Source organism: Agelaius tricolor, unplaced genomic scaffold (assembly GCF_023055355.1).
Source record: "Agelaius tricolor isolate 1412-34295 unplaced genomic scaffold, bAgeTri1.0.p SCAF_17, whole genome shotgun sequence".
NCBI classification, from domain to species: domain Eukaryota; kingdom Metazoa; phylum Chordata; class Aves; order Passeriformes; family Icteridae; genus Agelaius; species Agelaius tricolor.
In genome coordinates, this window is record NW_027269277.1 from 1,367,582 (window position 1) to 1,511,760 (window position 144,179).

Here is a 144,179-nt window from a genome sequence, read left to right on the forward strand (position 1 = left end):
GCAATCCTACAAGGCTCAGAAAATTGGAAGAATAAATCATGACGGAGACTTTGCCTTCTATTACATTTACTTTTAGGAGAACAGTATAAATAAAAGGCTGCAAACGAGAACGAAACAGGAAGCAGGAAACACGAATCGTCCCTGCTTCTATTCCTTTCTTACTCCTGCTGAGGCTTTTTCTGTCTTTACTCTAGAAACACAACCCTCTGAAAATCTATTAATATTCCTGGTTTTCCCTAGCTGCCTGTCATTATCACGGGAAGTGAGAAATGCCTGTCAAGCTCCAAAGCAAACCCAAGCCCATTCCAAATCCCCTCCAGCCACGCTTGCTCCATATAAGGACTTGGCTGCTATTATGGCTGCAAGTAGAGTAAATAATTTAAAGAAATAATTAAAAATGTTAATAATTAACAATCCCAAAGCTCCCTGTTTCTCCCCAGGTTTGCTCTCTGAGCAGAGGCAGGGAGCTCTTAGCCCACCCAGGGCTTCTCAGAGCCCAGGACACAGGGGACAAGGAAATTGAGATCACACACATGGATTGTACTGGTGGGAGAACACAGTTAAACAAGACAAAAACCTGTGCCCAAATGGAAAAAGCATCAGAATAGGAGGTGGTGCTGTGAGAGCCAGCTCTGTGCCTCCATCCTCAGCACAATCTGCCCTGTTCAAGGACTTCACCCGACTTTCCTCCAGGAGAGGAGAAATATGAGTAACTTCTCATGAGAAGCAGGCTTAAATAAAGTCTGGAATTAGTTCATTAGTTCATATTCCAACTGCAGGGTCAGATTTTAATGACAAGGCCAACACCAGCCAGTAACTCCCAGCCATAATCACACACGCAGGAATAAAACAGGCTGCTGCACGACTCCCAGCTTTCTGGGAAATGCCCTTTTAGTCTGCCCAGCTGAGAGTCATTTCCAGTCATTTAGGGCTGTTGATGCTTGGTGGAGCTCAGATTTACCCAGATATTGGTCAGATACTGAAGTGCTCTGAACACCACCAAGGCTGGAGCTGCAGCAGTGCTATTGTTGTTATTGTTGTTATTGTTGTTATTGTTCTTGTTATTGTTGCTATTGTTGTTATTGTTGTTATTGTTGTTATTGTTGTTATTGTTGTTATTGTTGTTGTTATTGTTGTTATTGTTGTTGTTATTGTTGTTATTGTTGTTATTGTTGTTATTGTTGTTATTGTTGTTGTTTCACCTCCCAAAATGCAGAACATTCTGAGAGCCTGCTCCTTCTGTGCCCTGAGCCTCCCAGCCAAGGTGCCAGAGCTGCCCCTGAGCCCTGCCCCATCCCCTCTGCCCTCTCCCCTGTGCCTCTGCTGGAATTGCCTTTCCCCAGCACCACTTGTGGCCACACTCTTGAGGCATTCTACAAATTTTTGTAATGACAATTACAGAGCCTTCTTTCTGATCATTTAAAATTACATTAAAATACAGCCCTAAGGCGATGAACAACTGGCAAAAGAGTAGCAGTCCCAGTGAAATCTGGGATTTCCTTGTCATTTCTTTTTTTGCTGTTGTTTTTTCCCAAGCAACCTCAGAGAAGCAGCATTCTGGAGGAGAGGTAATGTACCTCATTAAACCAAATAAAGCAGCCAGGAGAAGCAGACAACATTTCAGCCACACAGCTCCTTCAGGTGAAACATCACAATGAAATAATTCTCGAATTATTGCAGAAGTGTACTTATCTCCAGTGATAACAAATGTGCATTTGAGCTTTACCACTGCTTATTAAAGCCTTAACAGTTTGGTTTGGGAATGTACACAAGCTCTGTATAGCCCTGGAACAGAAAACTTCTCCATTTGAGCTGTACCAGAAAGAGCACAGACTCTAAAGAACAACAAAACTGCAGAATTCCTTTATTCCTCCTTAAGCATATGAGTTGTATTTTTATACAAGTGAGTTTTACCTAACTTTATTGCCCTACATCTCAAAGTCATAAAATTCTTTTCATATAAGCCTCTAATCTTCCTCTTTATTGACTATGCCACCTAACCTTCTGTAAATGGCAAATTTCATTAGCACACTCTTGATTTTTCATGAAGTTCCCCAGTGAAAACATTAAATTTGATCAGGCCTAAATTTGAGCAAGTTGAATTTCAGATGCAGCTCGGCCCATTGTTGTGGATGTGAGGCCTGAGCCTAAAGCAAAGCTGATGCACCAACCCAGAGGGAATTCATTTAAATAAATAACCTGTGCAGTGCCCTGGCCACCTGGGGCACCAGGATTGAAGGCAGAAAATGGCAAAGAGATGGGTTTGCTCCCTGCGCTGCCTTGCAGTGGGGGTTCCTCCCCCTGAGGACAAGGCTCCAACAAGTTGAGAGGCCTTTCCTCATATTTAGAGCCTTCATCTGGAGCCTGACTGCAGGGATTTGTCTATCAATCCTTCACACACGGCGCTGCCCTGAACTGATCACCCCTTTAATTAACCATGTTAAACTAGCTCCCTGAAGCTTATGATGCTTCTGTCACTTGCCTGTGGGTTTCCTCTTCACTGCAAGCCTGAGTGCTTCCATTAAGTTTACAGTGAGAAGAAACCAATAGAGGGAATGATGAAGGATATCCCTGGGCTCCATTTGAAAGACTGTTAAAGAAAGGCTGCACAGCAAAAGAGAATTTAACAAAATCACACTTTGTTTTTTTGGTTGCTTTTTTTTTTTTTTTGGATGCCTAGGGAAAAGAAAACAGAAAGAATATATTTATTTTACTGTACTTAAAATGTCTTTTGTAATAGCAAAAAAAACCACCCAATTGCCAAGCAGTGGCAGCCAGCACAGAGGACACAGAGGACACAGAGGACACAGAGGACACAGGGCATGCTCCAGCTGTGATCCTGAGCTGGGCAATCAGAGTTTGCAGGGGGAATGGGAATGTTAACATCAGGTGTATGGCAAGCAAAGAAGGCTTTGCTGGGGCTGGGAAGAGATGGACAATACCCACAGAGATTCCTCTCCACAGCCTTGTCTGGACATTAGGAATGCAGCGGCCACCCTGGAGACCTGCAGGATTTTGCCAGGTCACCATCTGGAGCACCACCATTATCTCCTTTAATGAGCACTGTAAGTGATGAAGTGTCAAACAATTAACACATTTCTCCTAGTCTTGCGCTTAGGATAGCACATATTTCCCAAGAGTGGGAAAGAATTTATTTGGCTTTCTTTCAACTGGTGCAAGGAGGGTACAAATGCAGCCTCAAGAGCAGCGAGCCTGGTACATCATTACCACTTTCTGCAGGTACACATTTACAAACTCTGCCCGAGTTCACAAAACTGATAATGATGAAGCAAATATGACTGTTGGCAAATACACATTTTACAAAATGAGTTAACTATTTTAGCACCTTGAAAAAGTAATGGAGATATGAAAATAATTTTCCTCCTTGCCTTCCTCTGAGCAAAGACAAAACCCACAAACTTTCGAAGCTCTAAGTGAATTTATACATTTTTCAGTGGTTAATTCTTCATTCAGCCACCACCTTTTTAGCCAAACATTTGTATTTTTTTACTGGGTGTGATACAGGACAGACAGAATATTTAGGGCTGGAATAGATAGACATAAACAATGACCTCTGAATTTCCTTGGAACCAGTTTACACCACCCAGGTTTCCATTTCTGTGTGTGCAACTCCTCTGGATAAACAAGAAAGCAACTCAGCTCCCTCTAACAAAGTCTTTTGTGCCACAAACACAACTAGGACCAAACATCAACACTGCTGCTTCTCTCCTTGGGGAAAGCAGAGCTTGGCCAGGCTGGGATGAGAGGTGCCAGCTGTGAGCAGCTGCAGGAACCCCACTCCTCCTGGGGCCCCAGCACATGCCACATGCCACTCACCATAATTACTGAGAGCTGGAAGGAAAAGCCTCAGCACAGTCAGGAAATGTACAGCATCACACATAAATAAAAGATTACTGCTCCACAGTGCTCTTGTCTCTTCTAATTCCTGCTTCTCCTCCCCACAGACCAATAGCAGTGTTGAATTCTGATGAAGCAAAGTGTGGTTCAACCTCAGGCGTTTTTTGAGGCAGACAGCAATTAATTGGCATTAAAGCATACACAGCAACACTCACTGTGCTGTCAGGGGAATGGCCAGTTAAAGAGTTAACTTTGGCAGTACCAGCAAACTTTAACCACAAGTTTAAATGCTTGCTTTATTTATCCATCCCCAATGCTAAGTAAGTGCTGCCCATTGCATCCAAGCATTTAAGAATGATTTAAATTCCAACCTGCCCATACAGTCCATGGAAGCCAAATCAAGTGCCTCCTATTAAATGCTTAAATATCTGCTGAATAGAGCCTGGATGAATTAAGGATTGGGTGATAAGCCTTGGGAGGAGAAAATACAGGAAAATTTGCATCTGTGGCTCTCCAGACTCCAGAATAGAGAGGAACAATGTAAAATAGAAATGATCCATGACACCATGGCTGCTTGTCTTTTGTTTCCTGAAAACACAGACCCAAAACCAGAAGTGATAAAGGGGAGATGCAGACCCAAAACTTCACCCTTCCTCCCGTTCTTGAGCCACCTCTTCTGTCTTTGAGAAATCCCTGTTACCCTCTCACCCCGGAGCAATCACTGTTAGCTCTGTGCCCCCCTCTGCAGAGGGCCAGCGTGGGCACATCTAGCCAGGAGTGAAGAATGTTCAGCTTTTTTTTTCTGGTTTTACTTTCAAAAAGCTGCAGGGTTGACAGAACATACGAGACACAGCAAGATAGACAGTGTGCCTAGATCCTTCAAGTTTACAACTGTCAAAATTGTTAAACTCTGCTATTTTTAGTGAAATTACAATTTGGAACCGGCATGTTGATTCCACACAGTTGGAGCCTGCTTCAATGCCAGTGAGCATACTTTGATTTATTGCTCTTTTATTCAGGTCAGGAACCATAACCTCCAGAGCAGGGAATTCATTGGTTTTAGTGCTCTAGACTAAAGAGGTAAACGTGGCCTTCAAATTAAAGCTGTTTATGTTATGAAGGAGAGGACAATCTTCAATGTGATGGAACTGGTTTTCCCTAATTAGCTAGAACTAAATTTGATGGCAACCTACTGAAACAGACAACAGGGTAGGGAAATAGAATTGTTCAACATGTTTAAGAGAAGTGAAATCTGGTAATCAGAAATTAGCCTGAGTGTAAAAAAACAGCCTCCAAGGGAAACATTAAAGAAAAAAAAAATGAAAAGCTGAGAGATAATTAATTTCAGGCATAAATCGTTCCTTAGATAGATGGGGACTGGCAGCATTTTAAGATGGTGCCAGTGGAAGCATCCTGAATGTCTTGAAATTAAAATAGAAGCCAGTCAGCCTCTGACAGCAGTTAATTCCTCTCCTCCATAGAACCTCAGTTCAAGTGTTATTTGTGCATTCTCTGTGCTTTGATCAATAATGTACCAGTACCTAAAGTACAAGCAGCAGCATCTGTACTCAAAGAAAAGAAAAGGAAGAAACACAAACCACCCTGTGGAGTGAGGGAGGAGCTGAGCAAGAACTGCTTCTCTCGATGCTCCATCCCAAAACCAGTGAGGAATTTGGCAGTTCCAGGGATTGGGAACAGGAACATCCCAACAAGAGCCATGCAGGACTCCCTGAAAGCTGTGCAGCCACAGGAGGGTTTGCTGCAGGGATGGGGGAAAGGATTGTCTGGGTTAGTGCTGCTGGGAGAGAATGCAAGGACACCTGGTCTTTGTGCCAACCTGATAATTCACAAACATTTCCTCCCAGACTGGTGGTGGCCAAGTTTGAAAAGTCTCATGTTATGACAGGTGTCAAGGAGAAGTGTATAAAAAGCCCTGCAATCTTAAAACAAAATCCATGAAAAGATAATAAACCTTTAAGCCTGGCACCATTCCTCTAAAGTGAAAACAATTAAGCACCATTTTAAGCAAAGTAGCCAAGGGGAATGACAGAAATCAAACATTTTTATTTCCAGATTAAGTAACATTACGAGAAGAAAAACACGAAACACAAAGAATAAAAGGGATTGGTTCTGCATTGCTAAACCATAAGGGACAAAAACCAGTGTTGGCATAACATTTTTCATTAAGTACAGCAAAAGCAAAATGTACGTATCAGTGTTACACATCCTTTTCTTGCCTAAGGCTCTGATTAAGTTCCCCAAACTTCCTTTGCTGTATAGCTTTTAATGCACCACCACATATTTTTCTGCTATCATTGAACATGTCAGAGAAATATCTCTGCAGCATGCTAAATCTAGGTTAAGACTCATGGAGACAAAGGGTGTTCTGTTTTTCTGCTCAGGATATTGAAATGGCCATGGTGAGGGATTTTTTCTACCCAACTCCATCCATTTCATGAAATAACCACCTCACTTCTACAGCATCAGCCACAAGTGCTCAGGTGACTCAAAGAAATTATCATTTGACTGATCATGGGCACACTGCACATCCTGGTATGAATCTGATAAAAGCAGCATGGGTCTCCTGCCATGTCAATTCCTTTCCACCTCTGATGTATACAGGGAACAGAGCGGGAGGAAATGTGACCAGCTGGATTTTACAGGAGCACATCAGACAGAAGAGTTCCTCAATTTTTCATCTGGCCGCATCCCCAGGCTGTAAAACGTTTCCTTGACAGAACTCCCTCTCCTTTACAAAGGGCCACAACACTTGCAGTCCACAAGAGCTGATGTATTTGCACATCAGTTTTTGCACAGGCTGCTCCTGACAGGCCCAGAGAGCTGGGAGCTGAACGGGCAGGGCTGGCTGGGACAGCCAGGGCTGGGCTGGCAGCGCTGCTGACAGGGATCTCCCTCCTCCCACCCAGGACAGGCAGCCTGTGCCACAGCTCTCCCTGCAGCGTGCTCAGAAATGCGAATAGATGTGGATTCATTAGGTGCTCCAAATTCCAGAATTTGTTAACAAACTTTCCCGTGCGAGCGGTTTCCATTGTGCACGGCGCCATTCAAATCCTGCCTACTTCAGCTCTCTCCAGCCTCAGGAATTTTGGGAAACTGGGGTAATATTTCAATATCAATAAAACAAGACCAGCTGTTGAACTGATATAGAAAACTTCTTTGGCCTTCGCTAGCGAGCGCAATTTTCCCTGCAGCAGGAGGAATTTTGATCAGGCTCAGATGCGCTGGCGTGGCACACACGGAGCCTGTGGGGACACGTGCGGGAACAGGGGAGAGAGAGTGCACCATCCCTGGGAGCTGAGCTGAACTGAACTGCATCCCAGGGCTGGAACAGGGGGAACTGCACCCCAGGGAGCTGAGCTGCATCCCAGGGAGCTGAACTGCATCCCAGGGAGCTGAGCTGCATCCCAGGGAGCTGAACTGCATCCCAGGGAACTGATCTGCACCCCAGGGAACTGAACTGCATCCATCCCAGGGCTGGAACAGGGGGAACTGCATCCCAGGGAGCTGAGCTGCATCCCAGGGAGCTGAGCTGCATCCCAGGGAGATGAGCTGCACCCCAGGGAGCTGATCTGCACCCCAGGGAGCTGAGCTGCATCCCAGGGCTGGAACAGAGGGACCTGAACTGCATACCTGTTCTGGAACACAGGGAACTGAGCTGCATGCCAGGGCTGGAGCAGAGGGGAGAATGCACTGCATCCCAGGGAACTGAGCTGCATTCCAGGGACCTGAACTGCATCCCTGCTCTGGAACACAGGGAACTGGCCTGCAGCCCAGGGCTGGAACAGAGGGGAGAATGCACTGCAGCCCAGGGAACTGAAATGCATCCCAGGGCTGGAATAGAGGAAGGAACTGAGCTGCATCCCTGCTCTGGAACGCAGGGGGGACCTGAACTGCATCCCCAGCACTTCCAGCCTCTCCCTGGGATGCTGGCACAGCTGCATGGGCAGCTCCTCGTGGTGACTCCACACAGAAGCTGTGGGACAGGGACAGGGCACAGGGACAGCTCCTGGGGACAGGGGACAGCTCCTGGGGATAAGAACAGCTCCTGTGGGATAGGGACAGGGACAGCTCCTGGGGCACAGGGACAGACAGGGACAGCTCCTGGGGCACAGGGGACAGACAGGGACAGCTCCTGGGGCACAGGGACAGCTCCTGGGGCACAGGGGACAGACAGGGACAGCTCCTGGGGCACAGGGACAGCTCCTGGGGCACAGGGACAGCTCCTGCTCCCCCCACCCTCCCGATCTCCTCACGGGTGGAGGGTTCGTGCCTGAGGGTGAAGCTCGGGGGAAATGGGCACAATTTGCATTTCACACCGAACAAATGGTGAGAGGAGAAAAGGAGGCAAACATCAGCCCCTGACTGCTCAAATCTGCTACAGGCACTGCTGATTGTACCTTTCACTTGCAAACACCTCTGAGAGGCAGGTGAGAAAACCGTGCTATTTTAGGCCTTTGTAGTTCTGAAGGCACTGGGTTTGCACCGGTTTGGAGATCAATATGAGAGCACTGAGCTATCCACATAATTCTATATTTCAAACCTTGACTGACTCTTTCAGGCACCATTAAAATCTCATTTATGCTCTGAGCTTAGCATGAAGCAAATGTACAAGTTGTGTACATGTCAAGCTTAGTGCCACCAAGACAATTTCTTAAGAGAGAGGCGCAGAGTCGAGTGCTCTTGTCACAGCTACAGGAAAAAAAATGAAGATGTTTATTCTAGTAAGGCTCCTCCACTGCGCCCTTCCCAGCAGAATCAAAGGATTAAGTGTGATGGTGATTATGATGACCAAAACGAAATACAGATATTTCATCATTATTGAGGAGTGTCAAAGTGAATTTTATGCTATTAAATACATCACCCCTGAAAGAACAGCCTGAGGCTTAGGCAGCTCAATTAGTGATTGAGTGTGTGCCCAAGGAGTTTGAGTATGGTCCAAGCAAAATCATGGTCCAAGAAACTCCCAGTCCAATGTAACTCCTTCGACATCTAGGCCAGAACTCCAGGACCAAATATTTGCATTTTGGTTCCCATTTCAGGTCCCTACCAGAACTCCTGGAGGTGTAAAGTAGGATGGTGTTTTCTTTTTCCCTGATTTGGTTTTTTCCACTCAACTCTGCATTGCCAAAATCTGCCTGGAAACTGAATACAGGAAATGAATGTAGCAGGGAAAGTCAGCATTTCAGAAGAATTCAGAAATCAAAAATGGCAATAATAGGTCAAAATTAGTAGAGTTACAACAAATTTCTGAATACTAAGGAGGTTCAGGCTGGTTTAGAAGGGTAAGTCAAAGCAAAATCCCATAATTTTTGTTATGCCATATATCAACAATTACTGTTAACACACAGCAATTTGATTTAATCCCAGTTTCACATTTCCACTGACAGTCTCCATAAAATCAGTGAAAATTTAGTTACTGGATTTCTCATGCCATTCTCCCAAGCGTCAGAAAGTTTCAGACTATGTCTGTAACAGACCATTTAATACTGCCAGTAAAACATCTCATGCAGAAGCCAGTAAATAAAAGAGTTTCTCCTGTCTTAGTTCTAATGCAGTCTGTAATGTGTGAAATCTCTTCCTTGGCAGGGGCTCTGGAGCAAACAGGGCACTGCTTTCTGTCTTCCTGGCTCTGTCTCTTCCTTCCTCAACTTCTGCATTCTCTATGGACCCAGAAACACCAAAAATGACTCAACTCCTTCATCTGACCCCAAAAAAAAAAAACTCCAAAAAACCTCTCTGTCTCCTACAGCAACACATTGAAAGCAGTTATATTTTCTTTAAACATCACTTTAAGATCCTCTAGCTGGGACCACACACAGACATTTTCAGCCCTCTCCTGTCAGAGGAAATTCCTCGTTATTAGTGCTGCCCCAAGCCCTGTGGCACAGTGGGCAGCTGGACAGTGCAGGGTCACAAAAGGTTTGGTGACACCAGCCAGGGGCAGGGGCAAGCAGCAACCCCACCTGCCAGGTGTGCAGCTGGAGGCTGAATTCTGCTGGGAGCCAGTCCCCCTCCCACAGCCTGGACTGTTCAGCTTCCCAAAACCAGAGCTGCAAACTGCTCTGCCTGCTCTCCATCAGCACGGGCACAGAACTCATCCTCCAGCTGGAAAACAGCACTGGCAGAGGAGCTGGAGTGCAGCAAGTGGTCATGATGGAGCTGCAGCTGGAAAGGCCCATGAAGAATTACTGCCTCCAAAACTCCCTCCTCCCATTAACAGCTGGACAAAATGCTTGACTCGTCTGAGGAAGGAGCTCAATCAATTTACATCATCATTTGTACAGTCTGGGTTTTGTGACGTTAATGATGACGTGGCTTTGGGATGGCATCTTCTGTCTGGCACGGGACAAATGTTTGTGCAGCTCTGCCCTGATGCCAGAGCTGCCCTGACATGCTCTCACAAGGGTTTTTGTTTGCAGAGCTCATGCACTTTCCTGTTTAACCAAGTGAAGGTGCTACAGGGACACAGCTTTAGTGTCAAAGGGACAATATCTGGTGAATTCCTCCTCAGGAGGTAAATCCTGAACTGCTGGGAGAGAAAGATCCTCTTCAGACTCAAGCCTTCCAAAACTTTCCAAAGCTTTCCTCCCTCCATTTCCAGAAGTCTCCCCTCCATCTCCATCCCCTTTGAACTCTCTCTAGCATCACAGCCACACGCAGTCTGTGTGTCTGCACCACCCTGGCAGACACCATATTCTCAATATTTTATTACAGCTATTAAAAGCCATCACAGGATTGGTTTGTTTCTAAGCTGAACAAAGCCATATTAAATGAAAAGCACAGTGCAGGAGGAGAGGAAGGACTTCACAATCACAGTTGACAGCTTAGCTATTTATGCTGTAAATGCATCATAAATAATTTCTGAGGTCTCCATACATTCCTGTACGTGGTCTCATGAATAGATTGACAGCCTCTATGAACAAGGGGTCCCAAAGCTTGCAGGAGGGCAGTGCCAGAGCTGCTCCCCAGTGAGAGCTGGTGCTGCCCTCCCTGCAGCCACTGTGGGGGAACCAGCACCACAGATCCATTCACACCTGGGCACTTCCAATGGGGAGAAAAAATCAAATTCCAGAGATCCTCCCAATGAGCAAAGGCACAGCCAGGTCAGCTTTCCCAGGACCGTCTCCCCTTGCTCTGCACCTTCCCATTGCTCACCTTTTCCACCCAGCCCCTGCCCTGCTGTGTGTTCCCCCCTCGCTGCTCCCTCTCCTCCCTCTGTTGGCAGTTTCTGCTAATGGGGCCTCTCTGCTTTCCTCGAGCTGACCCCAGCCCTCAGAACCCCTTCAGCTTTTCTCCAGCTCCTCTCCTCTTTCTCTGAACCTTCTGTGCCTCTCCTCCAGCCTGCACCTGCATCCTCTCCTCTTTCTCTTGGTGCCAAAAGGCTCCTTTTCCACCAGCTCCTGCTGCTCCTGATCCTTTTCATTCAGCTCCTGATCCTTTTCCAGCACCTCCTGCTGCTCCTGATCCTTTTCATTCAGCTCCTGATCATTTTCCATCAGCTCCTGGTGCTCCTGATCCTTTTCCAGCACCTCCTCGTTCTCCAGATCCTTTTCCATCCAAATCTGGTGCTCCTGATCCTTTTCCATCAGCTCCTGCTGCTCTTGATCCTTTTCATTCAGCTCCTGATCCTGTCCCAGCACCTCCTGGTGCTCCTGATACTTTTCCATCGGAATCTGGTGCTTCTGACCCTTTTCCATCAGCTCCTGGTCCTCTTCCACCAAGTTCTGGTCCTCCTGATCCTTTCCCAGCACCTCCTGGTACTCCTGGTCCTTCTCCATCAGCTCCTGGTGCTCCTGGTCCTTCCCCACAGCTCCTGATCCTTCCCCACAGCTCCTGATCCTTCCCCACAGCTCCTGGTCCTTCCCCACAGCTCCTGGTCCTTCCCCACAGCTCCTGATCCTTCCCCACAGTTCCTGATCCTTCCCCACAGCTCCTGATCCTTCCCCAGAGCTCCTGATCCTTCCCCACAGCTCCTGATCCTTCCCCACAGCTCCTGGTCCTTCCCCACAGCTCCTGGTCCTTCCCCACAGCTCCTGATCCTTCCCCACAGTTCCTGATCCTTCCCCACAGCTCCTGATCCTTCCCCACAGCTCCTGGTCCTTCCCCACAGCTCCTGATCTCCCCGCTCCAGCCCAGCCACAGCAGCTCCTGCTCCAGCCCTGCTGTGCTTTCCTCCTGACCACTGATAACTTCTGATCCTCGTCAGCCTCTTGTGCTTGCAGGACCAAGGACAGGGAACCTGAGCACCTCAGGTGAGCAAAGGGACAGAATTAATTCCTCTGCAGAGATGCCATTCACTGAGATGTGCTTCCCCATATAAAAAATGAGCAATGCCTGCTTTTGCATTAAAAAATATTGTATTTTTTTTCTGAGAAAAAAATTCTAGAGTTTTTTTTTTTCCCAAGCAAGAAAAGAGGAGCTAAAAGGATGACAAAAATTCGCCAAGATTTTGCAAAACTGGAATTTATAAGCGGCAGTATTTATACAAAAATAAGGTTATTTACCAACATAAAACAACCTACAAGGCTTAAAAGTGACAGAAATTTATGTAAGAAAAAAATCCATCAAGGTTTATTAAATAAAAACATACTACCTGCCAACAGAAACATTAAAAAAGAAAAATAATTTAAAAAACCACAGATATGGAAAATGCAAATTATCTGCACACCAAATCCTTCTGCAGGTATCTGGTGTTTGCCTGCTGGGTGCTGAGCAATGCCCAACTCTGGCCCTGCAGGGCTGCTCCTGCCCAGCTCTGTCATTCCATCCACTCTGTCCTGCCTGGGGATGTCCCTCCCTGTCCCAGCAGCCTGGAAATGTCCCTGGAAATGTCCCTGGAAATGTCCCTGGAAATGTCCCTGTGCCCCCCTGGGCAGCACATGGCTCAGGATCCCTCACTCCAGCCTCGAGTTTTTAATCATTCTGGGCATTGAGCCTGCCCTGCCCAGAACCTGGACAGCTCCAGCACAGCCCAGCAGCAGCAAACACTGCACACCAAAGGCAGAACCCAGTTGTTATTTAAAGCCTTAAAACATTCAACACTTCCCAGGCCAATTTATTATTCAATTGCTCAGAAATGCCAATTTAAGTCTGCTGCTGAATCCTCACTGCCCCCCTCTGTACAGAGGCTGCCTAACTGTGCTGCTCACAGCTCTGGCACAGCCTCTCCAGGCACAGGAGGGAGGACACAAACCCCTCTCCTTGTGCACAGAGCCCTCAGCTGGGCCCCTCTGACCCCAGAAAGCTCAGGGTGCTCTTCCTGCAGGCCAGAGCTGCAGCAGGGGGGCTCCAGCAGGGCACTGCCCCTTAGCTGGGCATCCTCATCTGGGCACTGCCCAAGGAAAATAAATTCAATCTGCACTGGCAGGAGTATGACTGAGGGAATTCAAACTTCTTTTAAAGAGGTGTAAGCTGTGATATTTTCTGAAAAATCTTTTCTTTAGGATTTTTCCTCCTGAGAAGCTGAGAGGCCTCAGGAACAAAATGTAACCAATGGTTATCTGCTGCTGTGGGATGCAACAGGTGCATCTGGGATTGGGCTCATGGGGTTGTTTCTAATGAATGGCCAATCACAGCCCAGCTGGCTTGGACTCTCTATCAGAGCCACAAGTTTTTGTTATCATTCTTTCTTCTTCTATTCTTAGCCAGCCTTCTGATGAAATCCTTTCTTCTATTCTTTTTGCATAGTTTTAATATAATATATATCATAAAATAATAAATCAGCCTTCTGAACCATGGAGTCAGATCCTCCTCTCTTCCCTCATCCTCAGACCCCTGTGAACACGGTCACAAAGAGGAGGGTTTTGGTTTGTAGACCCTCACAAAATGAGAGCTGAGAAGGATGTTATCTGTTTTTCACTCTTCCTCACTAAACAACTGACCTGCAACAAGGAAAAGGAGCATTTTAACTAAAGGCTGATGATGGCACAAGAACAAATGTTATAAATGGGCCATAAATACAGCCTAGATTAGAAATGACAGTATAACTGTCATATAAGCAAGGGGGAAAATGGGGATAGGAACAACAGATGCAAGAAACCACAACTATTTAGGCTAATGACCATGGAATATTAGTTACACAGAGGTGGCTGCATGAGCCTGGATTTGATGGCCGGTTTCCCTGTTTCCCCAGTCCCTAAGCCAGGCTTTTCCCAGCTCAGGGCCAGGGTTAGTCCAGCCTAGAGGTGCCTGCTGTGCTCCAGGGAGCTGAGGAGCCGCACGCCTGCCCTGCCAGGGGCTGGCTTATCCACACTGTCAGGAGGATCCACGGTGAATTACTGACTCATGTGAGTTAGGGAGTGAAAAACCAGGCTTGCCAGATGTGCTTTTTTCACATATTTTGACAATTATAGTTCAGCTTAATCATTTATGATAATACTTCATAATGTTCTAGCAAATGCTCTGGAGTATACTTTGCAAAAAATAATGAAGTCTTAAGTAACATGGCAACTCACTCAGCTTTTAAATCTTTGCTGGGAAGCAGGAGGAAGCAGCCAGTGTTTTGTGCAGATTATGGAGAGTTATTGTAGTGAAATTAGGAACAGTTCCATTATTGCTTCCCCATCAGGTTCTGCAGCATTTACTACTGTAAAAGCACCGTGGTTCTCCAGCAACAAGGCACCCTGAAATGAGATCACATCAGAGCAGGGCTGCAGAGCCCAGGAGCAATGCTATTACAGAGAAACATGGGGTTACACAACAGAAACCATGGGAAGGACTAACAGTTCCTGTGTCTGCATTCAACTCTGTTCTCTCAATTCTCATTGCAAGTCAGCTGTCAGAGTCCTACATAACAACCTTCTAATCACAGCTTTGCTCAGCTAAAGCTGCAAGCTATCATAAAAGTGCTTCTTTTACTTAAAAAAAAAAAAAAAAGGCATCTTAAAAAATCATTCTAATCAAAATTTTCCATCTGACTCCTTTATCACAACTTCTGGCCAGGGCTGAAGAAGTACCAGAAAATGAATCATGTGATCTGGCAGAGCTCATTCAGGGCACACACAAAAGCTGAGCACCTCAACATCTCGTGTCAGTAACACTGACACTGCCTCAGCTGTGAGGGGTGGCAGCAGCTGAACAGTGCCTGTACCTGATTTCAAGGAAATTAAGGAAGCCAGTGGCATTCACAGAAAATTCCTATTTCCCAACTTCCTTGTTTTGCTGATTGGCAGCAGTTGCCATTGTAGCATAAGGTGGAAAATAGGAACAACTTGCACAGATCTCTCATATGCTTCACATTCTGTGAGTGTTTAGGTGGAAGGAGTTATTGTTCCAAGGCTCAGAAGAGGTAACAGAGCACTCACTGCAGATGCAAGTCTGAGGCACTCTCCATTTCATAACATCAGAATCCCTCCAAATGTTGTGCCAATGGAGACAGTAAACTGACAAGAAATGTAGATCAATGTTCTTTAAACATTTCAGCTTTTCTGATAAGCAAACATTTCAGTCTGTGTAATATTGTCAAACTACAGCTGCAGAGAATTTTGAAGAGGCTCCTATGTGCGCTTTAAATATTCCTATTTCTTCCTACCAGGAAATGTTCTCAAGAGAGCAGAACGCCAACACAATCCTGTTCTCAGTGCCTCCTTCCCTGTGCTGAGCGTGGCAGAGCCCCAGAGAGCTCCTGCACCTCCTGCCTCTGCCTGAAGCAGCACCCACAGGGACACCCCTGCCCTGGATTTGTGCACAAAAACCTGAATGACATTGCAGGGGGAGAGAGAGAGGGGGGATTTGGCAAAGCAGGCAGAAGGCTACGGGCATTACCCTGCCATTCAATTAGCATTTAATCTTTCCTTCACAAGATGCAGCCTTTTCCTGAGAAATGTGATCTTTGCGAGATACCAGACTCAGGGATCTGTCAAATAATCAAAAAGCTGATTTCCCACCACAGAAAAATCTCCTCATGAAATAAGACTTTTTGAATGACACACAGAGAAATTACAGGAAGGTAGTGAATGCTTCTTGTATGATGGGAAGAAACATTCTAAAGAGCTCAGACTGAAAAGTAAAATGTTAAAACTAAGAAGATTTTATATATATGTGAAGGAATTCATATAAAATTGAGACTCCATCATTAAAATTGAGTCCAAAAGGTGCAAGGAGATAAACATGCTCAAGTCCTGATGGCCTCAGGAAACCATCCCATGTAATGGCAGGGGAAAAGTGATTTGGGCAATTATGTCCATGTTCTGCACGTGCACAGCAAATTCAAAAGCCAGAAAACAACTCTGCCAGTGAGGGGTGTTTTTCTAGCCTTCTTTCACATCAACCAGTAAAGCTCTCAAACTGCTCACAGCTAGGAAAACAAGAGAATATTCTGTAAAAATAAAAGATTATTCCATATCCACTTCCATATTGTTCTTTTTAGCTTTCTCCTTTTGTTACCAAATCCGGGAACGAAGAACAAAAAGTTTGACTTAGGCAGGTTCTGGATGTGGCAGCAATGACTGTTGGCCTTCCAACATGCACCATTTTACAGCTCTGTTTGGAGAGAGGAATGAACGTCTGCTTGTGAGACACCAGGCAGGGGTGGTCTCCAGATGGCAGAAACTTCCCCTGCTTAGGAGATAAAACACAAGAAAACAAACAACAAGAACTTTATAAACTTCCAAAAGGCAAAAAATAGTAACACGGCCTGCTAATCACTGTGCAAGGACTATCAAGACTGTGGCTGTGGCTCTGCCAAATAAAAAGCTTCACCCGGCTGACTCATCCTCACTCTTCACAATAGCCAAGATTCGCTATCTAAAGTGAAGGCAGGAACGAGAGTAAGAACTAGAAAAGTGAATTTTCGTGTCACATTTCAAAGAGATTGAGCTCTGCAGGTTTTACAAACACTTCAAGGGAATTTGAGTTACAGTGTTTGAGCTCATTTACAAGAGCTCAAAATCGAAGAAGATCAGAAATGCCAAGAAAAAACAAAAGATATGTCTAGCATCTTCCAGAAAATCAACTCATCTCTATGATTTTACATCAACATATAAAATGGTAGTAACAAAAGACTCAAACACCTTGGCATCAAGTTGGTTCTAAAGAGTGACATTAAAACATGGTGTGTTCATGTGGGATTGTGAAAGGAGAGCCTCCACATCCCCACAGAGCTGAGCCAGGCACCTCCCCAGCTCATGGAGCAAACAGAACAGCACTGCTGGAAGAGAAGCTCTGTCTCTGCCTTTCAGGGCTTTGTGATGTCACTGTGCCAGTGCCATTTTTGTTGTGTCATTGTTCCAGTGCCATTTTTGTCATGTCACTGTGCCAGAGCCATTTTTCTGATGTCATAATTCCAGTACCATTTTTGTGATTTCTCATTCCAGTGCCATTTTTGTCATGCCACTGCGCCAGAGCCATTTTTTGTGTCATTATTCCACTGCCATTTTTGTTGTGTCATTGTTCCAGTGCCATTTTTGTTGTGTCCCTGTGCCAGTGCCATTTTTGTGATTTCTCATTCCAGTGCCATTTTTGTTGTGTGTCTGTGCCAGAGCCATTTTTGTTGTGTCATTGTTCCAGCGACATTTTTGTTGTGTCATTGTGCCAGTGCCATTTTTGTTGTGTCATTGTGCCAGTGCCATTTTTTAATGTCTCTATTCCAGTGCCATTTTTGTGATTTCTCATTCCAGTGCCATTTTTGTCGTGTCCCCTGTGCCACACCCCTGCTCTCAGTGTCCCTTGGGGTCACCGCCTGCTTGTTTGCACTCCCCCTGCATTCCCCTTTCCCTGAGTGCTGGCCCCCCTCACCCTTCAGCTGCTCCTGGCAGCTCCCAGCTCCCATTTGAAAGTGAGGAAATGGGAGCTGGGCACCTGTGGGGAGCTGTGAGGGAGGAGCAGCTCAGCACATCCCCAATGAAGCTGAACATCACTCATCTCTGAGCAGTGACGTTTCAGAGGCACAGTGAGCACGGCCATGAGACTGAGCCAATGCCCAATGCTAAAGAAAATGAGCATTTCCTGAGCTGCCTGCTGTGCTCTGTGCACCCCTGACACATGACAGAGCTCCTGGTGTGACTTTATGGCCTGGTACAGCCACAGGCTGCCATGGGAGGCAGGGGAGGAAGGCAGCTTTCATACCAAGGTACCAAGTGATACAGGCTTATCCAATAGCTCAACATGAGGAAAAAGCCTCTGAGGTCTCATCTTGTATTGATTCAGCTCTTCACACAACTGTTAAAGCAAAAATCTCTCTTCCTCTCTGGACAAAAAATAAAATAAATAAAAATCAAGCAATCTTACAGCATAGAGATGTTTTGTTCCAGACAGTATTTACTTCTCTACAGGATTAAGCAGGCATCTATTCTCAAGGAGCACAGGGGATAACCTGGATTAAGTTTGTTGCTTCTCCTAGTGAGAAATAACTTGTTTGCCAAATATTTTTGAAGTAACTGTGACATCCAGAAAGTCTACTTGAATTGGGGAAGCAGAGAAAAGTGGTAGTAAAGAAAAAATCTTGGGAAGCAAACACGCCATCAAGAAAAATAATGTACTGAATAGCTGTATGGCAAATCCTTATTGGTATATATCTGTCTGACTTCCTCTGCAAAAATACACCAGGGGCCCATAGCTGGGGAGAAGGGAAAACAGCATCCAGCAGAACAATAAGAGATCCTGGAGGAAGCATATATAATAAAAACCAGCCATAAACACTTAGCAAGATAGTAACAATTGTTTCCTCGAAACTTAGCGCCTCACTTGGTAACAAAAAAGATTTCCAGCAAAGGGAAATCCACATGATTTGCTGCTCTCATTCAGACCATGAATCCTATTGCAATCCCTACACCCACCCAAGGATGTTCTCCTGTAGTTTGGAGCGTTTGACACCCACAGAGCCCAGAGCAGCTCCTGGCTGGGAGCAGAGGGGTTTGAGCACAGATGTGAGGGAGGAACGAAGCCAGGGCCGTGCTCTGAGCTGGGGGTGACCTCACTGAGAACGGACAAACCTTTCCCCTGTCCTCAACAGGCAGGTCAGGCTAAAGCAGAACAGGTTTATGCAGCAAAGCCACGGACAGGACGGCATGGAAGGGGAAAATCCAAGGCTGCAGAGGTGAAAATCCACCCTGGGAGGTGCTGGGAGCAGGGAGGGACCCGGGGCTCTGCAGTGACCCCAGGGCTGGGGGACAGTCACAGCCAGTGCTGGTGCAGCTCCTGTCCTGCGTGCTCTGAACTCCTGCTGCTGAAGGCAAGCTGCAGGTGCTCAGAAAGCTGCTCTTTGCTCTAAGAGACAGATCCAAAAGCCTAGCTCAACCAGACTGCTCCTTTATGAGAATATTCCAGCAAGGCAGGCACAGGCAGGTCTTTGAGAGAGATCTCTGGGATCCACGCAGGATGGAATGGTCACAGATGTGCCACGTGGTTGAGTAGGGCAGGTCATGGTCACAAATGCCTGCAAATTTCTACCAACAAGTCCACTGCAGTGAATCACATGGGGAACAAACATTGAAATACTGAGAAACATTATCTTGCTATCCCTGTTTGATGCCAAGATGAAAATGGCAACTATTAAACCTACACATTTGTTCTTCTCTTGTTCTAAGGGTCTGAAAGGAGACAACTTTTGTGAAGCTGTGACAGCACTTAGGAAATGGAAAGAACAGGCTGATAACAGCAAGTGACCCCCTCCCCCAGTGACAGATGGACAAATCTGTGTGAGCAGAGGGGTTTTGTTCTCCCTGTGCAAAGCCAAAGCAGAGCCAGCCACAGACGTGGCAGCAACAGCGTGAGCAGCACTCCCACTTCACTGCTGAGCATCCTTGAGAAACTATTAATTAGTTACAAAGTTTAAATAGGCACCTTCCACTGGTCTCTTCAAGGAACCACGTTATTCATCTCAATTAAGTGGAACCCCACAGAATGGCTGTGGGGAGTTCAGAATAACACCAACTTTTTCAGAAGCCTCTTTTCTTATTTTACTGCTTTCACTTCTTTTGTTAATTGCCTAATTCCACCTTTTCCTGACTGCAGTCCCCTTGGGAGGTAAAGACCACTTAGCTATTTATTCACACAAGCAATGGGGCTTTGAAAGGAAAAAAAAAACCCTGTGCTCACATTTTCAGACACCTGACAAATGAGACTAATTCATTAGTAATTAAAAAGTGTAGCATTTAAAATGCTCATCTTATTGGCACACTGGGGCAGGGGAAGGGAGGGAAACAGAGCAGCTCTGGAGAATGGGGCTGGCAGATGTGGGTTTGTTTGCTCAGGTGAGGAAGGAGAAATTCTCACAGGTTCCTCCTTCCACCTCCATCTGCAGTGACTGGGCCTCCCAAAGCTCCCCTGGGACCTGGACTCCTTGGCTGCTGACAGGGAAAAGCATTTTCAGGCTGCATCTGTTGCCATCCCTGAAAAGCCAGAGTGGCTGGGAGTGAACATCACCCGAGCATCACCCCCGTGCCTCTGCAGAAGGACACAGGGAACATTGCTGGGACCAGGTTTTGAACAGGAAACTACAGCTCACCTGCTCTAATATGGTAATTGCATTCTAATTTTGATTGTGAAGAGCTCAAAACTACACCTAGACAAGAATAAACATCTGTTACAGGACACTCTGCCCTATTGACTTCCAGCAAAATCTTCTGTTATTGCCCAGGGAATAACAGCAGCACTTTGAAAGCCTCAGCCTCTGGAGTTGTTTTAGGATTTTTTGTTAAGTCATCACTTCTTTCACAGATGGAAAACAAAGTTAGGAAAGTTTTCACTCTACAAGTGACAGGCTTAAAAATCAGAAAAAATTTTCTGTAAAAAAGTTAGCACATTGATCTTATTATTACTTGCAGTTGGTAATTCTGCATTTTACTGGATTCACATTCAAAGCAGTTGGCTTCACCTTTCATCCTTCCTCTCATATTCAGTATTTTCCTCTCTCAAGATGTACTGCAATATTTAATTTGGATTTTCTGTGCCAGATGTGTATTTCTATTATTATGCTTTCAAATTTCTTTTCTAATGTATCATTTTTGCATATGCTGACTGAAACAATAATTAAAGCACACAGGTTCTTACAAGGAAGAAGGAGAATTTTCAGTGCTAACTGGAGGCAGAGGTGCTATAGTCAAGAGAATTCCTTTGGGGAGCACTGGTTAAAACCTGTCCAGAATTAGGGCTCTGCTCTGGAGCAATTTCAGAGCACAGCAGGAGCTGTCCTTGCTCATCACCACCACCCTTAGTTACCTGTCTGAAGGCTCCCAGTGACCAACTCCCACCTTGGGAATGCCTTGCCAAGACTCTGGCTTCTGGTTCGGCAGAATTCCCTTTTCCCCGAGCCTCTCCCTGCAGTTTCAATGCCATAAAATGCATCTGCAGATGCTGAGCTACACCAGTTATGCCCAGGGAATGCTGAGCTGTGCATTCCCCCCTCCAGAAGAGTCTGGGCACACACTCAGGTGACCGAGGCAGCCCAGGGCCCTCCCTGGCCACTCCCTGGCCTCCTCAGGGCCCTCCCTGGCCCTCCCCTCACCCCAGGGATCTGCTCTGCCCTCTCGAGCTCCTCTGGGCTCTGAGAGCACCAAGGCTTTGGGTTCTCTCTGCCCCCTCACCCCAGCATCACAGCTGGCAGGGGCAGAGCCCCAAACTGGGGCCAGGCTCGGACCCAGTCCAGGCTCCCCCAGAGGATTTCAGAAAACCAGAGGGTCCTTCCTGCCCCTGGAGCCTTTAACCAGCTTTGTCTGGAGCTCTCCCTCCACCCAGGACACAAATAGAACACCCTTCCATTATGGTGTTCAGCTCATTGTTAACCATGCAAATCCAAACTCAACAAAATCCCCGTTTTTTAAATTATTAATTAGCAAACGACAGCATAAGTGGTTTTGTATTGAGTATAAACCTCTGAAATCAATGAAGCTGTTTTACATGAAAGAAATGTATTATTTTAAACACCTTAATAGTGTCAGGAGACTTGCATCAACATTAATCTCAGGCAGGGAACATATTCAGAAAATACAGCTCTCATTGGGTACAAGACTCATTAATACTTTGCAATAAATACAATGTGCTGAGATAAGCATCCAAGCTCACCAATTTTTGGTCTTTTCTGAGTTCTTCTCAGCTATAATTAACCCAGCAGCAAATTTGGGCCCTTCTAGGGCAGAGGTCTGTGAACTCTGTGCCTCAACCTTGAGTGCAATTATTGTCTGGGCAAAGAGGATACTGTAACAGCAAGCTGGAAACCTCAGTTATTAGGGCTTGATCCTGAAATTGGCTTAATATTTTAAGGAGATGAGCAGAATGGGGTCAGCTGATGCTGCTAATTGTGTGTGACATCCCCACACATATTGGAGAATTGTCCTCATTGTGTGAAGACAGAGTGACAGCCCAGCAGTGATCAATTCTGCAATCAGCTGCTGGCCTTGGAGACTGGGACACTTGGGAGCTATGGAACATGGATCAGGAACCCCATTGCCCATAAAGATCAGTTCCAAGCCTCAAGCACAGAGATGTTGAAAGGGGCTCCTTTGGCCGGGGTGGATTTGCTCCTCTGGGTCAGGGCGAGCCCTGTGTGCAGCCATGCTGGGAGGAATTGTAAAGGCACTTCCTCCAGGAGGTCTGGGACATGGTAAAAGCAACTGAGCCCCTCAGCCCTTTCCTGAACACCTCACTCTGTGCCTGGAGCCACTCTGCTGCCACATTTCCCCTTCTCTGCTCCTGCCCCAAAACAAAAGCACATCAACAGCGTGGGGAATGTCGCACACAGGTGCAAAAGGGACATGGGGCTGTGAAATAACCCCCAGTCAGCTGGGAAAATAAAACACCTCCAAAACACCCTGCAAGGCAACTATGGAGCCTTGCAGCAGAATCAGGGGCTAAAATCAGACCCCAAGTGCAATTTCAGAGAACCAAAGTCTACCCCAAAATGACCTAAAATGCCTGAAACCAAAAACAAAAGCCAGTTGACAATAACACAGGTTTTTACTCTTCCTATTATGTACTCCATCAAAGGAAATTAAAAGCTTCCAAATGCTTTTTCCAGATTCTAATGGAATATTTAATTGTTTAGGAGGAAGCAGTTTTGCATTGCAATAATAGCTGGCATAAAAGAATTCAAGTCAGAAATGGCAACAGGATCTTCCTGGGGAAAAGTCTGTACCTTTGGAGGATACTTCCCTTCAGCACAACAAAAGCCCAGATGTGGGACCTTCAAACACAGGGCATCATTGTCTCAGGGCAAATGACACAGTTATTCAGAGTTGCTCTGGGTTTTTTGGTAACAGGACAAAAAAAAACCCCCTTTTTCGTTTTGACCTCAAATTTCTTGTGCTGCTTGCTGCATCTTCTTCTGGCTCTTGTTTTGAATATTTATATTATTCTGAGTAATTGCATGCTGGCAGTTTTCATAATCACTAATTGCACTAGATGACTCTTGTGATCACAAATAAAACATTCGGGAGGGAATAAATGAATGGAACCATCCTCAGAATCAATAACTGCTCAAGTCTTCCCACATACAGATAAATCTTGTTTTTTGTGCACAGAATAAGTTATCTAATGTTTTCATCTTCATTGTTGATGCAGAAGCAAACTTTTTTTGTTCATTCTTGAATTTAGCATTGTGTCAGATTTCTCAGTGTCTCTCACGTACAACACTTTGAACTGGCAGAGAAAATAATCCATTAGTGTTGGATCCAGCCTGTCTCTGGGTAATGAAAACTTATAAAATAAATTAAAGGGATTGAAATTAAAACAGTACACAGAAAAATAAAAAATAAAAGGACAACAGCACTGCATTTCTTTGTTGGTACTGGTTTTGAAATGATTCATAATTCAATTAGTGTGGATCACAAGTTTGTTGATTTGCTAAGGAGAACTCTCCAGGGCATAAAAATATTTATATAATGATGGGAACAGCAAATAAAATTCATAAACAAAAAAAATTGAAATTATAACTGAAAAATTATTATGCTTCAAAATATAAATCAGAAATCTATTTAAGTCAGGACAAAAATATATAAGGCAGGAGAAAAATCCCCTAAGGAAACATCTCCAGTCTAAACAAAACCTACAGGCCCAACCAGCCTGAGCTTTGCCTGGTCAAGATGCCTGAATTGCAATGGTTGTTCCCCAGTGTCTCTGCTGGGCACACAGAGCCCCTGCCCTGCTTTATTACAGCTCTGCCTCCTGCTGCCAAACCAGCTGGGACTGCTGCAGGGGTTGGGAATTGCACCACTAATCCAGGGGGTAATGGAAGTTAAAATTAGGCAAAAAAACTCCACAGAGTTAGTTTGAGACAGACTGCCCCAGCTGGACCTGCATGGCCACAGGCAGCAGCAGGAATTGGCTTTTCAGCTTCCCCCTGTGCCTGACAGGTCCAGCATCCCCAAAATGCCATTGCCTGGCCCTGCAGGGAATGCAGCAAACTCAGAGGTGCAGAATTCCCAAAATGCCATTGGCATGCAGGGAATGCATCAAACCCAGTGCAGGATCCCCAGATGCCATTGGCATGCAGGGAATGCAGCAAACTCAGTGCAGGATTCCACAAATGCCATTGCAATGCAGGGAATGCAGCAAACTCAGTGCAGGATCCCCAAAAGCCATTGGCATGCAGGGAATGCATCAAACCCAGTGCAGGATCCCCAGATGCCATTGGCATGCAGGGAATGCAGCAAACTCAGTGCAGGATCCCCAAATGCCATTGCAATGCAGGGAATGCATCAAACTCAGTGCAGGATCCCCAAATGCCATTGCCATGCAGGGAATGCAGCAAACTCAGTGCAGGATCCCCAAAATGCCATTGCCATGCAGGGACTGCATCAAACCCAGTGCAGGATCCCCAAATGCCATTGGCATGCAGTGAATGCATCAAACCCAATGCAGGATTCCCCAAAAGCCATTGGCATGCAGGGAATGCATCAAACCCAGTTCAGGATCCCCAAATGCCATTGCCATGCAGGAAATACAGCAAACCCAGTGCAGGCATGGCCAGGCTCTGCCTGTGCACCTCCACAATACCACTCCACAAAGGAAGGAACAGCTGGACACACGGACTGTGTGATCACACATTTCGTGTGCTCTGGTGTTGTGGTGTGTTTTATGCTTGTTCAGTTTTCCCTCCATTGTTCTCTCAGAAAGTCCTGTCCTGTTACCAGTTTGTGTCAATCCCCAAACCCCTCCCCAGTTGTCTTGGTTACCAAATGTATCTTTCTTGTTCCCCACCCCTGGCAGCCTGCCTGTCACTCGACACCCCTGCCTCTTTTTCTAGAGAGTTCGGGCCAGGGTGTCGAGTGATTGGGTTAGGGGCCAGGGTCCCTCCCGCAACTGTGTTTGATGGGTTCTCCGATCATGCCAATCCTTAATGTATCCCTCTCTGATTTGCTATCTTTCACCCCTCCCACCCTCTGTAAAACCGAGGCTTTTTCCCTGCCTCGGGGCTCTCAGCTTCTTCCACCGAACCTGCACGTTTCCCTACCAATAAAACCACCCCCCCGAAGAAACTGAGGGTCGCCTCTTCATTTCATCCTGCGACTTCGGAGCTCTTTACTGCGGCCACACGTCCGCAAGGCCTGACATCGCCTTAGGCACAAAGCCCTGACTCCGGGTTGGGGAAGTGCCTGACTGGCTGGAGGTTGGCTGGACACTTAGCTAGCCTGGGCGTTTCACTTTTCACCGGCCACTGCTCCACTCTGGTCCAAGGCACTGCCTCCTGAAGAACTCATTAATTTCTGAAGTGGCCCATGGTAACCAGTGACAGCAAAGGGAAGGTGCAGGTTCTCCTCACCCTCAAATAACCAGGGGCAGTTCCAGGATTGCTCCTGGTGCTCAGGATCACCTGCAGGCAATCAGATGCAACGCTCCTGATCAAACCCACACTCCTGAGCCAAATCAAAATGCAAATGGAAACTCACTCATCTGCCACCCAGAGTCATAAACATCCCCCAGCTCCCTGTCTGGAGCAGCAGTGATCTGCAATTAACAAATGAGAGCAGAATCATTGCCAGTGTCACACACCCTCCCCTCATCTCGCACCAAGATCTAAATGCTCCACCATGGTATATTTAGTGACACATGGACAAAATGCAAATGTGAAATTTAAAGTCGTATAAATTAAATGATAATCTCCTCCTCAGTAGTGGGGCCTGAGTCTGGGAGAAGCTGAAGCTCCCATCAAGCACAAAAATAAGAGATCTGTTTCAAGATGTGTTCAGCAGCTGCAGCTTCCATTTGGATAACAAAGCACCTACTACAAATAAATAAGTGTACAATTTCCACAGAGTTCCAAATGCACAGAGCTCTTCTGGAAGCCTGTCACTGCAGTTAATGTTCCTTGGGCATGTTTAGCCCAGCCACCCAAACTAACTGTGACTTCTGCAGAGGTCTGGGAATTGCACCACTTATCCAGTGCATAATGAAAATTAAAATTAAGCAAAAAAATTTCCACAGAGTTAGGCTGAGACAGCCTGGAATTTATAAGCAAATGATTAGAAATGATTAAACAATGGAGCTTAGTTTTAAATGGTGTGAAATTACTTCAGGACCAGCAGAACTTCATTACTTTCTCTGTTTGTGCATAATGGATTTTTTGGAGTATAATTTCTCTCTTGAAAAGCTCCACAAGATTAAAATATTTTTGATTAACTAGTCAAGAAGCAAAGCAAACAACAGACATTTTTATATACTGGTATCCAAATAACTCAGGAGGATAACTGGGAGCACAATGAAAACTGAACGGAGCCAGAAATGCCTTGTAAATATTACAGTAGATGCTTCTGCCAAAATATTGTCAACCAGTACAGATTGCACAGTGCCATAATTACAGTAGATGACATAAAATTATTACAAATTAACAGTTTATAGCACAAAGTCATGCATTATGTATTTTTATTAAGTAGCTACACAAGAGTGTGAAATGAAGAACTGTGAAATAGTGTAAAAAGTGATTGATCTAAACTTTCTCTACCACACAAATTACAAGCTCATTTTTTTTTTTTTCCCCAAGGTTTAAATTCAACACACGCTCTTAGGCAAGAATTGCTGGAAGTGGGGAGAAACGTGTTAAAGGCCAGAATTCCATTTCTGTAGGTGCAGACAGGCATTTCAGTGCCCATTGGAGCCAGCCCCGAGTTCCATTCCAGCCCTGGCAGAGAGGATTGGTTGCTGTAGGTGAGCACACACATCTGGCTCTGGGTGTGCACCCACATCTGTGCCCAGCTGATGTGAGCTCAGCCACGCAGCCAATCCCAAACTCGCTTCTCCTCCATTTGCTGTGGCTTCTGTGACCCAGGCAGGAGCAGAATGGAGCTTTGGAGAGGCATTAAGTGCTCTGAGTCTCCAGAATGCAATCCCAGGCCAGCAGAGGCACTGCAGGAATTAACTGGGCTGTATTTCTCCTCGTCCCAGCTGACAGATGCTTGCAAGGAAGGTTTTACATCACTGCTTTCCTTTAGAGCATCTCTGCATCCTGGCAATGCTTGAGAACATATTTTGGATCAAGGCAAGACACAAAAAAGCTAGTTGTTTATTTTACAGATTAACATGGCCTTAATCTATTTTCTACTTGCAAACATTCACCATTTCTGGTCAATCTCACTTCCAAAAATAACTTTGCTTTAATTCTGTCCCAGTGAATTCAGTCTCTGATTAATCTATTAGAGATATTATTAATATAACTTTGATTTATGAGATATAAATACATCTGTTATATATCAGTCCGTGAATTTCTCTAACAGAAGTGATCTTGCAGAGGAAATGTGCCTTTCCCCAAGGAGCACTCGTGCACAGTCACAGTAGTTGTTAAATTTAGGAAACAAATCTGTCTGTGACTTGCCATTTCCTTCCTGCATCAATCTGGTTTATTAGGGATGGAAGGTCCTGTGTGCCATGGCACACACACACACACACACAGGGCAAGAACCTCCACAGAGCCCCCAATATTCCAGATCTGCTAAAGGAGACACCTGGGGGAAGCTGCAGTGGGAGATCTCCCAGGGAACCATCAGAGTCTCATCAAACACAAAAAGCCCAACTCATAAATGCAAATTATTCAGAGATTCTGGAAGTGCTGCAATCGCCTGTTGCTGTTTTTGTCACCCAGGCCCAGGAAGGTTTTTCTCCACCTTGGCCAAACAGCAAATTGTTATTGTAAAGAACAGATAAATGCACAATAACAGCAGGTGATGAACAGCAAAACCAGAGTCAACAGAGCAGCTCCAGCCAGGCTCCTGTCACAGGACAGAATTCCAGTTCACAGAACATTCTGCCATGATCCTGTTCCATTTATCAGCAACAGGAGTCACTACATGGAAAAATACAGATGTCCTACCTACAGGAAATGAGGGTTGTTTGCTCATTTTCATGGAACATGACACTGCAGAGGGGAATTGGTGGCACAAAACACTTTGGAGAAGTGCAAATCCTACTACACAAAACACTGCTCCTATGGCACAAAAACATTCATGCAAATAAGTCCCTGAAGATCTGTGTCCACCTACAATCATAATTTATAGAACAAGAGTACACAAAAAAACTCAGGAAACCTTTTTCTACTTCAACTCCAACTCTATTTTTCAAGCTGCTTGCACGACTCCAGATCATCATAACCAAACAGGAGCTTAAAAATCATATACCTAAAAAAGAAAAAGCTAAAACTCTCTAATCTCAAACCTCTGTTTTACCAGATAGTTCCACAAAAGATCCTGGGCAGAGCACACACAGAAGTGCTCACCTGTTTGTGTTTTATTCCTTCCCAAAGTCCTCAGGCTGCAATGCCAGCAGCTCCTCCCAGCTGAGGCTGTTTGTGAACTCTGTTCTGGCCACTTGAACAGCCCTGAGATCCCTGATTTTGGGAATTCCTTAAACATGCCTTTCCTTGCCATGAAAGATTCCACAGTCAGGTTTTGGGCAGCAATCCAGCCCCCAGAGCTCCTGAAGTGCAGCCTTTCCCCCTCTCAGTGAGCCCCTGGGGCAGGCAGAGCATCCCCAGCTGGAAATGCCAGGAGAAGGGGAGGGCAGCCCTGAGCACAGCTGGGGCAGCTCAGTTTGGGCAGAGATGAGCCCAGGCAGCAATGCCTGCCCTGGCTGCCACAGACAGAACACAGTGTGTGAGCAGATGAAAGGCAAGGAGCACCGAGGAACTCTGCAGTGTGCACTGAGACCCCAGCACCATTTTCTTCTCATGATTCTTTCTGAGTGTTTGATTTCTTTTCTAATGACAGCGTAATGCACGCTGACACCTCTTCATTTCCACATCTCCAGAAGTTCTCTTCTAAAGGCTCACACTGAAATCTCACTGCAGTAATCACAGAGGAATCAAATTAACATCCTCATGAATTCTCCATGGACTTGTGCCCCTCTGCATTTTCCCCATTCTAATCTCCTGTCCTAAGGGCACCTTAACTGGGTCCCTACAGATTCCTGCCAAAGTTGTGATGAACCAGCTCACGTGGCAGTGACACTGCATTCATCTGAGCAGAGAGTGAGAAGCACTGGAAAAGAGCAGACTCTGAAAAGGAACTACCAGATACAGTTAGAATGTCTGGTTTGCTGCTCTGGATTTTTGGGATTTTTCCCCCATACGATTCCCAAAGAAGTTGGTGTGGAAAAAACAAACCTGGAAGCCCCCTCCAAAATTCTTATTATTTAAAATATTCATCTGGAAAGCTGTCGAGCCCTGCAGCACCAGAGTGTGCTCCAGAACTGCTGCAGAGAGAGGACACTGCATTTTCTGGCCACACAGGCTTCTCACAGTCAGTGGCATTGTTGGTGAAGAAATGCAAACCCCTCAACCTCACCAGCCAATTTCTGTGGTCACAGGGGCTGCTCAGGCACCACGGGATTGTAAAGAGCATTTCACTCCAAGTATTCCAAGTTTAAAAAACCTCTCCTGGTATGAGGCTGACAAAAGTCTTGTTTTAATGATAACACCTGAAAAAATCCTTCTTTATGGGATAAACCTGTGGAACTCTCCTGCCTGGACTGTCCTAAGCCACCACACACCAAATCCTACAGAACGTGAATGCAACAGCAAATCTCCAAAGGTACTGATGCTTTTTGGCCCTAAGTATTATTTGTAGAGACGTTCTTCACATAAATATTTCACTTTGTTGTCTTTACACGCAGCTTTTAGCATACTGATTGTCTTAATGTCAGCTCAGGCCTCTAGGTGCTTCTGCAATGCGAGCCACAGATGCAGTGAAAGCTGGAAAAATATTTATTATGAATAATTTGTGGCAAGTTTTACGACTTGTTTTGAAACCAACTGTTCCCAAAGAGTCACAATTCAGAACTGTTTGACAAACAGTGAAATAACAATCAGTGAATAAGTCCCTGGACATTATTCCAGTGTGGGCTGTGCCCAGCACCAGTTTGGAGAGTGGCTGGGGCAGAGGACAGGAGGAAGGGAGAACAATTCTTCCTGCTTTTGGTGCAGGAGATATTTCAAAGTGATTTTCCCTTTCTTTACTCTGTTTCCTTGGAGAAATAATAAAAAAAAAAATCCTTTCTTCTCTCTTCCCCCATTTCTGCTTAGTATAAAAGCAAGCCAAATTCAGGACAAGGGTTAAAAGGAGTTAAGGGTTCATTCACCTTTAACTTAATGAGTGAAGATGCTTAATTATTACAGGTAACATGGCTCTTAGCCTGAATTATTTCTGCTTTCTGCTGCCATATTTTAGTAGAAATCCTTAAAGGTAACATAAAAATACCTTGGTGCCTCTTGCTCCTCAAACACAAAATTTAATTTCTGTTTGGGACCACAGCAGCTCTTTGTGTGCAGCTGTAATTACACAGCTGGGATGGCACCAACACAATTTTATCAGTCCAGGTGAAGGGTAGACAAAGAAAATCACAGAACACAGATAGGAGGGCTCTGCTGCGATTTGAGTATTTTGCTTGTTTCCATTATATATTTGTTATTTCTTTTGGGCTGCAGGTTTAGAGGAAAAGTGAGGACATGGCTGTCCACAGGCTGGCTGGGTGTGAAACCTGCCCCTGCATCACAGGAACTCAGCGCTGCTGAAATGTCACCAACACGTTGTCAGATTAATAAAATGTCTGAATTGAATCAGATTTGCAACTGGAAAAGGCAGAACTCCTGTTCCCAGCCTTGGAACATTCACTGCTGCTAAGTCCCATTTATAAAACAAAATTTGTTTGTTTCTTTAATGAACATATGAGAATTTAATTATAACAAAGCTGATGCACACAAAAATTTTGAAAGAGCATTACATACACAGTAAGAAATATACTGAGTTTCAGTTCCCCAGTTCTGTGTACAGTGACATCAGATGGATTTCTATTCCATTTCTAAACTCAGACATATGCATCACAATTTTTTGTAATCAAGATATATAAAGGTTACAACCATCTGCTTCTCAGACTGTCTTGCTAAGTTGTAAGACAAACCCAAGTTTTGAATTTTCACTGCATTTAAAGGGCTGATTTATTGATATTTGGGAAAAAAAAAAAAGAACCCACTCCCAAAAACAACAAAGGTCAAATCAATAGCTAAGAAGAGCTATAATGGTGTTTGTGGTAAAGTGAAAACATGACTGATAAGGTTGTGAAGTTCAGAACTTGAATATTCTCCTACACCCGTGTTCCTGGGAAGGCTTTTTCCTACTGTGGAGTTGGCTCAGCACTGCTCTTAACCTCCCTAAGACCCAATTCAAGAAAACAAAGCAAAGCAAGTCTGCAGCAAAAGCACCAAAAAAATGAACTATTAAAAAAAAAGAGAACTATTAAAATGAAACCCCTTCTCTGAAGAACCAGTTAAAAGGAGAGCAAACTGATGTAAATCATTAACTGGGGTCACGCAGAATCAGCTCTCTCGTTAAAAAGTGGCAATTAAGAAAGCAGAAAATGCCACATGAAAGGCAACCTGCGTTCCTCCCTCTGCAAAGTGCTCCCATGATATACTTTTTAAAGAATAATTACATAATTGGCCCATATGCTGCACGGAATACAATTGGATCTTGATTTTGCTTCTGATTCCTGATTGCTGCCACGCTCAGCACTGGCAGCTCCGTGATTGAAATGTTCCTCAGACAGACAGAACACAAATGTGTACTTCTCTGAGTAACACATTTTGTTGCTAATTATTTGCCTTATGTCAGTTGATAATTTAGGATATACAGAGGACACATTTCCCAATTAATCTCCCAGAACCCTGAAGCGTGATTTTCTCTTGTCTGTAACAGCTGGCATTTTCAACTACAGAAACTAAAGCAGGAATGCAAAATCCATCCAAGATACCTTGAAAACAGTAATATTGAGCTTTGAAACTCCCTGCTACTAAAAACAAATCATTTCCAGCCCAAATAATGCAATTTTAGGTTAATGAAAGGGATGGACCAGCAAGGAATGAGCACTCCCTCCTCAAGGGCAGTGGGGTTTGTGCTTTGAGAGAATCACAGCTCTGAGGCTCAAGTGTTTCACAAACCTGAAAGGTTTCCAGCTCCAACAGGCACAATATCCACGAAGGCCAACGATGAGATTTCTTAAGCCCTAAGTAGTCACACCTCTGAAAAGGGGCTACTTTTGGTGTTTGCTGCTAAAACTGATGAGGAGGGATGAGAAAAACTATGGGGTGTGAAGAGGATTTATGCAGCTTTCTCTAAGCAAAACTCAGCCAATTTCCTTGGCTGTAAGTAGTCATTTTTGCTAGATCTAGCCAGGTTTTACCTCCAAGTGTCAATTTGATGAAACCAGTCTGAAAATGGTTTTTATCAACTTCATAATAGAATTTCTAGTCAGGGGCAGAAAGGTGCACACACATTTTCACTTACTACAGATGAGCCTGAAACACTGAATTTCAGATTTGGTGTCTCTTTACTCCAGGCCAACCCCATCATTCTGAGTTTCCTGTGTCTCCCCTGAGTGTCTCAGACTCCCAGCTGGTCTGGAGGTGTCTCGGCCTTTCCCAGGTGCCTCCCTGTGCCCCAGGGACAAAGCCAGGCTTGTGCTCCTCCTGGGAGATGGGAGAGAGCAGAGCCAGGCACAGAGGGAGCCCCAAACTCCTGCACCCATGCCTGAGGAGCTCTGACTCTTGCCATTGCAATGCTGACACTCTTTCCCTTTTTACAGGCAGAAAAATAGCTGTGGGAAGACATTTGCATGGCCACTGATTTAAAAAAAACCCCAACATTTCTCTGCCTCAATTTACACCTTAGAATCTAAATGTGATGCTCAAATACACTACATGTGCTGCCTCAAGGTCCTCAAATGCAGATCCAGCCTATCAGGGGTGTTACCAATGCTGAAATTTCAGGAGACAGACAGTTTAGTTTTATCTCAGATTATTTGTTTGTTTCCCATCTCCTGTTTTAAAGTCTGGCAACCTGACCTTTTTTTTTTTTAATTAATTTATTCTGTTGCTATGGTGACAGCTCATGGGGTCAATCAGCAGCAGAAGAGGAAGGAGCACCTTCCTGTAAGCAACCGCAGAAAGGAACATTCTGTAGGTGCAACAATCAAGAAATTGGACTCCTTTTGAGGAAATTAATGCATACCCTCACAGTGAGAAGTCCAAATGATGTTTAGCTCCCTACAACATTTATTTCTGTCATCAGAGTGCATGTGGCTGAGGAAATTCAATCACCTGAACCCAGCATTTGGATGCAGGTTCTGCCCCAGCCCTGGGGAGAGGAGACTGCAGTGGTGGAGGTGGAACAGAACAGATGAAATTTTAAATTGCTCCTGCTCCACTTCTATCCCATTTTAGTAGGTGTGCAGTGGTGGAATGCCTGGAACTTCCATAAAATAGGGATAGGTGCTAAACTGAACAAGCTGTGAACAGCAAGAATTCTTTCCACGGATTTAATGGCCCCAGTCATGAAGAGCTGCAGAGCAAGCCTGGATTGGAAACCCCATTTCCCCCAGAAACGGGCAGGGCAGCAAGGGCAGAGCTTTGGCTGGAGGATTGCATTGTCAGGGCAGGCTGAAGCCTCTCCCTCCTGCCCAACACTTCATTCCACTGCCATCCCCTTCTCTCTCCACTGTTTTAGAGCAGGAGAAGCCACAGCACCACTGAACTCAGCCAACAGCTCTCAACACTTCAGCAGATTTTCTCCACTGGATCACTTCCTTTTAGTACTCACCATTAAATGAAATCTAGCACAATATTGAATAAAAGTTGAATAACTCTTTTTTTGTGTTTTGAGACCCAAGTTTTGCACTTCTCTCATGACCTTAGGTTTCATGTATTTTTCCTTATATTTACATATTTTACCATGCTTATTCTTGCAGATATCCTGAAGAAATCATCTATTGTTTGCACTATTCTTTATGCTCACCCACTGATCATTTTCTTTTGCTTTGCTAATATAATTAAGTTACAATATCATTACTGCTAACAATTTCCGAAACATTTCAAATTTCTCTGTCAAATGATTCCCTATATATTACATGGATACTTAAAATCTTAGTGCATTTTAATATTCCCTCAATATCAGCTGCTTCACAATCAAACTTTTGTTCCTTTCTTTATTCTTAACGTGTCTGTTCAGATAATATTGTTATCACTAGTTCCTACATGCTCCTTTATTTATGAGACTTGTCTTTTTTACAGGATTAGCTCTCAAATAGCCATGGATTGTTCCACAAATTCTCTCACTAAGGAATGCAGTATTGTCATCCAAAAATATATCTGAAATAATATAGTTATCACAGTCCAAATCTCCAGAATAAAATTCCCCCACCATCAAAGTTCTGGCTCTCTTGCAGATTTTTTTGTTCTAAATCAGCAATGCATTTTGCTATCTGCTTTTCCTAACTGCCCTCCAGGGTTTTAATAACTGGATTGCTTTATTGTTCTTGTCTAGGAAAGCCTGGTGATGTACCAGCCAAAATACAGACTGATTTCACTGCAACTGCCCCACACCAGCACCAAAACATTCCTCTGCTTCTTCTTCTTCATCCCACAACAAATTTCATGGTTTTCAATGTTAAAGTTTTCGTTTTTAGTTTTTAGAAATCTTTTCCCACAAGTATTCAGGTAAATAAGGAGAGTAAACACAGAAATACCTGAGATCTTGATGCAATAACTAGATATTCTTCAAAATTTTCCAAGTGCATAGAGAAGCAGTAATTAAGGAGGGTTTTGTAGAAAGTTATTTCTGTTTGAAGTTCATTGATTCTCATTCTGGATACTTTCATTTCACCAGCAGTAGTTTTGGGGTGGTTTTACTATTGACCATCATCTGACACAGTGATTGTTCTTCCTGGAGAAGCTCTGATTTCAGGTTAGCAGACTGCATTTGGTATGGCCCTCTAGACTAAAAAAGGTGATTTTTTTCTCCTCACTTTTTCATTAATTCTAATAGGTTAAACATTAAGCTTGGGCTGTATCGTTATTTTTCCTTCACACCTAGCCTAGAGCTGAGTTCCACAATTTCCATCAGGCAGCTGTGACCCCCCAGCACCCTTGGGTGGCTCTGAGCAGCAGAGTCAGCAATGCCCCAGCCCCAGGAATGCCAAACCCTCAAACCCTGAGCCTGCAGGGTCACATCCATCCTGCACCCTCATCCTCACCAGGGAAGGACCCCAGGCAGGGGCTGGGATGGGATGGGGATGAGGATGAAGGCACTGCCAGGGACTCTGTGGAAACTGCAGCTGCTGGAGAGGAGGGAATGAAAGGGCCACAGCTGCTCCAAGATGCTGTTAGGAAAATTAATCTACAAACACCAGAGGTTTATGTCCAAAAGGAGACAGAGGGGTCCTTTCTGGCTTTATTCGAATAAAGGGAGAGGCCATGGGGCATTGCTCTGGGATCTCTCAAATTTCTGGAGGATGCAGAGCCAAATCCCACTGAAATATCATCCCAGGAACTTTGGTTTTCTCCTGCAACATCCTTCAGCTGAAGGGAGAGGAGAACTTGTGCACGCAAGTACATTAATTTTTAAAGGGATGTCTGAGGGGTGGCAGGATTTGGGCTTGGTTTCTTTGTGAAAAGCAGCTGTGCTGCAAAATCCGAGACCAAAATCTTGAAGATGAATATCCAGAGAGCACAAAATTGTGTGACAGTGGGAGAAGCCAAGCGAGGATAGATGAGAGAATTTTCTATTGACTCCCAGTATGAAGAATCAACTTTTTCACCTTATCTGCTGTGAAATTAATCAGATTTTCACATTATGGTAGTACAAAGAGCTACCACCTGTGTAATTTCCTGAGCTCACTGGATTTTCTTTTGTCTGGCACCTTCTGTGCTGCCCAGTGTCATTCCTGTTTTGTTCATAGGCTTTGACAGTGTGAGTACATTTTCTCTCCAGAGCAGACAGCCCCCAGCTGCAGCTTTCCACATTGTGAAGCTGACACCACACAAATCAAGATGTGCCTTAAACTTGTCCTTGAAGTGCTTCACTTCCCTCCTGACCCCTCAGCTATTCACTGCAATTCCATACCAGACAAAAAGAGGGGATTTCTAGCACCTTCCCAGTGTGTAGAACCCACAAATAAATCAAAATAGATGAATCTGCAGGAGACCCACTACAATAATATTTAATCACACCCTCTGAATTCTGTTGTCAAAATCTTTTCCCACAAATATTCGGGTATATAAGGAGAGTAAACACAGAAATACCTGAGATCCTGATGCAATAACTAGATATTCTTCAAAATTTTCCAAGTGCATAGAGAAGCAGTAATTAAAGAGGGTTTTGTAGAAAGTTATTTCTGTTTGAAGTTCATTGATTCTCATTCTGGATACTTTCATTTCACCAGCAGTAGTTTTGGGGTGGTTTTACTATTGACCATCATCTGACACAGAGGGCTGCTGAGGGAGAAGTTAAACTGACTCCAAATAATGAGCAGCAAAGCTCCCTAGCACAGGCCCAGCAGCAGGCAGTGCCTAAATGTTGTGGTTCAAAGTTTGCACAGATCCAATCAGACTCATTATCCAGCCATCAGATGGACAAAGAGAGAGAATTTCACCCAGCGTGGAAATGCATACCTGCTACATGAGTTAATTGTGGAGAGAAGAAAATAAATAATAAGAATTGTGCAAAGGATCCTCATTTTTTACTTGATGTACTTTCTTTCCACCCATAGTAAATGCAATACTTTCCTTCTTGAGACAAAATTAGCACTGTCCTGTATTAAGTTAACTATTTGAGAGCAATTGAAGGCACTGATGGCTGTTTCCATGTACTTTCAATCTATATAAAACTGTTTCTAATTTGAAGCTTATTTCCCCTTTTCTGGTACTTTTCCCCCCTAGTTCTCCAGCATTTCATCTGTTTGTCAAATGTGTTTTGGATCTTACCATTTCCTTCCTTTCCAACGAAAATGTAATTAATTCCTGCAGGACTCAATTAAGATTTTGAGTGCAAACCACGGTGCAGAGTGAGATGAGCAGGGCTGGAGCAGGGCCCAGCCCGTGGGATCAGCAGGGTCACTGCCCCACCTCTGAGCCCTCAGACAGAGAGGAGAGAGGTGTCCATCCTGCACAAGGCATCCAGGGCAATCCTTTGCCTGCCTGATCACGATTTAAACGCTCTTGTGGCGCCCCTGGGCTTTTGGGGAGCTCAGCGCTGCCTTGGGGCGCCCTGAGACCCCAGGAATCTGCCCTGGGATGAGCAGATGTGCCTGGGACGCTCTCAGCACCAGCACAGCCAGGCCTTGGCTTGGCTTTTCCCTCCTGTGCTGCCCAGGGAGCGTGGCAGGGCACAAATGGGGGGTCCTGTGGGTGCCTGGTGCCAGCCTGAGGCGTCTGCACCCTCGGGAGAGCAGCACAGCTCCCCTTGCCACAGCATCCTCTGGAGTGCCCCCTGCTCAGGAGCTTCCCAGCCTCCCTTTCCACAGCTGAGCTGATTGTAAAGGGCATTTTAAAGGGGATTTTAAAGGGGATTTTAAAGGGGATTTTAAAGGGGATTTTAAAGGGGATTTTAAAGATGTTTATCCAGCAACACTGGGAGGCTCCTGACACCAGGCCAGGGAGCACCACGTTTGTTAATTTGCTTTTTCCTGTGGCGTAGTAACGAAATTTACAGAATTCTGTCAAAATACAGAGCTAAGTAAATATGGCTTTAAATAGTAAAACATTAATATTACACAGATGAACATTGTGACAATTTATAGCATCACAATACTGGCAGAGACAAGGACCATCTTCTGAGAACCAGCCAATAGCAAAAAAGGGCATGATTAGAAGTGGTCCTAAGAAACATTTTTTCCTGTAGATTTTAAGCAAAACAATGTTGTCAAAGAGAGCTTGGGCTTCTCAAGAGCTTGAGAAGAGTCAAATAAGTGGAATAGAAGATGGAAAGACAAAAAATGGAACTTTCTGAAAGCTGGGGAAAAGCCTGAATAGACAAGTCTAATCAAAGGAGATAAAATCTTACAGACCAGAGTAGAAATATTTGAGAACTAGATCCAAGATGAAATCCTCAGGCTACACGGGCTCCCATATGATCTGGGTAAGAAAGAGCTGGTTAATTTTCTTGAAAATTGGATTGCAAAAGCTTAACAGCTTGCAGTTGAAGATGACCCACTTTGCGTTGAAAAGGCAGACAAAAACCTTTAAAATTATAAAAGAAGGGGGAAAAAAAAGAGAAAGAAACCCTGAGTAGGAGGCAGGAGGATGCTTGGCCTCTCAGATCAGAGATAGAGGGAAGGATCCTCCTCAAGGCAGCCCAGAAGGACAGTTACCTCATCTAATACTCTTCCTATTTCCCTTTATTTCTTGTTCTTTCTGTCTCACGACAGCAAAGATTCCAAGCAGCCCTGCCAAAGAGGAGAGGGGACATTTCCACTCGTGTCTCACACAAAGGAGGTTTCCCATCTGCTTCCCAGACAAGACAGGGGAGTGCAGGACATGCAGCCCTGTGCAGGACATGCACACCTGCCTCAGCCTTGCCTGGGATGCCACAGACACCCAGAGCTCTACGTGGTGCTCATGAGGCTTCACATCTGACTTTTAAATCTCCTCTAGAAAAACACCTCCTTGACTAAAAGCTTCCCAGGCAGCTCCAGGTTTGGCTCTTCACCGTGAATATCAAATGGTATCAAATAAGAGGCACGAAACATTACATTTAGGAACTGGTGGTGACCACAAATGCCCTGATTTTTACAAACTTGCACCTGTTCAGCAGCTCTGAAGACAAAGCTGAGATATTTAGCGACCCAAAACTGAAACAAGCAAACCACTCTGACCTTGCTTTCATCACACAGCAACCAGCAGCCAACTTGCTTCTTTTTTCCCTCCTAAATTCCACGTTAGTCTCCCCAAATCCAGACCCACAACCTTTCAGCAGCTTTTTCAAAGAAGTTCTGCATTCAACACCTGCTGGAATGAGGCAGAGAAGCCTTTGGGACTGTGCCATGCTGGACTGGAGAGCCACACAGATCTGTTATTATTGCCTGGATTTCTGCTGCTATTAGAGAGACAGAAAGATAGAACTGTAACTTTTTATAGATAACTCTGGGAATTTCACACTCCAAGGCTTTTCCTCATATCAATTTTCTAATTCGTTTCCACTTAGATAAATGAACACGGGATTATGCAGCACCTCATAGCTGAACAGCTGCCTCTAAATTTTAATTAAAAACATTCCAAACATTATGAGTTTTCAAACTTTCCAAAGCCAATATTTTTTTGTGTTTCTGCCTGTAGTTTGTTGATCTGCTCTGGGTGCCATTCTCAATTGTTATTTGTAGATAATTTTCCCCCCATGTACCACATTATTCCATTTCTTCAGAGATGGATTGACACTGTCAATTTAAATCACTATTTATCCCAGGTATTCTGTTTTAAGATATATAATTGACCTACAGTTGGAATAGTCAATGCCCAGATTTCTTTGATAGTCCTATAAAAATATACAGATTTACCACACGGAGATTTTTATTTAAATGAAACATGTTGTTCCTCACTGTGAATGTAATGAAGGGAAAAAGAGAAGATAATTCAGCTTGAATACATAATTAGAGAGCAACTTCAATGAATTTTGCAAAGATTCTCAGACTTCTTTTGGGCTTTTTTTTGTTTCTTTTAAAAATACTTTCAAAGATTTCTGAAATGGCTAGTTGGAGAACATTGGCCTGCATTGAAAAATAAAAAGAGAAGAGCATAATCTAAGGAGCACAGCATTTGTGATAACTATTTGAATTTTTGTTTTTAGACTGTCAAATCAAGTGTGTTTTAAAGGAGTCCCTTGTGAGTGTATGTAATGAAATAAATTCTATTTCAGCAGGTAATTTTTCAGGTGATTTGCTTGCAGCAAAACAAAACGCTCAGCTAAAAGGATAACAGAAAACCTAATGTGTATTTCCATTTTTTAAGAAATGAGTATTGTTATGGTTAGAAACGAGTGATTTCTTTGTTGGTGACTGAAAAAACAAGGTAGTGCCATATTTCTTTTGCTCAGACAATGCTGCATCAGGAACCCCTTGCAGCACCACTTCACTGTGTGACTGCCAGGGTTAGAATTTGACCCAGGTCTTTCCTTTCCTACCTTCCAGACTGATACTCCCACTCCACAACATGCAAGAACCCCAACTCCATCTACAGTGTGATACAGAGAAAGAATAAAATAGCTTTTAAACTGAGTAAAGAATAAAATAGCTTTTAAACTGAGTAAAGAATAAAATATCCTTTAAACTGAGTAAAGAATGAAATATTCTTTAAACTGAGTAGAACTTCTCAGATGCCTCAGTGCTTGGAAGTGCCACACACCCTTGGGTATAAATTTTTAATCCAGTTCACCAAGATCTCACCACTCTTCACATCTACTTTTCATGCCGTGATATTTTATTTCCTAAATGTTTTGACAAAGTTACTTCCTGGGTAAAGTTTGGGTCAGAACTACAGGATTTCACATCTTTTTGTCTCTTCCTCAGTTTCTGCTCAGATGTATTTGTATTCTGCAGCACCAACACCTTCACAGTCCTTCCTGAACTCCCCTAGCAAAGTTGCTCTTCCTCCTAAACCCCCTGCATGAAATGTACTTTCAGTTCAGTCACTTAGAGCAAGCTCCTCCACTGCTAATTAAAGCATCTAAACCATCTCTCTCTCTGGGGGATGATAATTTTGTCCTTTCCATGTTATTACAGGACACAAAACAACACAAGTGCAGGTACTGTTGCTTTTAAGGTGGAGAAAACCAGAGTATATTTTCTGACTCTAGCATTTATAGATGTCCAAAAGTGACAGTGGGTTGGAGGGTGACAGTGCCACCTCTCCAATGACACTGGGCAAACCAACAGCACATCAAATTTCTCCTCCTCCACAAAAGAATGCAAAACAAGGAGTTATTTACAGAAAGCGTGTGAGAAAGTTTGCTACGAGAATGTAAACATCAAAAAGCTTAAAAAAAACCTTTAAAAAATCTTTAAAAAAAATCAAAACAACATTTCCACAGAAACACAAAACAATTTCGGGCTGCACAGACCCAGAAGTGCTGTCACAGCAGGACTGCAGCCCCAGGGGGAACTGAGCTGGGCTGGGCTGGGAGGAGGGAGCAGCAGCTTTGGGACAGATGTTGGTCCCTGCTGTTTGCCCAGACATCCCAGGATGGATCAGGAGGTTTGGGGCAGTTCTTGGTCCCTGTTACCTGTCCCCATCCCTGGCTGGGGCAGCAGCTTTGGGGCAGATGTTGGTCCCTGCTGTTTGCCCAGCCATCCCAGGATGGATCAGGAGGTTTGGGGCAGATGTTGGTCCCTGCTGCCTGTCCCCATCCCTGGCTGGGGCAGATTTTGGCCCTGCTGCCTGTCCCCATCCCTGGCTGGGGCAGATGTTGGTCCCTGCTGCCTGTCCCCATCCCTGGCTGGGCTGTGCTGCTGGGGAGCAGCTGAGGCAGCTCCAGAGCAGAGCACCAGCTGCTCTCCTCATTCCTGTGCTGTGTTATCAGGCAGCACACAGAGAGCTCCTGCAGCCACAGCTGGAGGCACTCCTGGCTGCCCTGTGCCACTGCCTCCTGCCCACTCCTCAGCCCAACACCAGCATCCATCCTCCCTCTGCCCTGGGTTTGCTTCCAGCCAAGCCTGGAGCACCTCAGGCACTCCTGAAGTGCACAATACAGGCATTAGAAACCCCCAAGCAAAAATACAGCACAGAAAACCAGCACAGAATGGAAAAAACAACAAAGCCCCAAAGCAAAGGCCTGGGGCTCCGAGCAGGCAGCAGCAGCACAGCTGAGCACTGCTGGCACCTGCAGCTCTCACACTGCCCTGGGTCACTGTTCCCTTCCTGGCACTGCTCTAAGGACTCTGAGCTGCGTCACTGGACACAAAACATAAACAGCAGGGAATGCACGTGAGCATCACCAGCTACACAAAAGGAAACTTTTGAAAAATGCAGAGGTTTTTGGGTTTTTTAAATAAATTTCTGCTTAAGCTCTAAGACTGGTGTGACAAACATCAGCAAGGCAGAGTCATGCACTGTCCCTGCAGCACACAGGACAAACAAGAATGTGAAAACTGCAAGTACCACACTGTCAGAAAGGGAAAAAATCTGCAGACAATCTAAAACCTTCTTTTCTCAAAAAATACAATCATATTACAGTTTTACAAGAAGAATCCAGAGGTTTCTAAGCAGTGGAACAATCAGCAAAATTTGAATCCAAATCAGCAAAATAAGATCATTAAGATAAATTTATATCCTTCAAGTCTTACCTTGTCTTCCTAGATCTTGATTATGAAGCTCCATCAGTGCCCTTTATAACTGCACAGGAAGAGAAGGGAGAGCAATGCTTAGTACACAAAAACTATTGCAGGTGATAAATAAGAGCTGTCAGCAGGACTTTAATTTCAATTTAGCAGTTAAACACTTCAATTCTCTATCAGCAACACAACTAAAATTTAACTCTGATGGGAAAATTATTTTTCTAACTTTATGGCATAGAAGAAAAATGTTTTAACTCATTCTGGCGTCATAAAACTTCTGCTGTTATAACAATTTTGGATTTCATATCTTTTCAAGGCTTCAAAGCTGTTTTTTTCCAAACACAAAGGGATGACTCTTGTGCCTTTTGGAAACAAAGTATTTGAGATTTTACTTCAAATCAGAAAATGGTGTTTGTTAGGACAATGCAGAAAACATCAAACAAAGCTGCCCAACAGAGCACTTGGTATCTTGTGCACTCATTTGTGTCCAGGCAAAAGGAACTCAGTTCCTATCATGACAAGAGGAACCAACTTCCAGCCAATATCGGTATTAGGCACAATTTGCATCACTTTGCAACCTGAAGAATCCACTCTACATCACAGAGTCAATGTGTTAGGATACAAAATCAAGTACAATGAACAATTACCTTACTAGAAAACGTGGCTAAGCCAATCAGCACCATCAAAATGTGACAATTCCCAGATCTCCCAATTTCCAGACCTCTGGGAAGTTTTCTCCTCTGTCTACAAACATTCCACTGCTGCACCAACAACAAACACAAACTCCTTGTGCCATTTCTATTCATGCTGCTCAATTAAAATCCATTTGAAAACACCTAGCTGTCAATTCAGCAGATTAATCAAGCAAAAACATTTAAAAAAAGGGGGGGAGAAGAAGTGAAATCCTGAGTTCAATAATTACAGACACAGCTCACTTTATTTTGACCAATCAGCTCTCAATCGTTTAGCCTGGTAGGACCAAAGTCAATTAGTACTTCTTTAATAGACTAATCCTTCTGCTTTTAATTGTCATATCAATAATACTGGCATATCCCTAAAGAAAAGTCAATAGTTATTACATCAACTAATTAAAATCTGACTTCAAAGGTAACTCACTGAGGGTTCTGCTCAGAAACTGCAGGTTCTTAGAACTAAAACAACTCTTCATGGGACAGGGTGGGGAGGCTCATTTTCGTCTGTGAACCCACCAAAAATGTGTGGCTCTTCTTACTAGCAAAAGTGACTTTTTGATTGGCATAACGAGAAGAAGAGTAAAACAGATGGATCTCCTGTGAAGTTGCACAAGATTCCCACTGGACAATCTAAAATGCTGACAGATAACAAAGGTGTCCCACACTTGTTATTCGCTGCAGATTAAAATTTAAACATTGTCTGAACAAGCCAAGGATTTAAACCAATTTTCCTAGCATGGAACTATAAAATAAAATAACCTGAGACAGGAAATGACTGTTTGAGGATACAGGTCTACTAATGACTCCAGGAAAATATAAAAGCCCTTATTTTCCATGAGGAGAGCAGGGACACTCCAAGGATGTTTTCCACTCTTGTGCTGGTGCTGAGGAGCTGTTAGAGAAGCTGTGCTCTAAGGCAGTCTGGGGAGTTGTGTGCTCCATGTGTGCTCCCTGCTGCACAGAGCCCTCAGAGCAAGATCAAACATCCCACCTGCCATGCTGGACTCCTTAGAGTGGTGCTATGGAACAAGTTGTTTTATGGATTAAAAAAAAAAGCCCCAAATAGAGAATAGGATAGAGTTTGATATTTGAGCCTTAGCCAAATCGCTGCTATTTTTTTTTTCTGTTTTACTAGCAGATCATTAAAAAAATAATAATAAAAAAGAATCTAGGAACTCTAATCTCTGAAACCCTAGGATTTAGGGTTGCACTCAATCTTTACAGTAAAACTGAAAAGCAAAAAAGCACTTTGTTTCCAAAGGGAGGGGAGACAAACCAGTCACACAGTCTGTCTAAATGAATGTACAATAGAGAAAAAGTGGGAGGGGGAAAAAGCAGCAGCCATTAACAGGAAGAACAATTTTGGAGATAGATGATCAATGATGCTTTTGGAGGCACAGTAGTTTGTAGAGATTAAAGGAAACTCTGAAGTGCCTGAGCTAAATAACCCTGTATTTCAAGCTGAACAGCATGAAAAGCTGAGATCCTTCTCCAACTGCAAGTACACTCCAAAAATATACAATACTTCCACAGGTCAATTTATAAATAAATTATATGGAGAATTGTACCATGAGCTCATATACAGATTTATTCATGGTACACTCATAGCAAACACACCTCAAGCTGCAATTCCAGCCTGATCAGTGTTTCTAAGGAAACTTCTGCCTAGGATTTACAACACAGAATTCACCCTGATGAGTTACACAAAGCAGACTCTAAATACACAGGAGAAAAAAGAAATACCATTAAAAACCACCTTCAAACATGTGTGTTCTACGTGGAATGACTTTATTTAACAGCAAATACCACTCTATTTTATTTAGAGGAGATAATTTTGGCCTGATAAAACCACCAGATGAAAGTAAAGCAAAACCATTGAGAAGTTGATATGAAAGGAGAAGTAGAAGAACAAAACACCTCAAAAATGCCAGATTCTTTATTTTCTACAACAGCACGAAGTGTTAGAACATCTCTAAAGGTGAAGACAAGAGATGTACAACCTAACGAGCTCAGATTTTGGCAAAGAGAACTGCTGGGAATAGAATCTCTCTCTCCTTTTATAGGATATAATTCTATCACAATTTTAACAGGGTTTTTTCCTAAATAATGTTGATGGTGTTATGGTTTTCAGTGTATATACGTATATATAGATATAGAGATATGTATACATGAATTCACACACATTCACACACACTCTACTGCTAAGTTGGATGTTGTACCATAACAATAAATGGGAAGAGAAACAACATTTGTGCTGTCTAGGAAAAAATAAATTCAATGCTTCTCCATACAAAATCCATTTCCTTCCTGCACTCCACCACATTGTTTCATGGTTAGAAGAGCTGAAAAGCCAGCCTAAAAATATTACATTATTGCAGCCCTGGAACAGATTGCTTAGGGAAGGTGTGAAGTTACTATCATTAGAGATCTTTTAGTATGAGTTTTGCCAGCATCTATTTTGCTTTGATTCCATCTTGCATAAGGAGAGGGCCCAGGAGCCTCCTGAGGTCCCTCCCTCTCTGCAGCTCCACTTTTCCACTTCGTGCCATGGAATGCAGGAGAGGAGTCAGGGGGAGTGCAATGGGATTTTTATTCATAGCAAATAATACTTATGAAACTAGAATGCAGGAGGCCTATCTATCACCTCTGTGATTTGACTACTAAACCACAACACTTCAAAGCACATAATCTCTTCCCTCATGACCCAGTAATGCGTTCAGGAAAGACTGCAAGAGCCAGAGATTTATTCCACTTCCAAGCCGTGTAGTTTGTTGTAGGAACCAACCAAAGCACAATATATATTAGAATTAAACCCTGTCCACCTCTTCAGAAACGACTCCAGGAAATTCATATCAAATCTGTCCGCTGCAGTTAGTTTCTGTGACAGAGCCATTACAGAGAAATAAAGTGTCACTGGTGAAAGGAATGTCAAGCTGCTTTGAATTGGCTAAACAGCATCTGATGTCCTCAAGGATTAGAGTGCATTCTGACCCTGCCCTGCCAATCTGTTTAGCTTCTGACGCTTCCCCATACGGGGTCAGAGAGGGATTTCTCCTGCCCTGCTCAGTGACCCAGAAGAGCCTGTGGCGTTTGTGTGGCAAACACTCGCACGCAGCACGAGGCTTCAGCACCCAGCAAGAGCCTGGGACAGATGTGCCCGCATGGAGCCTCCTCACTGCTCAGAGTGACTGCTCTCAGCCCTTGGAGGCCAGGAAAACCAAATCAACCCCACCAGGGTGGGCTTCACGCGCACATGGCGCATCTTGTGACACGTCTCTATCAGGAAACGCACAGGTTCCTGATATCACAGGAAACGCACAGGTTCTTGATATCACAGGAAACGCACAGATTGTTCCTGATATCACAGGAAACGCACAGATTTTGATATCAGAGGAAATGCACACCACGTTCCTGATATCACAGGAAATGCACAGGTTGTTCCTGATATCACAGGAAACGCACAGGTTCTTGATATCACAGGAAATGCACAGATTGTTCCTGATATCACAGGAAACGCACAGATTTTGATATCAGAGGAAATGCACGCCACGTTCCTGATATCACAGGAAATGCACACCACATTCATGACATCACAGGAAACGCACACCACATTCCTGATATCGCAGGAAATACACACCATGTTCCTGATATCACAGGAAATGCACATGTTCTTGATATCACAGGAAATGCACACATTGTTCCTGATATCACAGGAAATGCACAGGTTCTGATATCAGAGAAAATGCACACCACGTTCCTGATATCACAGAAAATGCACACAACGTTTCTAATATCACAGGAAATCCACACAACGTTCCTGATATCGCAGGAAATGCACACCACGTTCCTGATATCACAGGAAACGCACATTTTGATATCAAAGAAAATGCACACAATGTTTCTGATATCACAGGAAATGCACACCACGTTCATGACATCACAGGAAACGCACACCACATTCCTGATATCGCAGGAAATACACACCACATTCCTGATATCGCAGGAAATGCACACCACGTTCCTGATATCACAGGAAACACACAGATTTTGATATCAGAGGAAACGCACACAACCTTCCTGATATCACAGGAAACGCACACCACGTTCCTGATATCACCCTGAGACTTGGACAAGGTCATTTTTCACTGATCATGGCATTTCATGGAAATCATCATGGCTTGCTAGGCTAACAATGCTCCTGGGGAAAACAAAGGAGGTGATAAAAATGAAAAACTCCTGTCCAAGCTTGAGAAGAGAATTCTGAGCAGACAGCACAGTGAAGTGGTCAGTGGCAGGAAAGAAAAGGACTTTCTTGTGATGTGGTTTAGCCAAGCAAACAGCAAGGTACATGTTCCAGGTCATTCCAAGTCAATAAAGTATTGTTTGGGTTTGTTTTTTTTAAACTCTTTACATTACAAAATTTATATCTCTGAAGACAGGAAAAAAATTTATATGCTAAGCTGAGCAAAAGACAAAACTTTTAAGTTTTCCAAAGGAGTAAATGCAAAGAAAGTGGAACAATGTAGGAGCAAAGATGATCTCAATAAAGATGTATTAATGCATTCTTTAAACTTTCAAAACTTGTGGTTTCAATGGGAGTACCAATCTAAAAATATCCAGGGCTGCAGAACCATACATAAACAATGAACAGAAGGAGCTTTGAAAGCTGGAAGGTTTTCTCAAGATTTTATTTCCCTTTTTTCATAAGATAAATTGGTCTGTGCTCATGACTAACATTCATAAACACATAGTTTAAACCAAGAGAAACAACACAATCAAACATTCCATTTATTACCAACAAATGACAATGTTACTGCAACAAAACACGAAAAACTCTTCTGGATGAGAGGAGAGTTCTTGTGGTGTGCTTTAATCTCTACCATGAGCACGGGGGCTGTGGAAATGGGGAAGCAGAGAAGAGGAACGGGGCAGAGAAGCAGTGCAGGGGAGCTGGAGGCAGATCAAGGGGTCAAACACCTCCAGCAGTTCCCTCCCACTGCTGGAACGCCTCAAATGAGCAGAAATGGCTCAAAAGGATGCACAGGGGCTGGAGCAGCCACCCAGGGAGGTGATTCTGGGCTGTCCACAGCTCTGCAGAGGGAGCAGTGCCCTGTGATGAAGGGGCTGCGATTTGGCTTTACAGACACAGGGGATGGGAGCAGCGCCTGTGCTGGGGCAAGAACTGTAATAATCGTGATTGTGATTGCAGCTGGGACTGCCTGGCCCCCACCCACCACAGGGCTGCCAAACAGCACCCAGCAAGGGCTCCTCACGTGGGAAATGCACAGGTTCTGCTGCCACGTGGGGAAAGGTGAGTGAGCCACTTCAGCAGGGAGAGAAATTCTCAGCACACGTTACAGCATTGCCTATTATGCCTCTTTGTAAGAAATAATTGCCTGCTTCTCTTTGTCCTCACTCTTACATTTCCCCTGCCCCTCCCACATCACAAGTGTAATAAAATTGCATTTATTTCCTGATTTACAAAGTTGCTCTTCTGCACATTCACTGAGCCTCACCATTATTTATCATCCACGAGTTTCCTTGCCCACCTTTTCTTTTTTTTTTTTCTTAACAGAAAGGTTCACCAGAAAACAAGAATTCAATGTAATGAGAAACAAAGAGCTGGATAGCTTAGAAATGTTTTGCAAAAACATCTTACAGCCCACACAAGCAGGCTGTAAATCTTGCAGAGAAGGCTCTCACCTGTGTTATGGCAGACTCATGTTGGTATCACTGCTCTCCCTAACAAACACACCAGGAATGGAAGGACAGCCCCACTGCCCTGCTTAGCTCACTGACCAAGGCACATTTTTGATGTCTTCACCTGAAAGACAACGAGCTGCAGCTCTGGACTTTGCTAAATATTTCTGTATCCAGCTGTAATGGTTTCTTTTTCTTCCAAGAATGAGTACAGTTCTCTCTGAATCTGAGAAAACTCTTCACATCCAGAGGCTCCTGTGGCAAGGGGTCCCAAAGCTTTTACTAAAAATGACCCAACTGAGTCCCTTCTCCAGCTCATTATTGCCAGTGGAGGGCTAAATTCCTGCCCAGGCTACCTGAGCTCTCCTGGGTGTGCCTGAGGACTGAAGCTAAAGAGCTCTCATTCTCTTTAGGAGGCGTCCCACTTCTTGTAATTACTGACACTTTCCCTAGGGCCCAGCATGAAATTTGGTCCAGTGATTAAAGCACTTAGCAAGACCTGGAAGAACCTAATAACTGGAATTTTTCCAACAGAAATTATATTTTGCTGAATAATTCACATCCAGGTGCCGGGACAGAGCAATGACCTGGTCCTCCTCTTGAAGGAAATTCCTCCTTTGGAGTCCATTCCCTTTGGAAGCTACAAGGTGTCCCCAGTGCTGGGGCCACAGAGACACACCCCAGCGAGCAGAAAATTGCTGGACAGTCATTTCTTAATGCTCAGAGTGCCCTGACCAATCTCTGCCCTGAGCCAACACACCTCTGAGATTGCCTACAAGAAAAGAAGAAATCTGACAACGCTTATGGGATCAGCAGTAGGTGCACCAAAGAATGAAAACCACCCCAAACTCCTGCCTTGTTTGGCTCCTTTGAGCCACGGCCAGGCTGCTCACACAATGCCTGAGCTCTGTGCTCAGCAGTTGACCCCTCTTTGAGCAAAGAGGAATCTAATGTAATTCAGAGTTTACTGCTTGGGGTCAGCATCAAAACAGGGACATCAAAGTTCTCCTCAGGCTGGAGCTTTCAGGGTGGTATCAACAATTGATAAAGGGAGACCTGCAGCCTTCAGGGTCACTTGGGGCAGAAGAAATGAGAAAGGCACTCACAATGCTGTCACAGAAGCTCTTCGGCTCCATTTTCCTGTTTACTCCAGATACAGGAGTGTTCAGTGTCTACCCATCATTCATTTAGGAATGGTGAACAGGAAAATTTAAGTTCAGGGTGATTATGTTGTAGATCAAAATCCACAGGTTTTGTGAATCTAATTTCTTTAGCCCCATAATTCCAGAAAAAAATATCAGCAAGCACAAATGGCATTTTAAACAGCAATACTCTCTGAGAGTACACACAAACAAGTCAGCACCTATTACACAGACAGGAGCTCAAACTGACTGGAGCTTTGACAAAAATCCATCTAGACCTTTTCTTAAAAAACAAGCACATCTAAAAAGATCAGAACAGCTTTTAAGCTCAAATGCCAGGTTTTTTGAAAATGCACAACAGAACAAATAATTTTTGGTATGGGGGAGAATTAAAAATGACTGAGAGCGATCAGAAATAAAGGAGATTTGTAAACAACCATCTTCCTGCTGCATCCTTGCAGGGTTTTCCCTTATTCCCAGGCTTGCTCTCAATCAAGCTGCTCTTTGGGGCTCCCAGAGTTGCAGAATTTTCACATGCTCTGTGTGTCTCTGGAGAAATGTTTCATGTGCTCCCTCAGTGCTCCCAGCCCCTGCACTGGAGCTTTCCTGCACTCTTTTATTCCTGCCTCAGGCTGCACCACAGTGTTTATTTCCTCTCGACTCTGTCCATGAGAAGCAGCAACCTTGTGCCCGTGGCTTCATCCCCAAACACCAGGACAAGGCAAACAGGGGATTGATGCCCCTGCCCAGCCAGAGCCTGCCCAGGAATGCTGCAGCACGAGGAGGAGCCGAGCAGGCTCTGGCTGGGAGAATTGCACCGTGCATCTCTCCCAGCAGCCATTCTGCTGGCAGGTTCCTACAGCCAGGCAAGATCACAGGATTACAGGATTTGGTGCTGGAACTCACTGTTCTAGAAACTGGTGCCTCAGTCGGGAGAAAATCTCACACCAGTGGAACAGAAGGCCAGAGACTGCGTGCCAAAAGGCAAAACTTCAAAAAATAAAAGGATAAAAGTTCTCCTCTGCAAGCATCCATAACACTGTGTAAGTGATCTGCATTTTGTGACTGATAAATGGGCTGGGATGATGAGACAGCTGATGGAGCAGGGACTGGAGGCTATCACCAGGCTGGGTGACACAAGGGGCTTCCTCCTTAGAGCACCCTGTCCTTGGAACCACAGCAGGACTTGTGGTTCACCCCAAATTTCCTTCTTTGGCTCTATTCACTCACAGCAGAACCAGCAAGCAGTCCACCTCCACTTGCAGGTACCACAAAGCATTTAACACAGACAGAAATTCACTTAGAATCAATCACCATGCTTTCCATGGGAAAAATCAAATATTTTTTCAAATAGTAATTTTTTTTTTCCTCAGCGTTCAGAGGATTTAGCTAATTTTGTTTTCAGCTAAGATTTTTTAATCTAAATTCTTATTCCATCCATCCCAGCTTCAATAAAATTGAAATTTGTGAGCATATTTTCCAGAAATATCTAGTGGAAGCTATTAAAAGAGGGGCAGATAATATTAGACTTCATTGGCAGGCTACCAGCAAGAAAAAAATTTCCAGCCAGAGAATGTTATCATCTCAACTACTGTGAACAGAACTGGTCTCGAGTCAAATGACCTCCCCAGATGTCCCCTCCTCACTCTGAAACACTCCATTACTGCATGGAGGAACATCTGCTGATGGAGCCCTGGCCTGGCCTCTGAGCTCAGGCTGACAGAGAGAAGCTCCTCACGTCACCTGAAATGCTCACAGAGCTCAGGGCACTGGGAAGCCCTCCTGTCAGAGCTCATCCTTCCAGGAATCCGGGGGCTTTAACAAACAAGGAATTCCTCTCTGGGAGTGGATGCTCCATGGGATGCTCAGTGCTGGAGACCCCCTGCCTCTGTGCAGTGTCTGTGCAAACGTTTCCCCGTGCTTGCTTTTCAAGTGGCATCTTAGAGTGGAGTTGAGATTCCCCTGAGTGCATTTCCTTTCTTTACCATCGCTCTCTTCTATACAAACAACAGATTGCTTTGCTGCTGCCCTTTCAGTGCAGAGAGTGAGAATCCCACGCTGCAGCTGCCTGCTGCTGGGACAGGGCTGTGCTGCACAAACCCGCTGCGAAGCCAACCCAGCCCAGCCCCGCTCGCTGGCCCTGCCCAGAGGATGCAGACCCTGAGCTCCCCTCCTCTCAGGATGGTTCTCAGCCTGAGTTTCAGCTTTGTTGGAGTGCAGGATCATCCCAAACCCTCCTGAGCTGGCCCATCATTTTTCCCTGCAGCAGTTGTAATCCCAGTGCAGTGATAAAGTTGGATAATTGTCCAGAAGGACTAAGGATGGCTGGGGTTTGTGGGATCTCAGCACATCGTTCCCGATGTCCAGAGATGCCAGGAGAACCCTTGGGGGTCTCGAAAATCCTGGAATGTTGCCAAGAGTGTTTGGTGGCTTGATTTTGACCCATCCACAGAAATAACAAGAGTCTGAGGACAAGAGAATCACTTTAGAGTACAAGGTGTAAAAGAGACACATTTAGAGGGTGAGATATAGACTTTAAGGTTTTTGGTACAGGGGGGTTATGGAGACAAGATGGAGGGATCAGGACGTGTCTCATCCTTCTTCTTTCTTCTTCTTGTCCTCCATCTCCTGTGGTGATGTTGGCACTTGGGGATTGGTTTATGGTGAAGGTGCACTTGCTAACATGGGTGAAAAGCATTGGGAAATAAAGGTAAATATCATGTACGTAGATTTTAGTATAAAAAGACATGACCGCCCCGTGGGTGGTCAGAGAGTGCCTGTGACTGCTTGCAGATCAGACCTCTGTTGGGCAGACAGAAAGTTTTGTAGATAAGAAATAATAAACAACTTGAAGACCGAAAGCTGAAGAGTCCAGACTCGTCCTTTAAATCGCGTGCCACCCAAGAACCACCCTGCCCGTGTCGGGGCACAGACAGACAGACAGACCCGACAGGGGTTGAGCCTCCTGTAGGATTGTACCTGAGGAAAGGTGGTTTTTTTTCTGCATGCTGGTTTTGCATAAACAGTTAATCCCATAAAATAACAGTGCCATACTGAAAGATTCCATTGTTTCCAGAAGTTTCAGCTATTTCACTGCCAATAGATTTCTGCAAGGGTTCCTCCAAAGCACTGAGCAGGCTGCCAAGAGGAGCTGCAAATTTGACAGGAAGAGACCCTCCAGGAAGACTTTCAAATCCCCAAAAGGAGGGAACAAGCAGTTTCATTTGGCAATTATTTCCCTCTGGTTCTAAAACTGGTATCTTCCTGCTTTTCATGATGCCTTTCTTCTCCAGGAGTCAATGGCTTAGTCAATTTTCAATTTCAACACCCTTAACAGCCATTGACTTTTAAAAAAAAAAAACCAAAGACTTATTTAAACCCTTAGCTATGATTCCTCCAGCTACCAAAGCCCTGGTCAGCAGCCTCCAGCACAAAAACAGCTTTTCTGCCTCCTCACCCTCGAACCACTGGTGATCACAAGTCTGCCAACCCTGCTGTCTTCCCTTGCCTCTCTGTTCTCAGAGAAATGTTGGGTCAGGAAGTTAAAAAATATAAGAATTTCTCTCTTTTTTTTGTTTTTTATCCTTGGTGGTTGTGTTCCTCTGGGGTTTCAGGGACATTAGCTATGAGCTCTGCTTTCACTGCAGAGAAAGGGAGAAGGCAAACATCAGAGCTGGGTAAAGTGATGGAATAAAAGCCAGTAAAGTGCTTTGATGACAAAGGCTATGCAAGCGTGAAGGAACACTCTGACACTCATCAGTGGGGAGGAAGGGACTTGGAAGCACAATTCAATGGCCAAAAAAATGCCAAAAACTGACCCAAAGTTTGGGTTTGGGTCTGAGGTGCTTCAGGGATGGAACACACAATGGGATCATGAATTTCCTGGGATTATTCTGATGTGAATAAAGGAGCTGATAAAACCCCAAGCCTCCAGAACCACATAATTCTCATGGCCAAACCTCACCCAAAGCTGAGCTCTGCAGGGCAGGTGGGCTCTGCTGGGCACTTTGGACATTCATAAGCAAGACCAGATGCTGTACAGAAAACCAGAGTAGAAGACTCAAAACAAAACCAAAAGAATACTGTAAACATCAAAATAAACACCAAAAATTGATACCAAGGTGTTTTTTAAAACACTTAAAATTACCCAATTTGTCCTGCTCCAAAGAGAAGTGGAGAACACGCCAAATGATGTAAAATAAAATTGGATATCTTATATCCAATATATAAATTTTTTATATAATTTTTTAAAATACTGGATAGGAAAGCCCCATTTTTTATTAAATCAAGAATATTCAGGTCTGTTTGTCTGGGATGTGACTCCAGACCTGTGGGACAGCCTGTGCTCTTCTCCTGTGTCACACACGCTCAGCAGTGAGGCTGTCACCAAATCCTCTCCCCACTTAATGACCTCATGAAACAAGAGATGGAAAATATCATATGGAGACCATTAAATCAACTACGATTTGCTTACTTAGCAACACTTCAGCAATTAAAAGTTTGGAATATGTGTATGTGCATATAAATAAAAATGATGGGAGAAAAAGGACTTTTAAATCACCCACAAAATTTCAGTCTCTCCTCCTGTTTTCCACAACCTGATTTATAAATCTAGGCAACTTTCCACAAAAAGGAAAAAAGAACATGGAAAAGAAAGGAAAAAAAAAAGGCAAGGCAACCAAGCATAGGTCATTAAAGCAATTTTGGTTTCCTATATTTTTTGTTTCCTTTATGGTTGCAGTCAATTTTTCTGTCATACAGAGGCCATGTTTCTAGAAATGATGGACTCTCTCAAGAAAAATTGCCTTTATTCTTAAAATTCCATAAAAATCAAATGCAAATCATATCACGTTCTCTTCCAAATTATGCCTTGAAATAATTTTGATGTATTTTAATAAATTTTTAAGTAATGTTTACTTCTGAAATCTAGCAATGGCTTATGACATTTCTTTGATCTACACTGAATTTTATCTATTTTTATTGTACTATAGAATACACCTGGTTCATATATTGACATCTTTTGATGTACTCAAGTCTTCATATAATTTTTTGTTGCACATCGTATTTTTTAAAAAATGTGTAAAAAAACCATATAGAGAATATTTATACACTGCATGCAGCAGATCACAAGTAAATTCAGTCAGTTTTTCATGAATAATAGAGAACAGAATTCTGACTGAAAACAACTGCAGGCACCTAAACCCAGCAGTGCTCAGAGCAGTGACCTGGGCTGTGCCCCAGCGGGTACAGGCTGTGCCCAAACCCTCAGGTGGGGATCATTCCATGGCATCCACACCCATGGCATGGGTTGGAAAGGAGACTGGAGATCACCCAGTGCCACCCCTGCCATGGCAGGGACCCCTCCCACTGTCCCGGGGTGTCCCCCAGTGTCCAGCCTGGCCTTGGGCACTGCCAGGGATGCAGGGGCAGCCCCAGCTGCTCTGGGCACCTGTGCCAGGGAACAATTCCTGCCCAAATCCCATCCAGCCCTGCCCCCTGGCAGTCTGAAGCCACAGGACTTCAAGGTTTTGCATGCAAACAAGATACAACCCATGTTTTCTCCCTCTCTCTTTGTCCAGTGGTGCTTCCATTTCTCCTCTCCAAGAGAGCAAACCCTGAGTGGCACCAGGAGAGCTCGGAGCACAGGAGGGGCAGAGAAGCTTTGTCCAGGCAGGGTGGGTGCCTGTGACCCACACAGGGCACACACAGCAGGTGAATGCTGCCCAAAGCCCAGCAGCACTTAAAGCTGAGCACTCCTCCAAAGCACCAGCCCTGCACCATCCCAGCACCCGGCTGAGCTGCCTGCCTCACCAAGGAAACGTCTGCTGCAAAGCTTTGTGCCTGCAAAGGTGATGAAAAACCACTCTGGGGTCACCCTGAACTCTGGTCAGCCTGGGGTTATCAGGGGATGCACCCTGGACAGCTGCAACCATCTCAGAAACAAAACAATTTCTGCTCTGGGCTGGGCTTGGAGGAATCACCAAGGAGCGGCACTGGAAGCACCCAGGGCACTGCTGGGGAAGTGGGGCACCAATGGCAGAGCAGCCCAAGGGCAGAGAGCAGCTGGGACGGCTCCAAGAGAGAAGGAACCAGCACCAGCACACCCCAGCAAGGCTGCACACGCAGGGGTGGTGTCCCCTCCCACGGGGCACAGCAGGCTGGCACAGGGAGGACGGCACTGCCAGCCTCCAGCATGGGGCCATGGGAGAACACACACCTTGGAAGGGGGCACTTGGTGACAGAGTGGAGAAAAGAGCAACACAGAGCTGTTAGTGGGTCATCAAGGACATGCACTTACAGAAAATTCTGTGTACCATACATTGTATTTGCAAGTCTTAAAAGAACACAATAAAGTGCCACAGGTTTTATAATCACCTCTGTGACCCGATCTTGTTGCCATCTTATTGCAGGGGTTCCACACTGCTGTCTCCTTATCTCTAAAGTTCCAGACCTTCCTGGTGTTTCCCATGGGCAGCTCCTCAGAGCTCTGACTCTTTCTCCTTCACAAGGTACCCAACTGACTCCAGCTCCCCTCTCACCACCACCCCACTCTTTTATAGCATCTTCTCCTCATTGCTTACAGCTGTGGCCTGGTAAAGTCAGGCCTGTTCCTAAACTTTGATAATTGGCCCAGCTGCAGCTCCTTAGGGGTGAGATTACTTTCTGCACTATCTTTATTTTCTTATATTCTCTCCCCCTATATGATCTTATTTTCAATTGTATTACCAAAATCTGCTGCACCTCCTCCTCCCCTCTCTTGGTTAAACAATTAGTTACCATGGAAACCAATACATTCCTGGTAGGGACACCAAGTTGTGACCCCAACATTAATGTGAAATGTGAAATATGAAATGTCTCCTCTTCCTGTAGATGGAGACAGTGGTGACCATGGATGGACTTCCTGTGAGAGACAGCTTCACACTCTTTGTGCCAACAAAGAATATTACATTTGGGTAGTGTTGCAATGCTGTGCAAACAATAGAATAAGAAAAGAACTTATTGAACTCATTGTAATGGAAATAGGCTTAGATGAGATACTGAGCAAGTACTTCATGTTCCTCAACTTACAGCTGCTTTAGCAGACCCATCCCTTCTCAAAAGGGAATGATGATCATATCCACAAAGGAGGAATCAAGTATCCCCCGGACCCCAAATGACAACAAGGCAAGTGGGTTTTTTAAAATTTCAACTATTTTGTTGAAATTTCAGCTGGCTGGTGGAAAGGAGTGTTCTGTCATTTTAGGAATCCTGTATCACCTCAAGAAAAGCAGGTGATACAGGATTCCTAACAGTTCTAAGCAGGGAACCAGAGCTGTTTCTCTGTTTTCCCCTCTCAGCCCAGGGTGGAGAGGCCCCCAGGGATGGGGAGCAGCAGCTCCCACCCCTGCATCCCCACCAAGGCTCAGGGCTGGCTGTGGGAGCTGCTCCAGGAGGGGCCCTGTGCAGCCCTACCCCTCATTAGAGCACAGCTCCCTGTCCTTCAACAGCCATTTCATATGCAGATCCAGCCAGAGACACCTCAATGAGATCAGTTATTGCTGCGATTATTTCGACATGAAAAGGAATGTCAGAGTCTGAGGCTGTGACTGAAAACTGACACGGCTCCAAGGCTGCAAATACCGCCCTGTGTTTTCAGAATTGGAACTGCATAAATACAGTACTTCATCTACTTTTTTTCTTTTTTTTGGGAAGGGAAAGAGAGGTAGTGATTTAGGAAGATATAAAATAATATGGAAAAGAAGGAGAATAATCACGTTCTGGATGAATTTTGCATAAGATCACTTTAAAATATTTACAAGCTACAATTTTGAGTGGTTTTCTCATTCTCACCATTTCTATCTTCCAAATACTTTGTTTCAGATTAGCTGGAGTAATCAATTCATTTAGAGTGCTTTTCCTGCAGTGTATGGAAATGGATAAACAGGGAAGAGCTGAAGGAAAAAGGCAGTCAACGAGAAATTGTTTAAAAGTAAAAATTCTGTTTCCTCAACATATTTTTCCAGAAGCTAAGAAAGGGCATTTCTCTAAAGGAGCTAAGGACAGCAGAAACTGTGTAATAACCCACAGTATACAATCTAAATGTGTGCAAAGATTGGACATGCCAATTAAAATCTCATGAGGGTTTTTGGGTTGACACTCACCCACACCCACTTATCTCTGCCATTTCTTTTCTGAAGGGAAGAGTCATAGAGCAGGTGGAGCACTCTACAGACAGCTCCAGCAGCCCTGCCACTGCATTTGGAAGGAGATTGCTGGAAGCTGAAATATGGAATGTGGCAAGAATGTGCCAGCCTGCCAGCACAAGAGTGAAACAGGCAAAGGGAAACACTAATAAATACAGGGAATATCAACAGTTGGACTTCACCTTCAGCTCCAGCAAGAAATTCTCCAACACAGACTGCCAGGGGACTTGGAAAACGTGAATTATTTTATGCTGTTATCATCCAATAATTATTCAATCATTAATTGTGCAAAATGTGTGGCTTCATGCATTGAAAGCCAACAGAAACGACCAGGAATTGCTTTGCTAAGGCAGTGGGCACAGAGAGCACTCTGTCTATCCAGACACATCCATAATTCACCTTTCAGAGCCAGGCTGGGTTTTGGGGCTCTGTAGGTAGCATTGGTTCACCCAACAGCTCAGGAAGAAGCTCAGAGGTGTAAGCCAGCACTACCTACATGGGCTGAGGCTGCAGAAACAGAAGCAATTCATTAACAGCTGCTCATCAGCTTTTGTCCCTTGGCACAAAGTTTCCAGCTTGGCTGGAGCCTGTTTTCACTTGTGCATCTGTCACCTTTCAGGAGGGTGATAATTCCAGCTGCTCCCTCCCTCCTGCAGCTGCCCTCACAGAGTAACTGTGCCCTGGCCATGGGTGTCAATGAGATGGAAACACCACAGGTGACCCCCTCCCCATGCCCTGCTGGCCTGGCAGACCTGCAGCCCAACAGAGCAAAGACTTGCAGAGACACCACAGAACCACCTCCAGCTATTCCCCAGAAGCAGTCTCTAGCTGTTGTTAGAAGGGCATTTGAAATATTTTTGCCTCCTTTTCTCAGGAAAGGCAGGTGACAAATGAAGAGGAACTGGCAGCTTGAGCATCCAGCATTGTGCTGGGTGTCAGTCACACCTGGTGACCTTGGATCTCATTACCCAGTTACAACCACAGCAGCCCCACAGAGCCCTGAATTCCTGACTGGAGGGTGGGGCTGGGCGGCTGCAGGGGACAGGGATTGGCAGAGTGATAGAGATGTAATATCAAAATTAATGCATCTTCCCACAGCAAAGGTTTCTGGGCCAGCTCCATCGTTCTCTCCTCAACAAATTATTAACCAGAATTAATTATGGTGCTTGCTATCTATTTTTCAGCCAGAACATGGGAAGGGTTTGAAAAGGCTGTGGAAGAAGGGTCAATTGCAGTTGGGAGGAAATGGATGAGCTTGTTAACACTTCAGGAGAGCTCTGAAAATACAGAATGTGGTGCTGAAGTGGTAGAGACTAACAGAAAACCTGCAGGAAGCCCAAGTCCATTAGGCACAAATCAATTTTGCAATCATCTGCCTGCCAAGCACTCCAAGACGTTTGAGAGCAAGTTCCTCCTCGTAGAAGAAACCATGCTAAAAGCAATGTTTTGAGAAGGCAGGAGTGGGATGGAAACGTGCTGAGAAAAGGAGCCATTGTCACCTGGGCCAGGCCTCTCTGGCTCAGAATCCATCACCCAACACAAGCTCTGCCAGCCACCAGCAGCGTGAGAGTGACCAGGCTCAACAGGCACCAGAACAACTCCTGCCCTCAGGAATTATTGCAATGAAGAGAGGAAACGTGCAGGGCTTTGGAAATGCATAGTGTTGTACAAAGAGAGCAGGGAACCGGGCAGAGACAGGAGCAGAGCACAGGCTCAGCAGAGCCTGGATTTCAGAGGCTGGAAAGCCAATCCATGTGCAGCACTGAATTCCTGAGCACTGCTCCTTCCTCCAGCCCTTGTTTCTTGCCAATCAGTTTGTATTCCACTGAGGAGGGAAATGACAGTGACAATGACAACGCATTTGGGGACACACAGCAGGAACACTTATGCTAAGTGGATTAACATCCTGTTGATCAGGTGGCTGAGTTATTGCAGAGATTCCTTCCAGAAGAGCTGGGATCTGCCTGGGCCCACTGGGGGTGTCCTGCACAGCCCTGTGGGAGCACAGAGTGGTGCTGAGGTCTGGAAGGGAGCAGCCTGTGCAAGGTGCAGCCCCAGGAGAGCCCTGCTGAGCTGTGCTGGATGTGCTGGATGATCAGATAGAGCAGCTGAGGAAAGGGGACAGACTCTGGCCATGCCCTGCTGGCAGAAGGACCAGTGACCAGGCAGGTGAGGGGTGCAGCCCCAGGAGAGCCCTGCTGAGCTGTGCTGGATGGTGCTGGATGATGCTGGATGATGCTGGGTGATGCTGAATGGTGCTGGATGGTGCTGGATGATCAGATAGAGCAGCTGAGGAAGGGGGACAGAGCCTGGCCATGCTCTGCTGGCACAAGAACCAGTGGCCAGTGGCCAGGCAGGTGAGGTGCCCTGTGCTTGCCCTCAGCTCCCAGCTCCAAGGAAACCCAACAGCCCATCCAGTGCTGCTTTCCACCAAAAAAGCCCCAAATCCAGGGACTGGAAGGGTGAGAATTGCCCTCGCACCCTGTGCCCGGGGCTTTGTTCTCCTGAATCTCTGGGTGGGGGCTCCTTCAGAGCCTCCCTCCCCATCTGGTGTGAAAATCCCCTGCTATTCCCCATGGCACTGCAGCAGGGATACCCTGCAGGGGCTTCACCCCGTCCTGGGCTGGGCACCAGCAGCTCTGGGGGCAAATCCCCAGCAGGAATTCATTCAGGTCAGCTGCAGTTCTACAGCCGCGTTCAAGTCCTTGTGTGTGAAATATTTACACGTGGATGAGGCACATGTTTTGACACAAGGAGTTCCAGCACAGGCAAATATCTATGATCTGCCATCTTAAGTGGAGGAATAATAATTCCATTTCCTTTTGCACTGTAGTTTGTTTGACAGCTCCAGTCTAGGATCCACAAGGCTGACACTGAGCCAAACTGTCACTGACATTTCCACGTCTGAGAAATCCTGAATCTCACAGGTAAACTGTGAAAGCTGAGAGCAGGCACTGGAAGTGCGAGCCTCAGAGCTGCTGCAGCAGACAAACTCTAAAAAAGTCACTTTGTATGACCTCTGCTTTCTTGTAACCGGGGGCAGCTTAAAGCTGGGAAAATGGGAAGGAATGAAAACCCACAGAACTTTTTGCAGACAGAAGAAACATATGCTCTACAAAGCAAAAAAAAATTACTCGTATGTGATAGACTAGATGAGCCAGACATCATTTAAAGTGAAATATACCCTTTAAATCTAGATAAAGAACGTAAGAAATACATTTATGTTTTCATTTTTATACACTGTTGAGCAGCAAAAAGGAGCACACTGCGATTTTGAATCTGCTCAGCTGACTTTTCTTTTGTACTGGTGGGAAAGGAGAACGTGTGGGGGCTTTCTTAGGGTCAAAAGAAGAACCGGGACCTACTGACCTCTATAATTACAACTTATTGATTTAAGTGGGGTGTTTATGTCCCGGCAGCACATTTAATGCAGTTAAGGTTTACACAGTCATACAGATCTCATTTAGATGACACTCACACTCTTAACATCCTCTGTTGCTCAAAAGAGAAGGAAATAAAGCCCTTCTAGGTTAATGAACGCGCTGGAAAGATTTCAGCACTTCAGAGGAGGTACCAAGTGTGGCCCAAGAACAAATCCATGGAGACAAATCCTCGCCCCTCCGAGTTTAGGAGAGCTGAAGGTCCTCGAACAAAGCAGAAGCACAAAAGCACAAAATCTTATCTGCAGCGACTCGTTATCACCTCATTTATAGAAAACCTTCCCGACACCAAATAGCTCCGGCTGCAGAGGAGGGCTGGGGATATGCACTGGAAGCACCGAGCGCTGCTGCTGCGGGAGATGGATTCTGTCAAGTCAATTAATCTGCGCAGAAAACAACGTTTTCAGAAAAACACAGCAAATCGGTGGCTGTTTGAAATGTGTATTTTAAGCATCCATTTGTGCATTGTCTGAAAGCGGGAACAGTGCCCAAAGGCATCAGTTAGCGTTTCACAAAAAACCCAACATTTTTAGTGGTTCAGGACCCTTCTCCTACGAACAGACAGATGATGCTCACAGAATAAGGAAAAGGTTCATTATTCTCCCATTAAATATAGAGAAATTAGGCGTAAACCCACAAAACAAAGTCTTACAACAAGAAAGAATTAGAAGGAGATTTCTACCTTGAATTTTTGATCTCCTGTTCTTAAAACAGGATAATTTTTCCCTAAAAGCTTTGAATAAAATCCTGACAGAGACATACCTGGTTCCTAAAAGTCTGTTAATTCATGGTCCCTTTGACTGAAGGAATGAAAGATAAGAAGTGCAAATTAAGACACATGACATTTCATCCGGACTCGAGAAAATGCCTTTTTTCCTCTCCTATGCCATGTCTTTCCAGACTGGAATTCATTTGAAACCAAACCACCACTCCCATCCCAAGCTGCACTCAGTTCTTCCAAGAATTTAATATTCTTCAATAACATATGCTTCTCACTCCTCTGAAATGCACTCTGCAGGTCTCAGTTTCATCCCAAATCTGCAGGAGAATTTAGGGACGGTTTTTTTACTCGCATTTTGCAAGGCACATAATTGGCACTTGCATAATCTCATCCAAATAATCTGCTACTTCCTACTAGAGATTTTTTATGCAGTGTTTGTACCCAGTTGGCTTTTCATAGTACTATCACCCAACCCTGAGTTTTAAAGGCAGTTTATTCATGTAAGCAGTCTTAAAATACACATTTTCCAGGGGAGAGCTGTCAGGCATGGAGGAGCTGGGTAACAAGCTAAATCAGCAGTACAAATAGGAGCAGCAGAACTACCTGCTCCAACAGTTTGAATAATTGTGTGATGGATGGGGAATAGAAGAGGCACTTTTTTCCCTTAAGAAGCCATGGAAGGCATGAGAAAGAGCAAAAACCGAAATTCTCCACTGATCAGCAGAAGCAGAGCAATTTGGGATCCCCACTCTGCTGTTCCTCTGTCCTTCAGCATAACCCAGAGACCATCTGTAAAGCAGAGCAGAGAAATGTACAGGAAAGTTCCAGGCTCATTAAATTCCTGGCCAGGATGGACAGAAATTCCTGTGTGTGAGAACTGCAGGAAGGACTTGAACTGTGACCTCCCAGGAACACTTCAGCAATTCCCAGAGGAGGAATTTACAATGTGACCCAACCTGTTATTGCAGCAGCAGCAGCAAAGAACCTGAACTTGGAAACAAATACACATATTTTTCTGCTCACAAGAGAGACAGTTCAACATGCTTATGCTCAAATGCAAAAAATAAAAATACGTAACCGTGACAAAAATACATAACTGTGATTGCAAGATCAGCCTAAGTGACTGAAATCAGTGTTTAATTTAAATTAACTCCAGGGAGAGGAGGTTGCAACAAAGGTTTGCAAAAGTTTGTGAACGTTTCCCAGAGCTGAGCATTGTGTGAAGAGCCTGCCAGGCTGCCAAGATGGAGAGCCAATTTGGATTATTAGGGGTTGATAAAGAGTGACATTTTGTGTTCAGGAAGCATCTGACAGGAGCTGCCATGCACCTTGTCACACTGCAGAGACTACAACTGCTGATAATGCTGAAAAAACCCTATTGAAACTGTTCCCAGACACACACATTAAAAAAATATCCAAGTAAAGTCTTCAAATCAACAGAAGAGCCATGTGTTAGTGGCCACAAATGTTCAGGATTTGTATATTTTATTCACAGAAGAAAAAGGTAGAAGGGAACTGCTCACCTACTATGCCCTTTTCCACTTTTCTTGGGACTATTATACTAATTTCTTTTCTGGCTGTTCTGGAAACAAGCTTTGTGTCTTGAAATGACATTTGGCACTGGACAGAAATGCACACATTGAATAAACACAATTATACAAGCGATGTTTGCGACTATTTCAGTTCATAGCTGGCTGTACACAAAGGACGGGTCCAGCGCTCTGGAATGTGACACCACACAGAAACCACACACGCTCTCTCAGAAAGCACACTTGGCTTTCCAGCCTCCCAATCCCACCCCAGCTCAGCAGAGGCGAGAGTTTCCCACATTGGAACACAAACATCTGGCTCCAGGTGATCTGGAGCACGGCAGGAGGTTCTGGGTCCCAGCTCAGAGGCTCCCCTGGCATCCCAGGGGGGTTCCTTTTACCAGAGGCTGCTCTTGGGTCGCCCCAAGGGCACAGCAATGCCTGAGACAGCAGCTCAGAGGTGGGATCCACCTTTCCACGGTGGAGCAGAGCAGCTCCACGGCAGCAGTGACTCCAGCTCTGCCATTTACCTGAGCTCCCAGAGCACACACAGACCCCAGCAGGATGCAACACCTGCCCCTGATGCACCTTGGCCAAACTCAGCTAAGCCCAGGTGTTATCTGCATGACAAAGCATTCCCCTGATTAGAGCACTCTGGATTCTCCCCACTAGGTGACAAATTCACCAATTTCCATCAGTACCAAGCAAGCCTCTGAACCAAGATGCAATCTTATTGCTGCCTTTCAGGCTCTTATTGGCATTCTGGATTTATTCCTACACAAAATCTTTCTTTACTTTTAATGTATGGTTTGGTATAGGCTGCTATGAGAGGCTTTTAGGGAATCCAATGAATCTTTGGCTGCAGTCTGAGCAACTTCAATCAGCTCACATTAAAACATGATTGTTATAAGGGTGAAAGGAATTAATATGGTAAAGTTCTGTGTACCACATTAAGCTAAAGAATATTTGGCAGATGTGTATTTATAGCAGAATTACACAGACATATAAATTCCTTGCACAATGAAATGGTTGCACAATATAATGTCTGCACGTTCGGTACACTGCTGTTCTATTCCATTTATGTAATGATTTGTAGTTTCTAAAAGTTGTTAGGCATTCTAAAAGCCAACAGGATTACAATCTATCTTAAAATTTACTGCTTTCAGTGGAGTAGCAGAGCACTCAGGCTTTGAAGTCATGGACTGCAAAGGCTGTTTATTCCACATAAAGTGTTCCAGGATATCGTAGGGACAGAGATAGAAGGGCTGCAGTAGAACAGACTGCTAAACAGCTCAAATATTAATTCATTAGCTCCCAAAGTTGTGTTCAGAGAGCATACAGAATGAAATAAAATGAGGGATTGGGGAAAAAAAGAACGAGTAAAAAGAGCACAAGGATGTGGCTGAACTGCAGAACAGCCCCTGCCATTCTGAGCCTGGGAGTTATGGCAATGGAAGATGAACGTGAACAAATGGATTTAGAAAGTAGATTTCTTAATACATATCATTAGGGCTATTTCATTTCCCTGCACTCACACACGCAAAAAGAGGTAAAAGCAAGAGTTTTAAGGAGAAAATACTGGAACAAGAAAGGGAAGAGGAAAAGCAGCTTTGTAGAAGATTATTTTCCCTCCATTAACCTGCCTAAACACCATGGATTTCCTCCCCAAGTTTAATGATGATCAAAAAAAGCCATATTCTTGCTTCTACCTACTGCTTCTTCCATCTATTCCTTGAATCATGAAGAGAAGAGCACAAATGTGTTCACACTGCTGGATGTACCCCACATACCCAAGAATGTAAGCCCAGAATGCAAAAGCTCATTTCTGAAGTCACTGTGAGGAGATTCCTGCTACGAGGCAGCAGAGCTCCATTTCTCCACTGAGGTGGAAGGCTCCATGCAGGTTTGTGTGAGTGACTGGGGGCATTGTTTGAACACCTGAACACCTGCAGGCCTCCTCTGCTGCCTCTGCTTTGGCTCTGCACAGGTTACATAAAAGGTTTGGATGTTACCTGCAAGGAAACCCCAAAAAAAGAGCAACCTTGGTGTCCTTTTGATTAGGGCAAGCTTGGAGTAACGTGCATTGCAGGGGGATTTGTTTAAAATGGTTTGTTCTACCCTGAAAAGTCCTGTGGCAAATGACCTTAGCCATGGCACCCTCCCTGCCCACGTGTCCTGGGTCTGCAGGTGCAGGGGGAGAGCTCAGGGGAAAGCAGAGGTGCCTCCAAACTCAGCCTGACTCCAATTCCAAAGAAACCCGAGAAGGTCAGGTTTCAGCAAGCAGCTCTCATTTCTTAGAGTCCAAAAGCAAAATTTACCCAAAGAAACACAAATCAAGAGCTGGATAAAAATTAATTAATAACTAGATGTAATAACTAGATGATATAATAATAATAATAATAATAATAATAATAATAATAATAATAATAATAATAGATATAATAATAAATATAATAAATATAATAATAAATATAATAAATAATAGAAATAATAATAGAAATAATAATAGAAATAATAGAAATAATAATAATAATAATAATAATAATAATAATAATAATAATAATAATAACTAAAGCTCAAGTGATGTATTTTAGCCAGAAGAACATTTTTCTCTCTGAAAATGAAGTTCTAAATGAAGCACAGTCCTCACAAGGGGACGTTCCATACCCAGCAGCCATGAACACTAACAAGGCATCCACTTGATAGCAAGAATGTTGCTGGCTTCTGTAATTTGGGCATCTGTGTGTCAGGAACTGAACTGACAGGCCAAATCCTACCACGTATTTCACTGAGAACAGCAGAAGAAATCTCTGTGCAGACAAATGTCTGCTTGGAATCCACGATCTGGCTGGTAAAACATCCCCAGACCTCTCAGAATCCAAACAATAAAATTTCAGTGCTTTGCAATGCCAACCCCCGAATCCTTTAATAAAAAGCTGCTTCCCAACGTGGCTGGTATGTTGGAGCTGAACTTCCAGTGAAATGAGATGATCCAGGATATGTTATGGAGCTGAACCAACCACCCTGCGCATTCAAACGCAGCAGCTGCACAACCAGGACCCTCAGTAAATCCCTGCCTCTGGTGAAAGTGCTGGTTTGTGGTGTTGTTTTTCAAAAAGAGCTCATCCCTGTCAGTAATTGCCATGCAGGCGATTCCTTCTGGGCCAGAGGGAGCTGTGCAGCAGGAGAGAAGAGGCAGGGGCTGAGGAGCAGAAGCTCCAAGAGGCACCAAGAGGATCAGGATCCCTGCAGGACGTGCACTGAGGCTCCTGTACTGGACATGGCAGCTGCAGGAATTATTTTTGCTCCGTCTCACATTTCAAGATTCACCATCTCAAGCCACAGACAATTTTCTTTCTCTTGCAGGAAACTGGGCCAAGTTTCAGCACCAGGAACAGTCTGTTCACAGAACCCTCTGCATGGCACAGCCACAAGGAAATCTCCTTCCTGCTAGAGAGAGCTTTTCTTTCTTTGCAGCAACAGAAGACCAGCACTAAAAAGAAGCCAGATTCAAGCTGGAGACTGAAAGAGAATTGCCATCAAAAGCCAGTTTGATGGGAGAGGCTTCTGGTTGCTCACTAATGCACAGCTCCTCTCCTGTCAAAGCAACACAGATGCTGAGAGCAGCTGCCTTTGTGGAAATTTGTCTGAAAGAAATAATTATTTGCCAGCACACTTCTTAGAAGCACACAGAAGCCATGAAAAATGCTTGGATGGATGAAACATGGCAAGTTTTCAACAAGAAAAGCCAGTCTGCACCAAACAATGCCCTGTGCAGTGACAAGGACTGTGATTCCTGTGGGTGTCCTGCCTAAATTCCAGCACAGTGGCCACTTACACACCTTCTAGAAGGAGCAAGAATTAGTGAATTGCTCCAGGAATATTGACACATATGATATGTCAGATCTCTTCATCAAGTATTTCATAACAGCCACAAAAATCCAAGCACAATCTATTATTTACCGCTTTCAAAATTATATAAAGTTATTATTGTGGTGTCTTAGGGGTGAAGGAATTTAATAAAGACCCAAAAGTTCAAGATTTGCCAGTGACTGTATCTAGAGACCCAGACAATAAAGGATTTTTCTAACAAGCTCCCTGGATGATTTGCAGAGAAAAAGTCATGTAAAAGCTGCGTGCTCAGTTGTCCAGACCATTCTAAAATCCACACCAATTTTCACTCTAACAACAAAAAAGAAATCCAGTGAGTCTGGTTCCCTTAGCAACCAGTAAAATATTATCTAGTTATTCACATTACCATTATTTACAGCACCCTAGAAGTAAGAGATACCAATTCACAAGGAGCATACACGTTGCTCATTACACAACTTGCCAGCTCTGGAAATTCTGTCGTGCTTTCTGTTTAAGTCTAGCATTCCCAGCAGCTCCTCTCTGCAGACCCTCCATCCTGGGTTTTTGTGCCTAAAGTCATCTCCTTTTGTTCCTGAGAGCAGCTGGCTTTCACAGGGACCACAGCCCACCCCAGAGGGGTCTGCCATGGGACAATGTCCTGCTGCCCTCAGGGTGCTGAGAGGGGCTCATCCCAGCCACCCCCGACTGCAGGGCATCTTCACCACCTCATCTCAGCAGGATGAAAATGCTCCTCCCTCCAGGGAGCTGTGCCTGTAGCCCTGCTGGGGTTTGGGATGCAGGCCCCAGCTCAGAGGGAGACTCTTCTCCAGCTGCTGCTGGCTCAGACACATCAGGAACAGCAAGGACCTGCCCCCATTTCTCCATTTCCCATCTGTGGCTTTGGACATCCATCACAGAGTGCCCCAATAGCAACAATAATGGATTTCATTCCCTGCTCAAGTTCTTTACAGTACTGGAGGAAGTCACCTCCTTCGTTTCCACAAACATGCAGCAAAAATGTGGGAAAGCCAAGACTGAGGGGGAAGCCCCACTAAAGGGTTCCATATCCTTAATCAGAGTTAGCAACTCGTGCAGCTGAACACCTTGAGCAGGAAATGCTGGAAAGTTTTGAGTTCAGGGCAAAAACATTGATTGGAATGTCACTTAAAAGAAAAGTGTAATTCCCTCCCTGAACAACCAGCACAGCAGATCATGAAAGGTTTGCATCACTTGGACTGCCCTGCTCACCAGAGCTGGGATTCACTGCACAGAGGAATTTCTGCTGGACATCTCACCATTTCAGACATGGACATGTGAAGGAAGGACTAAAGGAAACTTTTTCCAATGTCCAGAATTGAAAGATGCACTGAGACCTGGATGGAAGCTCCAGGGTCAAAATGGAGTTCTCAGTTTCTCTGTTTTTCTATTGCTTCCCACTCTCAATTGCACATAACTTTGAGTGAAATGTGAAAATACAGCTTCAGCAACACAAGCCCACAATGATTATATCCCTTATTACAAACTGCAAGCACATCGCAAATAAAAATCAGCATCCACCTTCCATTAGTTATCAACAGAACCTTGCTACCAAAAGGGTTATAAACACTGAACTTCAAAAGAGTGAAAAAAACATTATGCTAATCATGTGTTCTTATTGAACAATTAAAATCAGAATCAGGATGACACTAAGATCTAAACCCCCTACACGGGGAACAATTAACCAAAGCTTGAACTGGTGTACTGTGGGATTCTGTTACCAAGGGTCATTTCAGATGCATAAAAGGTTTTATAAATAGGATGTTAAACTGAGGAAATTTAAAAAATAGAACAGCTCTTCAAGCATCTTTAACATGAAAAGTGCTTTTTGCCTTAATGATTAAAATTTTATTTATAACCAATTCAAGATACTTGTGTGGTTATATCTGCTGCTTAGCTGCTCCTCACTATTGATGTTAAAAACTGTTCTCCTTGGTGCACTTGGAAAAGATGAGTTTAAAGAGACAGGAGGAGACTCAAGTGTTCAACAGCAGATCCGTGGGTGTGTGCTGAAAATGGGCCAAGACATAGCAGGGCTCTGATCAGAGGGGTAAAAGGGGCTTTTGGGAGGGAAAGGATGGCTGGCAATGAGTGTAACCAACCCCACACTGACCAGGAGCAGTGAACAGCAGCGCTCAGCCCCTGAACACTGGGTGCAAAGCAGCTCCCTCTGCTCAGGATTTACTCCAGCTGCACCAGAAGAACATTCCCAGAGCAGCTCCAGCAACCCAAATCACTTCACTCATAAAAAAAAAATCAAATGGGAACTCAAGCATGCTCTGCTCTGTGTGCTGGCAGAGACAGGGCAGGTACAGCACTGCACACCCAGCTCAGCCTGGCTGGCAGCAAACTCCAGGTGGGAATGCCAGGGAGGGCAGCAGCACCAGCCCCAGCAGGATGAGAGCCCCTTCCCTGCCAAAGGCACCCTAGGACAAACACCCACCCCACCAGATGGGAGCCCTGCTAGAGTCAGCTTTCCTTATGCATTCTCTCTCCAAATTATATATTATATATATTTTATATATATATACACATACATATATATATATAATATTATAATATATAATATTATATATTATAATATATATAATATAATATATATTAAATATTATATATATTATATATACACACATATATACATATATATGCATACATATATACATACATATATTTATATATAAAACATAATATATTACATATAATACATATTATATATATAGGTATAATATATACTTATCATTTTCTCCTTTAACTCCGTTTAAAAGAAAGGAAAAAAATCTTCCCATTCAGAGAAACATCAGAAAATGGGCAAATTACACAGGAATGCAAGTTCCATATTTTAATAGCTCTATAAAATACTTCTGATCTCCAGAGAGTTTTCAGTGTTTTCAGCTTGTTATTTCAAAGTCACTAGAAATTAAATGGTTAAGCACTTAAAAAACCCAAACAAACAAAGAAATACCTACCAAAAAGCACTCCAGAAAACAGTAAGAAAAACATTCCTAAATTCTCTGAATCTGTTTGGAACTAAATGGCTTTATAAAGTGGAGCTGGCTCACATTTTTTCCAACAGCCTTAGGCTACATAGATGCTTTTACACATAAGTGTTTTTCTGCAACCTTATTTACTTCTCCAACAAAAATGCTGATTTCACACCTGACAGAGTGTATTTATAATAATTCAGTAAAAGAAGAACTAAAAGGGAGTCTGTTTCGTTCATATTCCCATTTGATTCCCTTCACTGGCACTTAACACATCCAAGCACATCCAGCAGTGGGGTTTTTTTGTGTTCTGGCATTTTAGTTTTTTCTTTTGCACATTGGTTAAACACATCTCTCATCATCATCATCATCTAAAGCAGGGCTGTGTCAGGATCCCTGAATGCCTACAGATGCCATAAAACATGTTTCAAGGTGCACTTCAGTACAACCCTTAAGGAGGTGACAGGAAAAGCAAAGAGCGAGAGAGAAAAGGTGTGAACTTAATGTTTTTACTGCTCATCCTAAATTAAATATAGATAGTGTTGGGAAACTGCCTGAATGTCCTCCTCTCTCCTTTAAAAAAAAAATCTAAATTAAAACAAACCAAAACAAAAAACCAAAACCATTGAACTCAAAAGTTTACAGAGAAAAATTCCAGTCTCTCTTCCACCTACACAGAATGAGCAAAAGAACAAATAAAGCTTAAATATTCTAACTCATAAGCGTTATCATCTCCGGTTTTTATAAAATGCCTTTTTTTTTACTTGGGGGGGCAGAAGATGGCTTGGTTTTTTCTGGGTACCCAGTGCCTTGTAGGAGCTGAGATGGACCAGCAGCAGTGAATGGCTGTGTGTAGTGAACAACCCCAGCCTCCTGCTTGTGCTCAGGCTTCTCACCCAGCCCCACCTTGTACAACCAGAACCCACACGAGCTCTACACGAGCACCCTGGCAGGTATTGCAGCTCCTGTGTTTAGCCTTGTCCTTCAAAGGGAAGTTAAAGGGGCAGCTTTACAATCTGAAAAACAAGGTGCTTGAGCACTCACAGCCCTGCTGGAGCAGCCCCAGAGGCCTGTAATCATTGTGCACATGCTTTTGTGCAGTTATTGGAGATCCTTTCTGGAGAGCAATGTTTGACAGGGGACACAGCTCGTGTTTCCACTCCCTTCAGGAGTTTGATTTAGGGTTTGCTGGAAAGCACAGCAAAGGCAGAGGGAGTTTCTCAGCTGGGCTGTGCTTTACTCCCAGCAGCAGCCAGGTGATCCTGTACCTGCTCTGTGACACTCTCAGAGATCTACAGCACAGAGGTGGCACTGCACTGAGCCAAAAAGGAGCAGAACAGGGTAATTCTGACATAAAGGTGCAGAATTCAGCTACAACTGGAGTAAAAACATTACACAAAACCACAAACTCCACCTTCTACATGCTTAGTTACAACCTGACTTGAACAGGAAATTATTTACAAAATCACACATTAGAAACAGGACCTGTCCAGGTAACCACTGCCCATGGGTAGGCATCCCAAAGGACAGAACAGCCTTAAGGATTTCCAGTAAATCTAAATGAAAACCCAACACTTCACAGCTGAAATGGCCTCTGAATACCAAAGAATATGTACCTATGTATATATATATATATACACACACACGTGTGTATACACACATACATGTATATATATACACATACACACAAACACACATATATATATTCTCTATATGGAGAATATATTCTCTACACCAGAGGATGAGGCTGTGTGGTGGTTTAGAGCTCTGTGTGTGTCTGTCAGGTGCCAAAGGGCCAGCAGGTCCCAGCAGTGCCAGGGAACAGCACCAAGATGCCCCCACTCCCCACACACTCCTCACCTGGGGGCTCCCAAGGGGCTCACACCTCCTGAAGCAGGGACTCATGGCTGTGGTGCTGCCTGAACACTCATGAACAAAACCACAGGGAAATCACCCAAACAAACTGGGAATGCAGAAACCATGGGCTGGACCCAGTGAACACCCCAGGGCTGTCCAAGGAACACATCACTGCCTGCCATGAATGAGCCAAGGGCATCACACATGAACCACACATGAACCAAAGGAATCACACACAAACCATCAATCACTCATGAACCAAGGGGATCACTCATGAATCACACCTGAACCATGAATCACCCATGAACCAAGGGAATCACCCATGAACCCAGGGAAGCACCCATGAATCACACCTGAACCATGAATCACCCATGAACCAAGGGAATCACCCATGAACCAAGGGAATCACCCATGAACCAAGTGGATCACCCATGAATCACCCATGAACCAAGTGGATCACCCATGAACCAAGGGGATCACCCATGAATCACACCTGAACCATGAATCACACCTGAACCAAGTGGATCACTCATGAACCATCAATTACTCATGAATCAAGTGAATTATACATGAACCATGAATCACCCATGAACCAAGTGGATCACTCATGAATCAAGTGAATCACCCATGAACCAAGTGGATCACCCATGTATCATGAATCACACTTCCATAAGCTCTGACCTGCTGCACTGACCCTGCTCTGCCCATTCCCCAACAGCCTGAACCCCCCATTTGTCTGCACCCACATGGAATCCACACTTCCCACCCAGAGGACACTCACAGATAGAACATGGATTCCCTGGGACTCCTCAATCCTCTTTCTTCAAGTCCAGCTGCCTTACATAACTTCAGGGAAAACAGATTGACAAAAGAGAGCAGAATCCCAAAATAGCCACCATGACAGAGCCTTATTTTCAAACATTATCTTCTAATAACTCTGTGCACTATGGCAAACATTAATCTTGTCCTCTGAAACCTATTTTTAGGAGATATGTTTATCGCCAGGCTGAAACTCAGTATAAACTTAAGCATGCTGCAATTGAAAAAAAATTAATTAAAGCCAAAAAAATGGAGTCTCATAAATACATCAGCATCAACCTTTATAATGAGAGCAAAGTGGCTGAAAGATTCTGCAAGCTGTATCTGATCCAGTTTGAATTTATTGGCAGAATCTTACAGTCAAGAGACTAAGCTACTTTAGAATATAGAATTAAATGGTTGGGTTTATTTAATATCCACATAATACTTCTTTGAAAAGAAATCCTTTATTCTATTGCCACTAGAACAAGGGAAATGTAGATTTTTCTCTACTGGCTGTCAAGGGTTTTTTTTTCTTTTTTTCTTGGGTACATGTGCTGCGTGAAATTCAGCAATTTCATTTCACAGGGTGTCTTTGGCATTAGCCACAGTGTAATGGAACTGGAACTACTGAAGTTCATCTGATTTCACACCTAACCCATGCAGCCTCACAAATTAGACATCACCTCAATAAAAAGAAGCAAAAATTGCCCAAGTTTTTCTGGAAACAAAGCTCACATTCCCTGGAGTTTCCTGATCAAGACGAGGCTGCCAAGGAACCCAACTTGCGTTTATGCTTTGTGATAAAATGTGTACATAGAACCATAAGATTTTTATGTTGTTTGAGAGATTTCTGGGTCAAGCTGTGGTTTGGAGTTTTGTTTTGTTTTTCCTCAGAAAACACTGTATAATGATGGCATTGAAAAACCATATTTCATGCACAACTTCTGTCTCAATATTGTAGAAAAGCAACGTTAAGACTTTCAAATGAGGAACAAGAGCTTCCATTCATCAACAAATGTGAAGAAACAGATTTGGAGGAGACTCCACAGGAGTAATTCCTAAAACCAGCAGCTTTAAAACCTTCCCAGCTTCACCTAGAGCACCACTGCACTCTGCATTTTGTGATCCTGACCTCATGCTCCCACCAAACTGCTGCCTCAAACCCCAGACGTTTCCCACCTGGTTTTTGTTCACTTTGCAGCCTTCCCCAGCTCTAATGCCACATCCACTGTCCCTGCTCCTGGATCCCTGTGCTCTGGGCCTCTGCCAGGAATGCAGACCCCAGCAGGCTCCATCCCTGGGCAGGGCTCTGCAGAGCAGGCTGGAAGCTCATCCCAGCTGGAAGCGCCTCCTTGGAGCTGCTCATGGGGACCCAGCCCAGGCTCTACAGAGAAACCCTCCAATTATTCCTGTTCATTGCAGGCAAAATGCTCTGCATAGTCTGGGATCATAAAACCAGAATTGATATGAAGATAACAGAGATTATGGCAGAAAACTGGGAGGAGGCAACTCTGCACTGCTCATTTTTGTTGGTGCTGGAGAATTTGGCAGCACGTTTCCAGAACAGGAGAAGCAGGGGAAGGAATTCTGTCACAGTCACTCTGGCTGCTGAAGGAGCTTCAGAAAGCAGCTTGGGGCAGGGGGGGACAAAGCCCCAAAACACACACAGCACTTTTCACTGTAAGGATGAAAGATAAGAGGATCCAGGGCCATCAGAACATACTAATGTAAAGGAAAGATGTCTCTGGGGGAACTCTGCTTGAAGGATGTTCACTGCATATATCTTTAATTACAAGCTGGTGTACATTTTATCCTTTAGCCACAATTTATATTCCTTTTATCACCTCTGTTGTGAAACTCCAGTGTGCTTTCCCACTTTCATCTAGAATCCACACCATTAGACACCCAGCTCTGTCATCCCACTCCTCTGCAACTCCCTTTTCCCTGAGCAGTCAATCACCACCAGCAAACACACAGAGAGGTGCAGCCTGATGTAAGCTCAACCTCTGCCATCTCAGATGTGCAAAGACGATTTCCAGGAAGAAAGAATTACACATCCGCAGGTAGGGGGGAGAAAGAAAAGGGAAAAAGAGAAGGAGGTGTATTTATTCTCTTACATCTCTTAAGGTGTACATCTTATTTCCCTCATTTGCTTCAGCCTTCATTTCTGGCTGCAAGGCAGAGCAGCTTCACTTCATCACCCGCCCAAGGTAAAACCAGCAAGTTCTTTATTTCAGCACCTTGTGGTGGCTGCCAGCAGCCACTGTTTGCCCTGGCAGCCTGCTCAGTGGCAAATGGCAGTGACAGGAACCCCCAAGAAGTGTCACAGGAGCCATGGTGCCATTCCTGCTCTGTCCTGGAGCACAAGCAGCTCCAGCAGCCAGGAATTACGGATGCCTGCAGTGGTTACCACCAGGGCCTCCCTCTTTTACAACAAAAGGCAACAGCACATCTTCTTCCTGGAGAGCTGATTCTCTGTCTGTATCAGTATTTTTCTCTTATAAATCACAGAGAGAGAGAGAGAAACTTCACAGCAATGGAAAATATCATCCTGGATAAAGATCCAATGTCACTTTGAGACTTGAAACTCTGCATTCCATGCAAATAAGTTCGGTTTCTCTCAATTTGCAATCAACTATTTAAACTGATATTGAAGCACGTTGATGAATTTAATTAGGCAGACAGCTTACAGCCTGAAGTTATTAGAAGCACACACTTCCATGCCCTAGGTGACACATTCACTGTTTTTATTACCATTGTATGATAATTTCTATTTTTTATTTTTTGTACAAAGCTCTCTCTGGACTAAGTAATTGGTAGTTGTTCATGCATGTTTTAATAGTCTCTGAAAAAAGCTTTCCCAACAAATGCTATCTAGTAGGAAAGGCTTCTTGAACTGGATTTATTCCTATGGCAGATTTCCCTCGTTGGCCAATTAATTACAAACTATGAGAGTCTTCCTGAAGTCACTTGGAAAAAGAAAAAAAAAATCAACACATAGCCTACAACTTATGGTTCATTGTTCCCATCTTGAACTGATTCTACTCCATTTACACAGAACTGCTGAAAACTTGGCATTTAATATTTCTGGCACAAGACATCAAAAGTAGCACACAAGGCTCCATTTCCACATGCTAACTTCCCCCATCCATCCACCATGGATCACAGAATTAAAAGCAATGTCACAGAAGGGTCACACAGTGTGCCTGTGAGCACTGTATATTGCTCTGTATGTGCAGTTTATATTGTTCTGTGTGTGTAGTTTATATTCTGTATGTGCAGTTTGTATTATCCTATATGTGCAATTTATATTGGTTTGTATGTGCAGTTTGTATTCTGTATGTGCAGTTTATACTATTCTGTATATATGCAGTTTATATTGTCCTATATGTGCAATTTATATTGTTCTGTGTCTGCAGTTTGTATTATTATGTATATTCATGTTATCCTGCTCTGTATGTGCAGTTTACATTGCTCTGTATGTGCTGTTTATGTTTTTCTGTGTGTGCAGTTTATATTGTTCTGTATATTCACGTTATACTGTTCTATATATGCAGTTTATATTGTTCTGTACATTCATGTTACACTGTTCTATATGTGATCTATACATTGCTCTGTATGTGCAGTTTGTTTTTCTGTGTGTGCAGTTTACATTGCTCTGTATATTCACGTTATTCTGTTCTATATGTGATCTATACATTGCTCTGTATGTGCTGTTTATGTTGTTCTGTATGTACAGTTTACATTGCTCTCTATATTCACATTATACTGTTCTATATGTGATCTATACATTGCTCTGTATGTGCTGTTTATGTTGTTCTGTGTGTGCAGTTTACATTGCTCTGTATATTCATGTTATACTGTTCTATGTGTGATCTATACATTGCTCTGTATGTGCTGTTTATGTTGTTCTGTGTGTGCTGTGCTCACAGAAACCACAACTGCCAGAGGAGGTTACAAACCAGCACAACAAATCAAATGTCATTCTCAGGGACTGACAGAGTTCTTGCACAACAACAACAAAAAAGTGACTGCAGTGCAAACACCAAGTTTTTTTGGGAATAAACCACAGCACTTGACTCCACTGGGATGCCTGAAGCCACTTTTTGATTGATGGCTGGAGCCACGTGCTCTGCCATGGTAATTTTGGTGAACTCTGCCACTGACAGCTTCTGCACACAGATGTCACAGAAACCATGGCAATAAATCAGGTGCACTGAGAGCCTTTAGATCTGACCAGAGCCTGGCAGGCTCAGAAAAGCAAGGTGGCACTGCAGCCAGCTGAGTGAGCCCCAGGGCTGGCACTCAGTCAGCCCAGGCCTTCCATCCCTGCGAATTCCCTTGGTAATGCTGGAGTGAAATTGGTAACAACCTGCAAAGTTCAGCCTTTACAGCAGCACAAGGCATTGCATGCACAATGGAAATGGAAACAACTCCCCATTTATGCAGCCCAGCAGTGGGCTCTGCATTCCTGGTGTTTAATTCGACCACCAACACCTCATAAATTCTGAACAGCTGCAGCTGCCAGGGTCAGGTGAGGAGCAGAGCACCAGAGAAAGTGCTCAACAACCATCAGAGGCATTTGGTGTGGATTACCTACAATTCCAATCCATATGGAAAACCAGAATTCAGACTGTAGAACTGTAATGAAAATGCTGGTGGTTATGTTCCAACACACAGCCACAACCACCCAAGAAATGACAATGTGAGTTCAGGCATGATTTATGATTTTGCTCTACTTGTGAACACCATTTCCTTTGGTCCATGCTTGCTCTTTGCAGAGCTTTCTAGAACTCCTCAAGGAGAGAATGCTTCTAACTAGAGAAAATTAATATCTACTCTTAAATTTCAATATACTACTATAAAGTATATACTGAAATTTAAGGATGTGAAAAAGATAGCACTATATTAATAAAACAAACTTAGCAAACCAAGACAGAAAAATTCATTGGTGAAAACTCACTTGCATTTTCATCATTTCATCAGCACTGACAATTGATGAACAACTGCTTTAGGATGGCCCTAATGGGGGAAGAGAATGCAAATTGTGCAGAGCTTTTCTGGCTGCATGTGCTGTCAAACTGCCTGGCCTGACACAGCTACAGGAGGAGGTTTCCAGCAGAAATTCACAGGATAAACCCATAAAACAAAGCCTTGGGACTAAATGCCCTGTCCCAACCTACTGCTTCTCATTTCAGGGCCCACAGAAACAATGCCCAGAGGTTAAGAAGCTGTTTCCAAAAACTCAACAGGCTAAAACACGAGGAATGACCCAACTGAAGCTGAAAATAGGGAATTAAATGCCTGTTTGAATATGGCAGTCAATCAAGATCATGGAAATAGGCAACTTTCTAAGCATGGCTGCCCTCTTTCTTGTCCTTTTCTTCTGCGACTGTGGTGAAATTATTAAATAATCTGTTTGTTTTCTGGTACAAACAGATGTGGTTGCATTTATTTTACTTCCCTATCCTGTTTAATTAATCTATTCTGCCCCTCAGTTTTTAGCAGCGTATTTTTTCCTGCTCAGCATAGAACCTTCAAGGATGAGTGGAAAAGAATGTTAGTTTGTTATGCTTTTTGGGGTTAATAATTCTACTTCTTCAGTAACAAACAAAGCAGCACTCAGGAAAATTAGTAAAAAAAAAATCCCAGAAATAAATTAAATAAATTAGTCCAAAAGAGGTTGACAGTGTCAGTAAGCTTAAACAAATGAGAGCATTTAATCCCAGGAAATGAATCCTTTTCCATGGGCACAATGAGGAGCACACAGAACATGCTGCTGGAGACTGTTCCCCTGACAATGCACTCCAAAATCACATATCAGAGATAATACTGTTATTATGAAATTTTTTATCAACAACTAAAAATCAATAATCTGTGATCACTCAGGCTTGCTGTAATGTGAGTCATACAGTATATCAGAGGAAAAAAAAATCTATAGCAAACTTTGCAGTATTATGATTATTTTGAAGGAGAAAAGGATATAAATGATAACTGAACTAGTTTCCAACTCTAAACCATAAAGTGATGCACAGTTTGCTGATAAAGGTACCCAAAAAATTGTCCTTGGTGCCTGAAAAACTACATTGGGCTGTAAATACATAAAATAATGAGTCAGACTGGCTCCTTTCTGTGTGCAGGCAGTGCTGGGGATTTTCAGAGGTCTGTCTCCCATCCAACAGGGTTAACGTGGCTCTGAAGAGAAGATTCTGGATTTTCCAGCACCCAGATCTGCTGCCCAGGGCAGAGCTGCTCCCTGCAAAGCACCCAGCTCACCCCAGCTGGGACCAGGCTCACTTGGACCTTGGTTCCCCCAGGGGAACAAAGCCTGGCTCTGATTCTATTAATTTGGAAAACCCAAGTCTCTTCTCACAGCAATACACTGGCTATGGGAAGTCTCATAACTGCCATAAATATTCATCTCACCATAAACCATAAAAACACAACACAGGCTCTCACTGAAAGAAACAAAACCAAAACATTTTCCAGCCTGAATACCGTCTGGGGTTCAATGTAAAGTACCACAAATTGAAAACCAATTATACTGCCATGACTAAAACTTGCATTTTGCAATGGCTTTGTTCTTAATATTTCACACAGGGCTTTTTTTCTATCTTTTAAATCTGCATTTCTCCACTGAGGGCTCTGAGACCATGAAGAGGACAAAGGCCCTGGATGTGTCACAGTGTGTTTGGGGTTTTTGCATGGGACAGGACTGGGGTCCATTCCTTGAGCTGGCATCCATTCCTTGAGCTGGGATCCATTTGCTGGGATCCATTCCTTGAGCTGGGATCCATTCCTTGAGCTGGGATCCATTCCTTGAGCTGGGATCCATTTGCTGGGATCCATTTGCTGGGATCCATTTGCTGGGGTTCATTCCTTGAGCTGGGATCCATTTGCTGGGATCCATTCCTTGAGCTGGGATCCATTCCTTGAGCTGGGATCCATTTGCTGGGATCCATTCCTTGAGCTGGGATCCATTTGCTGGGGTTCATTCCTTGAGCTGGGATCCATTCCTTGAGCTGGGATCCATTTGCTGGGGTCCATTCCTTGAGCCTTTATTGCAGCATCAGCCTCATTACACGGCTGAGACAACAGAAAATGGCAAAGCTCACATACAGCCAGCAGCAGCCAAAGATTTGTTTGTTACAGAGCATTTTAAAAACTTGCTAGCCAATAGCACATTGCTAAAGCCTACAGAGAGTTGTTCTAGCCAGCCACTAAGAGCTCAGGTACACCTGCTGCACACAGTGCTGGCCTGTCTGCCCTCTACTGCAATACACAATACACCATTATTCAGCTCAAAACCTTCTACTCTCTTACTAAACATTTTTTCCTTCAGTCTTAACATCCATCTTAGCCAAGCCTAAAACTCAAGCTCTTGTTTCATGTCCTTGCTATCCCACTGTAACTTTTTCTACTTTCAGCCTTGGCAGCTGCAGCTTGCTCTGAGTTTTCTGCTCTTTCCCAGCTGTCTGTAAATCCTTTTACCTGCACTGTTTCCCTCATCCCAGCACCCAGAGCACTGAGGATGGGCTGGAGGAGCACAGGGTCCATTCCAGGTGCTCAGGGCAGAGCATCCCTGTCCCACACCTCACCAGGCAGTACCAGACACTCATGTATGGGATTATCAGCAAAGGAAGTCTTCCAAGTTAAAAAAAATAAGAAAAATCTGGCAGCTAAGAGCTGCTTTTTAAGCGTTAATGAGTGTGTTAATGACCCAAACCAAAATGAAGAAACCCATAACCCCAGACACTCATTAATTCTGTACAAAATTTATTGGCCAGAAATCATTAATGTTGTGAGACGCTTCTGTAACTGGAGCGGTTTTAATCAACTCTCAAATCTTCTGTAATTATACACTTATGGCACAGGTTACTTTATTTATTTGGATTTCAACTTCATAACAGAAGTACCCACCTCAGGTGCTGGGTTATTACTACAACAACAAATTATTACAGAGCTGATCTATCACTTCACTTACAAGGTAAGCCTAACTTCTCATGGACATGAAGTCGAATTCCATGCATCTGTAATACTCAGCTCTCTTTCCAAAGCTCAGTCCCCTCCAGAACACTGACAAAGGTCTGGAAAGGCCCCAAAATCAGGCTTGGGGTGTTAGATCAGTTCTGCAATCTCTTGCACTCTCAGTGCTCATAAGAAGGTGTTCGGGTTTAAAAATCAGGATGAGAAATCTTGGCCAGTCCATTTCCCCCCTCTGAATATTCCAATTCACAGTTATTTGTGTGAAACAAGAGTATTTTCCTCGAGACTTGCCCAAGCCATTCCCTGCCCTGTCCCCACTCCTGCCCTCTTAGATCCAATAGAGCTCAGAGTTAAAGACAGGCTCTGGTTGGGGTAACACACTAACAGAGCTGTTAAGCAAAAATCAAATTGCAAAGCAAAATCAATGCAACTTTTAGTTCTTGGTGCAGGTCCAGAAGTCTAACCAAGGAGAGATTTGGCTGGCAGGATTCTGGCTCACTCTCCTGATCTCAACACAGCCTTTTGAGAGATGCTAACTAGAGAAAAAAAATCATCTTTGTAACTGTGAAGTGAACTGAATTTTCTCTGAAGTCACCGAGTCCATGGGAGATGTTGAAAGATGGTAGCTTCTCTTTCAAAGTTTTAAACATGGAACTCACTTAAAAAGGCACATCAAAAAAAGGAAAACGTTACTATTAACATGCAAATCTGCAGCTTCCGAATTCCCAGGAAGGCAATGAAAACTCCCCTCTAATCATGCACAGCAACCCCAATTCAGGGGAAGTGGAGTGAATCTCATTATCTCATTATTTGCATGCTGCAGATGAGGTTCCACTCCCTGGCAGCCCACAGGAACCAGGGCCCCTTCACAGGAAGGAGAATTTTGACAAACAATGACTGACAGCTGTGGTTCTTGCCCAAACAAGGAGCAAACACTCAGGCCCTCCTTGCTGGAGAGTGGCTTTTCTGACAGAATGCCTCTGAGGGGCAAGAGGATGGTTTCTTGTGGGAGATCTCCTTTTCAGAACTCTCCTTTGAGCTCCATGTGTGACAAACCAGGAGCAGGGATTTTTTAAAAATGACTGATCCTAAGAAACACTTCAGGAAAACGAAATCATGAAATTTAAATTCAGTTGATACAGTAAATACAGGCTTTGGGGAGATACCCATCACTTTTGTCAGTTTGTTCCTCTAGGATAAATGCTAAATATTAGCTTTAAGAGAGACAGAAACAAACCCCAAGACACAACCAAATGCTTTCTAGCACAGCATTTCCCCAAGGAAAAAGTCAAGGTCTTTGGTAATTGCTGTAATTGTTTTTGATGTTGGGTAAGCTAAGTGATATAAACAGGACACAAAAATGTTGCATTTCAGTAGAAAAAAATTCTCAGTGCGTGCCCCCCAGGAACAGAGCTCTGTTTCCAGCAGTCAGCCTTTCAGAAAGTGCTCAATTGTTTTCTCTCCAAAGGAGCATTTCCATGGAAAGAGGTTAAAGCTGAAGCAGCACCTGGGCTGCAGAACAGAGGGATGGGCAGAGTAGGAAGGGAGAAATCACCCTAAAAAAGCTTGAAAATGGTCATCAAAGAAAAACATGGCCTTTTCAGGATTTGGCTGACATTTAACATTTCCTATTAGAAGCATCCTAAGGCAGGTGAGTTTTTTGTTCTGTGTCCAAAATTATCAGCCTCAGATGGAAAAAAAATGGGGATAAATTCAAGGCAATGTGTGGAATGTGCAGTAATTAAAACCAAAACATAACCCTTGAAAGTAATCAAGTTTGGAAAAAAGAGCCCAAGCTGACAAAATGCTCCTATTCTACAGCAAAGCAATTCACAGCTGGGTCTGCACAACCTCTGCTCTGACACACACCCAGGCTGATGGAGGCCCCTCCACACAGACAGAATGAACACTCAGAGGGTAACATCCGCAGTAGGGCTCACCTTATTTAAACATTTAAACATTTTAATATTAACTATTTTACCAGTGGCCAGCACCCTGAGAAGCGAAGCAGGAGCCCTGAGCAGTTTATTTCCATCAGAGCAGCCCCAGCCCCACGTGCGGGAGTTCTCTCATCTCTGCCATTTGTTCGCACCCAGTGACCTGCTGTGCGTTATTTGTGCCTGGTTTCTTCCACAACATTTCCTCTTCCTGACACGCTGTCCCAGCATTTACCAGGCTGTCAGTTCTGACATCCCAACTTTTTATAACAAGAGGAAGGGCAGGGAATGGGTTTCCTTGCAGACAAAGCTGAGGGATAACCAGCAAACCCTCAGCACCCTCACAGCTTCTGAGAGCTTCTATCAATTCCAGCACAGAGGCAGAGAACAGAATGCTGTAGAACAGCTGATGCCACTTGTCTTTTTCAGGAGACAACCCCTTGACCCACTGAGGCTCCTGTGTTCCAAAGAAACTCAAGAACTGTGCTAACAGGAATTTTAACTCCTTAGTGCCTTCCTCAAAGAGAACAAGGATGGTGCACACCCAGGCAAGGTGCCTGATGAGCCGTGCCTTCCTAAAGATACTGAAATAAAACCCCACAAAAATAATAATAATAATAATAATAGTAATAAAAAAACCCAAACATTTGAAGGAGTGGCATAAGTGACAAAGGCAGTGAATACAACAGAATCATCCAGGTCCTTTGTCAGCTCACCACAATGAGTAAAAGGGCTTGGGAGAAAAACAAATTCATTTCCAGAATATGTTACAGCACAGGAGCTGAAAATTGTTGAAAATACACATTACTACCAATTGAATGTTCAAAGTTTCTATATCAATATTGACTATTCAAAGTTTCTATATCAATTAGATGTAAACACTGATGTGGCAGGATGCCATTCTAACTTCAGAATCCTGAAAGGCAAGAAAAGGTGGGAAGATCCTACCAAAGCTTCCATTTAAGTGTGATAACCTTACATCACCAATTCTTTTCCTTTTGCTGCAAACCAAAAAAAAACCCCAAACAACCTCAACCAAACACAAACCCCCTGACACCTTCTGTGAAAGGATGAGGTTGTTCTTATTGCTTCAGTGTCTCCGAGTATGTGCCTGACAGTGCACAGCCCTGACACAGAGCCTGTGATGCCTGGAGCAGAGGCTGGGCACAGTTAAAGAATCAAGTGGGGATTTATTAAAAAGCTTTCCCAGGACACACTCTGGGCAGTGCAAGAGCCAGGCCACGGCTCTGCCCAAGATGGATGAAGGTCAGGAGTTTCCCACTTTTATAAGTTTGGACCCCAATATGGAAATTGATCCATCACCCAGTTCCAGCTCCAGGTTGTGCAGTCCCACCCTCTGTTTGCTCCCCTCCATTCCCTGCTGTTTGCAGTCTTTGGGCTGAAGCTGCAGAGCTGTCCTTGGTTCTGGGCTGGGAAAGGATTGTCCTGTGTGCCTGAGCTGTGAGAGAGCTGCTGACCCTGTGTGTGGAGCTCAGAGTCACACACCAGTGCAGTCTGGAATACAGGAAAGCTCAAATTGAAGGCATCACTGCCAGCAGTGGGGTTTGAGGGGGCCCTGCTGGGCAGGACCTGCTCCTGCCCTGGAGAGCCTCAGTCACTCTGCTCCTGTCCCGAGGTGACTTCAATTTCCACTTTATGAACGACTTCCCAGTGCTTCTCATTAACCTTCCTGCTGCACTGTCTTTCACAGTCACTGCCTTGTTGATTCAGGGCCTGACCTGGCACACTGGTGTGCTCATGAATAACTCCTCCCCTGGGAGCAGCCAGGCTGCCTTTTGTACAGCTTCTCCCAGAAGTGAAATTACTGACGTGGATGTGGTGAATGGGATGGGAGCTTTTTGTCTGTTCAGGCTTTCTCCTGCCTGACCTTCCGAGTCTGCTTCTGGCACCTTCTTCTTCTTCATCCTCTGTTATTTTATTTGTGGCTTTCAGGCTCAGACCACAGTGAATAAATTATAAAGCATAATTGGGAAATACTGGAGGTGTGTCTATGCTATACTGCAGGTAAGGACATACTTATGATTATACAGTTATCATAGGTTTTAGCTTTCTATTTTTCAGATTCTGTAGTGTGTTAGTGTGTAGTTGTGAGCTTCATATTATGGGATGGTGAACTCTCTGTACAGAGCAGGGAGACAAAACAATTCCTTCTCTAGCTGGGGACCAAGGACAAATGATCCAAATCTCAGCCCAAGAGCTGAAAAGAGAAAAACAAGAAGGATGGGACTTGATGGGCTAAACCTGGAATTGGACAATTAACTCCAATATGCAAATGGACCAGAATTTTATAAAAGTGAGAGAGACCCTGTAACCATTTTTGGACCATTTTGGTTTGTCTTGGGTGCAGCCCTGGCCGGGCTCTTGTGCTGCCCAAGGTGGATCCATTGAGGAGATCCTTTTAATAAATCCTTGCTTTATTCTGTAACCCTGCCCAGCCTCTGTTCTTGCTCAGCTTTCCCAAGGCACCAGGGAGGAGAGGGGATTTCTGCACTGACAGCAGAACCACACCAACACCCCACTGCAGCCTGGATCTGCTCACTGCACCCTTGGATCTTCCATGGCTGCACAATCAGAGGGAAATCCTGCCCCATCAGAAATCCTGCCCCATGAGAAATCCTGCCCCACCAGGGATGCTCTGTGCAGGAACCCCTGCCCCACCAGGGATGCCCTGTGCAGGAACCCCTGCCCCACGAGGGATGCTCTGTGCAGGAATCCCTGCCCCACCAGGGATGCTCTGTGCAGGAACCCCTGTCCCATCAGAAATCCTGCCCCATCAGAAATCCTGCCCCACCAGGGATGCCCTGTGCAGGAACCCCTGCCCCACCAGGGATGCCCTGTGCAGGAACCCCCTGCCCCACCAGGGATGCCCTGTGCAGGAACCCCCTGCCCCACCAGGGATGCCCTGTGCAGGAATCCCCTGCCCCACCAGGGATGCTGTGCCACGTGCAGGCAGTGTGCTGCTGAGGCACAGAGCACCCAGCCACATTCCCCTGCCTTGGAGGCAGCAGAAACCAGAATCAACCAGCAGAATATTCAGATACAGCCCCAACAGTCAACTCAATCAGAAAGAGACACTCATGCATTATTCATCCCGGGAAATCTGGGAGTTTTTCCAGAGAATATGCCACAGACTAGAGATAGGGTTTATCAACTGTTTTAAATCAGCATGTTTTATCTAATACAATAACAATTTATTTACTAAGGATATTTATACCATTGGAGCTTTCCAGGCTTAATTGATTCTTTTCATCAAGATCCTGTGCACTGGGAAAATCAGCTCACAAAGGGATTTGAAAAGACACTGTGCTGAATATCTACAAAATTATTTAGGTAATAATGGAGTAAAGTTATGGATCTGCTAGCATTTCAATTACCAGAGTCTCTTCCTTTGTAGCTGTTCTACAAGGCCATCCTCATCTTGAGGATGTCAAAAATAGGCTTTCATTTGATACAACCGTTTATGTGGGCTTAAATAATCAATAACCAAAGCTACAAAGTTAGGCAAATCAGCCTGTAAATAGCACTCTCATTGGCAAGTGTCTTAACACAGAAAGCCAACACAAAATGAAAACTTTAGCTGTTAGTGGGTCAAGAATGTTATAAAAATGTGGACCAAGCACAATCCTGCCCAGTACCTTTCCTCTGAGCCTGACATCAACCACATGAGTGAGAGGAGTTTGACCACAGGGAGAGTACAGGTCAGTGTTTACCCTTTCAGCATTGCCGTGCCCAAGTCATGAAAAACCCATCTAAAATAAAGAGAGAATTCAAAAAGTCAAGATGAAAAACAAACCATTGAGCTAACTCATCGCTTGATGTTCAGCCTCAAATCTGTTTATTCCAGGAGCTGAGGTTTTGAGCCATGAAAACGTGAACTGGAGAGAGACAAGATTCCACAGAGCTGAAGGGAGCAGGGCTGGTGTCGGGTCCGTCTGTCTGTCTCTGCCCCGACACGGGCAGGGTGGTTCTTGGGTGGCACGCGATTCAAAGGACGAGTCTGGACTCTTCAGCTTTTCGATCTTCAGATTGTTTATTATTTCTTATCTACAAAACTTTCTGTCTGCCCAACAGAGGTCTGATCTGCAAGCAGTCACAGGCACTCTCTGACCACCCACAGGGCGGTCATGTCTTTTTATACTAAAATCTACATACACAATATTTACCTTTATTTCCCAATGCTTTTCACCCATGTTAGCAAGTGCACCTTCACCATAAACCATTCCCCAAGTGCCAACATCATCACAGGAGATGGAGGACAAGAAGAAGAAAGAAGAAGGACGAGACATGCCCTGATCCCTCCATCTTGTCTCCATAACCCCCCTGTACCAAAAACCTTAAAGTCTATATTTCACCCTCTAAATGTGTCCCTTTTACACCTTTTACTCTAAAGTGATTCTCATGTCCTCAAACTCTTGTTACTTCTGTGGATGGGTCAAAATCAAGCCACCAAACACTCTTGGCAACATTCCAGGATTTTTGAGACCCCCAAGGGTTCTCCTGGCATCTCTGGACATCGGGAACGATGTGCTGAGATCCCACAGGCTGGGAGCTGCAAGCCAACACAGCCCTGCTGGGCCAGCAGGGAGCCAGAGCCTCAGCCAGGCTGAGGCCAGGGAAATCAGGAGGAGGAAATTAGCATTGCTTTAATTGGAACTGAGCTAACACACAGGCTACACCCCATTCTGCTAGAAAAGAGGAATTGCAGAAGGAGGTTTTCTACACAAAAGCAAGGGCACTGCTCTGCTACCCATCCTCAGTGCCTCAGAGCAGCGAAGGATTCTGTTGAAGTTTGGGTGAATTGCTTGAAAAGGAAAGACAACACAAACTCCTGTGACATAATCAGGTGTTCAGTGGAAAAAATGCAGGCAGACCTTGCGGCAGCAGGCAAAGAACTTTGATCTGTAAAAGACTACACATCAGAGAATATATTTTCATTTATGTATCAAAAGTCTTCATATGAAAAGTTTTGCTTCTTTGTGAAACCCTAGCTAGAGAAATTCACTTCACTGGTAGAGAATTCCCCCTATTTGAAAGGTTTATGAAGATGTTCTAGTCTAATCTGAAGAGCATTTCTGATGTGATATTTCTGACAAAATTATTTCAAATCCTTTTGGCCCGGAAGGCGATTCCTGAGTGCAGTGCCTGCGCCTCAACTCCTCTGCAGGCAGCTCCTGCTCACACATTTATCCTCTGCAGCTCCACCAAAGCTGGGTTTTGTTTGTTTTATTGGCTGCCTGGTGCGTTTTTATAGAGATTACTTTGTTTATTTGCTTGTTTTGTTTAAAACCAGAAGCCCTTTTCTCTGGGAACATAAATGTTCTCAGGTTCCCAAAACCCCCAGCTGGATTTTTGAGGCCATTTTTTCCTGAGGTATGGTTTTCACAGCTTCTGAACCCAGCCCTGAGCTAATCTGTCTGCAGCTAGCACCATAGCCAGGCAATAATTGCCTGTCCTAGCAAGGCCCACTAGTCCCAAAGGATGTGTCTTTTAAGGCAAAATAACTTGGAGAAGGGACAATATGCAAAGTGACAGCAGATTAAAGAATGATGGAAATTAAAAGTTTAAAAAGCATGAGAAAGCAATTAACCAAGGAACAAAATGCTGTTTCTAAGCATATAGAAGCTCAGAGTCTGTGACAGAATCAAAGTCTCCTGGAAAAAAAAAAAAAAGGGAAAATAAAAAAGCAGCCAGGGAAACGACCAAAAAATGAAAGTTTTTATCTTTTTTTTTTTTTACAGAGCCTAAGTGCTATTTCAGCTTCCAATCCCACTACAAGGGCACAGATAGGATATTAAAACAAGCAACACCAGAATAAAGTCATGGAGGAATCACCAGCAGGGCTCCAGAGCCAGACTGGGCTCCATTAACAGTTCCTGCTTCATCCAGGATAAATAAATTGTCAAGACACTAATAAAATATTCAAATGAACTCTGAGAACCCAAATTTAATTGCTTCCTGGTCTGAAATGGAAAACAGATCAATAGATTGATCTCAACCTTTGTTTAGTCTTAGGTGTCCCTGCGTATTTTCCATGGAATAAAGCAGCAGCAGTTTTTCTCCACATCCTGGGGGATTCTGCTCCTCTCCTCACCAGGTCCCCTCCTCTGAAACACGAAGATGAAATCTGTCCAACAGCTCCTAACAAAGCCACCACCAAGGTCTGCTCAGGAAAAGTCACAGGTGGATCTGGGACACCTCTGCTCTCCCCCTTGCAGATAATGCCAAGTGCTCCACAAATTCTAACTGGAAAAAAGACCTGGCTGCTGGTTTGGAAAGCCAGTATTGCCACAGGCTTATACAAGATTGGACAAAGGCAAAGAGAGTTAAACAGGAGGTAAAAAACATCTGGAGAAGATCTAATATCACAAGAAAAACTCAGCCTCTTCTATAATAATCCAGGGTTTTTCACCCATTTTATAGTGACAGTGTTAAATGGATGTGAACTCCCCCTAAAATATAAAATAGGGATTTTTTTTCTCTCTGATACCATAGTCCATCTCCAGCTGAATTAAATATTAGCATCACAGGATTGGGTTATAACTGTGTGCTAAAATAAAGCACAGCCCAGCAAATTAAAGATCTGTGCCTAATGACTTTAAACAAGATTTTAACCTTTCCTCAGTTTCCCAACCTTTTTAAAAGGGTGAGGCACGTTTTGTTCAGAAACCTCAGGCAAAACCCAAGCTGTTGTGATAGGTATTAAAAAATTAATAAACATTTAATTAGGCTAATCTGAAAAGTTATTTCTAAACCCTTAATTCTGTGTAGATGAAAACATCATTTGTAACCAGACAACCATCTGAGTAGAAACCAATATAAATCAGCAAGAGCTATTCCAGTAACAGAAACTGTAGCTACATCATTAAGAACAATTTTAAATGCTTACAGCTTTCGTAATCACTCGCATTTTATTTTCAAACTTTTTTATTAGAACATCGACTAGTCATTATCCTGGCACAGCTGAAGGGGGACAGAATCAATGCCCTGCTCCCTGTGATAAACACTGTCTCACAAGCTGGAAAAAATCCATTTTGATACTGCTTCCCAATTAGAGCTGTTAGATGCTTCTGGAATGACTGAGATCTGGCTGGTTTTACACCCAGGTGTGTCGCTAGGCTAATGGTTTAAATTGAGCAGCACTGCACTGGTTCTAGTCATTTTCTTATCAAATTTCAAGCTAAGCAAATTTAATTGTCATCCTTTTCTTAGGATTCAAAGCAGTTTGTGATGCCCTTGGTAACTTGTGGGATTCCAGTCACTCCTGCTCACAGCAGCAGCTGAGTGGATGCACACAGGAATGTGTCAGGAGAGCCCTTCCAACAAAGGAAATAAAATAAATACCAAATAAAACCAATTAATCCCAGCCAGGAACAGAAATGCCAGCCTCACCTCATCATCACAGAAGGCATTTTCTTAGAACCATGGCATGATCTGGCTCAGAAAGGACCTTTAAAGCCCCTCCAGTGCCATGGCAGGGACCCCTCCCACTGTCCCAGGCTGCTCCCAGCCCAGTGTCCAACCTGGCCTTGGGCACTGCCAGGGATCCAGGGGCAGCCCCAGCTGCTCTGGGCACCTGTGCCAGGGCCTCAATCCCTCATTCCAGGAAATTCCCCCTCCTGTCCAACCTAAGTTCACCCTGATGGTCACTGATGAACTGCAGGTCCCTGCTGGCTGCAGGCACCGACCCCTCAGCCACGGGGAGCCTCCCTGGAAACCTCTCCAAAGACACCAGGGCTTCCCTGGAAACCTCTCCAAAGTCACCCCAGGACTTCCCTGGAAACCTCTCCAAAGTCACCCCAGGACTTCCCTGGAAACCTCTCCAAAGTCACCCCAGGACTTCCCTGGAAACCTCTCCAAAGACACCCCAGGACTCCCCTGGTGAATTCCAAGAGCTGCCACTGTAAAAACATCACAGCAACATCTACCTGAGATCATTTAAACACAGCTCCTGAAATATCCTACACTCCTTAAAGACCATCTTGCACTGAAATGGAAATATCTGGTTTTTCCTGCTGCACCAGTGAACTTCAGAAACGTTAATATTTTTTTCTCTTGCTCAAGCTGACCTCTGCCCTTGCCTCTCTTGCCCTCTCACCCTCTCTTCACGTTGTATTATTATGTCTGCATTAAGCTTATAGCTCTCCCCATTTGCAAATTCACTTAATCATCAATGTAAGTTGCCTCTAAGTTATGCATACTTCACTTTAATGAAACTGTATTTTCACATCTTAAGAGTCTGGGTCACCGATTGAAATGAATATTAAACACTGAAAGCAAGCACATCAAGATCTGGCTAATGGACCCATCACAAAGGAACAGGAATAAACCAACCAGCTCTAGTATTCTCTAATCCTTTTCTCAGAGGGTTATCAAGAGAAAATAAGAAAAAAAAATTGCAATTGTTGTTTTATTAACAACCCCAAAGTTGAGTGGAAGAAGTGCTCCGACTCAGCTAAGCAGCCTGCCAGGATGGCTGGTGTCTGCTTGGTGTACTCAGGGTGTTTAAACCCACAGGAGCTCAGCAGCACCCAAATCCCCTAAATTCCATTGATTCCCTCCCTGCACTGGGCACATCCCAGCTGCTGTCTCTGCTGCCAGCCCCTGAACCAGGAGCTGCCAATGCCCAGGGCCAGGGGATGCTGTGCTGGTACCTGGAGCCCAGAACAGCAAAATGATCAAAACCTGCCCCAGGAGAGGGCCAGGATGGGCTGGGCTCATTTAAACCTTGTGCTGGGTGTCTTAAGGAAAAAAATACAAAATTTTGAATCACAAGTGTGGAAAAGAGAATAATGTGTCATTAGGGCACAAGGCTCACATGCCGCATGGACACATCTCCTCTTGTTTTACATTAAATGATTATTGAAATTGCACCAAAGATTTCACTGGAAGGGACAGAAAACTTGAATCCACTGCCCTTTATATCAGCCACACAAGAATGAGCTACCTTAAATCAGACCAAAGATTTTCTCCCCCAGATATTTAAGAAAAAACCATACAGGTTTGGTGTTCAGAAATGCTTCCCGAAGCACTTCCCCACAGTAACTGATGTCTGTTTTCCTGTGGTAAATTTCTTTCTGCAGCTGATATTTACTTTTACTTTGATTCTTTCATACGATGGTAAAAAACTCACAAAAAGATTTTTGTAGGTGCTGATGATTGTGAGATAATTTGTCATTCATTTCTAGAAAAAAAGGACAAAACTTTCCAGGCAAAAATGCAGAGAGAACCCATTATTCTACCTAGAGGAACAATGAAAGAAACTTTGACAATTTCCCAGAGTTGGGCAGGCCGCAGGAACAAGAATTTGCACAAAAACAACACCAGGGCACAGGCAGAAAACTGAAACCTTAGTCTGAAATCAAAGCAGGTTTGTCAGAGTAGCATTTCTTAAACAATTAACAGTGACCTCGCTCAGGTTTCAGAAGGGAGGAAGAACTAATGGCAGCTCCCAGGAACATCTCAGTTTGTTAGGGGAGAATGGGAAGAAGCTCTAATTACTGCCTACAAATGTTTGCATTAGCGTTTGCATTGAAAACTGTTAATTACCTTGAATTGCTAGCAGGGTTTCATATGCTTTAGGGTCAAATAAGAATAAACACCTGTAGCCCATAAAGAATTAAGTTGTCATTCACACCTCGGAGGGGCTGAACGGCTGCTGACTCAGCAGGAGCAGAAATGGAAGTGCTCTCGCAAAGAAGCTTCAGAAATCCCTGTTCTGGAGAGCACACCTGACAAAGAACAATAAATCCCTGGGACAGGCTGTTGGGTGGGTTTGCTTTTTGAAAAATCACTAACATCTAATAAGAAGGAGAAAATTCCCAAGCCCAGCATGATGATGTTATTTCAGCAGCTAAGCCTCGGAATTAACTTGTAATGGAAGTGCTCCTGGCACTGGAAAGGAGCCAAATTGTGACACTTAAACTTCCAGGACCTGTTTGCTGAACTATTCCCCCAAAACTGCAGCAAAGTGTTGTAGGTATTTCATTTATTCTCTGTATCTGTTCAGGAATTTGCATCGACCTGTGTGCCAATAAAATTCCTGCAGAAGACTGATGGGTACACAAAAACCAGGCAGTAATATTCCAGAGATGTGGGGCATCTCATTTTTTGAAGAACACACAGAATTGTGAGATCCTTTGTCGCTAAAAAACAGCACCCTGAAGGAAGTTGTTTGTCTTTCTTTCAGGGACAAATTAGGTCACAGCCATGCAGTAGACAGTGGAGCAGCCTGAGCTGGATCTTTAATTAGCAAAAGGTTCACAGAATTAGCTCTGGGTTTTGTTTCTCCTTTCCCCCAGTCCTTTGGTTTATGGAAATGTGTGCTCACATGAGGATCAGGATTACCAGGACCCATTTGTGCTCACACTGATTGCCCATGACACCCATGGGATGGAGCACCACCAGCCTGGGAGAGCCCCAGTGCACTGTTTCCAGTTCAGTGATCATCTGCAGCAAAAGCAAAGTGGATTTAACATTCAGGACTGTTGCCCCTCTTTCTGCACGCTCACTCCACTCATGAGCAGCCAATTCCCTGCACAAAATGGACACAGAGCACATGAAAGGCCCCAGCTGCTGCCCAGACGGTGCTCATGGCTCACCTCGGGCTCAGAGGGAGGATTCTGAACCCCCTCTTTGGTGAATATTGAATTTCCAAGCAGTTTCCACCCATTCCATTCCTTAGATTCAGTTTGGTGCCTTAATTTGCTCCGTTCTGTGCTCCTTAGGAGCATTCTGCACTGCAGAATTTACTGCTCACTCAAAGACCTTCAATTTGTGCTGCTCAGACCAGCCCTGGCTGCAGTGCTGATCAAACATATTGCCAGTGTTTCAGTGGCATATTTTCCTGGGCTCTGGAGGTGTGTGTGTCTCACTGCTGATGGTTTGAGAATGCTCATGAACTGATCCTCATGCAAAGTACTGAAAAAAAACCCATTAAAATGCAAACTGTGAGGCATCAGTAACAATGCCTTGGCAATATTATGACATCATAAAGAGGCAGGACAAGAAAAGTCACCTCAGAAATGACAAATTTTGGAAAGGAGCAAATCATGGGCAGTGGTAAAAGCTGGGGGAGAAAGCTGGGAAAAGAAAAGGTAGGGAAAAACAAAAGGAAAAGGAAGGTAATGAGCATAATACTAATAAAATTATAACACAGAATGATAAAGACTGATGAGGAGATTCAAAGCAATTAGAACATACAAATCTAATATTATTAAATAAATACAGAGGGAAAAATCCACCCAATGGATTTCCTAAGGCAACACAGGCAGGGGAAGGGCCAAAACAGTGACAATGACAAGAAAAATAACACTAAAGCATGAACATCTGATGAAGAACCAATCTGTTCTTATTGAAAAGACAAGAGGAGTGTGAGGAAGACCCAGCTGGGGTAGGAACAGGGGTCAGCAGGACATGAAGTGCATCCCCTCCGTGGCCACAAATGGAGATCTCACCTGAGATACCTCAGCAGATGCACAGGAAAGTGGGAACTGCAATAATTGTGCCACAGCAGGCATTTAGGCAACAACTCTGGAGTTAATTTGCTCTGGGGAAAAACAAACAAATCCCACCCACACCCCCCAGATCAATCAATCAATAAATCCAAAAGCCTACACAGAGATAAAATGTAAATTCTAGAATCTTCGGCAGAAGCTCCAACAGAAACTTCAATGAGAGGTTTTTAGCTCTAAGGACTGAAATACCCCTTTCTTTCAGAGGTGTTTGGCATATGACAAAAAAACAGAATAGAAATCTTCTTCTGTCACCACTTACAACTGTTAGATAACATATCTTAAATTTCCAGGGTTAGCAGGTTGTCATGACCCCTATGTTAACAGAAGGAGTATTTTATTCTTGAAGACACTTGCTATTCCTGGAAGTTAAACAAGATATTCCAATAAAGTAGAAAAGATCAAGCAGGAAAATTAATATTCCATCTCTCCTTCCATACTGATCTGCAAGTTCTGTATTGCAGAAGATGAGACAATTGAATCCCTTTCCTTTTTTGGGCAGACATTTATATTCCAACTGTACCACGAGAACTTTGGATCTTGATTAAATATGTTGTTAAGTGTACTTGCCACTCGGCACAATTTGTGAATGCTTCATGTCAGAGCAACACTGAAATGGCCAAATTTGAGAAAAGTCACCTTTCATTACAGAATCCTTCAGTTTTTTACAGCAAGATATTCAGGAGCTCGCCAGTGTTATTTTCTTTTTCTACTTCTTTCATCTTGCAGAGTCAATAAAACCTCTGCTCAAAAAGAAACTTGTCTTTTGCTCCCCATGCAAGCAGTTCTGCAGGGCTTCACAGCAAGGGCTTCTCCTCTCTTATAAGCTATGGACACTGGGCTTCATTGCAGAATTCCTCCCAGGCTTTGGCAACAATAATTTATCCATAAAAGCTGAACGGGATCACAACCTCCATGGTCATGCACGTGAGCTCTTTCAGAAGGGATTGGATTTCAGAGATGCTCCTGATGCTGGTAAGAAAAATAAAATTCCTATGGCCAGGAGCATTTCAAACAGAGTTTTTAAATGAATACTTTTTTCCCCGAGATTGTGCAAAGCTTCCTGGAGATTTTCAACATTTTCCTGCACACAAACAATTGTCCCCCCTCAATTCCATCTGACTGTCCCTGTTTTTGGCAAACTCTGCCCACTATTAAACCATTGCCCACTAAGGACAACAGAAACTGGGAAATTTCAACTGAAACTCTTTAGAACTCTCTGAGCATTCTGCAACATTAAATTAAAGAGTAAAAATCAACCGCAAATCTTCCAAACCAAATAAAAGTCTCAATTAGAGTTTTCTCTTTTTACACTTCCCACTGAAACAACTTCTTTGGAGGTTTGCTGATTCTCTTGCAGTGCCATGGAATGAGCTCCTCCCAGGTCTGCTCCTTGTCAGAGCTGGCAGAAAACACTGGGAGTGTTATGGGCTGGGCTGATTGGGGAGGAGCAGAAACCCCCAAAACTCAGCATTTTGGAGCAGCAGGGAGCTCTGAAGGCAGGGCTGGAGTTTGGCTCACCCTGTCCTGCAATAAGGCAGCAATAACCAGGCTGAGAACACTCGGGGCTCTGGGGACACCTGGGGCTCCCACAGCACAGAAATTGCATTTCCTCCTCTCCCAAGAGCCCTGGGAGGTGCCCACATTCCCCCAACTCCTCCTGAGGGTGCCCATAACAAAGTAAATTGTGGCTTCCTAGAAAGTGTGACTCAACTGAGATAATACAGGTTCAGATCTGTTGAGATTTAAGAAAATCCAGCATAAGATTCATTACACAGCAAAGTTCTGAGGAACACTTTATCCTAATTGAATGTTTGCAGGGAAATTCATATGGTGTTTTATGGTACAATTTAATGCATCATCAATTAGCAATTGAACCAGTTTCAAACCCCGAGCTCCTGAAAGCTTCAAGCACAAAGGAAACTCTGCAGCCCACACTCATCTCAGCACAAACTGACAGGCAATGCTGAACCTGCTACAGCTCCTGCAAAAACTCACTCAGGCTGCTTCCACACACACAAAAACCCCAACAAAGGAGCCCCACACAGTGACAACAACCACACACAAATAAAACCTTCCTCCTCCAAGGGATGAGGAGAAGCTGAACCATACATTCTAAATAAATGGCATTTCAATTAGTGCCTTGGATTATTCATATTTATATCCCCTAGGCTCTTCTAAAAATCCCCACCAGAGTTGCAGCAAACTCTTACTTTCTATTCAAATGTACTGATTCAAAATCTTTATAATTCTGCTCTGAGGGCCCACAGGGTATTGGTCCATAAGGTAACCTTGGTTTCTCTATCACACTGGATTTTTGTAACAGGAATTGAGGGGAAGACAAGACTGAAACACCAGAGAAATGGGAAAAAAAAGCACAAATTCACAGCAGATTCTCCCTGAGACAGCCTTTTCAAATTAATCTAATGCAATCTAACTAAACTTATATGGGAGTAACTATGAGCTCTTTGTTAATATTTATTCTGTGTGTATGATTTGCTCCCAAGGACAGAAGAGTTAATGACTGGGTCTTGTGATCTGAGTCAGAATCAGGGCTGGAAAGAACAAAAAAATAAAAAATAAAAAAATCACACCACCACTTAAAGAAGATTAGTATGCACACTGATATTTTCTTCATTTTACCTTAGCACAGGAAGAAAACTGATCTCATACATCAGGAGCCCTGCACTGGATTAGCAGCCATTGGAGCTATTAACAAAACTGACCAGAGCATCTGTTTCTGAGTAAGAACAAGACAGGGGAAGAAAAAATGCAAAACCCATTCCATTTGTAGCTTGGATTCCAATATTTTCTTTCACCTTTCCAGCACTTTTATCAAATAATTTTTTTTTTTTTACTTTGTAAACCTATGTGAGAACAACTTGATGTTGGTACTGTACTTTATTCATATGAAAATGTCAAGCCAAGTAAGGAAGCAATAAAAAGCAAAGAAGAAATACGATGAGAATTTATAATGTGATCTTAGTAAGCATCTTGCTTCTCTGATGCTCAGTGTTGTCTGCAAAAATACAGAGCCAGATTAATGAAAGGTGTGAGAAGAAAACATCTTTCATGTATTCAGTTTTAACCAATAAAAGAGCTCATATAGCACCAGCTCTCAGTACTCCACAAAACATTGTCAGCCTTCATTTCTATGTAGATAAAATAGCAAGTGCAGCTATTTAGCACTTTTCCATATTATTTAAATGAATTTTTTTCAATGGGTAACTTTTTTGTGGAGTGGTTTTTGTGGGTTCTGGTTCAGGTGCAGCACACAGGGATGGGGAGGGGGCAATGAGGACATTTCCCCAGCTGGGAACTGCAATCCCAGCCTGTGCCACGGAGCACAGGGGCAGCCTGAGGAGCTCAGGGCAGCCAGAGGAGCTGCTCCTGCATGTGGGATATTCCTGTGTCTGCTCCGGGGTGCCCTGACCCCCAGGGCAGCACTGACTCTGACCCTCACCCATGGAGAAATTCTCCCAGACTTCAAGACAGACTGGAACCCACAAAAGTGTGCAATAGATTCTAGAGAGCAGTGCAGGTGTGTCACTGGGTGAGAAATTGAGGGTTTGGGGTTTTTAGTGTGTTGTGGATGGAAGCAGATGGAGGGCACAGGGTGTCACCCTGGGTTCCTTCCTTCTTCTCCATGGGTTTGGGTGGCATTTTATAATTGGGCAGAAAAGTCCCCATTGCAGCTCTTTGGGATCAGTTATTGGGTTTAAAGGGAAAATAATCCAGGTGTCAGTTCTTAATTGGATGGTTTCTTCTTAAAAGCCCTTGTACCAAGAGATTGTGGCTATTTTGTGCCTTCCAATGAAAAGCTGCTGAACTCACAGCAGTGGGACTGTTCCACTGATAAGGAATAATAAACACCTGAGTCTGAACATGAATTTCTGTCTTAATGCCTTCAATCCAGACCCAGAGAAACCCCCACAGACACCAACCCTGCAAAGAGCTGAGCCCAGCAGCTGCCCTGGCCAGGGATCTCCTCCTGCAGCCCCTGGGGCTCCCCTGGCTGTTGGCAGCACATTTCCCTGCCTGAGCTCCTGTCTGACACCTCCTGCTGCTGCTGGCTGAGGGTGAGCTGAGTGCTACCAAAACCTTAGGGAAAACCTCCCCAAGCAGCATCCAGGGAGTTCCATGGCTCGTTCTGAGAGCCTCAGCCACTCCACTCCTCTCTGCTGCAGACTGAAAGACTCCAGCTCAAGTTTTCCCTCAATTTAGCCAAGATTATTATTTCCATTTTGTTTTTTTACTTCCACTCCTTCTTCTCTCTCTTTCTTACCTGGTACCTTCCATCCAACATTTTTGATTTCTCTATTTGTTCATCTTCTGTTGTTAAAGGTGTATTCCACATCCTATAATCACTGTCCCCTCTGCACTCCAAACTCCAAGAGCCCCATTTCAGCTGTAAAATCTCTGCACAATCTTCACAGCACCAGGCAGGCAAACCCTTCTCTCCCACCAACACAATCCATTACTTACAAACTGTTTCTGAGATGCAGAACTGAGAGCAAGAAAGTTCAATTCCGACATCTGTGTGCTTTCCTGCATATTAGCACTTCACTTTTGGTTGCCAGCAATATTAATTTGATTGTGCTCCATGAGAGACTTCCCTTTATATTGATGTGAGCTACTTGAGCTAAAGACTGAGAGAGAATTTCTTCCCTGCCAGCCCAGCTCTCCTTGCCTGTGCAATGCAGAACACTGTGTGTATTTATAATTGCTTCTGGTCAATAACAATATTTCTACATCTTGGCCTGAAGAGAGAAGCTGGAAGTTCCCAGGATGTGATATTGAGGAACAGCTTTGTTCAATGCCTCACTGTCACTAGGTGGAAATCAAACTTACAGTTTATTATACTGACTCCATTCTTAATAACTCTGGACAGTTTTACAGATCTCCACAACTGGCAGTAGAAAATTCACCCTGAGAGCGCAAAAAAACAAAGGAAAAAAAAAAGTCCAAAAAAGCCATCTAAAGCTGCAGTTTAGAACTCCTATAAAAAGGAGGGAAATAATGACCCATTTGAAAAGCATGCTCAGTACAATTCATCAGACACTGGCTGAAGATAACAGAATATGCAGGGAATATCAGAAGGGAGACACTGTGGATCTGCTGCCTGAGTTCACAATATTCCTTTCAAAACCCATTTCATGGGCACAGGCAGTGACCAAATAAATATGGATATTTGTTTATTCCTGGCTGGAAACCAGAACAGGGATTACAAACACAATTTTTAGGAGCAGTAAAGAAAAAAGCTAAGATTTTTTACAACAGTGTTAATGACATTGAATTCAGTGTGCATTAATACCCAGGTGCTGGAACAGTTTGTAATAGGAATAAAACAACACAGAGCAGAGATCTCCAAAGCTCTGCTCAGAGCACACTCCCATAATTCTTTTATAGTTGAGGGCTGCTCCCAGGAAAGATGGCATGCTCAATAAGAACAAGATAAGGGCACACACGAACATTTTCCTTTCCTTTATGTTCCACAAAAGCTTGCTGAGCATCTTTAAAAAGGGCACTGAATACATCTTTCAAAGTTCAAATACTTCTGGAAAGCATTAGATAAAATATTTGCTTAACAATCCAGGAACAGATTTCTCATATTCTGACCAAAAAAAAAAAAACCCCACACTAACAAAACCCAAAACCACCAACCACCCCCTAAAAAACCCTAACAAATCCCACCAAAATAAAAAAGTATGGACATTGTCTAGTAAAAAACCCATAAATCTGAGAATATAATAGAATAAATTTGGTGTAAGGGGAAACGGATTTTACAAATTCTCTACTCTAGGGTAGAACTTTGGCAGGTTGAAGCTTCTTCAAGCACTGGAAACAGAAGAACCATGCAGACAATCAGAAAGTGGGAAGGCAGTAGGATAAACTGGATTTGGGTATCCCTGCTAACATTCCAGTTAATATCCTCATTTTGGGCAAGCAGTGATTGCTCCATCTTCCTTTCACAGCCCCTTGTGGGGGGCCCATGCTGCTGCCCAGCAGCTTTTCCACCAAAATAACATCCACACGTAGCAAATGGCACATCCCAAACCTTCCACCCTCCCCAGTTTCAGCAAGATAAGCATTTACTGTCCCTCTGTTTCAAACTGTGCAAAGATACCTCAAGAAAATTTATCTAAACTAGTGGGAAACCGTTGCCATCTCATTGCAGGGGTTCCCCACTGCTGTGTCCTTATCACAAAAACTCCATACCTTCCTGGTGTTTCTTGTGGGCATCTCCTCAGAGCACTGACTCTTCTTCACAAAGCAGCCACTAACTCCAGTTCTCTTCTCACCACCACCCCACTCTTTTATAGCATATTCTTCTCATTGCTTAAAGCTGTGACCTGGTAAAGTCAGGCCTGTTCCTAATCTTTGATAACTGGCCCAGCTGCAGCTCCTCAGGGGTGAGATGAATTTCTGCACTATCTTTATTTCCTTATATTCCATCCCCCCACATTTCCTTCTCCACTGCTACCTGAGAAACCTCACGTACCTGGGCGTGCTGCTTTCTAATGGATAACTTTGTATGCTGGTGACACTGGGATCTAACTCAGAGGGCATTCTGAGAGCGGAAGGAAGCCTTTACCTCAATGGAAACAAACCCCAGCAGTCAGCAGAGATGTTAATTGGTGTGAGAGGCACAGTTAGGGCAGGGGTTTGCACCAGATTCTGCTCCACTGCCAGCACAGGGTAATGAACAGGACCAGGGCACATCATCTCTGTGCAGAACTCCAAGAACCACTGATTTCTTTTTGCCAATATTTACCAATTCTTCTTCTCTCTCCTTACATATGCAGAGGATTGTATTGGGAAATGGCTTTATTTAATGACTGAACTTTTTACACCCCTCAGTACCAGTTATTCAGCTGTCAGAATCTTGTATTTATTTCTTCCTTGCCTGTTCCCCAGGGACCTTTCCAAGCAGGTAGGGAACAGAAGAACCCCACTGGTTTATAAATCACAAAAGCAGCCAGGGAATCAGTGCTCAAGTAAGGCAGGGCAGGTTGGGGTGTTCACGGGTGCTGTGACTGGGAATACAGGAATTAAAGAGTGGTTAATTGTGTAACAAACACCACTCAAACAGGTGTTTCTTCCAGGGATACCATCTTTTCAGAGAATGGGAAAAACTGAGCTGTGCTGCTCCCTGAGCAGAGGGCTGAGTTTAACCAGGGAAGGGCAGTGAGAGGATGGGGCAGGCAGGGCTGAGGGGATGGATGGATGGATGGATGGAGGAAGGGATGGATGGAAAGATGGGATGGAGGGATGGATCTGTGGATCCATGGATGGATGGATGGAGGGAGGGAGGGATGGGATGGATGGATCCATGGATGGGATGGATGGAGGGAGGGATGGGATGGATGGATCCATGGACGGATGGATGGATCCATGGATGGATGGATGGATCCATGGATGGAGGGAGGGAGGGATGGGATGGATGGATCCATGGATGGATGGATGGATCCATGGATGGATGGAGGGAGGGATGGGATGGATGGATCCATGGATGGATGGATGGAGGGAGGGATGGGATGGATGGATCCATGGATGGATGGATGGATCCATGGATGGATGGAGGGAGAGATGAGATGGGATGGGATGGGATGGGATGGGATGGATGGATCCATGGATGGATGGAGGGAGGGATGGGATGGATGGATCCATGGATGGATGGATGGAGGGAGGGAGGGATGGGATGGATGGATCCATGGATGGATGGATGGAGGGAGGGAGGGATGGGATGGATGGATCCATGGATGGATGGATGGATCCATGGATGGATGGAGGGAGGGATGGGATGGATGGATCCATGGATGGATGGAGGGAGGGATGGGATGGATGGATCCATGGATGGATGGATGGATCCATGGATGGATGGATGGATCCATGGATGGATGGAGGGAAGGATGGGATGGATGGATCCATGGATGGATGGATGGATCCATGGATGGATGGAGGGAGGGTTGGTGCTGCTCCTGCAGGAGCCCAGCCCACGCTGCAAGGAGCCTGCTCCCCTCTGTGCTGACCTTTCCTGCCATGCAGCAGCAGCAGCTCCTCTCTCCAGAGCTCTAATGCAGCCAAATGAGTCAGAAAAACCATCCTGCTGCCCTAGGCAGCTGCATGCATGGCTTTGTTTTTGTGGCCTTGAAACTTTCTGTAATGTTTCCGTGTGGGTTCATGGCAAAGTGCAGATCCATTCTCAGAATCCCAGCATTAAGCAGCATTTCTCATTAGCATCCACTTAACATAAAGATCATTTATTTACAAGCCCCTTTTATTGCTACAGGCAGGAAAATTCATTTCTACAGGCCTTTTCCTCTAGAACCTGCAATCATATTTCAGAAACCATCCAGCCTGTGCTCAAAACAAAAGTTTATAGTCCGTTCTTATTTTCATCCAGTATTGAATATTTAGATGTTAATAGTATTACATTTTCATAGCTTTTTTAGTTCTGCCCTATCCATCTGTAAATAAGTCATGGGAAGAAAAAAAAAAGAATTTCCTTTTCAAGCTGAGCTGTCACATAATAAAATATTTCATCATATTTGATTACATTAAGAATCTAACTTTCAATGTATACCCTCACTCCCAAAATTTCTGAATATATGTATGTTGAAATTAAGCAAGTGTGACATAGTTCTTGGTTCCCTTGGGAACAATATTCAGAGCTCATTTGAGTTGTGACCTGCTTATGCTGCCAGGCAGTATTAGTATTTTTGCTGGATCTTTAGAATAGAGATATGAAGGACAAAGGCAAAAAAATAAGACTCTAAATTCACAGATGAAAAACAGATGAGATACTGCTCTGTTTCAGAAGGCAGTGTTGGCTTTTTATAGAATCTGCCCCATTTGGTAAGCTCTGCTGGAGAGATTACTCCTTTTCATAGTAAAATGTTTTAGACGAGCCATGCATGGAGAAACCAACAGCACAAGGTGTGGTCCAGGGTGTCTAAAGAGGCTTCAATGAAGAATTAAGGGTGGAAATTAACTTCAGGGATTATTTTGCAAACTGGATGGCAGCTCAAGGTGGAACAGACCCACCCATCCTACAAGGCTGCCTCTTGTCTTGCCACAGCTCAGTCACAAGGAGCATCCAATCCATCAGAAATGGAATTTCTGCTGTTGTCAGCACAGGGCTGGGTACAACTGAACTCAAGGGCTTCTGTTCATCAGAACAAGCAGTGCTTAAACATCTGCATGCCCTTCCTTCACCTCAGTCTGGCTGCTGAGCTTTCCATCTGACACATCCCCCTCTCAGTCCACTGCCAACCACGAAATCCACACCTCTAGACACAGTTCCTGCAGATTTTAGGATTAGGCTCTCTGCACATTAGGATTAGGGTCTCGTTCTTTTCCCTCCTGCTCTCCTCCTGTGGGTTCCAGGCAGGATCAGGCAATTCTCCATCCCTCCTCTCCATCCTGCCACGGGTCCCATTTCCTCTCTTCCAGTCCCTTCCCTACCCCTGCTGGGGAGCTGATCTGAGCTCACACACATTTCAATTCAACTGCTGCCAGTGGATGCAGTGACTCACTGCAGTGTTTATCCCCTTTCTGAGGTAAATAAGCATTTACCACGAGGGAAAGTTGTGTTTCCATAACAGAAATTACATTTCAGAACCTCCTCACAGACAAGCTGGGCTTGGGAAGGTTTGAGGCTCTGCCTGACTAAGAGTGCAAACCTTGGACCTATGGACCCCTGGTCCCAGGGTCACCAAAATAAACTCTGCAGCTCACTGAAACCTTCCTCAGCTCTGACCTGTCTCTGGGCCCAATAACAAACACCAGCAAAACCAGCAAAACCAGTGAAAATCAGAGAAAACCAGTGAAAATCAGAGAAACCTGCTGGCCACTGCTTGGATGCAAAGGAGTTTTCCTCCAGTGCAGATTGTCAATACATTTCTGTTAAGGCAGCCTCATTTTTAATACTGCACTGAATAATCTTAAGCTTATTAAACTGCCTCATGTTACAAGAATAGACAGTTGTAGTCAAACATGAAAACGAGTCAAGGAAAAAAACCAAACCTGTTTCTCATAAGAACTGCAAATATGGATGTGTTCCTATTAGTTTTCACAACATATTTAAGTTTGCCTCTCTTGTCTTCATTTTTTTTCCAGTAAGAGGGAACAGTGGACTTGTTCCTCCTGAATAGGGATAATTTATGATTACCTTGTTTAATTTTATTATTTTGCTGCCTTAAGTTCTTGTTTACAATGCCTTTTCTGCAGCAGAACAAAAATCCCTTTAAAGTTCAACCTGCTAAATTAATTTACTGTGTTCTCAGTTTTAGTTCCATGCTAAATGGAGCTGCATAAAATTGTTATAACACACCCATAAAACAGCAGCAGATGCAATATGTTCAAAACGATTATTTTCCTTTAATTTTGTAAACATACAGAAAGTTTGCATTATAGCCTACCCTTAAGCACATCCCTGCTGTAAATTAAAGATGTGCCAAATCAGCTCCAAACACATTTTGCAGTAAACAAACAATGAGACGTGGGACACTGCAAAATGAGAGCAGCAGAGGAAAAAGCAGTGGCCAACACAGAGCAAAGCATTTGACAAATCCAGAACCATTTCTGCATCTCTGTGTGTTTGGGCACCACAGCCACGCTGTGATCAAGGTTTTACACCATGTGGATAAGGGCTGCAGGGGTATTTCACATAGAAGACAATAAGGAAATTATCATTTCACTGCCCAGTTTTATCCTCTGGGACTCCAGTGAAGGGTCTCAAAGGCTCAGGAAATATCTGAGATGCCAGGGTACAAAATAAAGTGGAATTGACCCAAAGAGGATTGTGTGCCAAAGAATGAGGAGTTGTGGGCTTTTATTAGCAGAAGCAGCAAACTTTCTGTGTGATAGACAGCTCTGTCAAAAGTCCATGAAAAAGCTCCAGGATAAGTTATCTGCTGATCAGTAGAAAACTGAGTAAACTAATATGAAACCTAAATATTGTGTAGATGATACACTAAATACTAAGGCACAATCCACCAAAAGCTCCGAAATACGTAGAAACAGCTCTAGAAGAAGTAAATATCCAAAGGTAACAAGAGAACACACATATTTCTGTGTGCTTTCATGCTTTCAGAACAAGTCCATGGCTATATATAACATTTGCATATGTTTTTCAAAAGATACATTCACCACCCTCATCTGCTTTAACTTAGCATTGAGAAAGTGTTCAAAATTCATGCAGTGCTTCATAAATTTGGCAACACTAAAAATTGATCCAAGCCTCAATCAAGGTAACAGGAGATTGTACAGTGACCTCAATTAGCCCTGGATCAAGCCTTAGGAGAATGACCAGTGTTTAAGCACTCATTATCTGTGGGTCCAGGCACAGAGAGCAAAGCATGAGCACCCCACCATGGGCAGAGCTACTCAGAATGAACACAAGACCAGCCACAGCTTTTTTTTTTTGGTTAAACAATGATTTCATTAAAACTCAGCTAAGTCAGGCTTGCCCTATTGCTGAACTACACCTCAAGGTAAGCTTTTAAAAAATGACATGCCAAGGGAAAAGAAAACAGAGCTGGGGACCTGGAGCAGCTGCAAATGCAGCTCAAGGCTCTGAGTCAGAATGAGTCCTTCCCTTTCCTTTCCTTTTTTCCTTTCCTTTCCTTTCCTTTCCTTTCCTTTCCTTTCCTTTCCTTTCCTTTCCTTTCCTTTCCTTTCCTTTCCTTTCCTTTCCTTTCCTTTCCCTTTCCCTTTCCCTTTCCCTTTCCCTTTCCCTTTCCCTTTCCCCTCCCTGATGATTTTTGCACTCCCCTGCCCGTTTCTCCTCGTGGGCAGCCACAGGGGCTGTGCACACACTGGGACAAGCAGGGCAGTGTTTTTGTGTCACACCCCACTCCAAAATTGACCCTCAAGCCCTTCAAAAAGCAGCAGCTCCCTGGCCAAGCCTGGCTCCACACCAACAATCAGGGTTTGAGCTCTGCCTGCTCTCTCTGGCTATGACCTGGCAGCTGGTGGAGGCTAATCCAGAGCTCCCAAACTCAGGCTGAGTGACCACAGCTGACTGCCAGAGGCACCGAGGAGGAGCTGTCACCACGGCCAGAGAGGGAAATTGAATGTTAATTATTTGCCATTTTCAAGGAAAAATTGCTGACTTGCTGGGATGGGTAAAGCAGCAGGAGCAGCAGGTGGTTCTGGCCCTTCATCCGAGCTGCATTATCCCAAGTTCAAGGCAGTTGCCTGGTAAATGAGGTTTAAAAAATCCTTTTTAATCAGACAAAGAGGATATGGACAAACTGTCAATAATTTTTCTGTATGTGGGTGCTGTGTACACTCAAAAGACGCCAGTTCAAAAAGTTCCCTTCTGTTTTCCTGACCCTCTGGCTCTTACAGAATCTTTTCAATGGAAACAGGAACTTCTTCCAAGGATGTGCTCTTGACTTCCTCTTGCACTAATTCTTCCTGAGCAGTGAGAATGCCACAGCCCCTCAAATACTTCACAATGCCATCTCAACAGATCACTTGTAAGATGCCAGGCCCAAGGAACGTCCTTAGAATTTCTGATGAGATTTCCATAAATTTACAAGTTAAATCAGTTATGGAGAAATTGTTCCACTCACATTTCAAAGACTATTTTTTATGGAGACACACACACTCACCACAAGAAGAATGTAATGAGAATTTCTTTTATTCATGAAGAAAACAAAGGCAGAAAAAGTCACATTTGAAAATAAAACCAGTTTGAATCAACACATTAAGGAACTTCTGGCACACACTGGGAATCTGGGGGGAAAGAGGGGGAAAACAAGAGAAACATCAAACCTACAACATATATAGAGCACTGCACAGCTAAGCAATGTAAAACCTCAACAACACTAATAAAGACAGGCCTTGTGAAAGATGTGATGTATACCTGAATTAGAATGTGGGCATTTGTACTTTGGTGTAGGGAGTGAATAAAACACAAAGCACACTGGAAGGAGAAGCTACCCCTGCACGTGGGTACAGTCACATCTGTATTTTTTGGGCTATTTTAGACTTCAGTCAGCCCAGAACAAATTCCTACCCTCCATCCCAGTGGAAACCGTATTCCTGACAATTATAATGGCCAAAATAAGATCATTTGCTCAGTAGTTTGCAGGGAAAGAGGCAGGAAGATCCAATTTCTAAACCAGCCTGTGAGGTGTTTAACCAGCCCATAGCCAGTGCCCTGAGCTACCAACTGTCACAACACAAAATATTGAAACCACAAACTGTTCCTCCCTAACTTACACCACAAGAAACCCTAAGTACTGAAATTCTTCCAGCTTGCCAGAGGCTGAGGCTTTTCTCAGCTGGAAGGTTAAATCCTGGCAGCAATGCCATTGGTAGCAGATTAGGTTTAATCACCTTATACTGACACCTCCTTGTTTTAGAGGGGAGGGAAGAAAGAGCTCCACACCTACACTGAGCTCCAAAGGACATGGACATGAATCAGAACTTTTTTTTTTTTTTTTAATTTCTTTTGGATAAATACAGGTTTTAATTATACCGGTCCTGGTTTGTTCTGTTTGTTTCCTAATTAGAGAAAAATGGCAAGTCTCCCAACCTAAGCTCTTTCCCTCTGAAGAATTTAACAATACATTTGGACAGGCACATATATTTACTTGGAGGCTGCACAATGAATAAAATCCCACTTGCACTTAACAGAGCAAAGTTTGCCAGAACTGAGTGTGTGAGCCAAGGCTCCACACTCTGCTAATGGCAGAAATAGCTCTCCCTGCAGTCCAGCAGTGGATTATGAGCATTGCTGAATGTGCCTGGAAACACCCACAACACCTGCTGTTTATTATGAGTGGCTGCACTGAGAACAGACAGGCTTCAACTGTGAGAGAAGGAAAAAGGAGAAAAAAAAAAAAAGGAGGAAAAAAGAGAAAAAAAGTTTGTGAGTGGGAAAATAAGGACAAAGATGGTAACTGTGATTCATGAAGTGTTTCTGCTGAAGGGACTCAACTGCAAAGTGCAGCATCCAATAACTTTCACCTCAATCCCTCAAAGCACAAAAACTTTCTGTGAAGGCATTGAAAGATTTTTGGTAAGGCAGGTTATCAAGCAAAATGAGGTGAGGAAACTGAAGGAGGCCAGGAGCAAAGCCAAGAAATCTCAATTCCAGTGACAAGGCAAATGACCAGAATTGTGTACTCAGTTAAATCCTGACTAACCCATGCTGTGCACAGAAAATTCTGTGTATTTAACCAGGGTAGAGCTAACATCAGGACTCCCTCCTCCAAGTTGCACAGAATTGCTTTTCAGCTTCTGCTTGCTGAAATGAGGACACTGAAACACTACCAAAGAACAAGGATGTGGATGCCAGCACCCTAAATGACAATTTACCCAGAAAGATAAAAAAACCAACCCAAACCACACAAACACTGAAAACCTCCCACTGCTTTTACCAGTAATGACAATGAGATCTGACTCCTGTGGCCTTTTCCTCCTCCCATTTGTTCAGGCTGGGTCATTTCCCTCAATGATCCCCCCATGATCCCCCTTTCTCCACCCTCTCCCCATCTCCAAGCTTTTTCTTGAGAAAATCTTTCTGCAACTGGCCCGAGCAGCTGCAGCACTCTTGCAGTGTGCAAAGCATCATTTCTGCTCTGTGCAAAGCATCATTTCTGCTCTGGGCACAGCTTTTGAGGTGCTGCATCATTTTTGCTCTGGGCACAGCTTTTGAGGTGCTGCATCATTTTTGCTCTGTGCAAAGCATTTTTTTTGCTCTGGGCGCAGCTTTTGAGATGCTGATGGAGATGATGCCAGCACCAACTTTGCCTTCATTCACCCCTAGCAGCAGGACACTGATCAGGCCTCAGGTGCTGACCTGGCTTTGGGTGGAACAGGTCAGTGGGCACCTCTTTCAAGAGCAGCAATACAATGACACTGCACATCTGACAGTGGTTATTTCTTTTTCCTCAAAAGCAGCCAGACCAGCCCAGAGCTCCTCTGCACAGCAAAAATTCTGCTGTCCCAGGATCTTTGTTATCCAGGCATTGTTACCATCCACTTTGAACTGTGAGAAATGAAGCCCTGCACAGAAAAGACATTCACAGAAAATCTGTGCAGATCCAGACTTTCAAATGAGACCTCCAAAGCCTCCCACACGTCCAATCTGTAAGGTTTTCTCCTCCCTCTCCTGGCAAAGGTCCTCAGTAAAAGGAACTTTCCTGGTTTTATTCAAGTTAAGGTACTGAAAAGGTCCTGTCCATCTGTACTCAGCCTGGGACAGAGCCTGGGCCCTCTGCACATCAGCCTGGGCTCCTCCTTCAGTCTTTTCTTTTCCCAGCCAGCTTTTCTAACATTCTTCCAAATTAAGCCATATTCCCCCCACTTCCTATACCCTACAAACAACCATCACATTAGAACGTTCACCTCAATACATTTTCAATATTTTCTGTCTCCTGCAGCACACTCTGTGCATCCCCCCAATTCTAAAACTGCCTTTGCACCTCTCTAACCCATCATAAAAGGAGGCAAGCCCATTTTATTTGTATTTCTGTGTGGCTTGGCTTTGAGCCTGGCTTCCACACTCCCAGCTGAAAGGCAGAGCTGCTCAGAGCTGTCAGCAGAGCAGAGTCCAGCTGAGCTGTGCCATGATTTATGCAGGTAGGGCCAGAGCTGTCAGCTCCCCTGGCCTGACACTGGGGCAGAACTCAGTGCTGAAAATCCAGTTTCACCACATGACAGATCCAGCTCCGCTCCCAAAATGACAGAATGCAATATGCAATTCAAAAAACACATTTTCAGCAGCACAACAGCAGGATAAATAAATTGGGAGACAATCTATATTAATATTGGAGGGCTGAAAGCAGACTGCTTATTTCTCCCATTTAGATTCATAACAGAGGCTAAAATATTTTGCTTAAACAGAGACACAATAAAGAAAAAACTGCAGTTTGATTTATGATTTAAATAGAGACCACATGTATTCCAATATTACTATTTATTAGAAGTTCTCACAACTGTGACAGAATCTAATACCTTCAAAACACCAAAATGCAGTTTGACAAAGCTCCCTCCATTCCCTCCCAACAGGATTTATGTGGCTGAAGTTGTACTTGGGTTATGAAATGATGGTTTTGCCGTTGTTCCCCAGCAGTACCTCAGCCCTCTGATGAAAATCAGGATTTAAATACTGTGGTGGTCCAGACTGCAGCTCCTGGAATTGCTGACCAGTCAGGGAGGGAACCTGAGGGTCCTGCTCAGCTGCCAAGGCGAGAGCTCTACACCAAAAGTAGAGTTTGAATCTTTGAATCCTAATCTTGCTTGGGGACTCCAAATCTTGCTGCAGTAGCTTCTTGCTGACACCACCAGAACTATCTTAGGAGATACTTAACTTTTATATGAAGTGGGTATAATTCCTGCATGATGCAGGTTATAATGCTTAGAAATATTATTTTTGGCACTCTCTGAAGTTTACAAGCAAGATATCTACAGCAGCTGCTGGAAGAACTGCCCAAATCAGCTTAATATAAACTGACCTTAATACAGGGGAAGGATGGGCATTAATCTATTTGCAGAAATTCAGGGAAGGTTCTTTAGCATAGTGAGCTTCCTTAACATGATCTGTCCTGCAGCCTCCTCTTCTCAGTTAGCAGGGGAAATAAGTCATGCACACAAGACTCATGCACACAAAAATCCCAGACAATTAAGAAGAAAACTTAAAGAAAACTTAAAATGAAAATGGCCGGGTTCAAGTTTCCTGAATGAAGAGGAACAAAAATGTCCCAATCATCTCAAAAATGTCCCAATCATCTCAAAAATGTCCTCATATCTCAAAAATGTCTCCATCATCTCAAAAACGTCCCCATCATCTCAAAAACGTCCAAATCATCTCAAAAATGTCCCCATCATCTCAAAAATGTCCCCATCATCTCAAAAATGTCCCTATCATCTCAAAAACGTCCCAATCATCTCAAAAACGTCCCCATCATCTCAAAAATGTCCCCATCATCTCAAAAATGTCCCTATCATCTCAAAAACGTCCCAATCATCTCAAAAACGTCCCCATCATCTCAAAAACGTCCAAATCATCTCAAAAATGTCCCCATCATCTCAAAAATGTCCTCATATCTCAAAAACGTCCCCATCATCTCAAAAATGTCCCCATCATCTCAAAAACGTCCAAATCATCTCAAAAACGTCCCCATCATCTCAAAAACGTCCCCATCAACTCAAAAACGTCCAAATCATCTCAAAAACATCCCCATCATCTCAAAAATGTCCCCATCATCTCAAAAACGTCCCAATCATCTCAAAAATGTCCCCATCACCTCAAAAACGTCCCCATCATCCCTGCTGCTCCCTGCCAAGGCTCGTGCCCATGATCTCTGTGTGCATTTCCCTCCCAGCCCCTGCTCCAGCCCTGCAGCACACACTCCCTGCTATCAGCCTGACCCTAAAGGAGAATGCACTGGGCACAAAAAGGGCATTTAATTGCTTCCCTTCTTGGAGGTGCCTCTACCAGGACAGACACAATCTGACATCAGCACTGGGAGCCGGGACATCAGCTGGAAAATGTACAGGGACAGATTTTCTGCAAAGGCAGCCACATCTTCCTTCAGAATGCAAGAAGGGAATTATCAGCAAACTTCATATATGTGTTATTTATTGCTGCTGTCCTGGCAAAGATAAAATGAACAGCACAGTGCAGCACTGGGGGTATCATTGCACAAACATTTAATGTGAGTGTGGACAGTAGTCTGATGATTCCTGTCCAAGTACCAAACCTGCATCTTACACACGATGTGGTGGAGTTGCTTTCTCTTTTTTTAAATTAGTGATGTGGAGATTGTAAATAAAACCCAGGAAGAAGTGTTTTTCTGCAAATTGTAAACATGCATTTCTTATGGTGTTTGCTGGAGATTCTGCTTTCAGATGAGTAAATCACTTTTAATGCATTTGCTCCATGTTGTGAGCAACATCAGACTTAAAGGAGGGCTCTCCATCACTAACATACAGACAACAGCATTAAGTGGGCTTGAGACATTCAGGATTTTCTCTCATTTTATCCCTAATCTCCCCTTTTCAGGGACTTCTGAACTATATTGGTGTCAGTGAAATACCAGTGCATGCCATTCCAAACTGTTTTGCTAACCAAATTAAAAACAAAATTCCAAATAAGTAAGTATCTCCTGTAAGACAGAGTGACAGGAATTTTTTTTCCCCTGGTAGAAGATGAAGTGGGTAACAGTTGCTTGGGGTTTTTTTATGGACATGTTCAGTGACATGTTTATGAAAATTAGATATTAAAAGCTCAGCACCTAATTCCTCATCTTAAATAAATTCTCACAATTCTCAAGGAGAGTTATGGAGTGTTCTGTTCCCTTGAAAAACAGCCCACTACTCAAGGCAGCTTTTTTTTCTTTAGGAATACATATAAATTATATCTGAACATTTTTCAGGATGGCTCCTCCTTTCCCATAGCTCCAGACAGCTGACAGCAGCCCTTCAGAGCTTCAGAGGAAGCTGAAGGGGTTTTGTGCAAGCTGACACTTGATTTTATGTACACCTGAACTCTTAAAATAAAACCAACTCTCCTGTTTATTTACTTCTCTGAAATAAGCACCAGGCCATGACACTGCAAGCAAATGGTCAATTATAATTCTCCAGCTAATGCAGAAAGTCCTCAGCATTTCATTTTGTTGCATATTATAATGATAGGGACAAGGCAAGTGCCTGCAGGCATTACTCAGCCTGATCAAAGGAATCCAACCTGGGTACAAGTGAATGACACTCTCCAGTCCATTTCTGCCTTGGAACCCATTAACCTCTTCCTTCTGAGAGCTCCAACAGGTTTGTTTTTTTATTTAGATCCAAGGCTCTTTCATTATCAGCTAGTTTATCACACGCTGCTCTGAAAATGTTCTCTCCACGCAGGCTGGAGTTAGAGAGCTCACAAATTAAAGAAATCTTGTGTAGGTTGGACAAAACATCACTGTGGAGAATAAGGAGGTCATCAGTGATGGAAATATAATTCACCAAGAGACATTTCCACTGCACAATTACAAATAAAGGCTTAAAAGCCACACATGACAGGAGCAAAAACCCATCCACTCCTACTGAGAAGCAAAAGCAGTATTTTACTTTACTACCTTTGTAACACCTCAGGAACATCTTCCTCCACAGGGAACCCAACAGAGCTGGGCACAGGAGAGAGCATGGAGTGCAGGCAAGGGTCAGAGGAGAGAAACTGGGAACAAATTCTGACCTGGGAGAAAAGTGCTGCCCATGTGCTGTGTCTCTGCACAAAGGCTTTTTACAGAAGGGTTTGCAAGGACATGTAGGGACAGGACCCAGGGAATGGCTGCCAGTGCCAGAGGGCAGGGCTGGATGGGATATTGGGAATTGGGAATTGTTCCTGGCAGGGTGGGCAGGCCCTGGCACAGGTGCCCAGAGCAGCTGGGGCTGCCCCTGCATCCCTGGCAGTGCCCAAGGCCAGGCTGGACACTGGGACACCCTAGGACAGTGGAAGTGTCCCTGCCATGGCAGAGGGTCTGGAACAAGATGATCTTTAAGGTCCTTTCCAACCCAAGATGTAATTTCAGGCATTGAAATTAGTGATGCCTTAACTTTGCGTTCCTACGTAATTTATTATGAATATTTAGCATCTCTGTACTGCTCCCTTTTTTCACTCTCCACACAATACACACATTTTCATCTGCCCCTCCATCTCTCTAAAACCAAAGGGAGAAGAGCCTGCTCAGAAGTATGCAAATAACAGCACAGCTATGTTTATTTATTAATAAAAATTAAGGAGTGGAATGTGAGCTGGTGAACAGGATGTTTTAATAGAGCAGCCTTAGGCAGCAGCAGAACATGAGCAGAGTACCCTTCTTTTAGTCAAGCAATTTCGAATGGATTGCACAGCCCCTGTGGGAGCCCAGGGCAGCTCTCTGCACTCAGTGCAGGGGAAGGAAACACAAATGCTTTTTGCAGGTGTCTGTAACACTCCTGCCAGTCCTGAAGTGGTGAGCTCTCTGTTTATCCCTCCCAAACAAGAATTATTAAATAGTAAACCAAAACCCCAAAAAAACCAAAACAAAACCCCCAAAACAAACAAACAAACAAAAACACCACAAAAAACAACAAACAAAAAAAAAAAAAACCAACAACCAAACAAACAAACAAAAAAAAAACACCAAAAAAACCCCAAAAAAACCCCCAAAATAAATCCCCAAAAAAAAGCCCCAAAACCAAAACCCCAACCAGGACAGCAGCTGGAACATGGTGAAATTGGTGATATTGTTCCCTGACTCTCCTCCCTGTTTTCCTGGCTGGCACTCAAGGCCCCAAGGGCTCAAGGCAGAGAATTCTGCTCTCCAACCTCTCCTGTTTCCCAGTGCCAGGAATGAGCATCACCTGGGCTCATGGGTTCTGCTTGCTCTGAATTTCCCTTCTTTACCCTCTTCAGTGGGTTAGCATGGCAAACAGCACACAAGGAACCATTGAAATGGAAGAGTTTTGAGTTAAAACTGGGGCTGAGGGACTGAGCACCACACTCACAAAAACTCAGAGCTCTGCTCCTAAACCAAACAGAGCCATTCTGTAAAAGCAGTGAGAGCTCACCTCAGAGCCACACTGAATTCCTGCCCCTCACCTCGTGCAGCTGGAAACACAGCAGGAGATGATGTGGAGCACAGAAATAAATGGCACAGGAGGAGCTGGTGTGGAGCTGACAGGACAGGAGGAGCTGGTGTGGAGCACACAAATGGCACAAGAGAAGCTGGTGTGCAGCACACAAATAAATAACACAAGAGGAGCTGGTGTGGAGCTCACAAATGGCACAAGAGGAGATGATGTGGAGCACACAAATAGGATAAGAGAGCTTTTGTGGAGCACACAAATAAACAACACAAGAAGAGCTGCGGTGGAGCACACAAATGGCACAGGAGGAGATGATGGGGAGCACAGAACCTTTCTGGACTGAGCTGTTCCCTGGAATTCCTGCCCATGTGCTCTGGAGCACACAAATGGCACAGGAGGAGCTGGTGTGGAGCACACAAATGGCACAGCAGGAGAGGATGGGGAGCACACAAATGGCACAGGAGGAGCTGCTCTGGAGCTCACAAATGGCACAGGAGGAGCTGCTCTGGAGCACACCAATGGCACAGGAGGAGATGATGGGGAGCACACAAATGGCACAGCAGGAGAGGATGGGGAGCACACAAATGGCACAGGAGGAGATGATGGGGAGCACACAAATGGCACAGGAGGAGCTGCTCTGGAGCTCACAAATGGCACAGGAGGAGCTGGTGTGGAGCACACAAACAGGACAGGAGGAGATGATGGGGAGCACACAAATGGCACAGGAGCAGATGATGGGGAGCTCACAAATGGCACAGGAGGAGCTGCTCTGGAGCTCACAAATGGCACAGGAGGAGCTGGTGTGGAGCACACAAACAGGACAGGAGGAGATGATGGGGAGCACACCAATGGCACAGGAGGAGAGGATGGGGAGCACACAAATGGCACAGGAGCAGATGATGGGGAGCTCACAAATGGCACAGGAGGAGCTGCTCTGGAGCACACAAATGGCACAGGAGGAGCTGCTCTGGAGCACACCAATGGCACAGGAGGAGCTGCTCTGGAGCACACCAATGGCACAGGAGGAGATGATGGGGAGCACAGAAATGGCACAAGAGGAGATGATGGGGAGCACACCAATGGCACAGGAGGAGCTGCTCTGGAGCACACCAATGGCACAGGAGGAGATGATGGGGAGCACAGAACCTTTCTGGACTGAGCTGTTCCCTGGAATTCCTGCCCATGTGCTCTGGAGCACACCAATGGCACAGGAGGAGATGCTCTGGAGCACACCAATGGCACAGGAGGAGATGATGGGGAGCACACAAATGGCACAGGAGGAGCTGCTCTGGAGCACACCAATGGCACAGGAGGAGAGGATGGGGAGCACAGAACCTTTCTGGACTGAGCTGTTCCCTGGCACTCCTGCCCTTGGGCACTGCCCTGCTTTATTTACACCCAGAGCTGCAGCTGACAGCCTGGCACAGATTGGCTGCTGCAATAAGATTATCTGGAATTATGAGTGGCCACCTCCGTTTATTTTAGAGGATTTAAGTCTTGCCAGAGTCTCCTGATGCACAAAGCACTGGGAGGTTACAAGCTTGCATTTCAAAGGGATCCTTGCTTAAAATCCTCCCTTTACAGATTGACAACAGCTTAAATATTTGATTTTGCACTACTTAAAAAAACTCTGTTGCTAATAGCAATATAATCACTAAAGCAGCTCCCAACCCCTGAATGTATGAAAAAACCCCATATATGCTAGCACCTAAGCCAAAGTTACAGAATTGAAGTTCCTTAGAAATTATACAGTTCCAAATGAAAAAAAGAGTATTTCATAAATTTTATTTTCAGGTGAACTGATTTTATAACCTAAATTTTTTTTTAAACAACAAAGCTGGAAAAAAGAATAAAATAAAAATCAAGGCTTAATTTGATCACGTCTCCAAATTTCATTTGACTTTGAGCATGCGAAAAGGGAAAGAACAAAGATGCAAATCCTGATACTATTTCTTTGTAAAACACAAACAAAAATATTTTGTATTAATAATTTAAAACATTCTTCATCTATTTTAAAGCAAGAAACTCTATGATGCCTTTTTTAAATGGTATTTTTGGCAATTAAAATTACTTTTCTCCAAAGCCTTAATGATTTCTTTGTTTCTCTTGTGCAGGTGAAATTCCCATAAGGAAAAGAGTTACCACCAAAATTCAAGATGATCTGTCTCATATTCCAGAGACACTGATAAATTTTTTTCATTAAAAAGAATTCAACGCTTTGTGCACCCAGCACAAACAGAATCTGTATTTCACATATCAGTTTTTGATTGTAATTTATGCACAGACTTTGCCTATTGCAACAAATCCGGGCTGGAAAGGAATAAAAAAGCCTTGCAATGTGGAAATGTTGATTTAAAGAAACCCACGTGCTCAGACCTTTAGCAACCCTGCCACGACTTTGGTCCTTTGGTCTGTTTGGGAATACAAAAGTTATTTGTGTATCTTGGCTTTTATAAAGTTCTTCTTTGTTAATACAAGGTCAAATAAGAGCAGAGAGCTTCAAATTCAAATAATGTTCATAGAAAAACAGCAATATTGTACCAGGGCAACTCAGCCATGGCAAGAAGAAGAAACCCCCACGCCTCTGTGGCTGAGCCACGTTTTTAAGCCCTGGCAAACACAATTCCAATCTTCTTAAGGAAAAAAAAAAGAAAATTGCTACAGAGAAAATCAGCAATATAATTGAGCTTTAGGGTATCTCAGCCTGTGTAATCTGCTGTCAGTCTCACCCAGGCGTGGTGGCAGCCCCTCCTTGGCTCAGGGGTGGCCACGCTGTCCCTGCTGGTGCCACCAGCCCAGCCCTGCTGTCCCCTGGGTGCCACGAGCAGGGAGCAGAGGCTCAGGGTGGCCAGGGACAGCACTGGGAGCCCAGCCTGGCTGAAACAGCCACTGGGGATGTACAAAAACCACTCCTACACCATCCCCAGGGCCCAGCTGGACGCGTGGAACCTCCTCTCTTCAGTCCCACCCCAAACCCACACCTGCTGAGGCAGCCCCCCAGAATTAAACCAATATTCCTGCAGGAAGGCTGTGCAGAATTAGCATCTCCAAGGCAGTGGTGCCAGAGCCACATTCAGCTCAAATTTCTCCAAAAACTTCTCTGAAGAATCTTCATCAGCTGAAGGCCCAAGCCCCTGGGAATGTCTGTGGCCAGGAAGTCAACAGGAGTAAAAGAAACTGCACAATTTACCTCCACCCCATAGCTCCCAATTATTGTAAAAAAAGGAAATCTGTGTGCAGCGTTCCTTTTTAAAGATCCTGGAGGTGTTTAGCATCTCAAAATTGCCTGCCAGATTGTTCTAATGACAGCAGGTCTCTCCCTTCATTAAAGCCCACTGGGATTGCAGCAGGGCAAAGAAAAGTAAGGAGTTAACACATTACAAAAAACAACATTCAGAAAGTCTGAAAAATTCTGAAATGCTGTAATAATTTAATGAGCTCACCAAAGCACATATAGCACGCACAAACCCCCAGATTTCAGTTTGTCCTCTTGGATATTCTCCTCTCCCACCACCTGATGTTACACTGGCGTGCCCCCCACCAAACTGACTGCTCCTAATGGAGACAGATTTCACTTTATGAATGCATTTCTGGAATCAGAAAAATGGAAAACATCAAAGAGCTATCATGTCAGGAACCTGTCTGTCAAGAGAGGGTGCAGGAATTCTTATTAGAGTGCATTGGCCTGTTTAGCTCAGCTGTAATGAGCTGAGGCTTTCATCATTTCCCTTTTGGAATCAGTTTCATTATCTGCTGAAATTCGCTCTTAAGATATTTTTGATCCTAAAATACAACATTAAGTCATCTCTTTTTTTTTTTTTTTTCATTTTTTTTCCTCCTTGCTGCTTTCAGGGTATACATTTCACATTACTGCAAACAATCCCTGTCCTGCCCTGGTGTTTGCAGCACTCAATCACTCGGGGCTGGTTTTCCACTGGACTCAGAGCAAACATCTCAACTACCATAAGTGCCTCTGGAAAAGTTCAGGCTCGAGTTGTTAAGCATCCATCTCACTTGGATAGGTCTCCCTTTTATAGTTTTCTATCACACCACCAGCCAGGAAATCAGATTAACGCAGTCATTTGGTAACGTATGGCGATATTGAGACTCATATTGCAGCATTTACCTTGAAGAGATTTCTGATCATGAAAACTTGTCTGTTATGATCTGCCATTTCCTAGCACTGCCTGCTGCAAAATCTGCTGCTCTGAACAGCAGCAATTAAAGGCTGCAATCTTCAGCAGAAAAATCGGAGCTGAGAGCAGCACATCCACTGGTTCCTGGGCTCACATCAGCATTTCCAGGACTCCCTGTCACCTGCATCACCCAGGAAAAGGCTTTGCCAATCTTAGGAGACTTTGCCATAACCTGTCTGCCCCTTTTTGCAAGGCTGACTTCAAACCTTGACTAATATAAAGAATATTAATTTTATCAGGGACATTTAACAGTGCTTACACATGAACCTTGGTTTGTTTTTTTTTTCAAGTCATCATCTGCATGTCATTACAAAAAGAGGCATTCTTCATCAAAAGCAAAGTTTTTCTTAGGGAAAAAATGAGGGTTTTTTCTGTATATAGGAAAATCCAGCTGTGAGGAGACCTTGGTTCTCCCACATTCCAGAGAGCCTGGAACATTTCCAGTTAAATATCTCTGCCCTTCACATGGATAACTTGTTGTACACTCCTTGGAGTACTGAGCTGCCCTTTTTTTTTGGACCTTTGAAAGCATCTCTCATGCTTTGACAAGTATTACAATAAATTATAAGTGGCCTGAGAATTCTTAAATGTACATTTTTTGGCTGTCCCCATCCACATTAAGTAACTGCAGTCTATCATGTCCATTTCATAGCATCTGAGCACCGTGGACAAGTGAATAATTAGCTTTAGCAAGAATAGCCAGATTTATGTGAGGAAAAATTTAACTCCTAGAAAGCTCAGCAACTCGAGATGGATTTCTCTCTTCATGCAACACTAATCTCAGTTCATATTTCCCTTGTACTTAAGACAAATTGGTGAAAATGGACATGATTTAATTAAAATCTGAAGCCTTCGCAGTGCTTGTCTCCTAAATGAAACTTGTAATGAAAATGAAAAAGACTCTTTCTAAAAATTGCAAGCCCCAGATTTTTTTTTCTTTTTTTTTTTTTTTTTACATTAATAAATAACTTATGAATAGAGTCTTCCTGGTAGCAATGGAGGTAGATAAGAATCAAAACTTTCAGACTTCTACTCACCAGGACAGGAGAGATTTCAACAGAGCATTGCTCTGTTACTCCCCAAACCCACCACATGTAAAATCACTTTCTGAAGGGTCACAGTCATTCCAGGATTCCTCAAATACCTGCCCAAAAAAAGGTAAAAAGGTAAAAAGGAACAGGCCTGCGTGGGGTGTGCTGTTTCCATCATCCTCATGGAACAAATGAACAGAATCCCAACAAGGGGATTTGTCCCAGTGAAAATTCAGAAGGTTGGAATGTTTATTTTCCTGCCTGTCTCCTTCCCTGAGGGATGCTCAATAAAAATCAGATGGCCGAAAATATTTTTTTTCCCCCACGTTGACCATTGTCACATTTCAGACGTGGATTTAAATTCCTTTTCACAAATACAAGCAGGAGATTTCTGGCTCGCTGTTTTCCTTTAATGCTCATACAGACATAAAACCAAGTACTCGGGATAGGGCTTTGAGCAGCACATTTTTTAATTTGACTTTGTCCCACACCAGTTAAAAGTGCCCTCCCTGGAGCTGTGCAGAATGCAGCACTGGGCACATTCACCCAGGGGAAAACATCTCCCTGCACCCCAATTCACAGCCAGGTTCAAACATCTCCCGCAGGGAAATGTGGTTAAAGCACCCAAGCTCCAGCATAAACCTGAAATAGAGAGAAAATGAACCCCCAGCATCACAAGGTTTTTATCATTAAGTACCATCCACAGTAAGAATGCTCCACAAAATCTCCTTTTATTAGAAAGCTCCCAGCATTTGCAACTTCCATCTAAAATCTGGTCCTTAAGTGGAATTTCTTCTTCTTCTTACTTGTCAGAGCAGTAAGAGCCTCAAACAAAGTTCAAAACAGACAGGCAGCCTTGCTCAAAATAACTGAACTCTTTGATTCTTCACACACCTTTAAATAAAGCACTTCATTAAATACTTCAACACACAATTGTGTAGCTGCTAAAAAGCTTACATGGGCTGAGCTGCCTCTTTTCCTCTGTGGATTCTTCATTGAGGGCTCTCAAATACAAATGCAAAACCTCTAGCTCAGGAAATCCTGAAGCCTAAAGTTTCTGGAATTAAAAAACATGCTGGAGAAATGTTGCTGCAGTCCACTTCACCCTTGCATTCCTCTTTGCCACCCACAGCACGCTGCACCAGACACAGGTTTGCTCTGATCCAATAAATACACACAGATTTATGTTATTTTAAGTTTGTTTCCAGAGGAAATGCCAATTAAGCAATGACATTCTCCATCTGCCTGCCTGCCAGTACTTCATGTCCCAGTACAATTTTGGAATCAGTAAATTAATTTTGACAAAGTTTTCAGAGATTATTTAATTCCAGCAGGCTCTGTGAGCTTTGGCTGCTGGGTAAAGCGAGTCCCAAGGCCATTGGAACAGTAAAAACACACTATGAGTTTTAAAAACACACACATGATTTCTTCTTTAAGATATCTACACCCACCGTTTCAGGGTTCCTAAGGCATTTGTTATTAAAACCAAGAAAACAAAGGTATTTGCTTTTTGTTTTGTTTTTTTTTTTTTGCAGCTAGTGGCCTTACAAAACAGAAATGAAACAAAAATCATTACAACAGGAAGTGACACTTTCAACAGCATCTTGATTCAAAGTCTATGAAAGATCCCATAGCTTAAATCTGAATCACCATTAATAATAAAGCAAAAGTATTTTATCTAAAAGAAAACAAAAATCTTCCCCGTGTTTTTGGTACTGATGTTTACCATAAAGGAGAAAGCTAAAGGAATAAACTGTTCTTTATTTAATGATGATGCTGTACTTTATATGCACAAGCAGACTTCTGGTTTTTTCAACCTTCCAATAACAAACAGAGAAAACATGTATTATTGATCAGTTGTCTTCTTTTGAATTAAAAATAAGTTTTGAGATTGTCCACACAGTTACTGTGAATTTGAAGCTTTTTCAGGCAATTGTAAATACAAACCTGACTTCTAGAACGGGAAAGCAAGATCCTTATTAGAATTATATTTACATAGTTTATAAAAAAGCCAAAAACCAAAACTGAACAACAAAACCACGAAACCAACTGCCAGAAATGGGTGGACAGCAAGAGCCTCAGCCCCTGGTGATAAATTGGTGGGGGTCACCTGCAGGTAGCCAAGGAGAAAGAGTTACACCCATGAAAAGCACAGGTTACACACAGGTGCAGAGAGCAAGGCCTCGGTTCCACAGCCTCCCACAGCTGCAGAACACCAGGCTGTGCTTCCCAGCACAGGATTTTCCTTTTTCCAGTGTGAATTCTTCTCCTGGCAGGAGTTTCCTGCTGCCCCCTGCGCCAGCCCCAGCCCAGCCAGGTGAGCTCTGCTGACCCAGCCCTGTCCAGCTCTGACCCCAGCCCTGCCAAGGGCTCTCCAGCCTGGGGCTGCTCCTCTGCTGAGTTTGGGCTTGATCAGCACCAAACGTGGCTCTTCCCAACAGTTCCCCGATGCTCTTTGCTTCCTCTGCCCCCTTGCTCTCTCCTCATCCTCACCTGCCCCAGCCATTGCTCCGCTTCCCTTTCCGCCTCTGACATTTCTCATTTCTGAGGAGCTCTCCCCTCTCCAAGCCCACGAAATCCACCCAGGCTTTCTCCCTCTCACCTGAGCATCCCCCTCCGACTTCATTAATGCCTTTCAAGCCTTTCCTCACTCCTCTGCCCACAAATTAAGGCCTTTTTTAGTATCTTTCCCATTATTCTCTCTCCGCTGAGGAACGAACACATTTTAACAAATCAAGAATGCATGAAAAATTCATTCATGTATTTGTACAAGTCTTTTAAGACACAATTATGAATCCTTGATTCGCCATACTTTAGAAACTGTCCAATTAATAGCAGAAGTCCTAATTTGTAAAAAGCAAATTGACCTACTGTACTGTTCAAGATGGTATCTTTATTTAGAATGAGTTTCGAGAGGAATCCAGAAGGATGTTTAAAAAATAGACAATATACCATTGGGAGATGTTTTATTCATAGAGACATTGTGAGAAAAGGATTGAAAACACTGAAGAAGACTTAATTATAATCTTGAAATTAATGAAACAATTATGTCTATTTCTCTAGGCAGTGTATGAACTTTTCACATGGGCTGGATCAGTACCAGGCTACAGGTTTTGGAGGAGAGAATTAGAAGTAACAAGGTTTCAGATCTAGCTTGCTTTTTCCCCCCTGCCCATATTTATCTGGTTTGTTTGCATAAAACAGCAGAAAAAAAAATTCACCCTTTTTTACTGAGAATTCCCAGCAATTCTGGAGCAGGCTGTGCTGCTCAACCTTTAGGCAACACTACAGAAATTCAACAGAGCACCAACTGTGGAAATGCATTTTCCACATGAAAGGAAGGACTTGAGAATGAGGGGCAACCTTTTCCCCTCTCCAGAGAGGGAGTGCAGGGAGCAAGAACAAACCCCTCCATCCAGCCCTGCCTTCCTAGGAGGGTACAAACACCAGCAATAATTTGATATAAAGGAGGAGTGGCCACAGCTGAAGCAGTTCAGTGAAGGTGGCCAAAGGCTGAAGGGAATACACTCAAAAAAAAAAAAAAAAGGCAATATGTACAACTAAAAATAATAATATGTATGGTTAAAAAATATATATATAAATATATATGTATGGTTTATTTTTTCCTTGTTCATTTTCTGGTTATTTACTGCTGAGTGCTGCCCTGATGAAAATGAACCAGTGACTTAAATGAAATCAAAGTTTTCCCAATCAGAGCATGGCCAGAAGTGTGGAGCCCAATGAGCACACAATGGCTGCTCCTGCAAGAGGAGTGCAAGTGAGGTTCACACAGGTTTTAGTTTGTGTCTGATCTATGTTGGACTGTTAAAAAAAAAAAAATCCCTATTTTTGACTGCTAAGCAACAGCAAATGTCTGAAGACCACTGCCTAACTCATTTAAACACTTGTATAGCTGTGGTGTTAAATCTATTATTATAAATCTATTTCTGTGCCTGTTTGATGGCAGCAATAAGCAATGATTCTGTGCAGAATAAACCACAATAATGCACTGCAGAGGAAGCCAGGCACTGGCCCTCACAGAGGAAGCACAGGAGCATGGCAGCTGCAGCACAAGGCAATTAATTGGTTAATTACTGCTCAAATGGCCTCTCTGGCTAAAGCCATCCTTACTCTGCTTCTGCTCTTGGTCAAGGAAAGAACGAGAAAGAAAAGGGAAAAAACAATAAAGCACCCGTTCAAAATTTCAACATTTGAGTCTGACACGCATTATGGAAATGCAGAATTATTTTTTTTCTTCACCAAGATCTCCAGAAGTTTATAGATGGTTTCAAAGCAGAGGATGTAAGGAGCTGTTTGTTTACTGATTTCTGCTGTATATTGGAGATTTGGGATCTTTGTTACAGTTTTGGCCTAAGCTAACTGACCTGGAACAATGAATTAATTATTCCATGCCTTAGTTTGCCCATCTGAAAGAAATATATTATCACCTGCAGAACCTTGGGAGGTGACTTTGATATTTTTTAATAGAAGTGCAAATTCACACTGCAGGTTTACAAACTGCAATGCATTTCAAACAACTGGAATTTAAATAAGTCTTTGATCATCCACAGAGAATTCTGGAGGTTCTCAATTCCTGCTCTTAAAACTAGATTTTCATATTTAAAGAATATCAGTTTAGCAACCATTCCCATTATAATGTGAAGTGTCTTCTGTCTTTATTATTTGTAAACAAGCAATTTCTTTATTAAGGGGAAAATCACTCTCCTGCTGCTTGAGGCGTGTGATAACATTGTAGATGAGTTTTGTTTCTCTTTTGTTCGTGTTAGGGTTTATAACCAAGCAAGACAGTTTCACTTTTTTTTTTTTTAAATTCATGGTATCATATAGGAAACGGTTTCAGCAATTCTCAGGATGATTCCTCACTTATTACTTTGCAGAGGGAAAACAAACAAGAACCACAATTCACCAGCTGGGCTAAAATCTCTTCAGCTTTTAGCCTGACCCAGATGTAATTTCTTTTTGAATGGGATTGAAAAAGCCCACGCAATTCGTGGAGTTACCTAGGCATTAGAAACATAAGTAAATAAAACGTTTCAGTTATTAGATTTGTGCCTCAGATGTGTTTTCCAAATTAATATGCCTTAAAACAAAGTTTGAAATAGCAAAATACTCCTGGCATAGCGAAAAAAAAAATTCTTTTTAAACAGAGATGTAATGAATTGGCAATAAAATGTAAGGCCAGTACAGTATTTTGTACTGAATCACTGCTATGGACAAAGATATTGAGATGGTTTGAGGTGCCCTGGCCCTCACAGCAACTCTGACCCTTTGTAATTAGTGCAGGAAGCCCATTTTCCCAAGAAGTGCAGAATAAAGGGAAGCAGGAGTCACTGTCTCTTATTACTCTCATCAAAAACCTGCATTAATTGCAGTGAACTAATCTCATTAGAGATTAGCAGAAAGCCCAAGGGCACAGGTACCCTGCATTTCCAGAGCCCTGCAGGCCCCCCCAGCCCAGCCGGTGCTGATTCACTGAGCCCTGGCCAGGAAAAGGTGCTGGGGGTGCCCAGAGGCTCCTGAGGCACCCCCAAAGCCCAGCCAGGACACCTGGGAGCAGTGGAATATTCCTGAAATGTTCAGGACAGTGTTCATGCAGTCCTGACATCGCCCCCGTGCTCCTAACCCTGCTCCCTCCTTGCTTTCACTCACCCACCACATCTGCACAAAACACCCAGCTGAGAGAAGTTAAACATCTCCATTTTAAAAACTCCTTCCTTTTTAAAATGTCCCATCATCCTGTGAAAAATGCATGTTTTATGATTGGCTTTCCACAAATATTAAAATGAATATTATATGTGTTGTGTCAAAGTCATGCTGTATTAATTTTCTTAAGTAGTGTGTTAAATATAGTTTTAGGTTATAACAAAATGTTAAGATAGAAACTATTTTAACATTTTGTTATAACATAAACAATATATAAACATATTATAACAAAATGTTAAAATAGAAACTATTTTGACATTTTGTTATAACATAAACAATATATAAACATATTACAATAAAATGTTAAAATAATAAATACATAATAAATAAAAAACAATATATAAACATATTACAACAAAATGTTAAAATAATAAATACATAATAAATAAAACCAATATATAAACATATTATAACAAAGTGTTAAAATAGAAACTATTTTAACATTTTGTTAAACATAAACAATATATAAACATATTACAACAAAATGTTAAAATAATAAATACATAATAAATAAAACCAATATATAAACATATTATAACAAAATGTTAAAATAGAAAATATTTTACATTTTTTTATAACATAAACAATTATAAACATATTACAACAAAATGTTAAAATAATAAATACATAATAAATAAAAACAATATATAAACATATTATAACAAAATGTTAAAATAGAAACTATGCTATGTAGGAGACTTTTTTTAAAGAAGGACTAGCACTGAGATAGCAGCCACAGGACACCTGAATCTTTCAGAGAAAGAGAATTTATTTCCCTCTTATCAGGAGAAACAAACTTCTTCCTGCCTGCTCAGCCTGAAGATGCTGTCAGGATTCAGAGGAAGAAGCTGACACTGCCCAGACAGAATCCTGTGTTTGAATGGAATTTATGCATCATGGATGAGGTGTATGAATATGCAACAGGTGATTGTTTTTAAGGGTTAATCCTCTGCTAACGTGGGTCCTTTTTGGGTTTATTTTGCCCAGAAAAAGGCACCCAGACTGTCCATAACTCTTTGTCCTTATTGTCTCACACTGTCCTAATCCAAATTGCCCAAATTATTATTACTCTAATTGTATTACTATTTTTATAACCATTTTATTACCACTACATTTTTGAAATTTTAAACCCAAGAGGCTGGCGTTGTTCACAATGCCATCAGCTCCATGGCCTGGCCCGTGGGCAGCGCAGAGCCCAGAGCTGCAGGAGCTCTGCCATGGGCACTGTCAGTGAAACCCCAGCACTCCAGGGCTCTGCTGAAGACACAGCTGGGCAGGGATGACTGGCAGGAAAATGAGGCCTCCAGAACCGGGCAGAAAAGCTCTGACTGTTTTGGCGTGTGATCGTTTTCACTAAAAATATTTCACTTCTGAGATATTTTTCAGAAGCAATGTCATGTTTCATATTTAATGATATTCCTCCAAAGTCAGAGCAGTGGAGCATTGCAGGAGGGTTGGGTTTTGCAATAGAACCAGGCGAAGTTAATTCTGTTTTAAAGCAGTTTTGGAGCAAAGTTTCACTGGAGAGCTAATTACTGAGAGCTGAGAATGCCTCCAGTTGAAAAGTTCCTTAATCCCTCATGGAAGAGCTGTGGGTGCCGACTTTCTTACCTTCTTTTAAAGTGCAAGCTGTTAAAAATGCTAATTGTCTGAATTCACAAAATTCTCTCTTCAAAGAGAAATAACACTGTTTTGAAAGGCAGCTTTTGAATACGATTTTGATTCTAAAGCAGCCTATTTAGAGAAAATGGGATCCATAAATGTCAACACCACCTGTAGTCTGCTTGATAATGTGCCTGCTTTCTGACAACAGCATTGATAAGCCACAGGCACACTAGAACAAACATCTCTTACTTTATCTGCTAGATAAAACTTGAAGGAGGTGGTGGTTACTAGGAAACTTTCTGTTCCTAATTTGTTTCAACAGAAATCTGCAAATACAAGTTGAAGCATCAAACAATGCCAAGGAGAATTGGGTGGATTAGCATTTTCCCTGAAGAAGGCAGGGAGGTTATGTGCCTCCTTGGCTTTGGTGGCAAACTCTGTACAGCACTGCAAAAAAACCACAGGATTTAGAGGGAAACTGTCTTTGGAGCCTGTTGTGACCACGAGAAAATGCTGTGTGACACGTTAAATGAGAAATAAACATTCTGACAATGCAGAACCCAATCTCCTGCCTTCTGCTCATAGAAAAGACACGACAGAAAAAGCCTGGAGGCAGCAGAACACCTCAACAGGTAATGAAATAAATGCACTGAGATAGTATTTTACAGGAACTACTGGATAGAAGTTCTGGTTATTCCAATTACGAGGAATGAAATTTTGGTCTTGTGATAAGCACAGCTGAAAAGAACAAAGGAGGAGCAGCTACAGCGAGCAAATGTTTTTGTCTGCTGGAAGTTTCCTGGGGAAATTTTTAATAATGGATGTCATTTTCCTACAGGAGTTTTTGTCAATATGTTATGAGGACAGAAAATGGCAGCCTGAATCCAAGAAGTGACTAAATACTTTAAAAAAGCTCCCATAAAGTTGTAAAACTTTTGCATTCATTTTTTAAATGAGTGGTGATCTTAACAACAAAAAGGTGATATTCTAATGAACCTTCTTTTTATATTATTTGTTTCTTATTTTGATTGCCAGGTTATTTTACACAGAGAAAAAGATGCAGGGGAATGAGAAAGGAAATCTGAAGTCAAGCAGCATCACAGTCCTCTATGAAATATTCATTGGTACCTGAACAGGACAATTTCAATGTTGTTTTGCATGAAAATCTTTTAAAGGAAAGAAAAAGGGAAAAGAAAACTCACAGATCACAGGAGTTACCATGCAAAAGGTGAGGTCAGTGCCCCGTGGAGCTCCAGGTGTCACTGACAGTGGCCAGGACACAGCTGGGCACAGCAGAGCACACACAAAGGGTCCCCCCACCACCGAGATGAGAAATCAGCCAGAATGTCCCATCTCAGACTGGGAAATGACCCAGAATGTCCCATCTCAAACTGGGAAATGACCCAGAACCCCCATCTCCAAACTGGGAAATCACCCAGAATGTCCCATCTCAGACTGGGAAATCACCCAGAATGTCCCATCTCAAACTGGGAAATCACCCAGAACCCCCATCTCCAAACTGGGAAATCACCCAGAATTCCCCTCTCAAACTGGGAAATCACCCAGAACTTCCTGTCTCAAACTGGGAAATCACCCAGAATTCCCCGTTTCCAAACTGGGAAATCACCCAGAATGTCCCATCTCCAAACTGAGAAATGACCCAGAATTCCCCATCTCCAAACTGGGAAATGACCCAGAATGTCCCATCTCAAACTGGGAAATCACCCAGAACTTCCTGTCTCAAACTGGGAAATCACCCAGAATTCCCCGTTTCCAAACTGGGAAATCACCCAGAATGTCCCATCTCCAAACTGAGAAATGACCCAGAATTCCCCATCTCCAAACTGGGAAATGACCCAGAATTCCCATCTCAAACTGGGAAATGACCCAGAATGTCCCATCTCAAACTGGGAAATCACCCAGAACGTCCCGTTTCAGACTGGGAAATCACCAGAAGCTGTTTTGTTTCAGTTCCCCCAGCCCTCCTGTACAAATTCAATGTCTCACAGGCAGGCAGAGCCTGCTCATTCAGGGAGATCCTTCCATCAATTGCAGGAGCTGAGTGAGAGCTCTAACATCCAATTTAAGATTTCCCCACACCAGCTCAAGATCGTTTCCCACAGTACGTTAAATGCACTGTCCAATTCAACTTCAAATAAAATCAAGGCAAAGGGCTTCAAAACCACTTCAGACAGATTATTGCAAAGTCTGATACGTTTTATTGGTTCTAAGTAAATGGCTTTCTTTCATTAGCTTAATTTAATTCCCTCTGTGAGTTGCTATTCTTTTGAAACTACCAAAATACTCACAATTACTCCATGGTGGCTATAAAAGTGCCTTTGAATATGTACTGATATTTCCTTCCAGTTAGCCAGCCTCTTAAAAATCCAGGCCAAACTCTCTGGTGCTGTAAATCAACACTGCCAGACTGCAATTAGTGACAGCAAACAGGGACCTGGCCCTCTGCAAGAGCCCAGGAGAGGGCGGGATGGAAAACGAGGGCTAAAACCCAAGCACTCAGCCTGTCCTGTTCATTTTGTATCAAGGGAAGACAAGAGATGGAAATTCAGTTCCATATGAAAAGATCACCTTGGAAACAGTTATGAATTTCTTTGGGTCACTCACATTTGTATATATAATTCTCTTCCCCCTTTTCTCCACACAATTGAAGCTGTGGCTGCCTGAGTTCCAGGCAAGTTCTCAGAGGTGAGCTGCTGCTGAACTTTAGACAGGGCCTTCAGAACCTGCTTTCACTAATCTCAGAGATGAAAACTGCTAGAAATAATTTCTTCACACTTTTATTTTATCTTCTCTTTCAATTAGCAGAGGTGCCAACTCTGCATGCACCAACTGAGCTCCCTTTTACCATTTTTCTTTTTACTTAATAAAAGAATTGTAAGATTCTCTGGAGCCTTGAAATGTGCATGAAATGAGACACTACTTGGACATGAGTGAAATTGTCTTCATTTGGTTGTGGGGCTTTTTTCCCCTAAATGATTCTTTGATGGTTTTTTTTTTAATAATAATCACAAATACTCATTAACAGTATTGATTTAACCACAAATGAACCCAAACTCTTATTAAACAGCTGCTGAACAGGCAGAGTAGAGGCAATAGAAACAAAATCTTCCCCTGCCCCAAACTGCCCTATTTATAGAACTTAATAGGTGCCCAAAAACCTCATCATCCATAGACACAGTAGAAAAATTCAACCTGTATCATTTGCTTTGAGACTGCTACAAAGGACATAAAACAGGGGCTGAAAAACCGGATAAAGGAAATGAAACCATTTGCCTGGAGTGTTATACGGCCTGACACAGCTTCACAGAGACACATTTCAGCTAATCTAGAATTGAAATTGTGTTAATACAGTGCAGCTTGAATCCTACTGAAATAATCACTCTGTTGAACTCTACAGAAATGCCAGAATCATGCTAAGATACATTTTTTCCCCGAAGTTTCCCACATGATTCTCTTGTAAAATCCCTGAATAAAACTGGACAGGGTTGTTTATACTTTTTTTGGTAACCTAATTCTCCATGGAAATGGTTGCTTTACCTTCTAGCTTGGATTCTGCATAAGATCAATCTCTCTCCTCTTTCTGACATTCCCTCTTGTATGAAAGTCAAAGAGCAAAAAAGGGAAATAACTTCTCAATCTTGCAGAGCTGAAAGGTCCTGCCAGGACATGGATGAGCAAAGATTGCCCTCCTGAGCATGAAGAGCAGAGAGGTGCCTGAAACAGAGATTTCCAGCCTGGCTCAGAACTGAGGTGAGGATTGCTTCAGCTGCCAGGGGCTCAGAGCAGGGGGCTCTGATCCTCATCTCAGTTTTTGGGATGGGACACGATTTTCCATGGTTTTGACACCAAAATGTGTTTGTGCTTGCAAAATCACATAATTGAGTTTCTTGATTCCTCAAACAAATCATTGACTGCCTTGCACGTAAGTCATCTCATAAAGACTGGAGCAAAAGCTGATTTTGGAGCCTATTTCTTCTGGTGTCACTTGCAGAAAGTTGATTTGTTCTTCATGCAGAAAGTTCATCCAAGAAACGTGCTGCTGCCTAAGAAAATCTGCAACTAATGAAAAAATCCTTAAACACATCTGGTCAAACAAAAAACCAAAAAAACGACCTTTGGTGGTGAATTCACAGAGACAATGCCAAATGGATCTGACTTCTGTCACTGAGGAGCACCCAAAGTACCAGAGGGACTGACAGCTTCCCTTTGAACTGTGAGAGTCAAACAAGAAAGATCACATTCAGTAGTTAAAAGCATTTTTCCACTTAGTCATATATTTATATGACACTCTGGGTAGAAAGCAGGCCTCTCAACATTCTAGATAAGAATATCTCAGGAGAATGAATGTATTTTCAGCTTCCATCTGTGATGTCACTACAGCTCCAATCTGTTCAAAAGCAGAAAGTCAGGCCCCAGTGGAAGTGTCTCAATCTGATTTTCATAAACCTTGGCAATAGTCACCCAGATTTGTCATTTAATAGCACTTTGGGTCAGCCAGAAATGCTGCTTTCTGTCATTGCCAGCTCCTTGCCTGCATGATGAACCACGAGCCAGATTTCAAATGTCTGCTGCTTTAAGTTCTTCAAAAAGGAGGGGTTTGCCCAAGTCCACCTCTGCTGAGAAAAGAAATTAAATGGCACAGAGCCCCCAAAGGGCAGGGGTGGAGCTCCAGCCCTGGTGCAGGAGGCTCTGGGTGTGGGAAGGAGAAGATTCCATCCAGGATTCCACCACGAGCTGGATTCCATCCGCAGTGTCAGGCCTGGCCTGGCAAACTCTGCCCTGATTTCCTTCTCCAGAGCTTTCAGCACAGGGCTCCTGTCCCACTTGTCCTGGGCTGTTCCTAACTTAACAGTTAAAGACAACAAACACTGCTCATTTAAGAGAAGATTTGGGTGAAATTTCATCACTGAAAACTGTTCCACTCCCTTCATTCTCTCCCAAAGCTTCAATTTCCTCCTTTACAACTTTTTGGATAAAACAAATATTAGTGAATTTCTTATAGAAATGTCAAAGGAAAGGTTAAACTGCTCCTGTCTCCTTCATCAAAATTATTTTTTCCTCCTTTCTTACTTTTTTCTGTGGTACAAAATAAAGAAGCAGATCATTTGAAATAGTACTGGATGACAAATAAAGGAGTTCTATATTAACTCAGGGAAATCTGATGTTGGATCATGTACAAAACCCCTAACAGTTGACACTAGAATTTTCTCCTTATCTATCTGATTTCTGACATTCAAGAATGTGGCCTTCAAAATTAATTTCCTTTTGAGCTCAATTTTTTTCTGTTCCTTCTTGTTTAACAGTTATTAACTATCTCATAAGCACACACTGCACATCAAAGTAGAGAACTACCAGAACACAGACCTTTATTTTTCTCCATTTGTTCTACTCTGTATTTTCATCTCATCTGATGCATAGGCTGCCAGGTGATGTTTAAACAAAATTCTTTCAAGTTAATAAATTTTTCTGTATTTATTTTAAACCAGCACCTGTTATCTCTCCTGCACCTTCTGTGATTTCACAGCAGCTGACTGGAGTGGGATCTGGCATTTTCCTGAGCTTCTAAAGCAATGCCCATCCTGCCTCCTTCCATTTAACTGCACATGGCTCCATTTAATTGCCCCTCATGGGCAGGGGAAGGAGCTGCAGAATGGGGGAAGGAGGCAATGGGACCTTTGGTGATGCTGCTGATCTCAGGCACTTTCTGCTGTGGTTTGGGTTGGTTGGTTTGTTTGACATGCTGAATCAGGACAACATGAACCAGGTTGTGATGGATGACAGCAACTTCCACCACGAGCCTGGACAAATAATCCCTGTAAGGGAGATTCTCTGCCTCACAGCAGGAGCACAGAGGGCACTCGGGTGCCACACAGTGCCCGTGACCACCCAATTTCCAGGACTTCTCAGGAGGATCTAAACACTTCCAGTTCCCATCTGGAGTGCAATTCCAACAGCAAAACTAGGGGCAAACGAGAGGGATGGAAATGGAACCAGCCCAAAGCACCTTTTGAGGTTCTTAAATTACCCAGAATTCAGATCCAGACTCGTGATTCAGTGACACAGGCTGCGACTCAAATACACATATTACGGTCAGAGGATTATGAAAATGAATCAGCCTAGCACCAAGTAGCTTTAAAAATTAGGATATCAAAGGGAGTTTAGCTCTAAGTGCCCATGGCAGCAAGGGGGGGGGACAGTTTGCCTTTTAGGCTTTTGATTTCCCTACCAAGGAAATTATTTGGATCTAAGGTGGATGAAAGAAGCAGGTACATGACTTTGAACAGGTGTCTGAACACATCCTCTGCCAGTGCTCAGCTCAGGAGCTGCTCACTTCTCCTAAATGCACCCAGCCAGGCATTCCAGTGCCATTTCTGGCCAGGCTTTGTCCACAGGGAGCCACAGGACACCTACAGGAGCAGCAGCTTTTTATTTGTGCCCAAAAGGACTAATGACAACAACCCTTTTAACTTTTACACCTGAAACCCTGAGTATCTCCCATTAGAACCTTACAGCACACCCCATCCATCACATTAGCCTTTTCCCAAGTACAGTGAATCCACCACAGAACTGTTTTGTTTTTATGAGCTGGATAAAAGTGAAGAACCAGGAAACACCAGAAAGAAAACACAGGGGTGCCAGCCCCCAAAGTCAGCAGCCATTCACATTCAGCATTCAGCCCTGACAGAAGGCACTGAGTTCTGACCCACTCCTCTTTGCTTTTCCTCTCTCTCCTGCTTCACCTCTCACCCCGAAGGTTTCCCAGCCTCTTGCAGGGCTCAGCAATGGGAGCAGAGCTGGAGGACTCCCTGCTCTCCCCAGAGGGCAGCTGCAGCAGGAGGCACCTCCAGGGTCCCTTCCACCCTGAGCCCCTCTGGGATTTGGGGAGGGGAACCTTTCCCAGGTTTTGGAAAAGCTCAGACTCATCTAAGGAAAGATAAGCCTAAGGTAAGACTTTCCAAAACCCAAGTTCTCAGCTTAATACTCCACTCATAAAAAGCTGGTGCAGCCACTAAATACTGAATTGCCACAAAATGAGACTGGCCCTGAGGAGGGGCTACAAAGCCCACAGTGAACCTAATCCCCCTCAGGAGTTTATCTGGTTTCCTCACCCATACATAAACCCTGCCTATATCCAGTGCCACCAGGGCCACAAAACCAGCTCTTGGCAAAATTATTTCCAAGGAATTAGAAACAAAATGGAAAGAAGAGCCTTTCCATCTACAATTATATTAAAAAAACCCAAAACCACAAAAAACAACAACAACAACAACAACAACAAAAAACAAACCCAAAAAACCCAACAACAACAACAAAACAACAAAAAAACCCCTTCATTTTAATTCTTGAAAGCTGCAGAAGGCAAAGTGGCTCTTGATGAAAGCAGCAGAAGGGCATCACCCCCAGAAAACTCGAGGAGCTTTTCAGTCACCCTGACTGCATGTCCTGCTGGGCTAAGGCACAGAAGCAGGACAGGAAGAAAACACCTCCATAGTTTTGTTGTGATGGGGTTTAGCACCACAAACCCACAAGTTCTGCAGGAGGGTAAATTAGGAAGAAAATCATTAAGGTTCTTTTACTCCCCCAGTTTCAGGTCACCTGCACTACAGTAATGCCCATGTCTATCCATCAGACTAAAGCTGTGCTGTGGTAGCCACTGTTAAATATTTATGGGCACTAACCATGGATTAAAACACTTGAAAAATTACAATAACTTACCCTGTTCTCAGGTACAAGCTTTGAAAGCTGAATTTTAAACATAAAAGCATTTTCAGCTACTTGAATAACACACAGAGAAGTGAAAAGCACCATAACCCAGAGGAAGGATGTGTTGCTTGTCACTACCATTGGATTTTTTTTTAAATCCCTGCAACTTTTCTACCTCTCTGCAGGAAACAGAAGAGAAAGGTGCATGCTAAGGGGCTAAGAGACACTTCATCTTGCCTTCCCTCTCATAATCTGAAGATGACTGTCAAAGGATTTTTAATTTCCTGTGCCAGGGAGATCAGGTTAATCTCCAGTGAGAGGTGTTAGCAAAATCCTATAAGCAGAGCTAAGTTCCATGCACTGAACCCTAAAGCCATTGGCATCCATCATCAGTAATTACCCCATGCCCAAGGAACCCTTTTCATATGGCAATCAAAATTGTTAATGCAAACATTAACTCTGAGCCTGAAGAGCAGGTGTGGCTGCTGAGCTAAGAGTGTTATGTATTCACAGCTTGCTCTGGACAGGTAGCAAGACCTTTGCATTTAGAAACTTCTGGGCTCTTCCCACCTAAATCCATCTGTAATGTGCAAGAGTCCTTGGGATGAAAGCCACGTGTACCAGAACACCTAAAAATTATTAGCATGAAGATCACTGATCCAATGGAGGCTTTACACACCTCCCTACCTAGACAGCACCCACTGATGAATTTATTTCCACTTGTCCACACTACAGCAGCACCTCAGAGTCTGCTGGACCCTCCAAATGTGCTATTTCCAACCTCTAAGAGACAGATTTCAAAGCTGGCAAGACTCCAGGAACTTTTAGCTCAGTATTTGATAATAAATTCATTTTCCAGCCTGTGTGTTACCTACCTGAAAACATTCACCCTGCACGTGTTTGTCAATTTAGGTTTCTGTTTCAACACTTATTCAGAAGTTTTCCCTTTGCCTTGATGCCTCAAGCAACAAGTTTACTATGGACAGTCTCCAAGTCAAAAGGAGTGACTGAGCACAAGAAAATCATGCACCATGTAGGGGTAATCACAGAATTACTGGGAATTTTCTCCTATCTCTGGTGTAATGCAAATATTCCTCTTGAACAAAGTTCTGCAGCACCCTGAGTTGAAGGGTATCAGGCACCATAAAATCAATTTCCAACCCAGCATTAGTCTCATTCTTTTACTGTGTCTGGCACATGGATTGAAAAAAGTGCATCTGTTTCAGCATTCTAGGACTTTAGGAAAAAAATCTCACATTTGTAACCTTATTTCATATTCTGGTTGGCACTGCAGAGCGATCTGAGTGTCCAAACTGAGCTCCTCTCAGCCATGCCTAATCCCAAGAAAGAGCCCAAGATGATATCCAGGGCTATCAAATCCCTGCTGGACACTGAACCCACAGGTGGGAGCCTGTGGGGTGTGCAGAGTGAGTGTCACATTCTGAGTGCCACCAGCACGGGGATGCCAAATCCTCTCCTCCTGTGCAGCAGTAACGTCAAAGCCAGGTCCCAGTGTGTGAAATACAGAAATATTTCTGTGCTGACACTCACAGTGACTCAATGCTGGGGCCTCTGTTCCCCACAGAATTGCTTTCAGTGGCAGAGAGAGTGGGACTCATCCCACTGAGGCACGGAACAACCAGAGCAGGGTTTTGTTTGCTGCAACAGCGCACACAATTGTTTGGCCAGGAACGATGAATCAAGGGCATTCCAACCCCAGCATCTCCTCCTGCTGCCTTGCCATGGTCCCCACACCCTTCTGCAGGCTGAACTCCCTCTGAACCACCAGTGCTGCACCAGCAAGAGCTGAAGCTGTGGGGTTGAATTCCCTCTGAACCACCAGTGCTGCACCAGCACCAGGGGGGATGAATTCCTCCTGAACCACCAGTGCTGCAGCAGCAGCAAGAGCTGAAGCAATGGGGTTGAATTCCCTCTGAATCACCAGTGCTACACCAGCAGCAAGAGCTGGAACAGTGGGGATGAATTCCCTCTGAATCACCAGTGCTGCACCAGCACCAGGGGGGATGAATTCCCTCTGAACCACCAATGCTGTACCAGCAAGAGCTGAAACAGTGGGGATGAATTCCCCCTGAACCAGCAATGCTGCAGCAGCAGCAGCACCAGGATGAGCTGAACAGGGGGGAGCAGTGATGGACAATGGTAGACAGGCACCAGAGATTAAACCAAACTCTTTTCTATTTCCTGCATCTCAGCAACAACCAAATAAACCCCCCTGTGTAAGAAGCCAGTATTCTCTGACTTTTATCCACAGTTTCTTCCCTCACCACTGTTTCACCATTCTGCATCAGGAGCTGTGTCATCCACAAGGGGATCCCAGAGCTGGTCCCTCCTGCAGGGCTGTGCAGCCTCTCCTGGCACTGAGAGCTCTCACACTGCCCTGGCAGCAGGAAGCAGATTAAGAATGCAGATTACCAGGGGATGGGATTATGTCTAGAATCTTCCATCTCTCTCTGGGAAGGCTTCATGCTCACATGGCAGGTTTTGGCTCAGGTTTTGAGATTTAATGTTTTCTAGCAGCCTTTCTATTCCACTCCTCTGCAAAACAAGTTACGAGAGAGTGGGGAAAATTATTTATTGGGCTGCTGGGAGGAAGTTGATTTTCTTTTGGAGCATTTATCAAATTCTTTCAAGTCTCTGTGGTTCAACATATTTAGCTACATCAAAGCCAAAGCATACACTTTTGAGCTATTAATTTTCTGTTAAAATCCACATTCTTGGATGCTGAAATGTTTACTGCACTTTTTCCAAGCTTTGGAGTTAGTGGTCTGCTGGCTGTATCAGTACCAAAACTATTTTGGATGACTGCAGTCTGCAAGAATATTTACTGAAATGATGCACTGAGGGAACAGGTTCGTTGTTTACACTAGGAAGATTAAATTAGGTCTAAACATTTACAGGAATGCTCTTTTTATTCCTTCTACCCCTGCAGCCACATTCTCAGTTACACATCAGCTCTCAAAACCTGAATTTACAGCACAAAATAGAGCTGGTGTCAGCTGCCATCCCAGTAAAACTCCAGGAGTGTTTCACAGGGCTCACACTGTACTTTTCAGACAATGGAAATGTTCCCTTCCAGGTGCTGAGGTTTCCTCACCCCAGGCTTCTGAGCCATCCAAGTGCACCCCAGGTGCCCATCCCTCCACTCTCAGCTTGTCTCAAACACCTCACATACATCACCAGGTGTCAGGCTGGGACCCAACGGCAGCAAAATATTGCTCAGCACGCTGAGCTTGAGCACAGCCCTGCTGTAAATTCCCCCTCCACCCTTGATTACTCACTGGTGCTTCAGCTGATGAGAGAGCAGGAGCTGCTGCTGGAGCCCTTACTGCTCAGGGCTGCTGTGCTCAGGGTTGACAGACGCCTTTCCAAAGGGCTGAAAAACAAACAGGGACTGAAGCAGGAGATGAGAACCTCCAAGGGAAAGGCTCACCTTGAAAACGGATCCTCACTGTGATTCCTTCCACTCCTGTCTGGGATCAGCCTCTCACCACGGACCTGACTCCCATGTAAGGGTACCTCACCTTCCACTCGCTCATGCTGAGAAATGAGACAGGAAAAAATCTTTTTTCAGAGGCTACAGGGAAACAGAAGGAGCAGAAAGCAACTTCCCCACTTCCCAGAGACTGCAGCAGCCCAGGTCACAAACTCCTGCTCTGGCTGCAGCAGCACAGAAAAGGCTCAAGTGTGAAGCCTCTGGCCAAATTATCACTGAGCATCTCCAAGGCAGGGTTGGGTGTTCAGGCTCCTGCTGCTGCTGCTGCCCAGGGCTCCCTGTGTGCTGGGGGCTGCTGTCCCTGTGCCCTCTCACTCCAGGCTGCTTCCACACCTGTGCAAACCCAGGGCACACAGGGAACGTTTCTGTGTCTGCTCTGGGGTGCCCTGACCCCCAGGGATGCACTGACTCTGGCCCTCACTCATGGAGAAAGTTTCCCAGGCTTCAAGACAGACTGGAACCCACAAAAGTGTGCAATAGATTATGGAGAGCAGTGCAGGTGTGTCACTGGGTGAGAAATTGAGGGTTTGGGGTTTTTAGTGTGTTGTGGATGGAAGCAGATGGAGGGCACAGGGTGTCACCCTGGGTTTCTTCTTCCTTCTTCTCCATGGGTTTGGTGGCATTTTGTAATTGGGCAGAAAAGTCCCCATTGCAGCTCTTTGGGATCAGTTATTGAGTTAAAAGGGAAAATAATCCAGGTGTCAGTTCTTAATTGGATGGTTTAGTCTTAAAAGCTCTTGTACCAAGAGATTGTGGCCATTTTGTGCCTTCTAAAGAAAAGTTGCTGAACTCACAGCAGTGAGACTGTTCCACTGATAAGGAATAATAAACACCTGAGTGTGAACATGAATTTCTGTCTCAATGCCTTCAATCCAGACCCAGAGAAACCCAGGACTGGGACCCCCACACACACAGGCTGAGATTAGCAGGGCCAAACCAGCCATGAATTCACATGCAGCTGTCACATTTACAGCTCTACCTCACAGTTTGGGAAGAGCCAGAATGGTTTCCACCTACTACACCAGAAAAGTAATTCAATCGACTTCAATCCTTTTTACAAATTAGCCTTCAGCTGGCAATTTTCACTGCAAAGCTATTTAACAATTTTCTAACTGATTCAGTTCAAGTAATAGCTATTCAATAACATTTTCCAAGGAAGAAGCACTCAGATTTGTCACTTTGCATGTCTAGAAAGGTCTTTACAGGCTATTATTGTATTCCTTACTCTGTGTATGGATTGTGTGCCACAAAAAAAAAAACAAAATCCACTTGCTTCGTTTGTTGAATCACAAACCACCATATACTGACAGCCAAAAACCTCCTCACAGCACCCAGAACTGAGGAAATATTGAGTCCCTAAAGAAGCACTCACCTCTCATTGGGAAAGAGGTGGACAGGATTTAAAACCAACTCTGGTGAAAGAAGGGTTAACCCCCAGTTCCCAAGTACAATAAAAGCCTTGAATGTTCCTCCTTTGACCAAAAGGACAAATCAGTCTTCTCACCCAAAAATATGCCAGCAATTCAGTGAGATCTGGTCATAAAGACAAATTATTGCAGGTTATTGCTTTGATATTTAATATAGGATAGAAAAACAGACCCAAACCAACCTGCTTCACCCCCTGTAATAATGAAATCACTCTCCCAGAGCCCTACAGAAAAGCCATAAATCTGCGTGGAACCACAATTTACTAAAGATGCAAAATAAGAGTTAAACTGGAAAGCAAGAGAGTTCCAGTCCACTTAGGGAGCTGTGGACGCTCAGTGGCAGCTGCCCCTCCTCACTGGCTGCTCTGGTTGGCTCTAACAGAGAAGGATTTGGGGGAAAAAATCAAGGGAGTGGTAATTTCCATTCAGAATACATTAATCAATTTTTTTTTCTACAATACAGGAGACCTAGATACTTCTTTCCTGTATTTTTGTGGTTGCTGTACAGCTTTGGTCTACTTGTTAAAAGAAAATAGTTATAATGACTTAAGGGCATGAAACTTCTTGGTTCTCCTTTCATTAAAAACTTCTCGTCTATCATGAGAATTCTGCTCACATTCTCCTAATGTGCCTGAAACTTTTTTTTTTTTATTGGGTTCTTATTCCAGAGGTCTTGACTTGTTCTGGTAATTTGCAAATGCTGCCAATCCCTGGCAACGACTTTGTTGTAAAGTTGTGTATTTCTTTTATCACCAAGTTACATTACAGAAATTTAAAATACCACTCAGAACACGTGTTCAATACCTTTCAAAGGTACAACACTAACAATGGAGCTACGATTTTTTTTAATTCTTTTTTAAAATTTTAGCTGGTTAGAAAAAGTACACAAAACATCTAATTTGACAATGGCCATTTATCACTAACTTTATTTGAGAGCAGAAATAATGAATTTGTTATGTATTATACCAATTATTATTTTCTGTAAAAAAGGAAAAAGTAAAATATTTCTGTGAATTAAAGTACAGAACAGTGAAGCAATGTGATCAACAGCTCCAACTCCAAGAAATATGAATTAACAATTATCTAAAAATTTCTTAAGTAGCTGATCCAAAAAATCAGTTCCCAAGAGTTTCAGTTAAAAAATTCTCTGATTTCCAAATTAGATATATGTCCCATTAGGGGTTGCACTAAACTCCCACAGCTTTTGGCTCTGCACATTTCACTGTAATGTAGAATAGAATAAATTATGTAGCAACCTGTTAGGAGCCAATGGTGGTAGAACTGTATTAAAAAAATAGATTAAGAAAAAGATTACTGTACAAGGGTTTGGCATAAAAGGAAGGAAAAAGCCAATGGCAATTACACAGATTGAAAAAGCTTCGAAGGGATGTGATTTTGTAGCAAAAGCCTTCTCCTGCTCTGAGGGGCTGTTTGGGGGTGGAGAAGGGGAGGGTTTGCTTTGAGGTTTGGGGGTTTTTGTTCTCTCCAGCCACAGGGGTGACCACAAATCAATGTGGAATGGAAACTGCAAATCCCCAGAAACAGCCAGAGCAATTCCCTCGAGCTGCAAGGCCCTTTTTTGTCATAAATAACAGATCTGTGGAGGCAGAGCAGGGAGCTGAGCTCAGGGACCCCTCTCCTGCTCACACCTGGGCAGGTGACACCAAGCAGGTGACAGGGAAGGCTCTGGCACGTGGCTCCTTTTCCCCTGAGCCTCTCCTGCCCTCAGCACGGGCAGAGCCAGGGCAGGAGCTGCTGCTCAGCCCTGGGCTCCCCTCAAACCCTGAAGCTGAAATGCTGTTTGTCAGGGGGACATCGACAAAATGCACCCTGAAGTTCATCCCCTTCCCCCAGCTCCTCAAAACTCTGCCTCACCAGCTCCCAGAGATTGTTTTGCTGCTCCTGCATAGCAAGGCAAATAGAACAGTCTAAAGGTCTTTTGAAGAACGGGGAAAGAAAGCCTTTTGAATATCTCTGCAGATAGCAGGAGATCTTTCTCTTCCCAAGAAAGTGCTGAATGTACAATTAAATGCTAAACAGCGCTACAGACATTGTTATATTCAGAACTGTTCCATAGAGAAAAATCATCTCTTTCACAGGTCTGACAACTCTAAAAACTCTACTTTTATACAAGAGCTCAACATCTTTGTTAATCAAAAGGACAGACTTGTAAGACACACATATTTCTAAGTCTGAGTGAAACAGATCATGTTCCTATTCAGAGACCTTGGTACTACTGGCCCATGATACACCACAATTCCAAATGTGCCAATAAAGCACATGTTAAATGTGTTACATCAGCTGTGTTCCCTGATTTGCTGGTTTGTCTGGGTTGGAGTTGATCACAGAGTTCTCAGGTTCTGTCAGAAAAACCAAAACAGTTTGAGTGAGGCCAGTGCTGCCAGTGAATCTGATGTGGCAGCCCAGCTTCTGTTTTGTCCAAGAAGTCAGAGACAAGGAATCATAGGATGCATTGTGATTTTAGTTACTAATTTATTTTATAATTGGAAGTGGATGCAAGCCCTTTTCCCTTTCAAATTTTTTAATTTTTTTTTTTTAACCAGATACATACAAGTACTCTAACTTGTAAGAACAGGAAACAAGGTCAAACCAAAGATCCCTCCAGTCCAATACTCCAGCAGATGCCTGAGGAAGCTTTGAGAACATGACAAGTACCAGGGACAGAGTGTACACAGCATTCTGTGAGAATGTTCTACAATCCAAAGATTCAGGGGTCAAGAACCTCTTGAAGAGAAGCAATTTTTTTTTTAATACACAAAGCCTTAGTAATTTGAATTTGTTGCCTACATGTCCAATTGCTTTTGAACCCACACAGATTTTTATTATCTACACACAATGCATTGGATCAACAACTTCCACAGCTTAACTTCACGCTGTGTGAGGAACTGTTTGCTTTAATCATACTGAGCCAACCACTTGCTGAGCTTGATAGCTCTTAATTCTCATATGGAAGAGACAACTCCCTCCTGTTCTCTTTCTCCAGCTAATTCATACTTCCTCTCTGTTTTCTTTTCTCAGCTTCAAAGCTCCTATCATGGGTTACTCAAAAACAACAGTTCCATTCTGCTGATAATTGTGCAGCATTCTTTCCTAGATCTTCTGCAGTTTCACTGCACCCTGAGACAAAGATCAAACCCACAGACAATATGAAGGAGATAATCATGCCCTTTATTTTCCACTCTCCATCAATTTCCTAACATTCTGGCTGTCTTTCTGGATTTTAACCACTGCCATCCAATATTTCCATAAAACATGAGAAATATCAAGACCTTGTATCAGAAGCTGTGGTTTTGTTTTTAAATCTGGGGCTGTCCAGGATACCTGGAATGAAGGTGGGGGACACATTTTACTCAGCCACACACTTTTTACATCATTATCTATCAGACTTCAGACGTGCTCTGCCAGTGCATCTGCCAGCATTTCACAGCAAATACATTCATCGTACTTGGTCTTCCTGGAAGAGCAGCTCTGCTCTGGATGAAGCACAGGACTAACCAACAAGAGCAGCTTTGCCTCACTCCTGGTTTTACACCTGTGTGAGAATGGCTCCCCAGGCAGCAGAGCCAGCGCTGACCTGC

General features: G+C 43.8%; 1 protein-coding gene across 1 annotated transcript; it reads left to right on the forward strand.

The window, feature by feature from the left end:
* The first annotated feature begins 47,960 nt into the window (after positions 1–47,960).
* Positions 47,961–116,517, forward strand: LOC139597486 (S-antigen protein-like). The gene is made up of 2 exons (XM_071442929.1): positions 47,961–48,390; positions 115,754–116,517. The coding sequence occupies exons 1-2, from the start codon at positions 47,961–47,963 to the stop codon at positions 116,515–116,517; spliced, it is 1,194 nt and encodes a 397-aa protein (XP_071299030.1).
* Positions 116,518–144,179: the final 27,662 nt, after the last annotated feature.

What these genes read in the sequence shown, in the direction of transcription:
- LOC139597486 (XM_071442929.1), top strand. Translation starts at nt 47,961, where the DNA reads ATGAGCACGGGGGCTGTGGAAATGGGGAAGCAGAGAAGAGGAACGGGG. An exon ending in CTGCTGCCACGTGGGGAAAG is followed by an intron (nt 48,391 to 115,753) that starts GTGAGTGAGCCA and finishes CAAATGGCACAG; the next exon opens with GAGGAGCTGGTGTGGAGCAC.